The 130,759-nt window shown below is 40.6% G+C and overlaps 1 protein-coding gene across 2 annotated transcripts; it reads right to left on the bottom strand.

The window, feature by feature from the left end:
• Positions 1-13,788: 13,788 nt before the first annotated feature.
• Positions 13,789-76,870, bottom strand: LOC128623962 (nuclear factor of activated T-cells, cytoplasmic 1-like). Of its 2 annotated transcripts, none has more exons than XM_053651185.1 (10): positions 76,506-76,870; positions 70,880-71,864; positions 69,519-69,678; positions 59,308-59,510; positions 56,385-56,557; positions 54,487-54,627; positions 43,186-43,241; positions 41,069-41,201; positions 32,807-33,415; positions 13,789-16,834 (listed from the first exon to the last, which is right to left on the bottom strand). In XM_053651185.1, exons 1-10 carry the CDS (start codon positions 76,627-76,629, stop codon positions 16,779-16,781), a joined length of 2,640 nt encoding a protein of 879 aa, XP_053507160.1. In that variant the 5' UTR covers positions 76,630-76,870; the 3' UTR covers positions 13,789-16,778. The 2 variants fall into 2 exon arrangements, with proteins under 2 accessions (XP_053507160.1, XP_053507161.1); XM_053651186.1 differs by lacking the exon at positions 76,506-76,870 and adding an exon at positions 73,021-75,556.
• Positions 76,871-130,759: the final 53,889 nt, after the last annotated feature.

Genomic DNA, 130,759 nt, shown 5'->3' with positions numbered 1-130,759 from the left:
CTAATTAACACAAAACACAACAACAACAACAAAAAACTCATTTCTAAAAATGGATTTCTACAATTGTTAAACTGTATGAATCGTTAAAATGTGCACGCAGTAAGCATCCCTATATTATTATTGTTCCTGAACTTTATTAAGAAGATGAAGAATTACTTATTCATACTAATAATCACCTCTTCAAAACGCAGTAGGGTGATCTTATCTCTCATGCAGCCTCAAACACGACTGAATGTCAAACACATTCAAGTTTATTGCCACGTGAACAAGTACAGTGTACTACATGAAATGAAATCCTTACTTGTACAGTCTCAAGCACAAACATCACAAGAAAAGGACACAATTATCTACATGAGTGGCGATTGCAAAATATTAAGATAAAAAAAAAAAAAATTCATATATGCATTTACACTGAATGTCCACATGAGGGCGCCTCAGGCTTACAATATACTGTGGAAAGATTTAAATAAAAAGGATTTGACAAAAAAGTATATATTGCACAGAAAAATATATTTGTAGAGTACTATATTTCATATCCAGTTAATGCTAATACATAAAAAAATTGATATTATATATGACCAGTTTGATGTTCAGTGATGAAGTAGAAATGCTTTTGTTTGTGGTGAGTGAATGTGAGACTAACAGGAGGCACATTGAATTCAGTCAATGTTAATATGAATTAATAACATTCAATAAGTTAAGAAATCTTACTTTAATCTTCAGAATTTAGTTCGTGTTCATGTTCATTAGAGTAATGCGTTTTCTGTTTATGAGACCAGTTACCGTGAAACTACTTGTTGAAATGGAGAGAATAAATGTTTTATTTGCATTTCTTTTAGAATTGTGGAATTAATTTTTATTAATTTAAAAGAAGGCATAAAAGGCAGAACTATCGGTATCCGTATCGGCAGATATCACTGAATAATCGGTTATCGGTATCGGCTGAGAAATTTAGTATCAGTGCATCTCTAATAATAATAAATCATAGCTCAGATCAGATTTGGATATTACTTCATTTATTTAAATTGTTTATTTTTTCACTTTTTCTAGCTGTGGAAAGAACTTGAACACTCCACTCTGTGTGTGTGTGTGTGTGTGTGTGTGTGTGTGTGTGTGTGTGTGTGTGTGTGTGTGTGTACGTCTATGTGAGATCCGTTTGTTATAATATTTGGACATCTTGCCATAAACTTAACAAGTCAGATTTTGGCTCAGACGCGTCATTATATTCTGTAATTCAACAAATCTAACGCCTTCTCCAGTGATTATGACCCCGGGGTATTTCCTCCAGCTGATGGAGTCATGTCTGCTGCATCTATGTGCTGATTCCATCTGTCTGTCTGTCTCTCAGACTTTATCATAGTTACACACTGATTCACACAGTGATTACTACAAGCACAAACTCCATCTGCAAGTCTCATTGTAGAGAGAGAGAGTGAGGAGTGGAGAGAGAGAGGGGGAGAGAGAGGGGGGAGAGAGAAAAGAGAGAGAAAGAGAGAGAGAGAGAGAGGGGGAGAGAGAAAGAGCAAGAGCGAGGAGAGAGAGAAAGAGAGAGAGAGGAGAGAGAGAGGAGAGAGAGAAAAAGAGAGAGGAGAGAGAGAAAGAGAGAGAGAGAAAGAGAGAGAAGAGAAAGAGAGAGAGGAGAGAGAGAGGTGAGAGAGAAAGAGAGAGAGAGGAGAGAGAGAAAGAGAGAGGAGAGAGAAAGAGCAAGAGAGAGGGGGGAGAGAGAAAGAGAGAGAAAGAGAGAGAGAGGAGAGAGAGAAAAAGAGAGAGGAGAGAGAGAAAGAGAGAGAGAGGAGAGAGAGAAAGAGAGAGGAGAGAGGAGAGAGAGAGGAGAGAGAGGGGAGAGAGAGAAAGAGAGAGAGAGAGAGAAAGAGCAAGAGAGAGGAGAGACAGAAAGAGAGAGAGAGAGAGAGAGACTTTTAACGTTGACTGTTAACAATCCTTTATTTATCAAATGTCACACTATACACATTAAAGTCAAAGGTGACTCAATATATAAGAGAGAGAGAGAGAGAGAGAGAGAGGAGAGAGAGAGAGGAGAGAGAGAGAAAGAGAGAGAGAGAGAGAGAGAGAGAGAGAGAGAGAGGAGAGAGAAACAGCCAGAGAGAGGAGAGATAGAGAAAAAGAGAGAGGAGAGAGAGAAACAGAGAGGGGGAGAGAGAGAAAGAGCAAGAGGCAAGAGAGAGGAGAGAGAGAGAGAAAGAGAGAGAGAGAGAGAGAGAGGGGAGAGAGAAAGAGAGAAAGAGAGGGGGGAGAGAAAGAGCAAGAGAGAGGAGAGATAGAGAGAGAAAGGAGAGAGAGAAAGAGAGAGAGCGAAAAAGAGAGAGTGGGGAGAGAGAAAGAGAGGAGAGAGAGAAGAGAGAGAAAGAGAGAGAGAGAGAAAAAAAGAGAGAGGAGAGAGTGAGAGAAAGAGAGAGAGAGAGTATATACTCCTGAAGCCACCACATTATTCCCCAGAAGTGAGCCAGCCAGTAGGGAGTAATGAGTCATTTGGGAGTTCAACACCTCACTGTTACTATCCCCCATAGACTTGAAAAATTTTGTCACTGATTTGTTTAAAACACGTCTTTTTCTTCAAAGTATCAAATATATTTAGGTTTTCTCCAGAGAACACGATCCCATGGCTTAAAATAAAATTAGAAATAAAAACTAGATAAAGTTAGTATCATCGAGACAAACTTTGACGTTGGTTTGGCAAAGCCAGTCTGAACGTTTGAAACTATTTCATAAGCTTGAAGATAGTTGGAAGTTGAAAGACAGATAGACAGGGTGACAGATAGACAGACAGACAGACAGACAGACAGTTACTGGCAAAAAGATGGATGACAAATAGAGTGATACAAGTAGAAAATCTGATGGAGTGAGAGAGTTACACATGTATATAGATGGAGAGAGAGAGAGAGAGTTATTAGTAGAAAGACAGAAGGAGTGAGAAAGTGATATCGGTAGATTGATAGAAAGAGAGAGAGAGAGAGAGAGAGAGAGAGAGAGAGAGAGAGCGAGAGAGAGCTAGCAGTTGACTGATAGAAATATGGATGAGAGAGAGTGTTATTAGTAGAAAGACAGAATGACAGAGTGAAATAGGTAGATTGATAGAAAGAAAAATTGTGTGTGTGAGAGAGAGTGCTGATAGATAGATAGATAGATAGATAGATAGATGAAGTGAGAGTCTCTGTTACAGGTACATTGACAGAGTGGGAGGGAGAGAGTGAGTGTGTGTGTGTGAGAGAGAGAGAGAGAGAGAGCTAGCACACGTTTGACAGAAAGCTGGCTAGATAATATAGCTAGCTAGCTACCTACGCTAATAATTCTTTGAGTAACACAGATAACATGAGGGCATGTCCGTGACTTTCAGAACGATGAAATGATTCAAATAAACAGCGTAATATAACACAGCTAGCAAATGCTTGCACGGGAACCTGGCTAGATCATATAGCTAGCTTGCTAGCTTTGTCACTCGAAGAATTCTTAGCAAAAGGCACCATGCGCACATGTTGGTGACTTTCATAACTGACTAACGTAGGTAATATTCCCTCAGTAAACTCTAGACAGAAACATCAGTGACTCAGAACTTTTCAAAGTAATGAAAGAAAACGGCCAAGCGCTTTCGAAGCTAAATGGAATGTAGCTAAATTTTGAGCAGTAAAGTGGCTAAGTAGCTTCGCTCTATATGCTGCAAAATACGAGGCGCTTTTTTTTAAGGCGTTTTGTTTGTCTATTGTTAAACGTTTTTGACAGATGTGCCTTTTCTTTTTCTCAGTTTTTCTCTCATCTGCCTGCTCACTTATCTCTGTGTATGCTCCAATTCACTGATTGTGATCTCAATTACAAAAACATACATGAAAAGAAAAAAAAACCCTTCTCTGGAACATGTAGACCTGATTATTACACTCTGGACCTGGTGTTACACAACTCTCGGAGATCTGAGGTATCCGAGAGATCTGGAAATATCGTGACGATGTCCAAAATGATAATAAGAAGAAGATGAAGAAGAGTGCGAAACTTCAGAGGCGATTATTAGTCTTCCAGAAACGGGGCGCAAAACGCCTTTGTGATTCTTTTTTTAATGTTACGAGTCTTCTTATAGACTCTGACAGAACGAAACATGTGAAAGCAATAGCAGCGCTGTCATGCTGTATATCACGCTGTACAGTGTGATGTCATGTCTGTCTGCGACTTTGCACGACTCTTAAAGACAAAGCTATCCTGAACGACCTGCGTGCCAACATTTATCATCGAAATATCATCTAGTGTAACAGATTAACGTTATGAATCAGTTCTGAGGTGAAATTCTTTGGCGTCAACTTCTTCATGCTAATACATGCTAACACCATCAGCACTACGATGCTTGTCATCTTCTAGCTCGCTAACGGTACGTTCACGCATACAGGCTGCCTGCGAGTCCGAATTGTTTCGTGGACCCACACAGTTCGACGCCTGCACGTTCGCCGCAATGCCAAAGAGCACGCACGTGGCTTTTCCTTCATCTCTTAGGATGTGACGCATATATACACTGGTGAATGTTCTATACAAACGCTCTCCCTTCAGAATGTTTCATTTTAGCGACGAGAAATCTGGTTTATTGTGAATAGTGGAATGCTAGATCAATGTTACTATGGCAACCAGGAGTAGGAACGCGTTTTGGCGACTTCATGGTACTGCGACTGGTCCTGGTGACTCGCAATGATAACATCTCTGTACGTTTGAACGTAGCTTAACTAGCCAAGCAGCGTCTCTGTCGTAACCCGTAGCTTGTAGTGGCATTGCATTCTGGGACTTTGAGGCCGCATGGGATTTCTCATTAATATGACACGGATCATCGCTTGAAAATAAATGGTGAGTAAGAAAAGAAGCTCTTTTTGTGTGTGTGTTTTTAGGAGCTAGCATAAAAACCTGACCCTTATAAGACCAACTGTGCTAGCAATACCAATGTCTCCCTGTGACTAACTTCTCACAGGAATAATAATAATAATAATAATAATAATAAGGAGAAGAAGAAGAAAAACACCACTAACCGACAAATTAGCGCTCGAATCGCTAAACACATCACAAATATTACAGTATAAGCGTATTTAATGTGTTTGAGCGTGGACTTTTCCTTTAAGAGAAGAGTGAAAATGAGCTCATGGTTTGACTGCTTGACCCACGGGCCCTGCCACTCAGCCTAGCGGCTCAGGAGAGGCCCGACAGAATGCGCCGATCGATATCCGAGATGCCTAATGTTCCTCCTCCTTGTTTTTCAGACTGCAGCTTTTAAAGCCTGTAATGTGCGTCACCTGGGCATTCTTGAACATAACAGAGCCACGGACAAGAGTTCACTGGAGTGTGTTCGGGCTCTCGGAGAAGGAGAACAGGTACGCATTTCAGGATGCTTTTGCGGTTTGGCTCAGTCGGTGCTGCTGAGTAACTTCCTTTAACCCTTGTTTTTCTTTACTACTTAGTAAGGGATGCAACAATATGAATACTAAAGATACGAGATATGAGCTGAGAAACAACCTGCTCATATCTCGTATCTTGTGTGTGGATGATTTAAAAACAAAAACAAAACCATTCATGTACACATCACTAGCTGAGACCGATTAGCAACTTGAGCGATGTAGCTGAGGTTGAGGAACAGTCAGAGCCATGCTGAAAGGTTTAGGCCACCAATCTGAATACAGACATTTGGAGCATTTAAACAGATACATGACAGATACAACAATACTACTTAGCTACGGATATCTGACTGACACTCATTTGATTTTCCAGCAGTACAGTTCTAAAATTGGACGATTATAAGAATGTAATATTTAATAAGGATACATATGTACATTAATTCTCATCCCAACACACTGGATCCTGCTTTGGGGAAGAATTTGAGATATTGAGCTGATTTTCATGTTTCACAACAGTGGCACGTCTATTCAAATTAAAATAATAAAATGAGTCATATTTTTCCTTGCCATGTTTGCAGCCTGCTCAGAACTTTCCTGTACTGATTTTTATTTTTTTTTGCCAACACACACACACACACGGAATAAAAATCTGAGTTTCTGTTAACATAATAAGCGGCTGTTATGAATGTGCATCGTGCTGCATGAAAAACTGTAGGGATTTTCATGAAACAGAACGTCCGAGCTGCGGTCAGAGTAGGAAATTCCTCCGTGTTTACTGCACCGCAAGCTGCAGAGACGCTTCCTTGGAGGCCTGTCACAATTCAGGTGAAGCACGGTGTAGAGAGGAAGTTCCAAACATTGGGACTATTTGTAAGGAGTCCCAAAATGTTTAATATGATAGCAGAGAATATGAATAAGGGGGGGACGGGACACAGTAACGCTTTAACGTTAACGTTAACAAATCACGAACTTCAGTAAGTAATGTTAACAAGGTTACAAAGTAAGTTAACGTTTAGCAATTGACATACTGTATGTTTAAATGTTTATTCAGGCAATGACAAACCATGTGTCCATATAAATGAGCAAAAAAACAAAAAGTGTTATATCAAGTTCCTATTAAATGTTGATAACTTACTGAAGTCTGTTTAATTTAGTTAACGTTACGTATCCAAGGAATGAAACACTTGGAGGTGTGCCATTCTAGGAAAATTAACAAGGAGGGGTGGTGTGATGCGACCTCGGGGTACAAAGCGGGGGATACCCTGGACAGGGTGCCAACCCAATGCAGGACACAATCGCATACCAAGGACAATTTGGAAATGCCAATTAACCTCTACAATGCATGTCTTTGGGCTGGGGAGGAAACCAGGGTACCCGGAGGAAACCCCTGAAGCACGGGGAGAACGTTCACACACAAGGTGGATGCGGGATTCGAACCCACAACGCTTCAGGTAAACCCTTGAGGTTCCCCCATAGATTTGACAACTGATAATGTAGTATGAGTCGAGAGAGAACGTTCGTTCGACTCACCACTAATGTGCAAAACGAACGACCAATCACTGATCACGATTGTTCCCAATGACCATTGGCGGATCACAACTGTTTCCCAATGATCAATCACTGGTCACAACAACCAATCATTGAGCACCACTGTTCTTACTGATCACCACTGCTCCCAACAACTACTTTTCACTATTATTCCCAATAACAAATCACTGACCACTGTTGTTCCCAACAACCAATCACTGATCACCATTGTTTGTCCCACCCATTCTTTGTTCTTCATTTTAACCTCTCTTCCTATAAAGAGTTATAAAAGAGAGCTATTTAATCTGCTACTGTTTCCTTCATGTCTCGTTCCTGCTCGCTAACCGAAACACATTATAATAAATTCTTTTCTATTCTGTTCTAAACAATTCACTGAATATGCAAATTAGTCCATGGATCATCTTCCAGCAACTTTTTTTTTTTTTTTACATTTCTTAAGTTCGCTAATATTCTTATATCGATTGGAATTCCACAAGCACCACTTTCTGCTTCAATCGTGCTGAATGTGGATGAAAAAGTTGGACGGTTGTTCATACAAATTATGGAGTCAATCTCTGGTCAATCGCGGTCGAAAACAGTCAAATGAGAGCAGCGTCTTGAGGTGCCAGCGAGGTCTCTCGGTTTCTCTGGCTGTCCATTAGAGGAACTGTTGAGTGTATTTTGTCAGCGTGATTGACAGGGAGAAGAGAATAAAGGGTCATTACTCGAGCTCGGCCGCCTCCCTGCCCGGTAATCAATAAGCAGGCCTCATTAGAATGAATAGATGGACACTGGCTTCACTCCGGCTTCTCTCAGAGGAAATGAGGTAAGGAGTGAGGAGTGTGGACAGCTGAAAAGCTTCTCGAGTGGTCCAGCACTCATATCTAACGCTGAGCGGGCCCGCGGTACGTCTGCGCCTGATGGTGCGCGGTCAAACCATGGCTGCTCCATCGCTGCTTTTAAACCATTAAGAGAAAAGCTTGCTGTAATCAAATACTCAGGCTGGAAAACACACAAGCGCTTATCAATATTGCAGGTGAAAACACAACCGTCGTCTTTGCAGCTGGTGTTTTTTGAAAATAAGGTGAGAAAAAAGAAGCTTGTAAAGAAGAAATCACAATGCTATTATACGACTGTCACCTTCTGGCCAATCAGATTTGAGAATTCTAGTATAACTAGGAGTTTATGATAGCTAGCTAAACGTGATAGCTAGTAGAAGCAGATTAGCAAAAGGTAAATCACGCTAACCGAGCAATGCTGTATAACAGTAGGACCTTCCTTCATTGTTAGCCACTCTAGCATTGTTTTCTTACAGCATTTCGTCATACACACGAATCCTTTTAACATGTACCGACAGAGCTCAGACGGAACAGAACGCTAACAGATGGAAAAATCGTCGCGTTTCGGATATTTCCATGACGTCTGGACGACTTTTTGTTTTAAATTGTCTTTTAATGTGTCGTTTAAATGTGATTTGTGCGAGCGACTTTTTTTTTTTTTTCGGGATGTGAAAAGGCTTAAAAAAATGGTTAGCTATAGGCCAGTTAGCACATGTCTCAGATAGTCCTTACAGTTCAGACAGCAGAGCGAATGGGTTAAAGCTGCACGACGATGATTACGTCTAGACTGATGTTTAAAAACAAGCAAACAAACAAAAAAAGAGAACGCAGTACAAATGGAGTAAATGAATAGACCTAATTAACACAAGTAAACTCAGCCATGCTGGATAGACATACACATACGGTTCATAATTTCCCCTTGGGTCACCTTTCAGAAAAGCTCAGGTCATAAATTAAAGTGGAAAGCTAATTAAGAACGTTTAAACATGTGTAGTAAAGGCACATTTATAGTTTACCTGGGCGTCATCTAGCAGAAAAATGTCTTCATTAGGAATTTTTTTTTCCCCCTCTGTGAATTAGCACTACTGCCAGATCCAGATGTCAGAGTTTTCGTTTTGTCAAAATATCTGCCTCCATCTTTACTTTACTAAAAATCAGTCAAAACAGGTTGCTCTTAGTGCTCTGAAGACTGAACCATAACACATAGAGGACCAAGAGATGAAAAATACGAATTCATTAGAAAGCGCCGATTCATTTTTCTATCACAGCGGCTCTGTAAACACATCCAGCTGCAAGACAAATCACACGAATAAATGAACGCACTCATTCTAAAACATTACCGTTTCTTTAGTAACAACGTACACATGGACTCGTACGACGGGCATTCCACGTAATCTAAGGCTAATAATAAACTACAACTAAATGCTATTTGTTAATTAAGAAGCAAAAACTTATACTCGTCGATATATAGTTTTCTAGAAGGAAACATTCATGGAAGGAGTCTCCAGCGTCAGTGCTTTGTAACAGTCAGAGGTAAAGCTTTAACTTGAAGCTTTCCACTATGGGAAGGTCCTCAGGACAGAGAACCTTGCACTTTGTAGCTTCTCTGCAACATGAAAAGTTATTATAACAGGAACTAGCTTGTTTTGCTGATATTCCACAACATACAGTTCTTTAATAAAAAGACATTGTAATCGTTGGTAAATTGCTGCGGTTTAATAGGACGAAAAACACTCCAGGACATGGAGTTTTTTTTTTTTTTTTTTACAGTAACTCCCTTGTTGTTATTATCTACAGCGAAAGAGACACAACACATTAATTGTACGGCTGTTGATAATTTCGAAACCAGCGTCTTGTAGACAATCGCATATTTTGTATTTGAAAAAAATCATACCTAAAACTATTAAGCAAAAAAAAAAAAAAAGAAAACCTGCAAAAGTGATCAACAAACTGTCTAGTATAGGAGCAAAGCAAACTTGATAAATAATCAGGATCAAAACCAGAATATAACGTCAATCATGACTAGTAAGGGACGGTAACTTGCAGTGAACAGCGGTCTGAGGTGTGTTTATGAAGTGGTCAATCAATGATTTGAAACAGGTGTGTGTGATTAGAAGCCGAGGTTACAGGTCATATGACATATCAGGTGATATATTTTGTAGTGGAGGATTCTGGGATGTAGAGTTTGTGATTACAGAGCTGCCTCAGGACTTCAGACATTCAATTCATGTTAAAGGGGGAAAAAACTATATATATATATATATATATATATATATATATATATATATATATATATATAGCAAAAAAGATCATATCCCATTCAAATGATGGGCGTAAAAACGTTTCACATATGAAATTTACTGCAATTTAATTTAGCAATTAAATGCATAATACGTTTGCTCATTTTTGTGAAGGGTGCCAATAATTCTGGAGAGCACTGCATTTAATATTCAATCTTTACTTTTTTTTTTTTGTCTTCAGTTTGCTCCAGTTTGACCTCCCTACTGAGCTCCAAATTAAAACCGTATTTCAACCATAATTCTATACAAACTGGCCCAAAACTCACAAAAGCGATATGGTAGAAATATGGTTTCATTTTGGAATCACACCATGCAGCCCACATAGACCACATGCTATGCAGTATATCTCAGGACCTGCGGGGTTGGGGTTTCAAATCCCGCCTCCACCCTGTGTGCGCTGAGCTTGCATGTACTCCCCGTGCTTCGGGGGTTTCCTCCGGGTACTCCCGTTTCCTTCCCCAGTCCAAAGACATGCGTTGTAGGCTGATTGGAGTTTCCAAATTGTCCGTAGTTTGTGAATGCGTGTGTGATTGTGCCCTGTGATGAGTTGGAACCCCGTCCAGGGTGTCCCCCACCTTGTTGCCCGAGTCCCCTGGAATAGGCTCCAGGCTCCTCACAACCCTATTTAGGATACGTGGTATGGAAAATGGATGGATGGATGGATGGATGGATGGATAGATCTTCCATCTTCATCTTACGGGGAAATCATTCTGGCATTATAATGAAAAACCGCTGCTTAAAGGACGCCATTTTGACTAGCAGCAGTACTGTGTCCCTGCTCCGTAGTACATTCCGATATCACATCCAGTGAACTTTTTCTGATCTTTCTGGAATGTAATAAACCACAAATGAAATATTATTAGGTGGTTATTGTTGTTAAAGCTTAGATTTGAGCAAGACATCATTGAATTGAAAGACAGTTAACTGGCTTATTCAGTCACTTTAGACCCAAAACATGCCAAAGAGTTCCACAGGGTGTCTGCTCGAGACCAAATATGAACTTGAGTGATGTAGCTGAGGTTGAGGAACTGTTCGGTTGCAATCAAAATTATTCAACCCCCATTGCAAATCAGGTTTATTGTCAAAATTTACACACTTTCAGCTGTTTGCAAAGAATATTACTGAACCGGAGGCCATTGCTCATGACGAATGGACTAAGATTCCTCAGGAACGCTGCCAGAAGCTACGCATCTTGTTTTCAGCAGGACATAACAGCAAAAGGGTGCTAAAAAAAAAGTACTAAAGATGTTTGCCATGAAGGGGTTGAATAATTTTGAAAATGGAGAAATCATTATAAGTTGCGTTTTCAGTTGAATTTGGTGAAACCACTTGAAGCATTCATTGTGTTTCAATTTCAATTCGTTGTGTTCGTTGTATTTCAATTGTTTTTGTTTGATTTGTTCATTGTGAACAGCTTAGAAGTCTGTAAATTTTTGACAGAGAACCTTTAGAAGACTGATATACAGCACACAACTTTTAGAAAGTTGTCATTTTATCATCATAAACTGTTTTAAGCTTAAGTTTAGGTGTACAGTATGCCAACAATTGAAAGAGATCTATATTAAAAAGCTAAACTAAGCACCCGGAAAATGAAGCGTGATTCAATATTGGACTAGACGTTATTTTTGGAATGCAGCGGGCGTACAGGAGAGCACCGCCCAGGCCTGCCTTCCGTCACCATGACAACGGTTGTTTTAGTGAGTGGAAAAAGTCTGCAGGACAGACAGGTGGTACACAGGAGAGTCCCGTGGCACTGTGCCCATGGTTTTTCCCATGATCACCCCGTTCGCTCCCTGCTGGCATTTCAAATGCCCGCTGTCTCCATTTTAGCAACACACCTTTCAGTTTACGCACATGGAACACAAAGTACAACAGGATAAAGGAAGTGCTTGATCCAGCTTTATCCAGCCATTTCAAATTCAAGCTTGTTTATGTCGAAACACTCTCCCAGAAGTTGTCCGGCTCAGCTTTGTAATCAGTGGAACGTTTGAAACAAAGCCTTAGGCGAAGCTACATTAAAAAAAAAAAAAAAAAAAACCCAACAAAACAAAAAAGACAGACTTGCTATTCAATCATGGCCAATCCTCTAGAATGGAAACTATTGGTTTGCTTTTGGGACAGATCACTCCTACACTGCCGAGGTGATTTGGAGGGTTTCGAGATCTGGAGATCTGCAAGTGACTCACAGCTTGTCTTGAAGGCAAGTTGTGATTGATTGAAATCATAGCGAATAAAATTTACAGACACTTACAGACATTTACAGCCATTTACACACACTTATACGTATTATCGTATAATATTTGTATTATTACTTGTAGTTATTATTTGTATTATTAGCGATGTAACCGAATTTAAATATATTGATTGGAACGAACAGACAGTGCTCTGAACAGAATTAAATAAAGATATAGTAGGTGCACTAGTCTTCTTTTCTTTCTTTCTTTATGTATTTAATTTGGTTTATATGCGTCATGCATGTGTCGCAACAGAAAAGTTACATTGGTCGGAGGTTTTTACTTTCATGTGTGCGTGAGCAAGTGGTCAGATATAAAGCTGGTGGGACAAAGACTATGTTCATTAACATGCATTTACAGCATTCTTTCCAGCACGTGTCTTTAGACTGGGAGAGGAAACTGGAGTACCCGGCGGAAACCCTCGAAGCATGGGGGAGAACACGCAAACTCACTGTACACACAGGACGGAGGCGGGATTCGAACCCCTAACCCGGGAGGTGCGAGGCAACATGCATTTACAGCATTCCTTCAGCCTTAGTAACCGCCTGCTCAGGGTCACAGTAGTTTATATTAGAATACTAGCTTGTTTATATAAAATATCCCTGGCAGTTACAGTCAAAAATAATAACTATGCGAATGGGATTAGAAAAATAGTCCAATAAAAAACTGTTACAGATAATGACATTGCGTTCAGACGATCAAGTTGTCAATGACTACATTTATACGGACAACATTATTATTGACCTTATTCTGAATAAGACTCTGGTATAATATTGTAATTAAGGTGTTTACATGAGTCGCTTTTAGAATGTTCAGGTTTTACATGTTATAGAACGTAAATCGATTAACGGCGCATGTCATTACGTCCCCACGTCACGCCGTCCGACGTTCCCTCCAGAATTTCACGTATCAACATACAGTTGGTCTTCGGTATGGTACCGTATACAGTTTTGGGTGTTTTTATTTTTAACTTTATGAAAGCTTCGAGCACAGTTAATTATTTGTCGTGCTGCACGTGCTAATAGACGACTGCTTGAAGCCGTGGGCTGCGTCCCGAACCGCATACTTGCCTACTATATAGTAGCCGAGATACATGTATTTCTCCTACTATATAGCAGGTAAGTATGCGGTTTGGGACGCAGCCGTGCTCTCTTGTTTGCCGTCAAACGGTTGAGCGCTGCCGTGTGCGTACGTGTCCTGTCGCACAATGCGGTGAAAACTCCCACACGACGTTAACAGTGTGATTAAGGTGTGTACATGTCTGTAACGCACGTCGATAATGCGACTAAAACAGGAATACTCCACACGTCTTAATTCCATTTGTGTTTATTTCGAGTATGACTTTAGTCGGATTAAGGTCATCAATAATCGCTGTTTACATGCTAGTTTCTTAATCAGAGTATCGTCTTAATCGGGTTCATATCGGATTATTGCTGTCCGCGTAAACGTACTGTATGTTGAGATACAAAAAGCACTGAGCAACAGAATATCTTTTAAATTATATATTTTTTTATTCCTTTAATTAGCAGAAAGCATACTGTATACATAAAATACCCTTGAGATTTCTATAAATATTCCATATTAGAGAAGGTACAAGATTGAATCCAACGTGTGCCTAAATTGGGGGGTGGGGGTGGGGGTGGGGGGGGTGTAAAGAATACAATCAGCTCGTTTAACAGATTAGCAGAATAAGGCACACGATCATGCGTTCATATACAACAGGAAGAAAAGTATCCCAAAGTATCCGTATCACAATAATGAACGAAACATTGGAAATCGATATTAAGTGCATGCGTTAGAAAGACATCTTTCACTAGAAGAGAAGTGAGCCTTCCATGAGAGCGGACCTCTCGGTTTTGGTATAGGAGAAGTTTCTAGACAATCGTTCCCAGTTCCAGTCCTGGACACTGAACGCTCTGGACGTGTGTGAGGTTTATCACGTCTTATTGTTCCGTTGTTAAGCGGTGGGCTTGCCAGGACTGGGATCAGGATATCCGTCAATGAGGCAGGACGCTCGAATAAGGTCCACTCCTTCATCTTTAGGGACACACATCTGATTATAGAAAACATCGATTACGTAATAAATCCTTTGGTGTGGTATCATTTATTGCTGGTCTTTGTCATCAGGAAACCCAACCTTGACCTCTTAATGAATTAATTACACATATTGCTGTACGCTTATTAAAGGATAACAGGCTTTGCTATATTATTCTAGTTCTGTTTGTGTGATGGTGCTGGGGGGAAAAGTCCCATTAGAGAAATGATAGCTCAGAGCACAAATGGTTTAATTAAAACAAAATGAGTTCGTTTGCGAAGCGGAGCGAGATGCATTTGCAGGGACGGCGTCCTTGGAGTGGTCACGAACCCTGTCGCTGGAGATCTGTCCCAATGTGCAAGCCAAATCGAACATGCCTTGTCCAGCTAATCCACACTTTACTCAAGCAGCTAGTGGTGTGTCTAATACCGAGCGTTATTTCTAACATTAACGTGGCGCTTAGACACTCTATCAGCTAGCTAATAGAAATCTGAGTGATTAGCAATTCTCTAGATAAAGGTCATTAGCCACTAAGAAAACCTCCTGGATAAATTTTATACCTACATTTCATCCTTAAATTTGTAACTTGCACTATTGCACTATTTATGATTGTCCTATGATAGCAACCATATTTACACCTAATCAACTGTGTTGTGTTTATTTTTTTTGGGAACTACATGACAACCCTGATTTCTTCGACCAAACCTGTACACGAGGCAACCAGCAACCAGTATGACAACGCCATTCGTCCAACGTAAGGAATAAAACATGAGGTCGCATGTTCATTATTTTCCAATAACAATAGCGCGTTCCAAAGTGGTTTATTCCACTTACTCCACAGCAATTTAACAACTGCAATTGTTTGTTGTATATGTTATTTATTTATTTATTTTTAATCGCTTTACAGTTACGTTTAATGTTATGGAACATCCAGTTACTGTTATCGCTTGCATTTAGCAGCTATAAACAGTCCGTCCTTCACCAGGCTTTATTTGTCTTCCTGGTGATCTTAATAATAATTAAAAATAAAAAAATAATATAAAAAAAAAACCCTGCAAAAAAGCCCTCAATCCTGACAAAAAAACTTTTACAGCTTTACCTCTGACTGTTACGAATCACTCACACCAGAGACTCCTTCCTAAAATGCTAAATAATAACGTCCTCACAGGTAGAAACGTCACTATATCAACAACTACATACGTCTGTTTATGAAAATCTGTTTACGCGGAGCATCCACCGTACAAAATTTGTGTTGCCATAGAAACTAAACCCTATTAGAACGAGCGCGTTGATAAAATAAAATAAAATAAAAAAAAAACCTTGCAGGCGGAACCACTGTCCAAACTGTTTTGGTACAGAAAATGAATCCGCACCCTTTGACCAATCAGAATGCATTATTCAAGAGCGCTGTGGTATAAAATTGCAAAATCGGTTCTGTTAAAGATGAGAAAGAGATTTAACGTTTAACATGAACACACAGCTACTATGTTCTAATGTTTGCTAGTTTTAGATAAAAGCTATTTTAAAAACTGCCATTTTAGCCTAACTGGTTATGACTCCTAAAATTTGGGACAGAGCCATGATCTCCAGGAAATTGGTTAGTGACCACTTCTACAGGAATAAGTGCTATTCTTGTCTCTGAACTGGAATCCTGCGATTCTTGGTCGAAGCTTGTTAACCACTTTGATTCTCGCTATAGTCCTGGGGTATGAGGGCATCAAGGAGGTAGTCCAATTGGTGCTCTGATTTCACCAAGAGACCATGCACTACACAGGGAATGACAAAGGTTCATTAAGGCATATATACAGCACATTAAACATACACGTTTATACAAAGACAACTAGCAACATCTTTATATGTATATGGTGTATAAAAAAAAAAAAACATGGTCTAAACACAGGTCTACTTTATTCACACGTTTCCACACACATATCTACGTACACATTCCAGCCTTTCATATTTACTGTAAACAAATGAGCGACCAAAGTGTAAAGGTATAAAAAAAAAAAAAAAAGGAAGTGAAGTGAAGAAGATGAACGGAATTGCATCCCCGGTACTTGTACTTGCAGCAAGGCACTGCAGAATCTGTCCCATGTGATGAACCAGTCGGGACTAATCGCTATGAAACGCCATCCGGACAGCGTTGGTCCTGAACGCCAGCACGCTCACACATCAAGAAGGAGAAGAAGATGAAAGTCTTTGTGAGATCTTGGTCCACCGTATAGAGCAGTTCTAACGTTTTAAGGCAAGAGCAAGAACAAGAACTAGAACAACCAACAAATGAAACAGTCACTGCTTTTCATGGTGCTTTTTATACACCGTGGAATTTAAGGCCTTTCATGTGAAACATGACGTCACGTCGATTTCGGAGAAGTTCCTCTAAACACGAGGACTGATTGTCCAATTGCGGGTGGCTTCAGAGGGAAGACATCTTGGTCCCTTCTTTCGTCAGGCAAGTTCGTGGACATCTATGAGTGACCGTGAGCGGAAGTGCAGGATAGGTCGTTCCTGATAATCTCGTTGACTGTGGAGACAAAAAAAAAAAAAAAAAGAGAGATACATTTTTAGTTTAAATCGTAAAAAACAAGCAAAATGTCAAATTCAGGTATCACCTATGGCTTGGCTGTAACTATTCCAAATTTTGATCCCTTGCTATGGCACCTGTTCACGTTTCTGCTTTTTCAGCTCAATCCAAATGCAAATACAATGAAAAATATACAGGTATTTATTTCTTTTTGCTAGAGTGATTGGTTCCACGGTTTCTTCCTGGATGGCCCCGCCCTCATCAACTGAATGATTAGATACAGATGAAAATGATGTAAAAGTTGAAAATATATCAAGGGGTACTATATTATCATCCACATCCACAACTTTAGGAGGTAGGTCCAAGGGGAGTGATCATTGGCCAAGATGGCCGCCCTATAACGTTCAGCCACATGGTAACGTTTTGCTCATTTAAAGAGACTGCTGAAGTGGGATGTGGTTTGTGGCGGATATTTTGGGTAAGTTTAACGACAGAAAATGAAAGAAGCCAAACTCGGCTGATCGACTTGCACAATACAACTTACAGCAAGCTCAAACTGCATGAAAATATTATTACCGTCAAACGATGACAGGAAATATGCATCCTTCGATTCTCTTTCACAAGGTTTGAGTAAGCATTGGGCTGGGTTTCGCACCCGCACATTTCCCACACTCTCAGCCAGACCTCAGAGTGTCCTTATCTCTGTGTTCTTTGGCTGGACTTGAGGAAGTGACTACACAGAGAGGCTGGATGACCCCGAGTGACCCCTGCTGACCCCCGAAATCACAGCCACTTCTAAAGGCTGTTTAATGATGCACCAACACCAACAGTGGATGAAGCACAGGAAGACCTAACTGCGTTCCATGCTACAGAATCAGGGTGGATTATAACTCACGCCTTTATGATCACAGACCACCAGCATGCCTTATCAGCTCCTCCAGCAATGGTATACACACATACACACACACACACACACACATACACTAACGCCCAGAACTCGTTTTCCTACATGAGGGAGTCCCAGTGGAAAAGTGCAGGCTGAGCCAACACCACTGGCTGTTTGTGCCCGCCACAGCTCGCAGCAAAACAGGCATTAACATGCCGAAACCATGTTCTCCGTTGCACACACTGGCAAAAAAAGGTAGACCACAAACCCAGGGTCACAATTATGTGATCAAACTTTAATGTCTATACTTATAAAAAGCCTCAGGTAACAAAAACAGAGTGGAGGGAGGGTTAAAAGAAATCAGCATACTAAAAGTCAAACAAAGGGTTTTCTTGCAAAGGAAGAGTGCTCGCTTCCTTTTCATTCTTGTCAGTCGTGGTAACGGTCGGGCTTTCTCCGAAATTTTCACACCTACACAACAACCACAACATTGTGCTGTTTTGCTTTATCAACTAATACTTTCCATTTCCAAGCCATCAGCTTTTCCACTGCAACAAAAAAAAAAGCATGAGCTGGAAAAAAAAAAAGACTGATTTATGCCAGCAAATATGTCCAGAGGCATTTAATCACCCTTCTGACATTCAAAAAGCCACCGAAACAGGATGCTGTTAAACTGATAAACCTCAATGCTACATGTGTGGCTAATTATAGAATTCTATTAATATGACCTGCTAGACTGTTTATTAACACATTCAACAAGTATAGTACAAAAAAACCCCCATAAAGATCAGTGAATTGTTTGTGATGGTGAAAGAAGATGAAGTGGATGGATGTTGTGGATATGTCGAAGTGGATAGTCTCCTGGGTTTGAGCCCACCTGATGCAATACATTGTAACGTTGACAAGCATTTAAAAGGTAACCAGACGTTAGGCTTAAAACAAATACAAGGGGCTTGGATAGGTATTCACCCCACTTGAACTATTTCGGAGGGCTAATACCTGGAACTGAAATTGACGTCATTGGGATTATACGTCATGAATTTAAACAAATCCACACCCGTACTATTGAAGTGAGGGGGGTGGGGGACACACACGATGCTGCCACCACCATGCTTTGCAGTGGGGATAGTATTCTCAGGGTGACAAAACAGGGTTAGAAAGAAAGACCGTTCTATATTAAATGAATGAATAAAGTCGAATAGTGATATTAATCAGTACTATTAGCTGAAATTAGTGATTTGAACAGAACATGGATATCGAGTGTGAAAATAATCAAGTAGTACCGGAAAAATTTAGTTCAAAGATTAAAGTCTTGGCATTACAATATTGAGAACGTATTGTGATACAATATTATAAAAACCTTTGAGATTCGCTGTCACATCAACTCAATCCTGACCGCTAGCCATTGGGGCACTGGCTCAGGGGTCTATCCTTGGACCATTTATCTTTTTTATTTATTTTTTAATATCAAGCAGATCTACACATTATTCTATTTTCAAGCTGTTAGACTATAACCCAAAATCCACTCATACACCTACACCTACAAAAGCCAGCAAGCAAGCAAGCATGGCTGGATTTCTAAATGTGACAGAACACAGACGGTGCTTTATTAAAACATGCATCCTCCCTGCAGCGGCCCAGCCTGTAATATTGGCGCTGCCAACACACACACACACACACACACACACACACACACACACACACACACACACACACACGTGTGTATAGCGAGGACAGCCAAACCCTCCCTCCTGATTTTCCTTTTGGGTGTGGCCCTGTTTAAGGCATCTTTTAATCTCATTCCCCATGCAGGGATCAGTGACTGGCAACTGACGTTTGCTGGTCTATAAATACCCAACGCAGGAATTCCAGCTTTGTTCTCTTTCACCAAGCTGACAACTTTTATTGATATGACACTGCTTTCCTTTCAATACTGACGTGAAACCATTTCTCTCACTTTCCGTTATGGATTATTCATCACTTGGCTACGTGAGCTTTCATAAACGCAGTGGAAACAAATCGAAAACAGATATTACCACAAGCTGTTAGTTAGTGAATATCGATTGGTGTTCCAATCGTAATGTCGTTCCCTAGATTGGCAGCTACTCATTTTGGTCGAAATTAGATGGAAACACTGCATATATACTTGTCGTGTAGTTCCACCAAACGTGCCACTCTAGCGAATATTGATGAGTTACTTTATAACCAGGTATCGGTCTTATTTGTGTTTGTGGTTAGAGTTAATGAGAAAACTTATACAACTAGATGCTACCACATTAGCAAGACACTTTAATACATCGCAAACTAGACGTCATTTAGCAAACAGTGATTTAAAAAAAAAAAAAAAAAGGATCCAGTATCTCCAAATAAGCTGAGTAGCGACAAGGAGAGAGCGACACTAACCAATCACGCGTGTCTGTAGGCTCATGTATGCGTAAGAGGGCAGATAGTGCTCTACTCAGGGTGTGTTTTGTTGCCCTGTGAGGTAGCATGGGCAACAGTTTGAAAAGAGTGGCTGTCGAGGACGACGTACGGGTTAGCTTTTCAAGGATGTGACTTCCAAGGCAACTGAACTTCAGGACACATAGTCTGGTCTATGGAGCCAATTCACCACGTAATCAATGTTCTAGTCAAAAGAAAAAACATCCTCAGAAACAAAGAGTAGGAAACACTAGAGTAAATATAAGTGAGACTCCAAAAGAAGTGAGAGCAGAGAGCCTGTGGTTAGGTTCGAGATGGATGGCCATTACACCTGGACAATGCTTAGCATGAAACCAGATACTGTGATGATGAGGATGAGGGGAAGCTAATTCTGGACCTGATCTTGAATCAGTTCTGATGAGTTCAGCAGCTAAGATGCGACTCACCAAGTGCTGGTCAGAATTTTTAATGAATGAGGGATTTCACGGTCTACGACTAACTCTTTGTCAAGCTCTAACTCAGACGAATCTTTCGTAGAAATGTGCAGACAAAAACTGACGTGATGAGTGACAAGAACTACCACGCGTTCTCTCTACTGAATATATACTGAAATTCAATAACACGTTTCTGGTGTAAATGCAAGATCACAATATCCTGCTCTGAAATTGTATATGTTCAATAGGGCGGCTTTCACAGAAATGCTCTAACCTTGTTTAAACCGCCCGTGAAATTGATTTGGCAAAGGAAGCTTAACTCTGAATTTGATGCTGTAGGAGAAGGGCAATTGAATTTCCTGCTACATATTACTTATTGTTTCCCCACAATATCAAATCTGCTCTCGCTTTCAGCCGAAACGCTAATGGGCCATTCGCAGCCTCCCACACGCGGAGCCGCGCCAACCAGGGAGCTAGCATGCCGAGCTCCAGCCTTAACCCCAAAGAGAGAGACATTAAAGGGGTTAAGAAAGAGTAAAAACACACACATCATGAAAAATTCCACTGGATCAGTCATTAGTCTACTGCAATTATAAATAAAGAAATAAATAAAAAACGTATATGGACGGCATGCCCTGTCAAAGAAAAACTCGTCTGATTCAGAAAGCCTGCACTGGCCATGTGGAAGCATTCAGCTCAGAGGCTGACAGCAGGGGGACAGACAGAAGGAGGGAGAGTTTGTTTTAAAATGGCTTTGAATAAACTCTGCTGTGTTATTCACCAGCCCTTGGCAACAGCTGCCGAAACCCTTCAAATCCCCATCATGTTCCACCGTGAAAGAGAGAGAGAGAGAGCGGGAAGAGTTTCTCCAGTCTGCATGTGTGTACATTTGTGTGTACTTTTGGACAGCTGAGAGACCTTGAGCCAGGGGGGTGGCCACAAGGGTGACACAGGAAGGCAGCTCCAATCCTTGGAATAAGTCTTGCCACCCCAAGTCACACCGTTTAAGCTCTCCTTTACCCTTATGTACTCTTTAGGTTCTCCAAAACATCTGAGAAGAATACTTCTGTTTAAACCAATGCTTCTGAAATGGGGTCCGTGGATCCCCGGGTAGACTTTGGGATTCGAGTCTGGTCTTGTTTTCTGTTTTGATTTGGACTTGTCTTGGACATATTGACATTTGTACTTGGATTTGTCTCAGGCTTGGGCATTGGTCTTGCTAAATATTGCCTTGAGAGTTTATAGAACTAATGTTCACGTTGCTGGCTTTCATTTGGACTTGATCTTGATTTGGCCTCGACCCTCTTAAGACTCTGTCTTAACTAGAACTCGGCTCATCCTGGGCTTGGACTTGTCTTGGACTTGACAATGACAGTCTTGACTACAGCCCTACCCTCAGGTGTCTGTGAAGCATGTCCAGGTGGTCTGCAATTATGAAAGTTATATTTATTCACTTAACATATATCAACTTGAAAACTCAATGGCTCTAATAAATAGACAAACTATTACTGTACAAATGTACTTGAAATAAATCTGATCTGAGGGGGGGCCCATCAAATTAACATAGTTGTGCTACTCAATGAAACAATTTTACTCACGGAGTAACAATTAAACCCAAGGATAGCTGCAAAATCCATTTAAATAAATAACATTTCGCTTGTAATGGCATGTCCCTGGGCCTTTAATGTGCCCCCCCCTTTGTGATTCCATGCCCTTCACAGCTGTATACACACACTTAAGACACTCTCACAGATCTTTATCTGCTTCAGGTGCAGTAGATAAAGCCATGAGCTTTGGCACTCCACCTGTTTGATAGAGGCTGATGCTGAAGTGTGAGCTCTGAGGCTCCCTCGGGCATGATCAATTACAACTGTTGCCAGGGTGAGCGAAGAACCCCGGGGGATACACGAGTCTACTCGACCCAGACAAGAGAGAAAGAAAAACAAACCCCCGCACAACACATGCTGCCAATGCGACTCTCTGCCTACGCAGAACCAGAAAGGCATGGTCGCCAAAATTAGACGGTTAATCTAACGACAGTGGCTGTTTAGATTGGCTCCGTTTGAGACAGGCCCTTTTCCCTTTGATCCACCAATCCTCCGTTTGTCTCCCTGCAGCGCTCGTCTTCCTCCACCCAACCCCCCCCTGCCCGTCTCTTTGCTATCTTCCTCTTCTCCTGCAATCACTTCCTCTCTGTCTCGGGGGAAGCCAGGGTGTATGTGTCGGGCAGCGTCCCCTAGGGTTGTGTATGTGTGTGTGTGGAAGGGGTGTTTACATGGTTAGGCCTGCTCTCCTGTGCCCTAATCAGAGATGTGCAGAAATGATTTACTATCTGCTCCGCCGCGCACACGCTCATTTCACGAAGCCCCTTTTGCACAACAAGGATTCGACAAATGCAAAAAACCATGACTACCTTTCATTCCTAGCTGGCCTATTACATCATCACGGGGCACGGTGCGATACCGAAACGAAGCCATAACGCGAGCACAGATGTTTTAACCCCAATAAAAGTGTGCAACTTCCAAAGTACGCTTTTGAGAAATGTGTTAAGGATTAAAAATGTCTGTATTTCCACATGTGCAGGTTCATGACGAGAGCTCGCCAGCAATCTGATAAGCAGCGCTTGACAAATGCAACCTGGAGAGCCGAGCTGCGAGAAGAGGTTCGTCATCTCACATTCATATATAGTGGAAAAGCAGGAGCATATTGAAGCAATCACGCCTGCGTGATTTTAATGGGGTTTATAACATCAGGATTTGTACGTTGCCTCTTTAAATCACCTGTTGCCTGTCAGATTTCAAAACGCTTTCTCTTTTCTATATATATATATATACGCTGTCGTTGTGGCGTCCAAAAGGATTACATCAGCATGGGCTTTATTGGTCTCTGTCCTTCACTTGGAGACTGCTTGGAGGAACCTTTTAGACTGACCATTTCTTTCATTCCATCTCACTTTTATCACGTCTCAACAGGGAGAATCTGTGAGTTCCTCTCCTTAGCTGGCGTGGTGACCTTTCTCTCGGGTAATGGAGCTGAAAGCGAGATGTCAGTAGTGCTAACCCATAATTCTATTCAGTATTTAGCACTGGATGTCCCTTTGAGTATCTCCAGAACTTCATTTTCTTATTTTATAGCGATACAACTCGCAATATAAAACAACACGTATTGAACGAGACCCCAAAGCCATTCTGATGTTGAGTCCTTAGGTCATCTGTTTGTCATAAAAAAAAAAAGAAAAGAAATTTTGACATCCCTATTGACTTGAATATCTTGTAGAATCTGTCAAGTCAAGGTTTTTTTTTTTTTTTTTTTAAATGGTTGGCATAATTCAAATCCATCTGCTAGTGTTTCCCCATCCTTTTAATCCCATTACTCTTTTGCTGGCTTTTCCACTCCACTGTCCCATCCACCCCCTTTTAGGAATTCTTTAAATGCTTCTATGGCTCCTACATCTGGATGCTCTGAAATACCCATTAAGCAATATACAACGATCAGAATCCACTAGGGTCCACTGAGCATCTCCTCCAACTATTCCACACACACACACACCATGCGTGCTGAGATAAAACCCTAGCACAGGCATATTCAGAACTCATAAAGAAGACAACAGACGCGGTTTTATCACGTCCAAACGCATACAGCATGGATGCGGCGTGCGTAAATCACAGCCGTGCATTCAGCAAATACGACCTCATCGCCTGTGGGTTTTTATATACCGCTTCACGTTCCGAGCTCTCGTCGTCTGAGCGTCTTCGTAGAGGCAGGGAGTGTGATTCCAGTAAAAGTCCTGCAGGTTTAACATAAACACCAATGACAAGCCTTGACACTGACAATGTCCCCCACTGGCCCTATTTTCCTGAAACGACATGCTTAAACTCTTCCACAAGGAGGAAGATGGACAATTGGGAAAGACCACTGGAAACTGACTATCTGGGCCTGAGATGACGGATTTGTATTGGATCATGGATTTATGCTGTGAACTTATGATACTGACTTCATACCGTGTATATTCGCTTATTTATTTATTTATTTATTTATTTATTTATTTGCATAGCCTGCATTTGCATATTGGAAATTGATCAGCTATCCTAGTTTGAGGAATAAAACACTTAGGGGCATGCTGTTAGAGGAAGATAATCAATGACAGGGTGGTATAATGGATTATTGTTATTATTATTATTATTATTATTATTATTATTATTATAAGGTTTAGGATGACGTTAAATCAGGCATCTATCATGCATGTATACATTGAAATGAGACATTTCTGCCAATCACAAAGTCTAACGCCACTAAATTATAGTTACTATAGACACTATTGCAAAAAAAAAAAAAAAAAGACAACCATGAAAATTGCAAAGTTTAAATTCTTCCTCGTGTACTTGCCTCGCTCGTAAAGATCTAGTATAGTCACACAAGGAATAATCCAGCCTCTAAGTAATCCATATTCACTGAGTTATTAGTTACGTAAGTGGAAACGAGATGAAGTACAACATATGTGCGGCGGACACTTTTACGAGTCTACGGCCTGAATGGGATTTGAAACACGCCATGATTCATGAGGGAGCCAGAATACATTAAACGAGTGCTGTTAGAAGCCACCGAACTGAAGCGCACTAACTCCATCCACTACAAGAGTGAAAAGGAGTCCGTATGTATATATGTATGTATGTATGTATGTTACTTCCTTTCATTAAAGGAGTTTCTGCCTGGATAACTTTGATGGAGCACGCTGAGCTCATATATTTGTGCTTAAGGATCACAATTTTTGAAAAAAAAAAAAAAAAAAATGATGGGCGATTTTATGTGACGTGATGTGATTTGCACTCAGGAGCATTAGCTAACTAATTCATTTATTCTGAGCAACACGTAACGAACAGCAAGGCCAGTGTAAGAACGACGCCCTCTTATCTTCTACAGGTTCACGATATGCAAAGTTCACCTGCTATCGAAATTTGTCTCATCTGAATGAAATTGATATAAAAGCAGGTGGAAAGCCCACTTCTCTCATACGCAGTTTGAAGCCAGAGCTCAGATTCCCTCTTTTTCCTATCAGTCTGGCTGGCTTTTTGCATATACGTGTGATTAAATGTGTCTGCGTATCTACGTGTTGTCTAGATGGGCGTCTAGCGTGTACGCATCAGACTCTTCTTGCTCTATCTGCATCCCAAGATTACACTGCATGTCTGGCGAGCTTGTGGCCAAGTGCTCTAACTCTCTCATTCTGGCTGAGAGATGATGAGGGAAAGAAAGGCAATAAATTGAGCCGTGAAAATTCCTTCCGCTCTGTTTCGGGCCCCCACGTTTACAGATCTCGGTAGGGACGTACTGTGTGTGGTTCATTCTACTGAAATCAAGAAACAGCCAGCTTTGGGAGCTAGAGGGAAGAAAAGTCCTTTTCGTTTATAACGCTTTCTTTCTTTCTCCTAGTGAGTTTTGTGCAGAGAGAGAGAGAGAGAGGGTGAGAGAGTGAAGCGAGGGAGGAGGACGGAGGCAAGCCAAGATCAGCAAAGCACTCGGCTTCCCCCGGCCTTGCAGCCCGCAGGAGCTTCGCCTGTTGACAACCTTCACGACGGGATACTTTCTCGCGGTGATTATAAACAGGAAAAGCGATTAAATGGGCATTTTGAATGGGTTTAAATTGAAGTCTGAAGCAATATGGCTAGTACTAATGGCACGATTCCTCAATTCCAAATAACAAACAAAGCTTTAAAGTGTATGGTGCGCTGAAGAAACCAACAGGATGAATTTAGGCTGTGGATTCGAGCGTGACCCGACTTGAGCCAAGCTTTTTCCAAGCCGCAACTCTCAAATCCTCTCCCAGGAGCGTAGAAGTACCGACCCACAAACCTCCACCACAGAAACAGCACACATGCCGACTCCTGCTTCCTCCCTCTGAGACAGTAGCTAACAATCCCTCTTCTACTTAATAATGTGGACTGCATGGATTAAGCATTCATGCATTCGGTTCCTTCAAGCCCGCTATATTTTGACTGGAGAAGAAAAGAAACGACCCTTTCCTGCGCTAAAAAAAGAAAATCAGGTTTTAATCTTGAGGTTTCCTCATGAGACATGAAGAAAGCCAATTTGTTTAGACAGTGACGTCGTTACGCACCAGACGGATTCCATTGCCGTGACTCGAGCGCAGAGATAATGACGGAGTGGCTGAAACTGGACCGCTCTGAATGAGCCGAACGAGCTGCGCCACAGAAACGAGCCTCACGTGAGAAGACAAGGCTATGAAGTCAGACCGAACATTAGGACACTGTTAACATCATCATGAAGCACTTTAGTACTTTGATGACTTCAAAGAACCAGAATCCAAATACTGACAAAGACTTTCCCCATGTCATTACCGTACTCTTGGGTCCAAATCGCTGCATCCAATACAAAATGAAACCAGTCTACTACAATTTAGATACTGAGATCAGTCATTTCAGTAGCGTTTTCTACGAAGCCCATGTTCATAAAGCCTTAACACTGTGCGTAAAATTCTATTTAAATTGCTTGCAATAAGCAGACTTACTGTTACCAACCTGGAGTTGATTATTTTCCTATAACGGGACGTTTTTAAAGTGTTTTATACCTCTTATACCACAGCAGTTCAGATTGCTTTATTTATTCCAGAACAACTTTTATCCATTTATAGTTACAGTTGATGTTGTCTTATGATGTCACTTATGTTACATCACTTATGTTAAATAGTCGTTTGCTCACTGGCCTCCCTTTTGTTCTTTCTTCTGAGGTTAATAAAACAAACAAACAAACAAACAAACCGAAAAATGGTTTTGACTTAAGACTGTCCCGTAATGGAAAACCTAATGAGCGTCACAAAGTGCTGACACTGGAGACTCCTTCCATAAACGTTTCATAAATCAATCCATTTATTAGTCTTTGATTACGTGAAGCATCTGCTATACAAGTCTTTGTAAATGAACGATAGAAATGATAAAGTTTTAGAACTTTAGATTTTTTTTTTTTCGTAAATGCACATTTTTATTTTGATTTTATTTTTCAGACTGCAATAATGCATCTGTATGGGATTTTATAAATATTTTTTGTAATAAATCCAGGATGAAGTGCTTTTTTCAGTACAGTACATGGCATTATTTAATTCGTGAAATAGTGAAATAGAAGTAACGACCCAGACATTTGGAGTCCAGTGTATCTGCTTAATATATTAATATATCATAATTCAGGCAATAAATGAAGATCGACTGAACTACTGCGAAGTCTGGAAGCTCCTTTAGACAGCGTAACCTTCAATCATCTAATGAACAGTTGCAAGACATTGGCATCTGTTCTTCAGGATGACTATTTCCATATTTACCCAAGCTTCATACTATAAAAAGGCTGTGAAGGAGTGTATTTGTTTCATTTCCTGTCTCTGACATGGACGTTAGTAAAACAGAAATGAATCAGGTCATAAATTGTGGAGTGTTTGTCCGTAGCTGATAATAACGAAAGCAGACGTCCGAGGAAATTTATCTTAAAGCACTATTGCTTCGTATGTTTATTGGATTGGATTTATATTTCCAATGACGGAAATTACCACGACAAATCCCAAAATGTGCTGTACTTGACAGTCTGGTTGCCTTCCTGGCCATCTAACCGACCCCAAAAGCCCTCTGCGGCCACTGTTTGGGTCTTTGGTAATTGTTGGAAAAAATAACGTAGGTTCCCAATGGTTCGCTCATCTTCTAGATTCGTAATCCAAAAACATTGCAACTACAAAAAAAAAAACAAAAAAAAACAAAGCATGTCCTCTCTGGTAATGAATAATGAAGAAAACCATTACCCTCATGTTTTACCTATCGATAAAGGCTGAGCGCACTTCACCAGAAAGGTCCGATTTCTGTTCGATTAACTCCGCCCTCTTACACCAAGCCACAGAGGTCAAAGTTTGACCGCGGTAAAAGCTGAGATCCTAGCCTCAGGCCGTGTCTCAAGCTCCCTGTAGACGCTCTAGGCCCTGCTATTCCCAAAATGTTTGTGACCTCCACCCCTTTAATGTAAGACTCAACCCCATCCCAAAGTGCTATGCTACAATGTTAGCGACTCAGCGATTTCAGCACGGGCCGGACGCACTCTCAATCATCATTAGAGGTTCGAGTGGAGTCCTGCTGCCCTGAGCTTGCTGCCAACACGCGTCAAAGTTTCCATGAGGGAAGCCACAAAATCGGGGAGGGAAAGGAAGGGGGTGGTGGTGGTGGTGGTGGTGGGGGGTCACAGGGATCCTCTGTAATTTAAGACCCCGGCTCCATTAGGAGAGAGTACAAGAGGAGAAGATGAAGAGGGAGTCTACAGTGTACAACTTGGAGAGAGAGAGAGAGCGAGAGAGCGAGAGAAAGAGAGAGAGAGTTCAAGTATTGTCAAGTGTTCCAGACAAAGATATATGATGGTAATTGAGTACTAAAAAACCCAAGATATACACTTTGAGATTATGGCAACGTTCACATTAACAGGTTGAAGTGACTCAAATCGGATTGTTTTGACCCGAACCACTTTTGTATGCGTTCCTAGATCGGACCCATATCTGTGGCTTTTTCTCAGTGCACTTTACCTACTTCACCCATCACTGGCATCATCGTCATCCAGACAATGACATCCAGCTGAGGACAGCGACAGCACTGACAATACTGGACATGTAGCCAAATGAATCCATTGCTACTCCAGAGAAAACAGGATATGAATCACTTACAGATTCGAATGTGAACCATCAAGATAGACATACCAACAACAAAATAAATCAGAATTGTACAATGAAGATTACAGTATAAACGTAGCTGATGGGTAGCGGGTATTCAGGAGCACAGCTGGAGTGAATCTGTCGCACGGATTAGTCCCGCTCACATGACTGAAACCGAATCAGATCCTGATAACCCAAATGAGAGAAAACTTGCACATCCAAAATCATTAACCACCCACTTTGAAAGCTCGAAAATGGTCAAATTGCAGGTAGTGACTTAACTCATGCATGCGCACACACACACATATAAGGAGTATGATGTCAGTCCTCACACTCCATCTCACCCAGCCTTTTATTGCTTAATTAGTGAAGAAAAATGAGCCTGATGCAAATCTCACGCCCCTGTTTTATTATTATGGGTTTTTTTTTCAAATTCTCCCCCAAATGCCATGTGTTTTTTTTTGTTTTTTTTTTTCACTTCTTGTGCCATATACATTGTAAACCCACTGTGAATATGAAAGGGACTGACTAAAACTGTTATTGGATGCTGGCCAGTTTGGAGACCGCAGGCTGGATTACGCAAGCGCTAGACACAGCAAAAAAAAAAAAAAAAAAGGGAGACAGAGACACTGTGAGGAAGAAAGAAAAAAAAAAAAGAAGAAGTATGTTTTTGATTTCAAGTAGCAGTGAAAAATGTTCCCCGTGTCCTCAGAGTTTTGGCTTTAGACCTACCAGCCTTCAACACTCGAGTGGAGAAGAACTTGTTTATTTGGACCCTTTCAGCAAAGAAGCTACCGCGTTTTGGCCTAGGAACGTGCTGAACCCAGCAAGAGTTCAGCTAATGAAAAAGGAGAGCGGCGATGATAACGTGTACTTTCACTCCTGAACATCATGTCCTCTTGTATAGTCGATGCGCTGAGTGGTTTGCTATGCGTTACTCGTATCCAGCTGTTGAGAAGTAGACTAATTTCTTGAGGGCTCACTCGCCAGGAGGTCTAATGAGCCTGGTTTCAGAGCGTTGGTCTGAACCGCCACACCAGCGTTGTTTATTTCATTTCTCGGCTCGTTTGAAAGGGGAAGGAGAGCAAGCAGATTCCTTCAGAGGATGCAGTTACCACCACACACTTACCGGGACTCCAGCAGCTGACCACAGACGCTTATGCGAGCATTAGAGCGCACGAGATGGCGGCCCCGATCGAGCTTTTTCTTTCATTTTTTTTTTTTTTTTTAGAATTTTTTATTTTTTTTTTATGAGACAAGATCTGGAGGCCCCCTGGCCAATCGATATACATTCCTGCAGCTCACTTAATGCGAGTGTAATCACAGGCCGAATGCATTTGGAGGCACGAGAGCTAAAGTGACCGAAGATGAGGTACAGGTTGAAACGTAGAAAACAAGGTTAGGGTTTTTTTTTTTTTAAAAAGTGGAAATCCGGAATACTTTGAGTCGAGTTGCGGGGCAGCTACTAGGTAAAACGATCCAATAACGAGCTTTCATAGTGCATTGAACTGAGCTAACGTTTCAGCTCTATTCGCTTAATACCACCATAGTTCACAACACACAAATAAATATGTCCTTTGGCATTACGGACTTTATACGTGATGAAGTTCTACTCGATATCCGTGAGGTTATTCGGTTTCTTTTGTTTCCTGCCACATAAAAGATAACAGCACGGATCTAACTGACACCGACAGACGATGAACTCTAGCTGGGCGTGAATTGACACGACTTTCAAAATGTCACATCTGACAATGTTTGAAGTCATTAACAGGGTTGATGACAAATAGATGACCTCGGCTCCCTCTGTGTTGTTTATTTATGAGCTGAGGATGTGGAGATGACAGATTTAGTGAAGGCTACGTTCTAACTCAATTTCTGAACAGCCCCTAAATACCCCCCACCCACACAGGCAGACATACACACACACACACACAGACGCACACACACTAAGAGCACAACGGGCACCTCTAAACTTCCTTTCACTTCTTTCACTATTAGTAATAAAAGAATGTTGTTTACAACTAATGCTGGAACCATTTGAATAACCATACAAACTAATATTATGTCTATGGTACATCAATAAGGAATAAAAAGCTCGAAGGCTCTAACAAATTTTGTACACGTTATGTTCCTAAAATAAAGAGGTCACTGTTTCAGATTCTATACGCATAGCCTGAAGCAGAGATGCAAATAAACAACGCTGTCCTTATGTTCCCATTCTGGTTCAAATGAAATGGTCTGATATTTATTAAAACGCCAGTGACTGCAGGTGACCAGGGGCAGGGGGGAAGGGGGGGGGGGCAAAGATCCCAGGTAATTATGAGAGAAATAGCGGGAGATCTCAGGGCCAAACATCCAGTGGCCCCCTGAGTGTTGGTGGGCAAGGTGCCAGGGGGCACCCGAAGGCCCCCCAAGCTCCCTTGATGACGCCAACTCAGAGCTGGAGGGCTCCACAGGGAGGCTGAGAGAAAACAAGGGGCCACGAGTCCAATTCTGGAAAAAAAAAAGAGATGGCCTCAGGAAACCCCTACCCATTGTTTTGCTTCCTTCATTAGAGCTCGTGTCAACAGTCTGGGCTCGCGGCACGTGTGCCTCTGTTTTCACTCGGCCTCTCCCAGCCAGACCCCTGACCCTGGCGTGTTTGGACAGATTGTTTGAAATCCCGCTGTGCTAATTTACTGCTGTCGCGTTAACGGGTGTATTCTTAACTCCCCTATCTACGCACATACACGTGTCTATCCACCTGCACCTGGTGGGGCCCAAATAAACAATGTGTAACAGGTTTTAATATGACCCACTATGGGAATGGTTAAGATTATGGTAAACAACAAACTGGCACATGAACTGACAAGACAAATGAGCCAAAATAGGAGGCAAAGAACACTCTAAAGACTTCAGTACAATCAGAAATGGATTTGTCTAAGGTGGTTTTAAGTTATCGTAGCCTCAGACCACATCTCAAGTCCCCTATTGAAGCTCTAGACCCTGCTAATAAACTTGGGTATTCCAAAAATGTCACTGAATGTAGTAACTCTGTACGACTGTAGCTGTCTGGAACTGTAATCTTGAAGAATAATGCTTTACTGAACAGAACTGATGATTCTCCTCAAATTGGTGATTCAAGAAAGGTTCAGTCAACTTACTGCTCCTAGTAACTCATCGCCGTATAATGGCCGACCCACACTCAGACCCCAACTTCCTATCAAAGCTGTGAAGTAAAGATTTTCACTGTGTTATATGAGTGTACGTGACAACAAAGGCTTTCTTCTACCGCTAGGTAAACCCAAACAGGTTTACCACACCAACCCACCCTTTAGGATTTGCGTAGGTCTGCTCTAGGCTTAAACATTCTGTTCTGTTTACCATGTAGCAAGGGATGTCCCATTATGCAGGCCTTCACGTTTGGTTTAATAACAATTATAAACTTTTAGTATTGTTCCACTTTGAGCAAAAGTATAAGAACAGAAGGGTTGAGAGTGTGTAACATTTCAGCCAACTAGATGACAAGCTTGTGATAGAATGATTATGGTTTCGTAACCTACCATCATCCAGATACATTTGGTCGAGCTCCTGCGGTTCTTGTTTGATGGTAACAGGCAGAACAGGGGAGGCGTGATCGTCTGCTAACAGGGTGGGTGAGCTTCCTCCGGGCTGGGTGGAGCCAAAGGTGGCCAGATAAGGGCTTTCAGCTGCAGCCCCGGGCGTTGAGGGATGGGAGTTAGGAGAGGAGGAGGGACTACTGTTGGGGTAGAGGGGGTGGTATGAAGGGCTGCCAAGGTGTGGACTACCCTGAGGGTGATGCATGGCGAGGGAGGTGGGGTCAGGGGAGCTGGGCAGGGCCAGCCCATGGTGGGTGGGAGGGTCCTGCATGGATGCCATACCTCCAGGCATGGTGGAGTGTGTAGGGCTGTTGCTCAGGCACTTAGGAAAGGGTACAGGCGAAAGGTCATGGAGCTTAGGGCTAGAGCTGGGGGAAGAGCATAGCATGGGGGTGGGGCGAGACGCACAGGGGGCATAGCTGGCCACCATGCAGGGCTCAGGGTCATCCAAAGGCATCATGGTAGGCAGTCTCTGCTGGCCGAAGTAGGGATTTGCATGTATGGACATCCGGGACTCATAGTCATCAGCCGGCTCTGTCTTTATCATCGGAACTGCAAGAGAAAGGGGGTATGGGCAAAGTGAGCAAGACCGTGGACAAGTAAGTAAGTAACTAAAGGAAAAAACCATAGAAGTGAGTAAGTAGGAAAGATGGCGAGTGTGAAAAGGATACCCTATGAAACAAATCAACTGTTCAGAATGAAAGCTGGAGAACTCTTCTATTTTAACACAGGACACAAAACAGAAAAGAAGAAACAATGAGTCATCAGGGAGAGCTTCACAGCTGGCTCTAATATTAAAATTCTCTTTAGACTGGTCTCCAGCTCTAATGTGCTATTAGAAAGTGTATTGAAAGAAAGCAAGCTGCTGCAGGAGCTTTAGATCCCATGGGCTCCACATTGAATAACCAAATGTTGTCCTGAAGGACAAAAAAAAAGCGAAGGAAAATGATTTACTTTTGATTCGGTACTTAGAGCTGGTTGAGTGAGTCCACTCAGCATGTGGTTGCAGAGGCTTAGGAGAAAGAAAACTGAAGTCTACTGAACAGCCACCTCAATACAGATAACCCCTCATTTGTTTCCACAGTACACTGATTCACTTGAATACAGGCAATTATTTCGAATTATCTTGGTTTCAAGGCAGACATATTCCCCATTTCTATCTGCTCCGTAAACAAAAAATAAGACGAAAAATAATAGTTGAAATGACTGATGAAATGAAAAATGACATCGACAACCTTCTGCACCATAAAGCTCCAACCCAGTACCTCAGAATCGAATGATCTTTTTGTGCCACATTGGACCATTTAATGCTACTTATTGGGATTGTAAAGTTTTTTTTGTATGATATTGAACACCACGACTCGTGCAATACGGTATCAGATAATATCATAGATACATACATACTTGCGTAGTCGCGAATGTAGAAACAGAGAACCTACACGCACACTAATATCGACTTGGCCAGACACATCTCTAATGAACCCGAGCAAGTTTCCCGTCTGATTTCAGACTATCTTGTTCCTAGGTTGTTAGTTTTTTAACGAAATGGATCTTTCACACCAATGATCCCCAGCGCACCGTGAATTTACGTCATTGCTGTCTGCTCTAAGTGGCGTGGGAGTGCTGTGGGCGTCCCCGGGCACCCTGCCTGGTGCGAGTCAGCTGCTCCCATGATCTCCATCTGTCCCTAAGCACTTCCTCTGGAGACTACACCTACCAGCCCTGGCCTGGCTGTTGTTTGGTGCATCTGGAGTGAGGCTCTTTGCCTTAAGTCACCTTGGGATAAATATGTTCTATTTTATTTATTTATTTATGTATTTTTTATGAAGGACTGGTGGACTCAACAGCGTGCAATACACTGCAGACAAAATGCAATGGCCAAATGTCCATGGTGGCCCAAAAGAAACGAAAAATAGAGTATCAACTCAATGGGATTTTGGTAATTTTATTAAGAACGTCGGATGGACGGATGGATCGATGGTGGATTTTTGTCCTGCACGTGATAGAATGAAAATGGTACATCTGGGATGCAGTCTAATCGAAGCTGATCAATATCTAGTCTTGATACAACCTAGTCTAGGAATAAATGTATTTCAGATCGCATCTGGTCCAGGACCAGCCCTTAATCTCCATTATGGACGACTAGCCCCAGACATATTCTTTCACTGTTCTATCATTTTTTCTTGAGAAATCAGCCTCAGCCACAGCCTTACTAATTAAACCTGCACATGACCATCAATGAAGCAGAGGTAAAGATCTATTTTCCTCTCATTATGTTGTATTTCTTCTTCCAGCTAGCTAAGATTTGTTTGAGAATTTTTTTTTTATCCATAGTGTCAGTATCTGTCTCTCTCTTTCAGTGTTATCTCTTTTTTTTTATTATCTCCATCTCGCTTCTATTAAAGTCATCATGCCCGAAGTGGATGTTTACAAAGTGTGACTTTTCTCTTGAGTACCGTACAGAGGGACTCCCTTATAGAGTTACACCCAATGTCAGTAACACTGTTGGACAGGAATATTACAGCTTGTAATTCTTATCTTGGCTTGGCTTACTGGTTCTGTGCAATCGCAGTAATTCTTACACAAAAGACAAATGTGATCTTTGATCAGCGCTATATATATATATATAATCATTAGTCATTGGGAAATATAATGGACTGCCAAAATTGGAGTCCAACACCATATGTCTTATACCACAGTACTGCTGAATGTGCAAATCTGATTGGTCAGTAGAGTTTCTATAACAGCAGCTTGGAGAATAGTTCCAGTGCAAGGTTTATATCAACGCCCATGTTCAAATGTGTCATTGTTTCTGTAGTAACAACATACACAGTGACTGTATGCATGGCTAATCCACATTAAAAAAAAAAAAAGAAAAAGTGCAATTGTTGATATGGTGAATTAACATTTTTCGGAAGGAGTCTCCAGTGTCAATGCTTTGTAACACTTCAAGGTTTCTTTAAGTTTTCCGACAACTCTTCAGGACAGATTTTTTTGGTAATTTTTTTTTGGTGTTATTAACTTCAAAAGAGAGCAAAAGAGACGATGGTGAGATTTTTTTTTAGAGCTTTTTGGACTTGTTATTTCTTGGACATTCCACAATGTTCATTCATTCTTTAATTGTAATCGTTGGAAAAATTGCTTTAGTTTTATGTTCCAATAACAGCATGCCCCTAAGTGTTTTATTCCATACTTATAAAGACAATATACGGTTATGTCACAAACAAACTCGTAGAAAGCGAACTGGATACAATCATTCTTTACCGATGTGTAAAAATCCAAAAAGTTATTTACTGAAAGTTTCAAGTTTCAGATATATTTCAAGAAACAGTATATTCCTGGGTTATATGTGTTAGACGTGTACAAATTCCTATTGTGTTTAGATAAATAATATGAAATGAATAAACTGTACAAAATACTAGCTGATGTACCTATCATTATACAATGCATAACCAGAATACTTCTGCAGTCTCACAGTTTTGCAGTTTGAGACAGACGGAAAGGACGAAGGAGTCTCCGTGTGACACAGGTGACTCTTAATTACGTCACGAGGGCCTAGTCGTAATTACAAGCCCCCTGGCAGGAGCAATCTGGTGGCCAATATGGACCAGTTGGTTGTGTCTGTCACCGGCCCAAAACCGTGCCAACTCCTGCCCTGCCAGCGCTAGTTCCAGTTCCACACAATCACGACAAACAGCATGTTCCCTCAAACCTGGCAAACTATCAGTCCCTAAACTTGGACTGCCACTTTTCACGGCTCATACAGGACAGGATGTCTCGATTTCTGAAGATCGTCAAGGTGAAATCAAGGAGACGTGTCTAAAACTCATACTTTTCGTGCACGGCGTCTGTAGGAGAAACGTCTGTCCTGCTGTCCTTTGTGAATAGACAAAGTAGACACTGTATGTATGAGACGATCAGTTGGTCTTGGAAAATGGACAGTGTGTGTGTTGTGGGTGTTATGCCACACACAGAGAGTTGGTTTTATGGTGCTTAGTCATGTTTTGGTTGCTGGACAAAGCCACAACTGGCTGAAACATCTAAAGAGTTACACAACGAGGGGTCAACAAGCTTCCACTGACACGCCATGTGTTTCATTTTAACCCCCCCGTGTTCTGGTCACCGCTTATAGACGTCCCATTGAATTCAATTCATTTTATAGCTTAAAAAACCTTATTTTAAAATAGCTAATGTATCTTATCTTCTTATTAGTTAGTGTACTTAAAATATTCATGGATATATATATATATATATATATATATATATATATATATACAAACCCTTTTCTGTGTGTGTATATTTGCAAGTGAGAAGTAAACTTCCATTTATTATTTACTACTAAATTTTTTGATGTATAACTTGTTCAAAGATGTTCCCTTTCTATGTTAAATAAAATCCAGGCCATTTCAAGACAAAAAAAAAAACAAAAAAAACCTGCATAGGCTTTTATTTATTTATTTAGTTTAAATTTAGAGATTAAAAAAAAAAAAAAGATTATTCTCTTAAATCTCTAAAATTATTCAGAGAATTTTTATAGAGATTTTATAGATTATCTGTATATATATATATATATATATATATATATATATATATATATATATATATATATATATATTTAAATCATGAAGTGTGCTATGCAATAAGAGAACCTTAATGTCTGGAATCTTCAATTTTTCCTAATTTTCTTCCTCTCAAAATGACCATCTCTGTGAATTATATTCTGCTAATAAAAGTTATATTTTCAGCCTTTTTGACTCCTAAAAGTACTTTTTTCCCCCTTTTTTTAAAATGTAATTTCTTTTCTTTTTTTGTTTCACAAAATTGCTCCAATTACAGTCGCAACTTAAAAGTCATTTTGAAAGGAATAAAACAAAGGCAAAGACACACCACCCTTATAATAAACACCGCCCTTATAATAAACACAACTTGAGCTGAAGAGGCTGCCACTGTTCGGGTTATTAATAGAACTCGATATTGTGAAGGAATCTTTGTTGTGCTTGTAAAAATAAAGGGATTCCGAGAAGCGACAGCTAAAGTGGGCTTTCCTCTGTTCCAGCCCTTTCTGCCTCTGTTTTATGTGGTTAGTGAGAATGTCTCTTTTTTGGAAGAAGCTAACAAGACGCTGCGTCACGACTTTGCACACGAGAGAGTTGTTGGAAGTGCTATTGGAAAAGTGACGCTCACGTCGGGAGTGAGAAAAGGGAGCACACACACACACACACACACAGATACTGATTCAGCCAATTCAAACACACACACACACACACACACACACACACACACACACACATACATTCCTAATACTTCTTTCATGCACAAAAGTGAGAGTTTTACTGCGCGGGATTTATCTGGCCTATATTTCGTTTTTTATACCATTCTAGACATCTTGGAACATTTTGAAAATAAAATGTATGAAACCCATTTCAAAGAAACTGCCAGCCATTATACCACCTAATAAAAAACATATTTAACTGTAAATGAGGTGAGAAAATATAGTCCTACTTCTATATACAGCAACAAGCAAGAATAGAAGTAATTCATTACACATACACACAAGTGGATGGTAAACGTAGCAGGTAGCATTGAGATTTTTATTTATTTTTTTATTTTTTAAAAAATGGCTGAACGTGTTAATCCTGATAAATGGCACAAACTGTGAAAAGAAACACAGAGTGTGCTGTTCTGTCCTGCTCATAAATTCGCAAGGGGAAATCCCTTAGTAACTCAGGATTGTATCGCTAAGATACGATGCTAACGCTAACCCTCGTATTATGTAAGTTTGATCTGATTCATGAAGCTGAAAGGATTCTTGAGCTAAACTTTTATTAACTATTACAAAATAAAATAAAATCAAATAAAAATAGAACAGATTTCTGATTTTACCTACATTGAAATTTCACACACATAGCCTACGGTACACGCTCAAGAGCAAAAGCTTGCATTCCCTGATAATAAAATGACGTGTGTTCAGTTTTAAAGATATGAATAGGGAAGATATGAGACTGATATTAATATTATTTGGTCCAAAATCTTACTGTGGTCACTTTGCAGTATGGAACGGGTCATGATCGTGCTCCACATTCCCCTTGCAACACCTTGGAATTCATTTTTTTTGCAGATAAATTGTACAATCAATGTACGTTTTTTTTTTTTTTTTAAACATTCAAAAACCGAGGGTGGAGGGTGCAAACTTTTGCACTCAACCATGCGCTTGAGAAGATGCTTAGGCAGGAAATCCTGTTTGATAGCAGACACACAAAAAAGTCCCGTGAATATTGTATGAATTAGATAAATGTATTTTTACCCACTACCTCGAGCAGGATCTGCAGTATGACTGCTAGGCCGAAGTACTTCGACTGTGACTGTGTAACAGTGTCCCTCTTATGAAAAAGTGCCTTGTTTGTTTGGCCTTTTTTTCCCGTCCTGTCTCTATCCTTTGCTTGTGATTGGTTCGTTTTCCCTGAAGGTGTGCACCTGTTCCTTGTCTTCCCTTAATTAGTTTTGATGGATTGATATCCCTATCCATGCCTCGGGATAAAGAACTTCCCGAAGATGCACGAATGAAAAATATACATTCTGTATTTACCTTTCTTTGTCATGATGTCATATTGTTTGTTCTCGCTCTTAATTCTGAGCCTTGTTTTCTTTTTTTCTGTATTCGTTCCTATATGCTAGTGTTTCCTTGCCTTCCAGTTTTTAATCTTGCCTTGGCTTACAGTTATTAACAGATTGCCTGTTCTGTTTGATACCTTGTCTGCCTGTGATTTAACCTCTGGTTTGACGTTATGATTTTGTCCAGTAAAGCTCGTGCTAAGGTTACCGCAAGGTTGCCGTAATCAGACACGCTTGCGCGACTGATCCACACCGGAATAGTCCGATTAAAGGACTTCATTGCATATCCCACTTTGTAGGAAAGTTGGAGTCAAACCACAGACTCTCCTGACTTTCTGCTCAATGCTGAGTTACACACTGTATGTCTGTGGAAACTTAGTTATTAGTCATAGCATCCGATAAGACCGTGGTAAACGTTCTGCTCTTATATAGCACTTTTTATTTTTATTTTAAAAACCTTAGCGGTTCTAGAAAGCGCTTTACACTGGTTCTCATCCACATACACACTCACGCACCAACGGTAGCCGAGTCGCCATGCAAGGCGCTAGCTTGCCATCGGGAGTTCAGTGTCTCGCCCAAGGACACTTCGGTACGTGGAGTCACGTGGGCCGGGAATCAAAGCACCGACCCTACGATTAACCCGCTCTACCACTTGAACCACAGCTGCCCCATAGTAACTCAGGTAAAGCTGAGCTAGCAATCTTAATCATCAAATGCCCAGCTCCTACATCTGTGGATGTATTAAATAAATAAACAGTAACTGCAGTGTATTCGTACGTGCCAGTAAACACAATAAGACAACATGTATCTGAATGACATGAACATCTCTCTAGAGATAAAAATCGATCAAAATTGAGCTTGGGAGTAATAACAAGATACTGTCCTTGATCAGAATAGTGACATGGTCATGACTGAATATGTTAGCACATTGCCACGCATATTTGATTTGTGTTTACAGGACGTGTAGTACGTCAGATGAATGGAAAGTGATGGTTATTTTCAATACCTCCCACAGACCGCAGCCTGTTTGTGTCGTCCTTCCGCTTTTTAAAGAATGTGCAGCTAATTTTAGAGGCGGTTTTCACACTCGGTGGCTTTCGTGAGTGTGTGTGTGTGTTTGTGTTGTGCGATTTTTACATTTTTTTTATGCCAACACTATAGCGTGCGTGAGACGTTCTTTATGAGAAACATCAACAACCGCAATTGTGCTTGAAGTGGTAGCAGGAGCAATTCACACGAGCGCAGCAGGAAGTGATGACAACCTTTGTTGGCCTTCTCTCTCATTTTCACCGTCACACACACACACACACACACACACGGACGTGCTTACACAGAAGAAAAAAAAACCTCATTACTTTCTAGTGTTAACCCCGTATTCATGAAATTTGTACCGTTTGCACTGCGGACACTGAAAGTACTGTTAAAATGCATCAGATGATGCTTCCAGAACGTTCTGTCTCGATCCAAAGAACATCCTACAAATGAAAGCGAGTCTCAGAAGCTTGGTGTAGATCTCATTACTGAGATGATAAGCAAAGTAAAGATGAGGAATCAGAAAAGAGACGAGCTGTTGCGTGAGGTATATTTATTTACCGTTGCACGGCAGGTAGGTAAAGCGCTGATACTGGCTCCTCTTCCTCTTGCCGTTGCAGACGTAGAAGCTAACAGGCACGGCGCTGGATATCCTCTGATTGCGGTAAGGAGGGATCTCCACCACCAAAGAAGTCTGTTTATAAAAAAGAATGTACGGTGTTTTAACTACAAAAACGGACGGTGAAGAGTTGTAAGTGTTAAAAGCATTAAAAGTCTGAAACGATATTAATACGGGCAGCTTATAGGGATTTCCCCTGACTAATTTGTGAAGGGGAAGTTGGTTTTTGTTTGCTCGTGGTATCTGAATGCAGGTGAGAAATTATCTGTCCATAGAAATACTTTTTTTATTTTTTGTTAGTTTTTTTTTTCTTCTTCCCACTAGATACAATAAGTACCTTTTGCCACATGTGTGTATTTGTGTGTATTAGGGCTCATGTGTAGTCTCTCCATCATGGTGTGAGAGATTTCATCCCTCTGTGTATGTAGTGTTGGGACAGCGATGACGTCAGCAGCCATCTGTGTCGTGATGGACAGATGGACGAATGGAGTTGAGGAAACCCTCCGTGCTGATTCTGCACTCTTTTAAACAGCGAGGCTCATCTGCAGGTTGAGGCCATAACCATGGACTCTGGTATGTGTGTGTGTGTGTGTTTATGTGTGTCCTCTTGAGTGTCAGGGGAAACTAAATGAGATGGCCATGTTTCCGTAGTCTCTCAATAAACAAACATGATTATAATAGTCTTTAACTTTTTAACCCCTCTAACACACATACACACAAACCCACTGTCGTTTTCCACTGTGTGGGTCTGGTCCTATCACCGACTGGCCCTAAAGGCCAATTAGCATTAAGGCGAAGGGTCATGATTAGCTTAGCTGACGCAACGGATCGTAATGAGAAACGCAAAACCACGCAATAATGACAAAAGACGAAGCCAAAAGGTTTGGGTTTGTGTAGGCAGAAGTTCTAGGCTAAAAGAGCAAACAGCGATTGTTGCTTTGTAGGAAGTTGCAAAATGTGAGCAGTTTATTTATTTATTTATTTATTTATTTATTTAATTTTTGGTAAATAGTAATGATGGACTGGACTCGAGGTCACAAAAATGAAACCCAGGGATGGGCCATATTGTTTTGTCGGTTAGCAAAACCTCGGCAAAAATAAACACTACATAATTGTGGATCCTGATTATGATATTATATCTTTGGCCTGTTTTAATTCCAGACAAAACCAACCTTTTGGGACACGAATTAGCATAAAAGCAATAAAAAGCTAATTAGAGCATGTCGCTCTCTCTATTTTCTGAGTATAAATATATCCAAGACACGGAACTCTTTATCTTTATTTGTACGTTATTTCCTTCGCAAAAAAGAAAAAAAACAAACAAAACAAACATGTTTGAACGGTGCGTTTAGTGTGTAAGTACAGTATAAGCAACACCAAGTGTGTATTACGAACACGACAAAGTAAGTGGTGTGTTTAAAGAGTTGTAATAGAGAAATAAAGAAAAATAATGCCCATGTTAAATATTGCTATTTGGACTGTAGTAAATACGGGTGATGAAAAGAAATAATAACCGAGGTGTCTAAATCAGGCCTACTTTTTGTTTGTGCTACAGCAAATGAAGCTGATGACAATGTGTGTGTGTGTGTGTGTGTGTGTGTGTGTGTGTGTTTGGTGGGCTGTGTCGGGGGGTGGTGTTGTTTGGTGTTAGGATGTATGTAGTGGAAAAATGGGACACAATGAGCAGTAATTTGAGTCACTGAGGTGAGACCAGAGACTTGCAAAGGATGAAAAGATCACTTAGTATTGCGCAAGCTAATCAGCGGCCTCTTTTACGTCGAGTAATGAATGAGCAAAGGTTACATCAGAGAGCGAGAGCGCGTCTTATCCGGAAGCAGGGAGCGTGTGTACGCTAACTAAACCTTGCATCATCAAAATAACGCCTCTAAATGGAAAATAATGCCGTAAATACCAAAAGAGACGCTAATCTAAGTGGATATAAGGCGAGAGAACGACGCGTATTGCTGGATGTGATGTTTGAATGTGACGAAGACGTGATTATTAAGAAGTTAGCCCTTGGGGATCAGTGAAGTACATCTCCATCTAGCTATCTACTTACAGATTTGCGAGAATCCTTGTCCACGTTGGCTTCTGTCTCCCATACATGATGTCCATCTAAAAATACAAAAAAAAAAAAAAAAATGCACAAATATTTGTGTATGTGTGTGTGTATATATATAATTCAAAATGAAGTCATTTTATTGCCATTGGTTCAGGTCAAGGACCTGTCGAGAATTTCTTGAACTCCTTGAAGCTAGTCAGATGCTAAAGATGTACCTTCTAATTTTAGACATATATGACTAGATAGACGTGTAGTGATGTTAGTGAGTGTAGTGAGACGTGTAGTGAGAAAGTTAAGACATTTCTTTTGAAATACATGAAGTAAAAGGTAAAAAGTATTAGTCATGCAGCACAGAAAGATCAGACACATTGATAAGCATTCTTGGTGCAGTGACAGATTTATTCTTCTTCTTATCAGCTCTACATGTGTGCATTTATTAAGGATTATTATTATTATTTTTTTTAAGTTTATTTATACAAAAAAAAAATCATCTTGAAAAGATCAGACCTTTAGGTGCTAGGTTATTAGAAAAGAAGTTAAATATCGAGTTCGATTTCATAAAAAGTTCATTTGCTTTGATTCATCGCAAGCTTTTTTTTTTTTTTTTGCTTTTTTACTAAACAAGCTAGTATCTCGATTACTCTAGATCATAAAATCTAGATCATTAGGTGCAAAACCATCGCCAATTTCTTCCACACAAACAATGACATGCGCGGTTATTTAGACGAGAGGAAACGGAAGAAAAAGCTAAGAAAAGTGAGGTGAGTTTGCTATTATGAACAAATTCGACTCATCGTGCACTGTAAAACCGGATAAGTTCATTTAACTCAAAAATTTGAAGTTGATAAATCAATTTCTTTAAGCCAAATACACTTAAGTAGAGTTAATTGAGTTAAATTTTTTGCTATATTTAAGTGTATTTGGCTGAAATAGATGAAATTGATTTATCAACTTAAAAATTAATTAGTTTCCTCAAATTCTTTGAGTTAAATGAACTTATCCGGTTTTACAGTGTGTGTAAGGTTTTAATATTTAATATATGTAACATTTTACGCAAGAATATTTTAGCACATTTTCACCTAGGGTGATAATAACTCTGAGGATGACTGTCTAAATGACTTCAAGCATTCATATTCTCTTGAACGATGATTATGCATTAGTGTTAATAAATAAGCCGTAAAAAAAAAAAAAAAAAAAAAGATGAGACTTGCAAACGCATATTTCTATTTATTTGAGTAATTAATGGTATTAACCACACTGATTTTTTTTTTTTTGCTAAAGTAGATGTGGGTAGATGGTATGATCAGGATTATCCTCCACTATCGCAAACGTACATGTGGAATTTAGAGGATGTGGTTAAACTTTCATTATCAGTATACTGACTGAGTCTGAGTCAGACTAAAACTGGGCCAGGGTATGGTTTTCCACTGATCTGTTCTTCTCATCAAATTGTCTCAAGGGCAAATCTCAGGCAGGTTTTTGTCCTATCGAGTCCTAACGGAGTGTGTGTGTGTGTGGTGTGTGTGTGCGGGGTGGGTGGGGGCTGGAGAAAGATCTACAGCCCTGCATGTGCGAAAGTGATGCATATATGCGGAAAGACAGAGATATTAATCTATTAATGGAACACTTTTACCAAATACGGTTACGTAAACAAAGAATGAATGAAAGCGAATTCTAGCAGGGAGCGGGACGAACGATCCCAAGTGCGCAGTACTGTCAGGTCTCGCCAACTCTCCGTTCCTTAGTGTTGGATTTTTGGACACTTTGGAAGGGAAGTATTCCTTTAACAGCACTGCATCATGGGGGAATCTCACTCCTCTGTCTCCTCCAGTGAGGAAACCTTAGACATCCCCTTAAGTCCATTGCTGGTAAACATGTTTTTCAGGTGCTGCTCCCTCATCCCTCACTCCTCCCTTATCGCCTCTTTCCTTCATTCACAATCTCCTCCTTTCTCTCTCTCTCTCTCTATCTCAAGTCAACTCAATTGCATTTAAAGTAGTTCTACTGGAATATTAAGTTACAGTGTACAAAGCTTATGCATTTAGATCAGTCTGTATTATATATCAGTGCATTAATCGGTCAATAAAGATGATTCTTTTAATGAAAACAATATCAATAAAAGATCTTATGACTTGCTTCTGTGTCTATATGTATTTATCAGTCTGCAGTGGAGAGTTAATGTTACCGCCACTATTAGTACGCTAAATTATAATGCACTGTAATAAAGACTAAATACGGTTCATATACGCCGAGAGACTTTATCAACGGGTCGTATAGAAAAATCTTCTCAACGCGCATACCAACTTCAAGATGTAGCACGTTTGCGTAAATTGTCGAAGCTAAAGTAGCGGCGATGTTATAATTACCGTAACGCTACACTGTAATAAAGCCAGGGCTCCTTAATTAACAGTTAAACTACAGGCCAGACATCCATCATGTGAACGTTGTGTTTATGGACCATAAATCAGTTCCATTTGTTCCATGAGGTCTGGTTCATCTAGAAGAATAATATTAAAGATTAAAGAAAAGCTAAACCATATTAATCTGTTTGTAGAATATTTGCGCACATTAATGTGCAGGAACAGTATAATTGTTTGATTGATTGATTTATTGATTTATAGCTAATCCACTGTTATAATTTAAGAATGTCTTGAATGTCTTTGAAATGGATGGATAATATGGAAAAAATATATATATATATTGTAATACTTAAAGTAATAGTTGATTTTCATAATATTTGTGTGGCGGTCTTGGAAAACCCATCGCTGTCGAAGAATTCTGGCAAACAACAACAACAACAACAACAACAAAAAGAAATACATTAAATACATTGTCACTTTAAGAACTTTGAGAACTCATAAATATATTTCACCAAAACAACAAGCACCTCTTTTAATTTACTTTTTAATCTTGTTTCCAGCAACGATCGTGAGCTATTTTAACACACGTGGAGGTCAGTCGGCCTTAAAGGTGTGTAAAATCTTACTAACTAGGTGTGTGAATTTAGAACATTTAGGAAGATCCTAATAAGAAAGGATTCAAAAGGATTACAAATGCGATTTTTCTTCCACTTGTGGAAGAAACCAGATTCGATCTAAATTGGTTGAGATTAGGCATGAGCGATATGGACTTCGAAACTATATCGCGATATTTTCCGGTATTTATTGCGATACCGATATCATTGACGATATAAATATTGTCCCGTTCACAGTAGCTCCTCGTTTAGCTTGATCGTTATTATCACGGAAAGACTCATTCTTACTGTGGGGAGAATTTCTACCGCTATATCGCAAACGATAAGATATCGCTAGTCATCCCTCGTTGAGATGCAGATTTCAGTTCAGTAAACAGTGTCGTATTCAGAACGATATATAGTACTCGAAGTCAGATTTTTCGGACGTCTTCCCAGGCCGCCACACGTTTAGATTCGCTGAGGTTTTTGCTAACGAAACGCCCCAAATTGCAGAATCACATCTATTCACATTAATACACACCCATACCCCTGCTCATTCATGCACTTACCCAATCAGCCAATCACGTACTGTAGCAGGAGCATAATGCATAGAATGTATGCATGCATTTACAGGTCTTCAGTTAATGTTCACATCAAACATCAGAATAGGGGAAATGTGATCTCAGTAAGTTACACAAAATGGTGTGAAAAACAAAAACAAAACAAAAATGAGGTGAGATGAGAGAGGTTAGAGTAGAATGGCCAGAAGTGACAGGAAATAACCGCTCGTTACAACCGTGGTGGGCAGAAAAGCACGTGAATGTGTGTACAAATGTAATAAAGCACTATTTTTTTAAAATAAAGCAAAGCTTAACAAACAAGTTTGTCCCTTCGCTGTCATCCTGTGCGTCTATCTTTTTTTCCCCCTCACTTCCCCATCCTGTCTCTTGCCTTTCACCCTCCTAATATCTGTCTCCCATCAGCGGGTACCAAAATTAAACACAGCCGTTTGTACGAGGGCCCCCGTAGTCAGGAAAATTGCTCCACAGGATAAAACGACAAACTAAAAGACGAGAGGTCTTAATCGTCCTTTTCCTGCACTTTGTTTTTTTGGGTTTTTTTTTTTTTTGTGCATCAGATGAGCTGAGTGAGAGCCACATATGTGGCATACCTTTTCATGTCGGAGAGAGCTGTAGGACTGATAACCGCAAAACTTTCCGTGCACTCCCTGCAACATCTGTAAAAACGCTTCTGTTCCTGCCCACGCTGCTCTGACATCCCCAAGCCACACACCCACACACACACACACACACACACACACACCTCGATGCTCTTTCATCAGTCAGAGAGGATAGACAAATCACCATGATTATCAAAATCCTTCGCGAGATGCAACACACAGTCGTTTACAGAAGTACACACACACACATACACACACACACACACACACTACCCAGCAGTCATGGAAGATATAAAGAGCAGCTATAGTCATGTCCTTACATGATTCACAGCTACGTGTGAATTCGAAAGCACTGATGTTACATACACACCAATCACTCACTCACTCAATTACACACTCTTCGAAGACACAATATTGACACACTGTACCATAAAAATGCTAGCTAACATTTCCAACAATGCTACACCAGCGAATGTGAAGGAATTACAACGTTCTATACAGGTCCTTCCAAATCAGTTGTCTTGACAAAAACGAAAACGAGGTCTTATTGCAAATCAACAGCGTTTGGCACATTATTATAAAGCACTTAAAAATCCCCTCAGAAATCCTGTCAGGTTAGCTCATGCTAGCTAGCCAGCAAGTGTTAAGAGTGTTTAATTAGCTTACGTTGGTCCGCTATTCAGTGTTAATTCAAAGATGAATAATCTGCCACATTAGCTTATCTTATTCAGCTAACTGAATATTGTAAACATTCATAAATGATGGGATAAAGATTACTGTCGGTTTAGCTCATTTTAGCTAACTGACCAGTGTTAGCAGTGACTATTAGCATTAGACTTACAAGCTTACAAAGTCAAAATAGCATGGGCTAGTCTTCTAGCTAGTGTTAGCTGTGAATACGGACAACATTTATAATAACGTGTCAGAATTATTCTCTGAAATCCTGTCAGTCTAGCGCTAGCTCGTTTTAGCTAGCTGATACGGGTTAGCACTGAATATGTCATTTATTAATGAATAAATTACAACGTCAAATTAGCTTATGTTAGTCTGCTAGCTAGTGTTAGCTGGCTAATTACGCAGCAAACACCTTGTCTAAAATCCTGTCCTGTTCGATAATGTTAGATGATTGTTTGAGGTGTCACTGTAGCGGCGAATGAGTGTTTATGAATGCGTTAAAAAGCAAAGTTAGCTTATCGTCTAGCTAGTGTTAGCTGCGAATACTGTAGACATTTAGGACGATCTTCTCCGGGAATCCTGTCACGTTTCTTAGCTTCCGCTCAGCCAGAGAAGAGAAGAGAAGAGAAGCTAAGCGGCTCGCGGATATCAAAGCTCAGAACCAGCAGCAGTAGAATTAGAGATGTTGAGTTACAGGTGTGAAGAGCGTCCACACCATCCGTTTAGGAAACGGGAACAGGACGGATGGTTAAATTATACACACCGCGACGGGAGCGATTCAGCTCTGACTTTCCCTCTGCACTTCTGCCCTGTGATTGCTGCTGAGTGAAGTTATTCATTTTAGCAGAGTGTTAATCTAGAATCTTAAACTAGCCGCCTCGGGTTGAGTTCGGATGTGGCGGAGACAAGAAAAGAGACAATCTCGACGCTGAAGATCCCTACATCAAAGCTGGTAAATATGAGAACCTGTCCTGACAGGGAGACGATAAGAGAGAGTGTGTGTCTGTGAGAGAGTCTCTCTGTTTAATCAAGGTGTGTCTCTTCACGTCGGTATCCCGAGTCTTTCAGGGGAAAAAAAGAAACGTTTAAAGAGTGAAACAAAGAGTAAAGAAACAGGTGGAGAAAGAGAGAGATGGAAAATGGACAGCGAGTCAGAATGGAAGAGTGAGACTGAGGGAATGAAAGAGAGAGAGAGAGAGAGATAGAAAGGTAGACAGCGCAGCAGAAAGGAAAGGAGGGAGAACGAGATAAAGAGTAAAGGAGACAGAGAGGCCAAAGGAGAAAGAACAAAAACAAGGAGAAAGAGACAGATGGAGACATAGGCAAACAGAAAGAGAGCAAGAGAGAGAGCAAAAGAGACAGATTGATTGAGAGTGAGACAGACAGACAGACGGAGAAAGAAACCGGAGGATAAAGTGAGACAGACAGACGGAGCGAGAAAGAGAGACAGACAGATTGAAAGAGGGAGAAATGGACTGACAAAGGGAGAAAGAAATAGAGAGCGACAGAATGAGAGATAGACAGACTGACAGAGGGAGAGACAGACACAGGAGATAGACAGACGGTGAGAAGGTGAGAGGGACAGGCAGAAGGAGAGAGAGAGAAAGAAGAGAGAGATACAGACAGACAGACAGGGAGAGCGGGAGAGAGACAGACAGGAAGAAAGACAGGCAGGGGGGAGAGCTAGATAGACAGAGAGAGGGGAAGAGAGACAGGCAGAGGGAGAGAGAGACAGAAAGGAGAGAAAGAAACAGACAGCCAGAGGGAGAGACAGACAGGCAGTGGAAGAGACAGACAGACAGGCAGAGAGAGAGAGAGAGACAGACAGGCAGAGAGAGAGAGACTGACAGACAGAGGAAGACAGAGAGAGAGAGAGACAGAGAAAGAAATTCCAGTGGTGTGTGCAAGATCCAGGCACAGCTCCAATCGGACCAGATGTAAAACGCATCACGGCCACGAGGGAATTCCCTCCCCTCTGAGTCAGAGAGAGGCTTTCCCCAACACACACACACACACACACACACACACACACACTCTCTCCACGAGGTGTGCCAGGTATGCCTACAAGTAGCCCTGCCAAAACAGCACACACACTCTCACACACACACAATCACACACACACTCTCACACACAATCACACACACATAATCACACACACAATCTCTCACACACACTCTCACACACACACAATCACACACACAATCTCTCACACACACTCTCACACACAATCACACACACATAATCACACACACACTCTCACACACACAATCTCTCACACACAATCACACACACACAATCACACACACACTCTCACACAAAATCACACACACACAATCACACACATAACCACACACACAATCACACACAATTTCACACACACACACTCTCTCACACACAATCACATACACACTCTCACACACACACAATCACACACACGTAATCACACACACTCTCAAATAACAAAGTGCATTTCCATGCAAATTTCAGCCTCACCCTGGAAACATAAAGTTACAAGCACAGGAAAAAATCACACACTTTTGGTTCTGGTCAACAGAATTAAAGGTGAAGGACGTGTGAAGGACGTGTGAAGGAGCCCTTATCACGTGGCACAAATCTTACCTAAACATGACTGGCACACATCTATTCTGGGTCACACCAAATACTGAGTGTCATTACAACTGTGTGTGTGTGTGTGTGTGTGTGTGTGTGTGTGCGCGTGTGTATTCCTATTTGCCACTCTGAAGGGAATCCTTCACAGCTGAGACACTGAAAACACTTCCTGTTTAAGACACAAACACGCCTGCAGGCTATCCATGCCCACACACACACACACACACACACACACATGCACAAGTAAACAAGCAAACACCCATAAAAAGCAGGCTATATTTAGATTAGGTTCTACACACACCGCCTGCATCGCTCCTCCAGCAAGGACGACAGGGGACGAGCTCAGCGTTCAACTGAAAGGAATCATTTTTTATTATTAAGCCTGAAATATCTATCTAACCGAAAGACTGACTCACAATTTCTCAAAAGTTTTACAGAGCAGAATTTTTTATATATTTTTTTTTACATTGAGTAATAAATCAAATCTAATTAGCATCACAAGGACATACACCAGAAAAATAAAATAAAATAAAATCCAGATTCTACAAATATACAAACTGTCCACAATAGTACACGTGCCTTTTCCCGGCAAACCGGCCAATTCACAATGTTAGGATGATTGACAATTGCGTAGGTGTTTTGGCCCCGCCTCCTCTCGCTCAGCTCACGTTTATTATTTTCTTGTTCCGAATCGATTTTCCTGCTTTAAACATGCAGCGCCTTCGTTTTCTGTCCCGGTAAATGAACAATATTTGAAGGTTAGGGTTAACGTATGTTCGATTTACGTTAATTACGTTAGAGAAGGATATGGAACAGTATAATCGACGTTAGTTATCTCTATTTATTGCGAATGCATCGAAATATAGGTCAGCGAAACATTTTTGGTCCAGAATGATCAAGAAACTTTGCTGAAATATTCACGGCCTGCATTTGCATATTACAATCTGATTGGCTCTTGTGTTCCGTGATGCGATACCGCCCGTCTCGTGCATGCGTACTAATACTAACTCAAATCTTTAAGCACAAAAGCAGGACAGTGTATAAAGACTTTAATAAAGCAACTCCAAACTTGGTTACTTTTGTGTTGTGTCCAACGTGTGGAGGAGAGAACCTTGATTTAATTGGCCCGATGTGATGTGCAAGTGAAGAAGGCCATCTGTTGCTATTTAAAGGCTGGAAATTTGAAGGTGTTTATTGGCGTCCATTTCGGAACGCCGGCGCTGCTCCTCGGCTTTGATGGCTGTGGTTAGGAAGCGTGAGTTTTGATGGTATTAAAGGCATTCGCGTGAGTTTTCGTACTTGACAGTTCATTTGTGTTTGGGGTTTTTTTCATTAGTACAATAAACTTTAACGTGTCTTCTTCTTCTTCTTCTTCTGTTTTCTCATTCTCTCTGTGCTCTCTCTCTCTCTGTCTGTCTTTCGATCTCGTTCATAGGTTCCCAGAATCCATCGCTAAACGTCGAGAAGTTCTTCCATCAGACCCGCTAGTTTTAGAGACTGGGAGAGACAGCTCGACAGATAGACAGCCGTGTTGACCAGAGAGGATCGTCAGGAATTCTTCAAATCATGCAAAGAAAGAAGAGGAGGCTACGAAGAGAGAAAACAAACTGCCTGAGATGGCAATAACAGACCAGGAAAGTGCTGTGGGCTGCACAAAAACAGCACATGCCGCGTCAGTGTGTTAAACGGTCAGCCTAGGAAAAGAGAGAGAGAGAGAGAGAGAGAGAGAAGTGAAAGGAGGACAGAGGGAGGGCTTCCCTCTCTTGGGGATTCCCTCTCTTTCCACTCCAGTCAGGGCCGTATTTGCATGCACAGCCTGCTGCTGCATAAACTCACTCTGAGGCCGATGCCTGACGTGTCACGGCGTATGAAGTGCTTGTGTTTAACGGCCGCTCCAGGCCTGAGCACATGTGTGTGTGTGTGTGTGTGTTGTGCAATCCGAAGCCCATACCAGGCTGGGGAATTACTCTTTCCAGAAGTGAAACCCACAAACCTGATGGAGGTAGGCTTCTATCCAAATGTTTCAACGAATTTTTAAAGTAAGCTGGCAAAAGAACAACTAGAAATCGTTGAACGTCTTAACGCACTGCTGTGAAGTCATTTCTGAACGACCAAACACAAGCAGTCATGGACTACATCCTAAACCACATGCTACCTAACGTATTAACGCTATTGCTACCATTCAATTTAATCCCTTAAGAGTTCTTCAGTCGATCCTTTCGGAAGAGCGCGTAAATGTCCGGAGGATTTCACTTTTATACAAGGTTCCACATACAGGTAGAACCCCTTTAGAACCCCTTTATTATTCAATCCAATGCCAGAGGACCTCTGAAGAACCTCAGATTATGTACTTCCCAATCAGAGTCTATCGTGGTTCCTCGAGGTTTCTGATATATACAGTGCAAGGTGTGCTGTTGTATGTACCAGGTTTGGGCGCAGAATCATCTGAATCTCATATGTTCTCATATATAGCTCATAAATCTTCTGTTCATCCATACACCTTCATCCAAACCTTTTTTTTTTTTTCCCCCATTCAAGTTTTACTATACACACGTTCAAAATTAGCATTAAATTTAAAAAAAACAAAAAAAAAAAACAGATGGAAACACTACATGTTAAAAAATGTGCATTTTAGCTAAATCTCTGACAGTCAGTTTTCCCAAATGTCTCTGGATGTAGCTGTCCTAAACCAACGTTCTGGGACAGATTGGACCTACGGTAGGTATCCATCTTCTTTCAGGAAAGGATCATTGTTTCGAGATTTCCATCCATCTTAATTCATTAGCGTTTAATGTGACGGTTCAGCACAACTCCTCTCTTAGGGGCCGGCAGCAGGCCAAGCGAAGTAAAGAGTTTACCCCAAGACAGTGGAGACCCCGCCGAGAGAGGAACGGCAGACGCATTCATATTCTTTGGGAAAAGCCTGAGGCGAGCAATGCCAAGGAAAACAAGGTGAAACACCACACAATGGGTTTTTTTTTTTTTCCCCCTGCACTGACATTCCGGCAAGCTGAAGCGAGATTCTGAAACTCCGGCCAGCGGGAATTGCGCATTCTGAGCCTGGAAAAGCTATGTTTAATTGCTAATGCTGGGTTTCAACCTCCTCTACACTGACAGACCTTAAAAAATGCCCTGGATTAAACGAGCTGAGATTGATAAATTACCGAAACGATAGGTGTGTGATCAAGACAACTATCGAAAAAAATCAGGACTCCTACAGATTTACTTCAACGATCTGTATTCTCATCATCATCGTCGCATGTGTATACTCTATAGAAAGTGGCGGTTTAGGCCTCCAAACTCCAGGGTTTCCAAATGCAATCAAGGAAACGACTTGTAGCCCTCGAATATCAACATCTTGTTGCGCTTTTCCACCCAGACAGCATATGTTTGACAAATAAATTCCAGTAGACAGATGAGGTGACTGAAATAATAGAGAGATATATTATTTTTATGGAGACAGAAAGATGAAGGAAAATGGGGAAAGGGCTAGTGAGGGAGAATATGAGTCTGCAAGCAAGACTGAAAGAGACTGGAGAGGAGAATGAGAGAGAGAGCGAGAGAGAGAGAGAGAGAGCATGAGCGAGAAATTGCACATGCCCCGTTTGTGATTCATTCCTCAACTTGCGGCTGAACGTCAGAGAACAGGCAATGGAAACTTGTGCAAATGTAAATACATTTCGGTTTAAAAATATAGCGTCCTAATGCACACCACATGGGCCACCTGGCAGGCCGTGCACTATTTTGACGGAAGGACAGACAGAGGGAGCAGAAGGAGAGAGGGAATGGTAATAAAAAAATAAAAAAACGAGGGCAAGTCAGGAAGCAAATGGGAGGGAAATTAAAAAGAAGGATCGAGAGAAGACCAGCTTACGCTTACCTTGGGCCTTCTCCACAAACATGACTTTGGATTCGGGTAGGAAGTTATGTCCGCTTAGGAGCATCCTTTTCCCTCCTGACGCTGGGTAGCTGTCCAGGCTCTGCTTGTCCACCATAGGCAGCTCCTGTGCTGAGCGCTGGGCTGCAGGAGAACAGATACGAGTCACCAAGAAACATCAAGCCTCTCTAAACCAGATCTCCATCTGTACCTGTGTGTCCAACTTCTCTTCCAAGACCTCTATTTCAACATGTTCAATTGCTAATAAACTCGGTGTCCATTTGTTATACTATATGTCTTCCTCGATTATTAGAAATATATATAACGCTGATGGAAACAGACATCCAAAACCTCTCCCAGTGCTTGGGAATGTTCCAGAAGACAGGTGTAGGAGCTGGGAGTGTAATTACCAGATGGAGGAAATTTGTCAGTGACTGAAATCCCCCTTTTTTTTTTTCGTTTTGTTTCAGATTTACAGAAAATCAGAAACAGATTTTTGTTGTGTTCGTTGTAATGAATAATCCGGGCACACACTGTTTTTTTCTTCTGTGGATCATTATGGATAATTGCAAGCTATACAGCTGTATAGAAACGACTTCCATGATTGCATGGAAGTCGTTTCTATACAGCTGTATAGCTTGGAATGTAGCTCAAGTAGTATTTTTGAGCTAACTTGCAGTTTAGCTAACTACTTTTTTTTTTTACTTGCTCAACACTGATAACATATGTATGTGTTTATTTAAAAAAAAAAAAATCATCCATGTTCATCAGGCCAAGCAAATTCAATCTGGACGAAAGCAGTGTTAGCATTTTTCCACTGTTGGGAATAATTGGACCATTTCGAGCCATACGTAACTCAATGCTTGAGCTTGCTACGACTAGAAAGGATCCATCATGAACACATTTCTTGTATCAATATGTTTATAGTCACTATTTGCCCATTAAACAGCATGTTTTTGTTTCTTCATCCTCATCAACAAACTCATTTCAGTGATTACTTAAGCACCAGCTTGTTGTTAATTTTTTTGTATGCTAAAGCTTAAGGCCATTTTGCTCATACTGAGCATTTTCGCAACCAGAAACCTTAGCATCAAATTCAGTTTACTGGTTTGTTATTAGAATCTTGGCATATTAATCTTAGCCTTGTAAGAAATTTTAACAAGTGACAAAAGAGAGAAGAGTGTATCCCATCTGTTTGCCCTGAATGTAGAGGAAGCTTATTAGACTGGGGCAGATTTATGGGAATGGCAACGAGAAGTGATTAGCATCATGATTTTTAAACACGTAACAAGGCAACCTCTCTAAACTGGACAATTAAAAAAAAAAAAAAAGTTTCTCCAATCACGATGTGTTAGTACGTGAGCTTTGCATCTGGAGAATGACCTTTGACGGCCCAATGTAAATAGCTCAATACTGACCTAATAGCTGTTATAGTGTAAATCTTTTAATGGGTTAGATGGTGTTGTTGACTCATCATTCTGCTCATGTGAACGGTTGCACATGATTACCATAAAGATTTGCACTTCCCAAAAATAATTTCTCACCTGTATACTGTAGATTTGTACCTAAGAAAAATGCTGCTGTAATCATAAAGACTGTCCTGTCCACATGACGGAACTCATTACGCTCAAACTGAACAGCACATTTAGAACTGTAATGATTTATCATCCCACTTTTGAGTCTGGTTCTTCTCAAGATTTCTTCATGTCATGTGATCTCAGGGAGTGCCACCTCTGCTTTGCCCATTAGGGATCTAAATCTACGTTGATCAACGTTGTAATGATCTTGTCGTTGGGCTGGTTTCGGATGTGAGAGTATCTTCTTTAAAAAAGAATCCGAATCAGACACGAATCGATACCCGTGCTGTTTTCTGGTACGGTTATCTGTGTATTGGTACTTACAGCACTCTATGGGGTTGGACGCGGCTTGTAAAGACACGGTCCTGCCGTTGGGCTGGTTGATGTGGACGCGGAACACCATTCGGACGCGAGTGTTTTTGCGTCCGATGTCCGTCTCGCCCTTCCTCAGCTCGATGTCTGAGTTTCGGAGCTTCAGGATTCCAGCACAGTCGATTCTGGAGAGTGGAAGAAGTGTAGGAAATCATTAAGTGTTTCCTTCATAAAAGCCTTTACTCATGCAGAAAGAATAAAAATGAGGACCAATCGTTCGAACCACTGAACCTACAAATGTAAAAAAATGAGCACTGAAATTTTTATTGATCCCAAACTAAGTGGATTTTGTGTTTTATGGCTCATTTTGGACAAAAGTGATGGAACCAATGCATGTATTTGGCTTTGTCATGACTAGCAATGACATCAACGCTGACTTCGACAATGCTAGGCTTTGTAAGGGTGATGCATAACAGGTCAAAGTCTTCATCCCACTTGGTGCCCTCACACCCTGGAAGAGGGACTTCCCAATCCTAGCTTAATTGCCTCCCTAGTGTCCATGGAGTGGAGGATCTCTGGTGGCTATGTGCTTCCAGAGGCGAAGCACATTGGGCACCGAACACTTTCTCACAGCTGGCTGAGCATCTTAATCCAGCATGCCTCAACAGAACTTCTATTAGTACAAACTTTTACAGCTTCAATTTTGCTAACTAATGCCATATTAGGAAGCAGGAACTTTTTCAGTCTTTCATTTTATTCTCTTGCACGCCCACTTTCTCTCTCTCTCTCTCTCTGAGTATTTTTTTTTTCCTTAATGGTACGTTTGGGTGGAAAAAGGTCTCATGTTTCATGCTGGCATTTAAAAAAAAAACAACTAAATAAAACTAAAGCCGAACTGATAAAAAAATAAATAAAGCCGAGAATACATATGGGATATGGCTCAGGATTCCAATTATTTTATATATCTGAGTTTCAGGCAAAGTTTCTGGAACATGTTAAATGTCAAATTTTATACAAATCTATTTTCCCCCACTTCAGCCAGCTTCGATTTGAATACACAGAAAATACTACAATAAGCACATAAGTAGTAGTGTTTGATGTCATGCGCAGGGAAAACAAATTTTGAGTGAAATGTATTATGAGAGTTCTGCGACATGGGCAATTGAATCATAAATGGGTAGTGATCTTATATTTTCATTCGTCAATTGTGGTTCATTGCTATAATGGTCTATAAAGGGCAACAAGATGCAGAGACCATCAGTGTGGGCTGACAGACATTTCCCTGAAACCAGGGTTAAAAGTGCCTGGTGTCCTAACCACCGCTAGGTTCTTTCCGCTGTTAATACTTCTCTTAGCGATATAATTAAGAAATAAGGGAAATGATGGGAAATGAACGACCTTTGAGAGTGGACATGGACCAATTAGGGACACACGTTCCACCTTGCATGCTCGGTGGATGGATTGAGGCACCCTCGAACCTCCCACAGGATACAAACACAGCTTGTTTAAACATTTCTATTCCATAATCTTGAAGAAAAAAAGAAAAAAAAAAATCAATACTGGAGACTACAGGAGTCTCCCATCGCATTACTGAAATCCAGACTGAACGGGAGGGTGTACTGCTGCTCTGCTCTGTTTCCCTTACACCTACATGCCTTCATGAATTGAATCTGTATTGTGTTATGGCCCTTACGAACCTGACTTGGGTTACGTGGATCTCCTGAACCACTGAGACACAGAGAAACAGAGAGATAGAGAAACAGAACTGGATCTATGAGAAAAGCACCGGCTTGTGTCTTATCAACAGCCTGCTTATGAATGGAAAGACTACATCAGCCAGCCTCCACAAAACCTGGCCTTTAAAAGAAAAAGGTCCTCAGCCCACACTTTCCTGTCTGAGATTGGACCGGAGAAAACCCCCTCACTGCTCCGACATTTCATCAGGCGATTTAGCCAAGGCTTATCGGGTCATCAGGACTTGGAGGAACGTCTGCTATCTTCAATCAGTTCAGTTAACCATTCGATTTGTTCATGACACTTCCACATCGGATAATCCGTCTTTCTGAGCACCGGTAAAAATGAGAGTTTGGATTACTTCTTAAGGCTTTATCCAGCTTGTCCAGTTTTTTTTTTAACAAATGAAGCTGGTAATGGGTGGGGGTTTGTATTCTCTTAAAACCAATGTGTTTTTGCCAATAAACTTCGACAAGTGGTGTATTACCATAGACATAAACAACAAAAAGAGAGACATTTGAAGGTGAGGGAGGTTATGTCATGTCTGGGTTCTATGGCTTATTTCTTTTACTCCGAAACTGCTGGGACAAAAGCCAGTGAAGCTGTGGAGAAGGAAAGCCAAGCCAGAAGTGCTGCTGGCTGGACGGCATGCCGAGTAAAAGCCCCAGGGATATTTGAGCTCTGGGTGGTGGTGGTGGTGAGGAGGGGGAGGTTCGGGACAAAAAGCCTACCACTACTACAGCAAGAAGCAACAAATGTACTGAAGCAGGTCTAGGGGCCAGGCTTGGACTTGGACTTGGGCTTGACAGAGCACAGGGGTCTTAATGTATTGAGTATATTCTGGTGCAGGGTAGAGAAAAGGTTTCCTCAAGGAAACTTTCTTTCAGCTTTTTATAATGAGTTGTGCTACCTGGATCTCTCTCTCTCTCTCTAAAAGGGAAACTTTTTCTTATAGGGTTCTAGAGCTGAGGGTTCACCCAGAGGAACCGTTAAGAATGAGAGATGGAACCTACAGCAGATTCTCAGTTGAGTGTCCCGGAGACCTTGATCCACTTAGATGTAGTATATTATTTCAATATAAATTGACATCCATGAAAGGTGTCCTACACAAGTACATCTATATCTACAGAGCCGTCATCTGTATGAGGTACTAGAGCCAGAATTGACAGGTAGAGAATGCATACAAATGGGACAGACTCACATGGCTCTCATGTTGTTCTCAGGCAGCAGAGGGATCTCCAGCACCTTGGTATTGGATTGCATGGCCTCGTGGCTGGCAGTGGAGACAGTCTTGCCGGTGATGCGGTGAACCTGGTAGAAAGCGTGCGGTCGCAGAAGTCGGTCATCTGCCGTGCCAATGAAGAGCTGGAGTGTTAGTGGCTCGCTCTCCATGTAGCCGTAAAGCTGGCAAAACAACAAAGAGAACTAGGTGAGCTCTCCAAAAGCCTGCTACCTCTTAAAAAGCCCACTCTTAAAACCCCATCTCTTTTGTGCTTTAATTATTTCAGCACACTGTGGCTAAGGCTTCCTAATGATAGCTTTTAGCCTCAGAGAGGCACACTCATGCTAGCAGCAGTGTATTTGTTTCCCTGGCTGGGCTGGAGACGTGCCACATTACCCTCAGCCTAGTTCTGGTTACCCAATTAAGAGAGTTCCCCTTGGGGTTTTGGGGGGTTCTTAAAGACAGGTTTGATCTTTTTTTCTTTCTTGAGCTTATGCAGCAGGAACTCTTTCATAGCCTCTGTTCTATAGCACACAGGGTGGAGATTTGGTCCTGTCACACTGCTGTTTGTGAAAATTTCTCACTGACCATATAAAGGATACCCATGGAGAAGCAGGCCTTCAGCAGACACTGACTCAATGGAAAATGACCAACGTCTTTAAAGTGGTTAAAACATATTAATTCAACTTAATCCATCCATTAATTTCATGACGCCTAATATCGTTTGCAGCAATAAATGAAACAAACGATTTATTCTCATGCTACTAAAATGTTGTGATCAGAGGTAACCTCAGCTAACTATTTTTGGTTAACAGAAGATTTTTCTGAATGTTGTGGTTCTGGGAACTCTTTCTTCTTAGAACATTCAATCTGCAAAGTTTTCTGCTTGTTCAAAAAAAAAAAAAAAAAAAAAATCCCAATTTTTTATTCAACATTAACTGCCCTACAACACTGCTAGAACTGTTGTTAGCTTTAGGTGCATTAGCAAATTTCTTCCAGAATCTACTGATAATATTCTCCATTAGATCAAATCAATAGGATCTGTACAATTTATTTAAATGCCACATAGCAATATTTAGGACAAAAATGAGACAAAAACGCTTCCAAATGACACTTACTGGAATGAAACAAGCCTAAGAAGAAAAGGAACATCTATGCACTCTTCTCCCACATTGCCAGCCTGATTCAATTGAGCTAGATTTTGGTGATGGCAGCATTTCTGAGCATAACTTTGCTATTAACATGCTGCTAGCCTCCATAATGCTGTCCTGAGGGCTTTCTGACATGGAACACAATGCGTGTTGTGATTTTCATTATGGCTGGCAAAGCTTTGGTCTGGAGCCAGAGACGGTGCCACACTGAGATAAAAGCACCAAGAGAATCAGAACCCCTTACAGGTACAACTTCTTCTCGCTCTCTGGTTACCACTTAGCCCTTCTGCTCTTTAATAAAAATCACTTCAGTGCAGGCAGCGGTAACAAATGGTTGTTTGTTACCCCTTGTTAGCACAGAAAGTAGCAGCCAAGGTATGTCAGAGTGTTCGGATTGCTGTGGGATCTGTAAATCTAGACTTATTCTGAAATACAGGGTTGTGCCTATCCTTGGCCATTTGCTGAGGAACGTATGTAGAAGTGGATTAAGAACTGTATGCCGGATGAGCGGCTTTGGTGCAACCATAATGGTACAACAGAACGGACTTTGGTGTAACCAGATCTTTCAGTCTGCATGGCTGCAGTCTCTACACTGTGGGTGGGCAACTGGACTGCACCTTGAAAACAGTAAAAAAGAAAACACTAAGAGCAAAGAAAAACCCTCTGAGGGGCTAAGATTAACCTCCAGAACTCAATCCAATTGGAGTTTACTGGCCACATGTTCAATTGCCATGAAAGCAAATAAGAACGACCTGTCAAAATAAAGTCCATGTGGTAAATCCCAAACTGTGCAATTTCAGGTCTAGGCTTATGAAATTTCATTCAGTGACCGAGTCAAAATTGTAAGGATGTCAAGCTAAATAATAGGGCTATGCTTATTTAAGTGATTGACTCATCTAACGGAATCTAGACCACATGTAACCTATGACTTAATCTGATTAATGCTTATATAATGGCCCTTGTTTGGGGCAGGGGGTCAGGGAGGATTGGTGTATTTGCGAAATATTGACCAGCAGAGGAGTGAGAGTGAGGCATTTCTGGAAATGTGTGCAGACTACAAGCTAATTATTTGATAAAAACACCCCCTAAAAAAAAAAAAATGAAATGGACGTTCTTTTCCCCTCAACACTACCCTAATTGTGAATGACACTCTCATTATATGGCAGCAGGTAGCGTTTCCACCATAGCTCGGGTCAATCCTGAGCTTGGCTTACTGTCTGTGCAGATTTTCTCACATTCTCTCATATCCAGTCAGGGGTTCCACCAGGTTCTCTGGGTTCCTCCTACCTCCCACTTCAACAAAACATACTGGTAGGTGGATTTCCTACACTAAAGCCCCTAATTGATTGAACATGTGTGCTGTCCCATCCAGGGTGTATTCCTGCTTCACGTTGTGACCCTAGCTAGACCGGGATAAAAAGGTTACTGAAGATGAATGTATGAACCCTCATTATACTACATACCATTATATGACATTGTATGGCCGCGTCAACTTGCCATAATTAGTTTCCCCTGGTGACCCCCCCAACCCCACTGCCACCTTAAGAGCCATTCTATTTGACTTTTCGCTTTACCATCTGAAGGGATGTTCATCAAGTGACCCCTTGGAGGGTTGAAGGATCATGTCAGAAGCAGAACTTGCATTATCCACACTTTGAGTGGCTCAAAAGAAGTCATAGTGACTACACTTCATAAAATGACATGAGGCATTGAGCATATATATATATATATATATACATATATATATTTAAAAATTTTAATGGATTTCCAAGCACAATATATAATCCAAGACGAATAATGATACTCAAGATAAATGCTAATATAAAATCCATTATTTAAAAGAAGGTCTTTCTAACCGTCATACACTGAGCTGAATGGTTAAGAATGACACGTTTTTAAGCCAGCGATTGTTAGATAATGATCTATCCACACTCCTGGCTCTTTTTCTCCCTTCAGAGTCTCAACAGCTGTCCTGACCCTGAACGCTAGTCACATATGCTAGTCATCAGCAAGGCATGCTGGGGTCAGGGGCTTCTTGAAGTCCTTGCTTCTCTAGAGAGCACTTTATCTCCAAGGTGATCTCACCAGAGGCACTCGCTCTGCTTATTATATTTTACTCGCTGTGTCACCACAGCTAATTAGCTACAGGCCCGTGCGCTACCAAGCACTTCTCGACAAATGGGCGGAAAAGGGGAAAATATTGTTTTTTTGTGCACTTGATCAAGAAAATGGTTATTTAAGTACTGTTGAAAATCTGACGTTCTTGCTTCCACACCATGTATACTACGGTATTAGAATTCATCGTGGACTGCCATGGTTTTGTGTGCTCTTTCAACATCAGCTTTTAAGTGTCTGACGGAAATGATTTTTGAGCTCACAGGTCTAGCGGTTTAGGGCGACAACCATGGCTGGCTTCATTCAAAGCAAAAGTGACCTCATGCACAAAGGGAAGTGATGAATGAGGTCAGGTAACTCGGATTGACGCTGGTCTTCCTGAAAGTAACGTAACATGTTTTTGTCCCCCTTGGGCAAACTCCCTAGATTCGTTGACCATATGTGCTCTCCTGAACTCTCTCACTTTTTCTGTCTTTATCTGTACACAGTGAGACGCTGTCTAAAATAGACCATGAAATCCAAATGACTCTTTCAGAGCATTGCATTGAGGTCTGTTGGCTTGGCTTGATGGGTGCCTAAGACTTTATGTTCTTTTGATGGGCCAGTATATGTCAAAAAAATGTCTCACTTCAATTTTACTTTGAAGCTATCACTAGAACTATCGGTGACTCATCTGGACTCTGGGGTGCGTGTTAATTATTCGCACTGACCACAATGTTTGGCACACTTGTACATGTTTTTCCAATCTTCAACTGTCCAGATTCCTGTTCTTGGCTGAAAGGAGTGGAACCCAATGTGGTCGTCTGCTGTTGTAGCTCACCATGGTGGGTACAAGTGGTTATTTGAGTTACCTGGTCAATTCATTTCCACCCATAGAAATGCCACTCACTGGATGTTTTTTTATTTAAATTTTTTTTTTTTAAAGCCAGCAGCTGTCAGTATCGAACCAATATTTGCAGTTTAAAAATAAATAAATAAATAAATAAATCAGCTTTGTTGTTGCTAAAATCTTGTAATTTGTTATGGAGGAAGAAAATGGTTGCTTATTTCCTTAAGGGATTAGTCATAAGTCTTATTAAACCGGATCCCCCTCACCAACCTCCATGTTTCACATAAGGAATATAAAATCAAATCATGGATCGTAGTTCTTCTAACCGAGTTTTACTATTTTACATGAGAGAGTTCTGTAGGCCTGTGAGAAAGCCAAAATCTCTTGTATTCAAGGTCTGTTCGTACTTTACATTGATTTGCCAGTTTATTAGGTTTACTTATCTAATCAATTATAAACAGGCAACTCACTGTATATAGTTTTTTTTCCTCCATATCGCCTGAGTTGCCAGTTTATTAGGTACGCCTATCTGGCAACTCCGCATATAAATCAACAGAATTCCTTAATAAGGAAATGTGCTCTCATTACCCACAATTAATATGGCACATGACATGCTCTGCAGAAGCACTTCCTATATCAGTATGGCTCCTAGGTATTAGTGAAATGTCCTCCCTGGAAATGCATCAGTCCTGCAGGGTCACACAGCTCCAGGATTTGCAATTGGCGCATTTGTTTAAGGAAATGAGAGGCTGATGAGTGGTGACATCAGAGAGTTACATTAAGTGAGCAACATTTGGACTTTTTCTTTCTCTGTATTACTTAACATTATGTCACTCGTTCTAACTCATTCCTGCTCTTATTTCTGTCTCTTGTACTCTTTACGGTGGTAAGTAGGAATGTCATGACTGGTCTAGTCCACGTGGCGTAGAAAGGGGGAGAGGGAGAGAAACAGTAAGAGTGCAAGGTTGGAGAAAAGGAGGGAGGGGGACCTTGGTCCATTATCACATTCGCTCATAGGCGCTGACGGTAACCAAGCGAGGCCTCTCTGTACCAAATTAAATCCTCGCTCATCTAAGTCTTCTCTCTTCCACCCTAGAGTCCCTTTTATTAGCTCTCTGTTGATTCGCATAGTATTTGCTGTATGTGTGTGTGTGTGTGTGTGTGTGTGTGTGTGTGTGTGTGTGTGTGTGAGAAAGAGAGAGAGAGAGTTGTTTGTGAGAGAGTTGCTTTATTGTAATTGGCTGCCTCAGTAATCAGTGTCGCTGTAATGGTTTTCAGCAGAGTGACAATAGTCTGTGGTGGGTATTAAAACGCAAATGCGAAACGAATGTCACTGAGGGCCAACGTTTAGAGCTCCCCATGTCTAGACCAAAGATCATAGAGATCATAAGCACTGTATAAATCGATGGCTTAAAACGTCTTAGTACCAGAGTGTCTTGCCAAATGCTACACACTGACGTGTGCAGGATTCCAGTGCCCCGTGATCTAAGTGGCGGCCAACGATGCCTTACCTCATAAATCTGTGGTCAGCACCTCAGACCAATGAAAATGTTGCCGTCGCACAGCATTCTTCGAGTTACTCCATGGTTGCAATTAGTGGTTTCCCAATACCGAGGTCTTGAGTAAGGGGAGCCCCTCAAAGAAAAGGAAATCTGGGCATGGAGTGTTTAATGTATCTTTACATAATAAACATGAGACAGTAATTATTTGCAAGATGATACGTTCTTGATTTTTTTTAAAATAGAGCTGTCAACTGGGCTTCAATATGAAACAATGATGGGGATTCCAGGCTTGTTCAAAGGGTTGTAGTAGACTTTCTGGAGAAACATGTTTTCAGAGAGCAAATCTCTGATCTCCAACGCATTTCGTAGTATTCGTCCAAAACTCAGGCTTTGAAATCAGAGCACCCAAGCAGTACCCAACATGGGGAATCACTCCATGCAAAAGGGAATCAGATTACTCGGCATCCTGACTATCAGATATGGGTTTTTTTTTTTATTTTAACCAATGCCAGTTAAAGTTTTTATAACATAGAAATGAGTAATGTGAATACTTAGTGAGTCACAGCTTGGTCTTCACCCTCCTCAAAACATAATTCCATGTAATTCAGCACTGGCAAACATTCACGATATTCATTTCAAATTGATGGAAAACCCATCATTCTTGAGGTGCTCTTTCCCTCATAGGTAGACCTTGAGATTCCCCCCAGAATGCTTCTGAAAACCATCATGTAGATGTTGGCAATGGCTGTAGTGCAGCAATCTGCCTTTTCCACAGACGGACACCCCCCAGTAGTGTTGCGGTTGGCAGTAGCTAAAGAAGAGGAAAAGTGGCTGCCGGGGTCAGCTTCCTCCATAATAACCCATACGGGCAAATACAAGAGTTGAGGAGATCAGGAATAAGGGTACTGGCAAAGATGGAATGGTCAGTTCACAGATCCTTTTCTAAGTAGGGGAAGGAGATGTCGGTCAGTATGGGGCATCTCTCTCAAGCTTTGGTCTCCAGTCTGCCAGCGGTGTAGTGGAGAGGGAGAGTGATGTCACCTCTATGAAAGAACTTTCCTAAACAAAGGGAAGTCTGTGTGTTTGGCAGCAGCGGTAAAAGGGGTTAGAAAAACACCTCTGCTCATTATGGTGGAACCCTCGATGATAACTAATGAGTATACCAGGGGGCAGACAAACAGTCCAGCCTGGGAGAAGTGGGGGGGGGCACCATTTTTTGTTGGTGTTCCAGCTGTTTACATCACATGACAGAAAATTCAAAGTCAAACCCCATGTGTTCACTATACAAATGAAGTGTGATGTGGCTCTGTTTGACAAGGGATGGGCGCCACTGGTGGCTACCACTTTGTTTGTATTCTTGTTTTGTCAATGCTACTCTCCAGGAAAACTGTGTCACCACCACAATAGAAGCAGCATGTGTGTGTGTGTGTGTGTGTGTGTGTGTGTGTATTGATGCATGAAAGGAAACATTTTGGAGTGAGTGTCATCCCATGGATTGACTTGGGAGCACTTTTGAGAGATGAACGCCTCACCAGAAATGACACCTGCAGTGAGACAATGCCCCTGGAGTCCCAGAACGCTAGCATCAGCTGGGTTGTGGGACTCCTGTCCTTCTCTGCCCCCCCATACCATGCCCTACTCCTCTGTAGGGGCACCACTGGTGCCTAGGGTCCTTAATCAGCAGGAAGCAGGGGGTCCCAGAGGGAAAGGAGCTCTGCCGAGCCTCAGCTGCCTGCCTGTTGACTCCCTGTGCCCCACACCCTCTTCCCCCTTGCTGCCATTCTCCATGGCTGCCATCCATCCGCCCAAAGCCTGCTCTTCATTACTGCCTTACCCTGGGAGCCATCATGTGAATGATGCTTAAGCAAGGAGAGTAAGTAAAAAGGCAAGAGGGGTCAAAATTAAACCCACTCTACTCTCAGCTTTGGATCATCTATGGCAAATGCTGGCAAGAGTTGAAGCATGACTAAGCTGAAGCTCCTTTCTCGCAGCACCTCTCTCACTAGGCAGGATTGCCTAACCCACTCGAGAGAGCAGCGAGTAAGCTTCTGCTGTCTGCTCGAGAGGCTGCAGGCTGACGAAAGCCCTCGTATATTTCCCCTGAACTAGAGCAGTTAAGGCTTTAAATCACAGTGAAGAAAAGTAAAAGTCGAAGCATGCTAACAATGCGAGCATGGCAGATGAAGTGCGTCACTGAAGTGGTATTTTTCAACTTCAGAGAAAATCAAATCGCACTGTACAACTGAGACGCTCCAAAAGGGAAATTCTACTGTTTTGAAATATAAAAAAGCTGTAAAATAATCGGTGGCTGTTATACAAATATATGAATCCCAGTGGAGATTGGAATACACTTTATGGTCAAAAGTTTGTGGACACCTGAGCATAACATTCAGATGTGCTTGTTGAACATCCCACTAAAGAATGATTCCCCATTTTGCTGTTATAATAACCTCTACTCTTCTGGGAAGGCTTTCCACTAGATTCTGGAGCGTGACTTTTATTGTGCCACACATTCAGCCACAAGAGCATTAGTGAGGTCAGACGCTGATGTTGGGTGAGGAGGCCTGGGGCACAGTTGGCCTTCCAGTTCATCCCCAAGGAGTTCAGTGGGGTTGAGGTCAGGGCTCTGTGCAGGACACTCAAGTTCTTCTACACAAATCTTAGTGCTACAGCATCCAAAGATATTCTATAAAATGATGTTCTTCCAACTTTGTGCTTGGGGAACTACCACATATGGTTCCGAAGGTCAGGTTTCCACAAAGTTTTGGCCATATCGTGTCAATCTTAGAATAGACTTAGAATAAAGGTTACAGCTTCAGTCAAATCAGCTTAAAGGTCCCAGTGTTTATATTTTTGTTCCCATTATTTTCTCTTAACACTGGACCCATGAGAGATGGAGTGGTATAAGCTTAGTCAGGTCCAGCTCTCAATACCAAGCCTATGACAGGCTACATTGGTTAACGTCTACCTCCCTGCAGGCCTGTGTTAACAAATTCACCTTCAACATTGAGACATGACTTCTACTGGGGGAGGAAATGGATTATAAATAACACCTGAGAGTTGATGAATTGGGTTTGAAACTGGCTGGGCGGCAGCTGCTGTGCTGGGAAGTGAAAGTGCCCGTGTTCGACTGGGGAGAAAATAAGGGTTTGGAAAACAGCTGCAATGCCTCGACTACTGCCTTTACCAAGAGACGGCAGCACCGCGCCAGTGTGTCTGTGTCTGAATGTATTACATTATTGATTTCATGGCCACACGCACGTCACTCCCGACCACATACACACACACACACACACACATGTAGCATTGCACTTTCAAGTGCACTTTCCACCTTGGATAAACCAAGAAGGGAATTAAGGGGCAAGTTCAAGACAGAGAAAAATAGAGAACGCTTTTTTCTAACACGTGTTAGGTAATGCAGGTGAGAGTGACGTGGATCCTATAACGCCTGCCAAGCACAATAGTTAGACGCGGTGCTCCCGCTCCACAGTAATTGCGATAATATGCGCCACTGCAGTTCGCTCCTACAAACGGTGTAGACGATCGACTCCGGACTTCGTGGTCCATTAATAACACATACACACACCAGCATGTCACTCACAAAGCACATACACACTCTCTTTTTCTTTCTCTCTTTTTCTTTCTGTCACTCTCAAATGCACGCCTGCCCTTATTGAAAAGCTCTGATGGTCAGCCAGCAAAACTGGCCCTGTCAAGACGTTTTATACAGAAAAGAACAAGGAGAAAGTCATGTGCAATAAAACTGTGTTTCTTCATCGCAGAGTAAATGCAGTGCTCATTCCAGTTCCAGGATCCTTAATTACATGTTTAATTACATTTTTAAATCTCTCAAAAGATAAGTAATGTCTTTGTTATAAGTAAAAGATAAGTAACGCGTTTGTCATTGTTAATAGTTAAGGCACTTTTGCGTCGTTTTCCCAGTCATACTCTATAAATGAGGTGTATTTTCTTTTAAAGTTCTCGGCATGTGAATCTGGAACGATTGACAGTTGTGTAAGTGTTTTTAACTCTCCGATATGAACCCCTCAGACACCCTGGAAGCCCCGCCCTCTTCCCAGTTTCACATTCGTAATATCTCCTCTCGGTTTTCCTGCCTGGCCTCGTTAATTCATTAATGTGACTTAATGTGACATTCTATAAATGCCTATTTAACCTAACCACATAACTATATAGTTATCATCAGTTAGCTTAATAACACTTAATAACAAATCATTGTAACGGTAATAAATAATTAGAACTTGATTTGAGATGCTGTTTGCTCAACTGAAGCCTATAAACAGCGCAGTCAAGCCTGTCACAGTCATAACTGAAGTTTACGGATATATATATATATATATATATATATATATATATATATATATATATATATATATATATATATGTACATATATATATATGGGGTTATATGTAAATTTTTCGACTTTCAGAAAAGCTTTTTTCCATCAAGTGACTGGTGGTTACTACCCCCCCCCTCCCCCCAGGCTTGTGATTAGCTGAATGAGGTGGATTAGACAAATTTCAGTAAGGTTATATTGTAAGGTTTTCTAGATAGTGGAAGAAAGGTTAGCATACCTGCACCACAGGGTGCCCTCCTGACAGAGCCTTCACTGCCCCTCGGCTGCCCTCCGTCTCATAGTGGGCACGGTGGTGAGATTTGGGCTGCACCTCGATCTGCAGATTGTAAGGGCCTGAGCAGGACGGCAGCTGCCAATCAAGAGCCGGCAGAGACGGGCTGCCAAATTAGAGGACAGAACACTTCGTCAAGATTTATGGATTACACACACACTCACAGACCCCGTCTTGCAGGCATTAATCGGATGAGTGAAACCAGATTTTCGGCCTGCTCTGGCAAGCGTTTGGGATCCGGACCCCTCCGTTTCATCATTGTCTCTAATCTAATCTGTTGTCGTCACAGCCTGACATACTTAATTTCCAAAGTCTGGCAGCTAATTGTGGACGTTTTTTTTTTTTTTCTTCTTCTTCTTCTTTTAGAAGAATTAATGACAAAAGCATGTGTTCCATTTAAAGTCTTCCATGCATTCTATCACGGTCTGACAGCTCATCAGTCCGGGTCTCCACGAAAGCGCTTGTGCTTTTAAGTGGATGAAATTGGTTCCACCGAAATGATGGTATAATATCAGTTCAGAAAACGCCTTTCTTTTTTTTTTTAAAACTGTGTTTTGTTTTGCGCTTGTGAATGTTGATTCTCCGTTGTCCAGATAGGACACATTCCCACGTGAAAACACACGTCGACGGAACAACATTTCAGCACACCCGGATGCCTGGACGATGCAACCTAAAGCAACACAATCTCAGGCATCCTCTTGGAACTTTTGGTGTGTTTGCTGACCCAAAACGAACCGGCTTCCCTCTGTACTTTTATCTGTGTTTTTATCTGCCTTTTATCAGCCTAATGCGTCTGAGAGGGAAGGAGAATCTGCAGCCAGCGCCACCAGCACTGACACCATCACTTCCTGTTCCACACTATCACCCTCAAACACTTGATTTCCGGCAGGAAAGTGTGCCGGCGGAGGAAAGTGCGTACACGCATACACACTTGTGCACTATGACCACAGGCGGACCGAGAGGCCTGTTAAAAACAGTAAAAACAACAAAATAATAAAATCGTGTGTTAGCGAGTGTTTGTGTCGAGGTTGCTATGGGAACTAGTCCACAATCCATTGCGCCACCCTTCGAAAAGTGATTCATGAAATACGTATGAACTTTCTGCCTTCGGTCTCCTACTGCTATGACTACTCTTAGAATATATAAACTAGTTTTATATAAGATACCAAGGAGGAGACTTTGTAGTACGTTATAATCTACATGTAAACACAAATAAATCACTCAAGATCTATAGCCATGTGCTTGAAGCCTGTGTGTCAATAAACCTAACATCAAATATTTAAATAGATCAGGAATTTTTCTTGTACCTGAGGTAAGGTTTGGGCTTGGGCCACGAGTATGGGTGAGGAGGAACATCCAGGAATCCTGAGCAATAGCTCTCCTTCTTGAATGGCATACGGTTTGAGTTGGTATAGTCCTCCTGGCCGAGATCCGTGCCTGGATCGTCGTTTGCCGGCTCCACCTTCAGGCTCATGCTGGAATTGTGCTCTACGCTGGTCTTCCGGCTCTTGTTGGGAACACCATCCCCGAGATCGGGTAAGCCGTCTGTACTGAGGGCGTTGATGGCTGCCACGATGGCTGAATTGGTGTACTGGTTAGTGGTTCCCAGCCAGTTTTCTTCAAGCCTTGGTGAACCCTGAGGTGAAGCCCCGGGCGAGTGGTTGGGCGAGATGCCTGATGCGTGCCCATAAGGGGTGCCGTTGAAGCTATACTTCCGCTTGCCATGACTTCCGATGTCATCGTTGGGGGAGGTGGAAGGGGAGTGACGAGGGGATGGACCAGGGGCATGCCCATGAGGGGGGCAAGACAGCATAGAAATGGATGTGCCTTTGGGCGAGACACAGGGCGATTGCCAGGGTGAGTTCTGGGGTGAATTTTCATAGTTGTAGAAACCAGACTCATATGAAGCCTCAGAGTTGCAGCTACTTGCTGGACTCAGACTGCTTGGGTCACGGTACCCATCAGCACTGGGCAAGGTCAAGGTCACGATATTGACTCGCTTAGCCACAGGGCCCATGGTCCCACTCTCCTCCACCTCTTCCTCAGGCATCTGGCCATAAGTAGTGATCTCAATGCGTGGCCTTTCCAAAGGGGGTGCGCCATTGGGACGGAGCCCAGGGAAGTAGTAGTTCGGAGCCATGGCGCTCTCGTGGAGTCCGTAGCTCGCTTGGTGGCATGATGAGACTGAAATAACGGGGCTTGATTGAAGACTGTGGTACTGAGATGCCAAGCAGGGATTGGCCATGCCAAGTGGGAGAGACAGACTCACATTTGGCGTGTAGCTAAAAGCCTCTGCAAGGACAAAAGAAGAAGATGCTGATGAGTAAACTACAAAAGCTCAACATCTGGCACATCTATTACTGCAAGTGAAAGAAAGCAGCACCACGGAGGCTTACTTCAAAATCTACTCTGAGGCATGAAAAACTTTGCATGAGGTAACATATGGAAAGTAACAAATGTTTAAGGTTAGCTCAAGGGGATGAGTAAGGTTAGCTTATAGTCTTAAATCATAGAAATACAACAAATTACTCTCGCTTCTTTGAGTTCTTTTAATTAAAAAAACAAAAAAGGGGTTTGTGCAAAAAGTACCAAGGATAGAACCAGAAACTCCAACAACCGTCCAGTGATCATTGATCATTTGTACCAGTTATTTTAATGCCTTCGTTTACTTAATGTAACGATTTCACTGGTTTAAAGGACAACAAAATGCGCCAAAAAAATAAAAATGTCCTCATCGTGACCCTATCTTCATACCCATTCAGGTTTCTAAAGAAAACACTGCGTTCTGTTTGAGCAGCGATGCTTTTTTTTGTGGCCGTCCCCTTCACCTCAATCTATATTTGCTAACTGAAGCGGTATGCAACCAGGACACCACGTGAAATGATGAACCTGTCATGCACCACAGAATGCGTGGGCAGACTGACTAAATTTAGTGTGTGACAGACTATTTCCAGAAGCAGATGCACCGAAAAAAAATAGCTGTCACTCTTGAATAGACTTTGCGGTTTATAAAAAAAAAAAATAAATAAATAAAAAAAAAATCGAATTTTTTTTTTAAAGCAATCTGATTTATATAAGAATTTCTCTCTCTCTCTCTCTCTCTCTCTCTCTCTCTTTCTCTCTCTCTCTCTCACACACACACCAGCATAACTCAAAGAACACTTTTGTATCGAATTAATCTGAATGAAATGGTTACCAAATTTGTCATATTTGAATGAAACATACCAAATTGTTTAGCAAATTTGAATAAAACATGCAAATTTTTGTATTTATTTCCAGTGTAAACGCACTCAATATCACCTTTTACACAGATAAATAAACTAATGAGACACTATATATTTTTATGTCTATCAAACGAGAAAAAATATATTCACTCATAGACACTTTACACATACACATACATGTTCACACACACACACACACACACACTGCCACCTGCCCAACACACCTCTCTCCATTTCCATCTCTCTGCCTCGGCTGCCGTACTCAAACAGAAAGCTGAAATCGAATTCGGGCTCTTTATGGCCGGATCCCATCTTCGGTGTCTCCAGGAAGGAGTGTTTAAGCGCCGCTGTGTATCAGCAGCTCCTCTAGCAGAGCAGAGCAGTGGCTTTTGACATCCTGTTCAGTCACACCAGAGCTCTTATCTCTTCCTTACTCTCATAAAAAAAAAAAAAAAACACCTGCCGCCTCATTCTGAGGGTTCTCTCACAGACAGATCCGCCCCTTACTAGTTCCTTTTTCGACTACTTTGAGGCACTCTGTGATTCACACACACACACACACACACACACACACACACACGCTCTGCAGAAAAGAGTAGCAGGTACGTCTGCAGAAGTTGCGTACATGCACACGGGGGTTTTCTCTTCTCGTGGCATGGCTTGTTTGCATTTCAGGCTCAGCGGAGTCGCTTGACAGGAAAGTGAGCGACTGTAGATTGTGTTACCGTCCACCACGCGCATGAATGCATGGTCAGATAAAGCAGAAGTCGCCCCTATTGATGGAATTTTACCTTATGCAAAGTGTCCACATGTGCAACCTACAGGAGAGTCTGGAGTTGATGTTTTTTTTTTTTTAAACACTCACTCACTGGCCTGAGTTGGGGAGAGTCAGCCTCTTAATTGTGTGTCTGGTGGAATTATGGGTATAAGAGACAGAGGTTTGGGCAAAAACATGGGAAGAGGGGTGCAGAAAACTGCCGTCGTCAGCAGGCTGAAGAGCTGAGAGGACACACACACACACACACACACACACATGTGGGCTCAAGTGCTGAGGCGACACACATGCATACCCAAACCAAGCAGTCTGCTATCAATTATGAGGCTTAAAAGCAGAGGGCTGCAACGAATAATCATGCTCCCCTCACCACAGTAATGCAATCCCCCAAACCGCACAGACAGACAGAAGGAACCCCAAATCGACGCACAGCCCATGACATCAGTGCGCTTTAGTTACTGGAGTAAGCATACGAGATGGAGATCCATCATCCATCATGAACTCCCTGATACACATTCCCGTATCACCGACGGCGAGCTTTCGTCTCCTAACAAATGATGCACTCCTGATCCCGACTGAACTCACACACTTGAGTAAAACATTTTAAAAAAAAAAAAAAGAAACAGAAAGAAAACTGAGGCAGCAATCTTGCAACATATTGATGCAACTATCACAGGGACGGGCGATTCTATTCGTGGCCATAACAGCTGCGCTCTGGTGCAACGACAACAACAACAACAACAAAACTCTTAGGTGTTACAACGGACTGCTTGTGGTTTCAAGACTGACATGATGTGAGAAAGACGCAACGCATTAACAAGTACACAGCAAGGCTTGATCAAAAGCCACACCTTCTAGAATGCTAGAATACTATTCTATTCATTTCTATTCTGTTTCAAAGTAACTAGCTTGTCAAGGTCCTACCGATAAGGCATTATTTAACTCACTGGGTTTCAGATATCAGCCCAGAAATCAGTCAATAAACATATAAACGTTTAAAATTCTACTAAAGGCATGAACATGAAATTCATACAAATATTCTATTCTATTCTATTCTTCTTCAAAGTCAATATATTGGCACTGGGTGTATTAGGTTTCAGTAGTGATACTGCATTAATAAAGTAATTGACAGGAAATTAATACAGACTGCATCTCTATTCTATTCTATTCAATTCTATTCTGTTTTAGAGTAGACATACTGACCTACTCTTTTTAGGTTACAATGCCCATTAGGCATTTGACTTTTACTAAAGGCATCAACAGAAAATTAACACAAATTGCATTTCTATTCTATTCAATTCGATTCTGTTTTAGAGTAAATATATTGACCTACTCTTTTTAGGTTACAATGCCCATTAGGCATTTGACTATTACTAAAGGCATCAATAGAAAATTAACACAAATTGCATCTCTATTCTATTCTATAGTAAATATATTAACCTGCTCTTTTTAGGATACAATCTTGATCATGCATTTGACTTTTACTAAAAGCATCAACTGCAAATCAACACAAATTCTATTCTATTCTATTCTCTTTTAGAGTAAATATATTGACCTACTCTTTTTAGGTTACGATGTCCATTAGGCACTTGCCTTTTACTAAAGATGTCAATAGGAAATGAACACAAACCGCATCTCTATTCTATTCTATTCGATTCTATTCAGTTTTAAAGTAAGTATATTGACCTACTCTTTTTAGGTTACAATGCCCATTAGGCATTTGACTTTTACTAAAAGCATCAACAGAAAATTAACACAAATTGCATCTCTATTCTATAGTAAATATATTAACCTGCTCTTTTTAATTTACAATATTGATCATGCATTTGACTTTTATTAAAGGCATCAACAAATTCTATACTATTCTATTCTATTCTATTCTATCGTCCCATTACAGGACATGTCAATCGAGTTACTTCGAAAGGACAGATTACATTATTGATAACACATTTGACTAACTTGCATTTCAGATGTCTGTCCAATAATAATAATAATAATAATAATAATAATAATAATAATAAATCTCATTCAACTAAAGGCATCAACGTGAAATTCATACAAACTCACATCTCTATTCAATTCTATCCTTTTTCAGGCTGCTTTAATGGAATGACAATATTACCATATTTGCCAAAGCATTTCATTCCACAAGACATGAGAGAATCCTTCAGTCAATAACACCTCGTTTACAGTTCTACCGAAAACTTCAGTATAAAACTTCATGCAAACTTTATGCCTGTTTTAATTTCATCATCTCAAAACATCTTTATTAGTATTAGCAGTGTTGATGTACAGTGTTGCCAAGACACGAGTCGATTAATCAGTGAATAAGAAAGCATCTGCGATTCTCCTGAAGCAATGTTCAGGAATCTATGGCTTTAGATTTGACGTGGATTCTACTGTATTTATTTTTTTCCATTCAAATCGACTTTTTAGGAAAGGAGCGTATTGTGTTACTGGGTTAGGGTTAGGATTAGGGTTAGGGTTAGGGTTAGTGTGTTTAAATAACTCCACTTCAGATATGAGTCCATTCACCAGACAGTAAAATGCTACAGTAGATAGAGATGATTCTACTCTAAGCATCACTATGAGTGTGCATATAAAGGGTGGGTGTGTGCTATATAGTTTTATTCTGAATTTCTGTATTCTTCTGTAAAGCACTACCAAAGTGTGGAGTCTACTATAGAAAATTTATGTCTATTCCTTTCTCCTGTATTGTCCAATAGAATCCAAGTTGCATCATTAGACTATTGAAATGTGCAAATCACTATTAAGTCTGTTTATTGTAATTCTTATAATAATGATAATAATAATAATGATAATAATAATAATTCAAACACAGTGCATCAGGTTGAGCTAAAGCAGGTTATATACAACGAGCACAGCGCGCGCGCGCACACACACGCACACACACACACACACGCACACACACACCTTCTTCCGCAGACTTCATGCTGAACTGAGCGGAGCAGCAGAGCTCGGGTCCTCTCCGTTTGCCCAAAGCCGGCCGTGTGAAGTTGGCGCTCGAATCGGGACGCGTGCACGCAGGCGCGGGCATTCACCCTCTCGACACGGGAGCGCGCAAACTTTCCAACACAAATAATAATGATAATAATAATAAAAAAAGAATAAAAATCACACGGGCGCAACTGTGAACGCTGGGCGAGATCAGTGTAAACTGTGCATCCCGATCCGGTCCGCTGCGTGCGTGTTACGCGTTTCGTTAGGAGCGCAGCGCGTCAGGCATCAGTCACTCCGCACGCGCTCTGTCGCATCTCATAGTGAAGCCCTCCGTGGGTTTTTTTTTTTTTAATTATTATTATTATTATTATTATTACCGGCGTTGTGTGACGCGACTATTTACGGAGCTCCCGCACCGCGCTGTATTTAAACCTGGAAAATACCCTCCTACTCCACCTCCCCTACCCCGCCCGCCTCCCGAATCCCACGCGCCGCCCTCCGGTCGCGCCCCCCGGCAGCCTCTCAGCGGCGGGAATCTCTCCGAGAAGGGATTCCGCCTGCGCACATCATGATTTCTGGACGGATTGTTGCCACGTCCGTGACACGGCAAGCTATTAGTAATGATTTATTATAATATTTTAAATGTATATATATATATTACTCTTACCTTTATTTTGCACAAGCGTATTATCATTATGCACACTGATGCATGCTGAAATCATTCCCTATAGTTCCCTCAAGCCATGTCAAATAATCTTGCTTTTTTTTGTTTGTTTCTGAATATTGCCTTTTTTCCTTTTTTAAAAAAACTATTTTGCACACAGAGGCACTTGATTTAATCGAGGTATTCCTCTTATTTACTCATCTACTGTACAGTGTCTGCTTTACATGCTCAAGATCACAGTGGATCTGGGAATACTGGGTACAAGGCAGGTACACACCATATCAGGGTTTAGATCCAGAGCCTATACTGGGAATACTGGGCACGAGGCAGGTACACGCCGTGTCAGGGTTTAGATCCAGAGGCTATACTGGGAATACTGGGTACAAGGCAGGTACACACCATGTCAGGGTTTAGATCCAGAGCCTATACTGGGAATACTGGGCACGAGGCAGGTACACACCATGTCAGGGTTTAGATCCAGAGCCTATACTGGGAATACTGGGCATGAGGCAGATACACGCTGTGTCAGGGTTTAGATCTGGAGCCTATTACGGGAATACTGGGCATGAGGTAGGTACACACCCTGTCAGGGTTTAGATCCGGTGCCTATACTGGGAATACTGGTAGGCCAGTATTCGTCAGGCCACTCATATGCAAATGATATTACAATAGTCATGCTTTCAATTTGCATACAATTTTCATGCCACATTTACAAAACATGGGTTATGCCCTCAAAGTACACAAATACACCTTTATTTTTTCTGCACTACTGCACCGATGGCAGTACAGAGGTGCAGCAGGTAGTGTTGCTCTTTCAGGGTCCCCGGTTCAATCCGATCCTCAGGTTACAAACATGTCATGTTCTTCCCTTGTTCTTGTCCACACTTCAGGTATTGACGACCCTAAGTTGTTGCCAGGTGTGAACGTGTGTGTGCACGGAGCCCTGCGATTGACGAGTGTCCCGTTTGGCATGTACTCTCACCTTGAGCCCAGCGTTCCCAGGATCGGCTCCGGATCCACCCTGACCCTGACCAGGATAAAGCACTTGAAGATGAATGAAGGGTTCTGACTGAAATATCTCAATCGCAGAAACCTATTCGGGAACTGTCGATCTAGTCTTGGGTGGAATTCCAGGACGTGTTTTAGTTTCAGCTCTGGAATACGTTCTCTTCTGTGGACTAGAAAGCACTGGTGGTTAAGATTAAAATCACTTGAGACTTGGCAAAGATTTGCGAGGGTTACTGCGAGATTGTTCTGTTCTGTTCTAATCCTGCTCGGATTGCTTCGATGTCTGCGGTGACACTGACGACTCATCTAGAGCATGTTTCCCTTGTAGCAAGGGAAACTTTGGTTTCGTTAGACATTCCGAAAAGCACAGAGCTGTGAAGAGAGCAATTGATATTTTCCATTCTAATATCATGAAACGGTTTCCTTGTGTTTAGGGATGAGCTGAGCAACCACATTGCAAGAAATCTTCTAGTCACAACGTCTTCTAGTTCTGAATCAGTCTAAGATTGTAATCTGATCGCGGTCCTCCGTTTCTGATGCTCGTGCGATAAGAGCCCTCGGTGCAGAAGAGCGTCGAAGGGTGTTGTGCGTTCGGCGCCATGAGGGCGTAATTAGCGCTCGTCTGACTAATAGAGTAGTTCATTCAGAATTTGCATCAAAGGTCTGAAAAGAGCGCTGGCATGTAAGGCAGAGAGGGATCATCATCTTGTAACGATACATCCGCAGCCATTAGGAGCGAGAGTGCACTCTCAGAACATACACACCACCACTCTCGGAGCTCGTATTTGCTTTTTGGATGCAGCTGCATTCCACAAGCTCATTTGCTTACAGGGAATGAGGCTTTCAATGCAAAAAAAAAAATGTGTGTCAGATTTGCTGTAGTGTACAAGCGTCTAAGAAAAGGAGCTGAAGTTTATATAATGCTGATGAGTTTTTATTTATCACATATATACAGTGAAATTCTTTTCTTCGCATGTTAGGGTCAGAGTGCAGGGTCAGCCATGATACAGCGCCCCCTGGAGCAGAGGGAGTTAAGGGCCTTGCTCAAGGGCCCAACAGTGGCAGCTTCGCAGTGCTGGGGCTTGAACCCCTGACCTCCTGATCAGTAACTCAGAGCCTTAACCACAAAGCCACCGTTGCCCCTTTATATAAACCTTGATATCACTCCAGTGCCGTTATTCACATCAACGAGACTACAGTCTAGGTTCCATCTAGCATCTACTATAGAGCCATAAAGGGTCAACTCTTCCGTAAAATGGTTTCCAAGTGGAGCCCCTTTAGAAAACTCCAGAAACCATACAGAACCTTCATCCAGAAATTTCATCACGTCTAAATAAACAGTATTTAAACCACGCTGTTCAGTTCTGTATTCTGATTGGTCGGAAGGTGTTCTATAGAAGCAGCTCTCATGGTAATGCCACTGCAAATGACAGGTTGACGTTAAGGCACTCGTTCTAATACATTATTGTTTCTATAGTAACAGCCTATACACATGGACTTGTATCGCTGATGCTCCAAATAATCCATGACGGATAATACACTGCTTAAAGAAGTGTTGTAATTGATATTTATATTAATAAATGACAAATATATTTGATATTTGATATATAGAGCTGCTATAACACAAGTTATAACCATTACTATACCTTTCTTCCCCCAAACAAGCACAAACTATAATGTAACAATGTATAATAACATATAGTGTATATATTTAATTATGTAATAACATATAGTGTCAATTTGCTGTGGTATAAGAGGAATAACACACTTCAGAACATGCTTTTATTATAAAATAATCAACTTCAGTGACTCCGCTTCACATCGGGCCACGTCATAGCACTCAATCGGTGATTATTTTCCTATAACGACATGTCCCCAAGGGTTTTATTAATGAAATGTCTAAATGGATAGCTCACATACATAAATGTAGAGGTTTTTTTTGGTATCTCACAATACACAGCATGAGCACCCAAACCTTTCAAAGTTCTTTCTTCTTTCAGAGTTTAGCTCTTAATCTAACACACATGATCCAGCTAACCAAAGCCTTCAGTGGCATCTAAATATTAGAGCCAGGTGTACTAGAGCTAATTTCTGGCCACGTGGTAGATCTACAGGAATGGGGTTGGGTACTGCTTAGATGCTCACTGCTAAAAACAAAAAAACAAAAAAAACCCAAAACAATACATTTTCACTCACAGACAGTTTTGGTTGTTGTTGTAAAAATGCCTTTCTAGTCATGACAATAATTGTTTTTTTTTGTTGTTTTTTTTAAAAAATTGTATGTACTGGATTGTAAAGATTGCGAAGTAACACCTCAAATCAAACACTTTTACAAACCGACAAAAGTCTTTAATCCTGGATTACATCACAATACTCGGTCATGGCGTTCATTAAAACTTAATCCAGTGAGCGAAAAATGCTAGTTTCATTAGCCATGGTTCTAAAAATGCATATCGAAGTGCAAGGATGGAAGTAGGCAGTATTTCAGACCAGTGACAAATTTCCTCCTGAGGCCATAATTCATAGACGAGCCACATATGCCTTGGTGTGCTCACACACACACACACACACACACACACACCGTACTCTCATACACATGCACATATTTACAGTAACCGCAATTTGTCTGTGGAGGGCATGAATGACATGACTCATTCTTGCTGTGATTTGCAAGCAAGAAATGATCAGTCTTACTTTTGTGTTGTCTTAATGTCAGACCTTTTGGCAGTTCTAATGTGGTTTCTTAAACACACACACACACACACACACACACACACAGTTTGTGGATATATTGGTTTGTCTTCTGTCAAATATGTATACTCTTAGAAAAAGGCTTCTTTGTATAAAGGGTTATTAGGCTCCTCAATGACTTCTAGTTTGGAACCCTTTCTGATAGGGTTCTAAGGAACTAAGGGTTCCTTCAGAACCACAACTGAAGAACTCTTCCAGATTTGACCTTTATTTTTTTTTTATACGAGTATCATTCTTGAACTATTCTCACTACTTGAAGTGTCCAATATGAAAAATTAGCCTTCTGCCTGAAAGGTTCCTCAAGCATAGTTCCACAAAGCATGAAGAAATCAAATTCGATGTCACTGTCAGGGCTTGTAGTAATAGCAAAATAAAGTTATAGCAAAATAGTTTTTTTGGTAGCAGAAGGCTGATACAAGGAAGAAATTCTGTAACAGTGAGTCACGTCTCGATCAAAAATCCTTTCAGTCTTACTAATTAGATAAATAGCCCATAATAATACCGGGGTAATGTTAACATTATTTCCTACAAATATAACGCAAGGGATTTAACGTACCTAATTTATGACCGAGACTAAACGTTGATATTGAGCATGTGGTGTCGGCTGGCAATGGTCTGCACATGGAAGAAAACAAAATCTCACTCGTAATTTGTGTGTTTAATAAAATGACATGCTGGCTTGCTTTCAGCCCCAGCATGAAAAGAGTGGCCTCTGTATATTTAATTTCCAGAGAAATTTCCAGAAAAGAGTGTGGCTCCTCTGCATGTCAGTCCCAGTGGAGGAGGTGTGGTCTATGTACCTGTCAGTTCTAGTGAAGGAGCTGTGGTCCATATATCTGTCGGCCCTAGTGAAGGAGGTGTGGTCTATACATCTGTCAGTCCTAGTGAAAGAGGTGTGGCCTCTAGTAAAATGTGGTAAAGCGTGGTGTACCTGTCAGTCTCAGTGAAGGATGAAGTCGTGATCTCTTTGCCCATCATTCACAGTGGAAGAGGCGTGGCCTATTTATCTGTCAGTCCTAGTGATGGAGGTGTGGTCCATATACCTGTCAGTCCTAGTGAAGGAGGTGAGGTCTATACATCTGTCAGCCCTAGTGAAGGAGGTGCGCTCCATATACCTGTCAGTCCTAGTAAAGGAGGTGTGGTCCATGTACCTGTTAGTTTTAGTAAAGGAGGTGTGGTCCATGTACCTGTCAGTCCTAGTAAAGGAGGTGTGCTCCATATACCTGTCAGTCCTAGTAAAGGAGGTGTGGTCCATATACCTGTCAGTCCTAGTGAAGAAGGTGTGCTCCATATACCTGTCAGTCCTAGTAAAGGAGGTGTGCTCCATATACCTGTCAGTCCTAGTGAAGAAGGTGTGCTCCATATACCTGTCAGTCCTAGTGAAGAAGGTGTGCTCCATATACCTGTCAGTCCTAGTGAAGAAGGTGTGCTCCATATACCTGTCAGTCCTAGTGAAGAAGGTGTGCTCCATATACCTGTCAGTCCTAGTGAAGGAGGTGCGCTCCATATACCTGTCAGTCCTAGTAAAGGAGGTGTGGTCCATGTACCTGTTAGTTTTAGTAAAGGAGGTGTGCTCCATATACCTGTCAGTCCTAGTAAAGGAGGTGTGCTCCATATACCTGTCATTCCTAGTGAAGAAGGTGTGCTCCATATACCTGTCAGTCCTAGTAAAGGAGGTGTGCTCCATATACCTGTCAGTCCTAGTGAAGAAGGTGTGCTCCATATACCTGTCAGTCCTAGTAAAGGAGGTGTGCTCCATATACCTGTCAGTCCTAGTGAAGAAGGTGTGCTCCATATACCTGTCAGTCCTAGTGAAGGAGGTGTGCTCCATGTACCTGTCAGTCCCAGTGAAGGAGGTGTGCTCCATATACCGGTCAGTCCCAGTGAAGGAGGTGTGCTCCATATACCTGTCAGTCCTAGTGAAGGAGGTGTGGCCTGTAAACCAGTCACTCTCAGTGCAGGACACGTGGCCTTTGTGTTTCTGTTAATCCAGATAGGAGGCATGGCCTCTCTGCTTGTAAATCCCTTTGAAAGCGTGAGGTGTGGCCTCCCTCTTGTTGTCTGTTGTTATGATTAATAATGTATAATCATTATTGAAAGGAGTCTCCAGTGTCAGCATGTTGCAACACTCAGTATGTATTCTGGCACAGGAAAGTTTTCAGAAGAGAGGATGTAGGTTATGCTTTCTGGTTTCTCAGTAACATGACATGCTGCACCTGTGGGTTTTTTTTTGTCTCATTAACTTCAAGAAAAAAAAAAAGAAAAAAGAAGCTGGCAAAAGTAACAGGAACTAACTTGTTTTGCTGACACGTTTTTTTAATCGATTAAAATCCATCATTGGTAATTTGCTCCGGTATAAGCGATATAAAACAGACAACACGTTGGGATGCCCTTTTATGGGAAAATAATAAACTTTAACTACTATTTAAAATGAATAATAATAATTCAAGCAATCGGTGCGGTCCGCTGAAATATTCCACTCATTAGTTCAGTGGTTTGGTGCCAGTGACCCAAGACACTTGACCTTAGGAAAGGCTTTAAACCCTGAACTGCTCAGTTATAGGCTTTAATTAGATTCTTCATCTATATTTTCTAGGTCTAATACCTCAAAATCCCCCTCAGTATCACTTCTCAGTCCTACACGCAGCTGCACGATGCCCCTGCTCTGCTGCTTCACATGTCGCAACAACGAAGTCCACTGAAGTGACTGTGTCATCCACTCATTCTATAGGGCACTTCTCCTTTTCCTGCTTTGTCGCTCTCTTAGCCATCCTGATGGAGAACTGCCATGTCTGAACTATCTCCGGCATGTCTGGTTCTCGCAGTATGTTTAGAAACGTCATACACTTCCCTTTTGAATATTCCTCATCTGATGATTATGCTAGTGTATTATTTAAAGTCTGAGGATATTCAGTTAATATGAAAAAGGCCTCTATGTCCTCTAAACCATGCGCACACACACACACACACACACACACACACACACACACACAGGTATTTGGGATGTGACCGAATACGAATATATTACTCGGAATGAACAGATAATGTTTGCTAAACAGATACAAAGACAGAGCGCCATAAAGGGTGGTTGAAACTAGAGGTATGTATAAAAAGACTAAGCTCATTGCTAGCTCGTGGAACAAAGAAAAAGCGTGAACAATGTGCAAGTCATTCCACAATACATCCACGACAGCATTCATTCATTCATTCATCCTTAGTAACCGCCTGGTCAGGGTCTTTGCAACTTTGTTTATACTGTACTTTGGGGAACGGAACCAAATAAATTCGTTATACAGGTGCATCTGAAAAAATTTGAATGTCGTGGAAAAGTTCATTTTTTTTCTTATGGAAAGTGGAACTTTCATATATTCTAGATTCATTAAACATGAAGTGAAATATTTCAAGCTACAATTTATTATTATTTTTTTAAATCTCGATGATTACGGCTTACAGCTCACGGAGATCAAAAATCCAGTATCTCCTTTTTTTTTTTAGGCCACGTCCATACAGTAAAAAACTTCAGTGTTTATATACAATTAAAAAAAAAAAAAAAAAAAATCTTTTGGTTTAGGCCACACCCACGACCTACATCATGTTTAAATCCATATAGGAATATTTCAAGCACTTATCAGATACAGATACAGATAGCGTCACTGCATTACACCCCTAATAGGTGAATTTAAAGTGACCGCAATGACTGCTTGATTGATATGACACACGACAGGCCATTAATGACAAGCTGTAATTTTACATATTCCTCCACACACACACATACACACGCTGACTGGAGCAGGTGGATGTGGTGTATAATATAAATAACAGTGGACATATACATAATTTATGACAGTATGGCTTCCATATGAAACCTAGCCTAAAAGCTAAGCAACGTTTGATGTGATAAATTATTAATCTTACTTTTAAGAGCTACTCCTCATCGACCAATGACTACTAAAGGGTTCTAATCATATTCTCAAGTTAAAAAAAAAAAAAACCACACACACAGTTTAGGGTCAGTGCTACCAGTAACAGTGGCGTAAATGTCAAGAAATCACTAACACCTGTAAAAGCAGAATTATCCCAACATAAGGCCTAAATATTAGCTATAAGTAGTTGTGCGTCCACCGGCAGATCATTATTTTATGATATTTTCCATATTTTCCCCTATACCACAACGACCATATGCAGGCCAGATAACTATTACATATTGTTACGTAATGATATAATGATGATGTGCTGGATGGATATTAATGATGCTGGGAAAAGTTCAAAGTATTCTGTTTAATATTTTAAAAGTAAAATAGTTTTAAAAGTACAATACGATATTTCATGTTTCATCATTGTTCTTGGGCAATTTAGGAAGTAAAACTTTTCAACAGAAGTTAGGAAAAGAAGTAGAGCAATGACCAAGGCTAGGACTGAGAACCAAAATCTAACTATTGAGCATTTAAAAAAGAAAAAAAAAAAGAAAAATTCTCCCAGTTTTATAATTGAAGACTTTTTTTTTTTTTGGTGTATGTCACATTATAATAGAGCTCTTTCGAACTGTTGATTCTGAATGATCAGAAGTTGTTGATCAGATTTCTAGAACAAATTTACAGTTTCTCAGTAACATGAAAAGCTGCAATTTATTGGGCAATTTTTATCTCATTTATACATTCGAGCAGTTGAGGGTTAAGAGCCTTGCCCAATTGCCCAACAGCGGCAGCTTGATAGTGCAAGGGTTTGATCTCACGTCCTTTCGAGCACGTCTTAACCACTGAGCTACTACTACCCAAAGAGCTTCAGTGTTCGATGTTCAGTTACTCTGCTCTGACGGTAGAATAATCCTCAGAAGATCCTCAGGAGACTTTGGTCCTCATGGAGGTCGTTCCAGCTTCCCTATGAGACCCTCAGGATTCTACATAGCTTCAAAAACCCCTTAAGAACGACGTCGAGTCTTTTCCCCATCCAAATAAATCCAGTGGCTGTTACATTAATATAGTATTTAACCCCAGGAATCTTTATTTGTTCAGTATTGTAGTTCTGTTAACAATAAAAGATTTTGTGAGCAAATTGCCGGGATATGACTGTCAGACTGAAGTCTATAGCTATGATTTAAACCACGGCACATAAATGCCCGAGTCTGTTTTTATGGCTGAGCTCTGCAGGATGACCTGAAGTGCATTAAAGCTCCGTTAGCACAGTTCAGCACAGTTCAGCACAGTGAGGCAGCGGCAGACCTTATCACAGATACATTATACATGCGACATCCGACAGTTTCGCTCGGGATCTGGTTTAGAACAATAGCGATTAGTGAATAACTTTTAGCTTGGCTTTAAACTTCCGGCGTCGTCCAGCGGATCATGTTTTCCAAACACTTATTAAGCAGACAATATTTCTAGGATCCTATTGATAGAAATTCTCCACTGATTGTATTCCTCTATCATGTGATGTTTAATCCACAAACGCAAAAGCAGCCTTTAGTCATTTTTCCGATTTGGTTTGTTGACGTGGATGATTCAGAACGGTGCTACAGGCATCAAGTTTTGACAAGAACCGAGTCCTCTGTGTGGTCTAACATTTCATATAGAATGTCCCGTACGCTAAGAGCATTAGCATTTACATTCGCAGCATTTTCAGACACACTTATACAGAACAACTTACAAATATTATTTCACTTGTATGGTGGTTGAACGGAAAATGTGCTGTTATTAAATAAATATGTAACATATAATCATCGATATTACGAAGCGTTCCATAAGGAGATGTTTCTTTAACAGTTATGGAAGGAGTCTCCAGTGTCAGTCACGAAGAGGATGGGGGACTTTCCGCTTTCTTTTTGAGAACTCATGTAGGCTCCTTGAGAGCTCCTCAGTGGTTCTTCGGATGGTTCGGCGTTCTAGCTTTGTAAAGGGTTTCAACTCGGAATCTTTACATCGACTTGGAAAAAGGGAAACTTTACACTAGAGAGAGGGTAACAGCAAGCGTTTCCTGTTATTCATACATTCAGTCCTGGCTAATGAAACGCCAAACAGCATGGCAGTGCTCATATGGTGCACACCGTAACCTAAATGTGGAAAGAAAAACACTCAGTTTGGTGTTTTATTTACAAAGAGGTGTTAATAATATATTAATAATAACACATTGCGTTTGTATTGAGTTGTTTTCTTTTTTTTTTTTTTTTTTTAAACCCACAGCCTGCCAGGTGTAAGCGCTTCAGGCATGAATAAAATGATCATTGGTACAACACACAATGTGAATTATTCAAATGCTAACAAGATTCAGGACTCACTACAAAATACGTGCCAAGTGACTGCGTGCAGCTTCCTTCGTAGTTCTCTTGGTCTTTGTTTCTGATACAGAAAGCCACAATGTACCCAATTGAGCCCACACAATTCTAATGAACAATCATTAGGTCAAATGTGAGGACTCTTTCTCCCCCTTTTCCTGTCTTCTCTCAATGCTTTCCCTTTTTCCCCTCCATATCACTGGTGGAATCCCCGTTCTGTTTCCTGATGTTTGGGTCCAGTTGCTGGGTTACCGTGGCCCCTCGCCAGCTTTGGGTGTTTACTGAAATGGGAATAATGGATAAGGCTATTAACAGCTCTATTTACTATACCCTCATGTGTCATTTAAAAAAAAAAAATCTGCATTTCATCAGATCAGAAATGCCAATCAGTAAAACCCACAAATGTACCACTGTGCCAGGCATGGGTTGGTCATAAAGATTTCAGTTCTGGTTTGTTCCTTAAACACGCCAAAAAAAAAAAAAGGCACCGATGCCCAAGACCCCTATTAAAAACTGCAGAGCTGTGATTCACGCCACATTTATAGACAGCCAGAAGTTTGAGTCACACATATCCGTCCAGAGGAAGTGTCATATGAGGAAGACACAAAACGTCCACAATAATTTTCCTAGTTTGATACAAACACACATATTCCCACGCACATCCACAACAGTATCACATCTGTGAATATATACGCTACTTTATTCAGGTTTATACCGCAGTGCCGTTGAATTCTTGCATCTGATTGGTCAGAAGGTATCGATTCATTTTCGATAAAGAAACGGTAGTGTTTCTTTCAGAGCATCTCATTCACACGGGCTTGTATAGCAGATACAGATGAATAACAGACAGATTCAATAATGTGTTGTTTAATGAAAGAAATCCATAGTCACTGTAGGAGATGGTTATGTAGCGTTTATGAAAGGAGTCTCTAGTTTCAGTGCGTTGTAACAATTAGTAAGTGTTCCTGGAATGCAGTGGTAAGTATGCAAGAAAAGTGGTCCAAGGAAGGACACCCGGTGAACCCGTGACAGGGTCATGGACGGCCATGGCTCATTGATGTGTGTGTGTGTGTGTGTGGGGGGCGAAGGCTATGCCTTCTGGTCTGGTTCAACAGAAGAGCTACTGTAGTACAAATTGTTGAAAAAGTTAAAGCTGGCTATGATAGGAAGGTGTCAGAACACACAGTGCATCACAGCTTGCGCAGACCAGTCGGAGTGTCCATGCTGATCCCTGTCCACCTCTGAAAGTGCCTACAATGGACATGTGAGTGTCAGAACTAAACCATGAAGCTGAGGAAGAAGGTGGCCTGGTCGATGAATCGTGTTCTCTTTTACGTCTTGTGTATGCGTCGCTTGCCTGGGGAAGAGATGGCACCAGGATGCACTATGGGAAGCAGGTTAAGGTGTTGGACAACTGCTCAGAAGGTCGTGAGTTCAAACCTTAGCACCGCCAAACTGCCACTGTTGGGCCCTTGAGCAAGGCCCTTAACCCTCAACTGCTCAGATGTAAAAATGAAATAAATGTAAGTCGCTCTGTCAAAAAGGTGTTGATGTTACTTTAACACATACCACCTACCTAAACATCAGCAGTTCTAGGTGTTGACTTGGCCTCCAAATTCCCAAGATCTCAATCCAAGTCCACTCCACGTAGGCCCCACCTCACAACTTACAGCCCTTAAAGGATCTTCTGCTAACATCTTGGTGCCACGTACCACAGCGCACCTTCAGAAACCTAGTGGAGTCCATGCCTCGACACATCAGAGCTGTTTCGGTGGCACAAGTGCGACTTACACAATATTACGCAGGTGGTTTTAATGTTATGGCTCATCGGTGTAAACTGCAGTGGAATAAATGGTTACTAAAGCTAAATGACTGAATATTGTGGAATGTTTGATAATTATTTTTGGCCATTACTCAAGAACATTTGAGAAAGAAATCACATGTATACGGATTTCCAGTTCTGATTGTGAGCTGGCTATCATACTGAACATGACTGGAAGTATGAGTCGAAATCCCACAACTCTTTCCTCTGGATGATTTGGAAATTCTGTGCAGGCAGAGTCCACAGATTCGTGCATGCAGAAACACACACACACACACATACACACACACACGTGTACTGTATGACAGCATCTCTGCCATAGTTAGTGAACTAACTCACATGTCATTCCATTCTTTAACTGGACAAGCAACTTTTCACATACACATAGTCTTGCGTAAGAGCTTTTTTATTTATTTATTTATTTACTTTTAAATGGTCTTGTAAATCACAGAATCTCCACAAGTTGGCGCTCTTACTCATGTAGCTTTTGTGTATGTTTTTGTTGAACGGGGCAATTATACACTACATTTCCAATAACAATACCGACAAGCCTTCTTAAACTTCTTAGAGTAAAGTCTGTCCACCATTTTGGCATTGCTCCAACAAGCTAAAGCTCCTTTCTCCATGACTAGAAAGAGAGCATTGGGCCAGATCAACAAGATGAATTTTCAAACATTGATGATGTAAATAATTGGTCATCTTTGGCTCCGATAAATAAACCAAAGCCTTGTTGTATCACCATTGATGCTAATGGTGATCATAAAGATCAGAAATGATCAGAAGACCTCTATACGTACACTACTATACATAGGGGAAAACACATTGTCTTCTACACTCTATGTAGTGCACTATATGGCCAATAGGATGGTTTTTAGAAATCGTCCTATGGCGTGGCTCCATGGAGTTTTAGCTAATCTAGATTTTATCATATATTTCAATTACTATTCACAGATATTCTTTACTCTGCGATGGACTGGCACCCTGTCCAGGGTGTACCCCGCCTTGTGCCCTGAGATAGGCTCCAGGTTCCCCGTGACCCTGAAAAGGAGTAAGCGGTAGAAGATGGATGGATGGATATTCTTTACTTTCCGTGTTTAAGCCAAAGGGAGATATTATCCAGCATGACTATTCTGGTTTCTTGGGCCAACATATTTGTTCCTACTCACAGATCCTGAATCAGTCAGTGCTGTGATTCTACAGGCTTAAAGTGTCAATAATAATAATAATAATAATAATAATAATAATAAAAACAGTTCCATTCAGTCTCAGAAAGAAGGTACTAAACTGTGTCCTCAAATGAACAGCTTTTGTAAGTTTAGTATGTATTTAGTATATTTTTTTTACCTAGAAGTGCACATTTAATTCTTTACTTTAAAAAGTAATTAAAGGCGGTCCAATTATATTTAAAAACTATACACGTAAATCCTCAAAAGGACATAAGGTACATGTGGATACCACTTATTTTATAGTCTCCGTATTTAGCATGAAAAGGATCCAAAACGTTCAGACACATGACAGGAATCATTGACTCACTCGCTGAAAACGGTTGATAAACTATTGAAGGAATACGAGTGTTCCCCCTTAAAAAACCAAACATTTTAAAATCTCCTTATTCCCCAGCCAAAACCCACAGCAAGATGTTCTAGTAATCTGATCCTCTTCGTGATGTGTATTTTTTGCGTTAATTTCAGCAAGGCGCCCTGCAGCTCCTTCAGCCACCGTGAACACCACGACGCTGCGTTTTTATCCCGTTCTGGGAACACGAGTCCTTCTGGCTCGACTGCGAGCTTACACATCAGCACGAGCGGTGGAAGTCTCCGGTTACTGACAGCTAAGCAGAGACACACGGCAGTTAGCCAGCTGTCAGTCTTAATTAACCGGCTTGTATTCAGCGCCACATCGTTTAAAAACGTGAATGTCTGGGTTTGGGTGTAGGAGAGATCAACAGGAAGGTCTCAGAGGGCTCATGGGAAATCCTGAATGTGTGTTTAGGTGTGTGTGTGTGTCAGGAGTGGGTCAGAAATCACCTTGGAGTGCAGTGTCTGAACAGGATCTGTGGTAGCATGGGCTGGTAAATCCTTCTCTAAGCCACAAAGCTCCACTTTGATTGAACAGGGTGGAAATATTGACATGGCTTCGGTACACCAGAGCATGAGCCGTAAGCAAACAATGAATATTCAGCACTCAGTACTGTAACCTACAGAGAAAATGTCATGAGTGTATGCCTTTCAGGATGGGTTTTTGATGAGACGTTTCATTTCGATTTCATGACCAGGAATTGTTTATTTGATCAAATATGACTAAGACGTTGTAGTCAGGTGTGGCGTGTTGTTCAAGACTGAGACAGATCTGCTCTGAGCTCATGAGGAATTGATACACATTTGAACAAATGAAGGCAATGTGCTTAGATTTCATACAAAATGGAGTCATAAAAAAAAGGTGGAAATACCTGGTTCAGGTGAGTTGGGAAAAAATAATAAATTCCTGGCTTTGGTGTGTTGGGAAGATTACTGAAAACCTGGTTCAGGTGTGTTGGGAAAATACTGAATTCCTGGTTCAGGTGTGTTGGGGGAAAATACTGAATAAGCGGTTTAGGTGTGTTTGGAAGACTACTGAAAACCTGATTCAGGTGTGTTGGGAAAAATACTGAAAACCTGGTTCAGGCGTGTTGGGAAAAATACTGAATTCCTGGTTCAGGTGTTTTGGGAAAAATAATGAACACCTGGTTCAGGTGTGTTGGGAAAAATACTGAAAACCTGGTTCAGGTGTGTTGGGAAAATACTGAATTCCTGGTTCAGGTGTTTTGGGAAAAATAATGAACACCTGGTTCAGGTGTGTTGGGAAAAATACTGAAAACCTGGTTCAGGTGTGTTGGGAAAATACTGAATTCCTGGTTCAGGTGTTTTGGGAAAAATAATGAACACCTGGTTCAGGTGTGTTGGGAAAAATACTGAAAACCTGGTTCAGGTGTGTTGGGAAAATACTGAATTCCTGGTTCAGGTGTTTTGTGAGGCCTACTGAAAACCTGATCCAGGTGTGTTATGAAAATACTGAATTCCTGTTTCAGGTGTGTTGGGAAAAATAATGAACACCTGGTTCAGGTGTGTTGGGAAAAATACTGAAAACCTGGTTCAGGTGTTTTAGATAGTATACCGAATAACTGATTCTGGTATGTTGGAAAGACTACTGAATATCTAATTCAGGCATGTTGGGCAGTATAGTAAATACCTGATTCAGGTGTGTTGGGAAGAATTCCTGAATACCTTGTTCGGGTGTGTTGGGGTCAATACTGAATACCCGAGACAGGTGTGTTTGGTACAGTAGTAAATACCTCGTTCAGGTATGCTGGATAGAATACTGAATACCTTGTTCAGGTGTGTTTGGTTCAGTACTGAATACCTGTGTTAGGTGTGTTGGGCACAGTACTGAATTCCTGATTCCGGTGTGTTGGGAAGACCTGGTTCAGACATACCTGAAAGAATACTGAAAACCTGGAATCACTCACCTAACCATAATGAATCCTTTTGGTAATATTTTCTTTGGTGAGTTCCATAAGTCCACAATGTTAATGGAGCAAAATGTGGACTTTTTACTGCATTCCACAAGAATGTGTTAGATGTCTTACCAACTGACACTAAGGAGAGACATCGAGACCTGCAGTTTGCCCCACACATATGGGAACAACGTTCCCCTGGGGCTGTTAAAGTCCTAAAATAAGGTCTGACGCAGGAATATTCAGGAATGCTCGGTACACATGTCGGAGTGGTTGTGTAAATCTGCATAACTTCACGGATATGTTTTCCGAGCTGCACTGGCAGAAGGAGCCATGGTTACTCAGCATCTTCCCGTCGTAACTACCAAGATTTCTGGGAAATCCGACTGGTTAATCATCCTGGAAAAAGGGGGGTACCCTGTTAAAGGTACACATACACAAACTTTCTCTGTGTGAACATTCTTTTCAAAGTAAATAACCATCTTCTATGACACGAGGCTATCAGAAACAATTTGAGTGAACTGGTTCATTTGAGTGTTTGCCATTTATATCGCTCTCTGATCGACAGCACTAACATCTCTCCTACTTTTCCGAAATATTCATGCATTTTCACTGCATAATACTGGATGTCCTATTGAACCAGGTCATCTTTTTGGCAAAATTTACTTTCAAATACGCAATAGACATCAACGAAGGAGCTGCTAAATGAGTACCAGGTACCAAAGTATGTACATCAAGCCTTTAGATCCACCCTACCTCATCATCATTTCTAGAAGATAGAGAAGCCTGTCTTATCTGGTCAACTGTTCGGCCATAATGTTCAGTGCCGTGTGAGGAGGAAAAGAGGAAAGGCTTTTCATCTAAAGAACACCATCCATACTGTGAAGCATGGGGGTGGCAGAATCATGTTGTGAGGGGTGTTTTGCTGGAAAAGGGACAGGTGACAGGGACAGAATCTAGATGAAGATCATCTCGATATACACTACTGAAGCAACACCTCAAGACATCAGCCAGAAAGTTAATCGGGTGTTCCAGAAGAACGATGATCTTAAGCGTCCTTCCAAAGTCGTAACAGTGAGTAACAAAGTATTAACGTGGCCATCACAAAGGCCTGACTTGAATCCCACAGAAGATTTCTGGACTGAACTGAAACAGCTTGGCTGAGCAAAGAGGTCCACAAACCTGACTGAGTTGCACCAGTTCTGTCAGAAGAAGTCTTGGAGAAGATTGCGTAACGCTACCCAAGAGTTTGATTCAAGCCATCAGTTAAAAGGCAAATGCCACCAAGTACACTGTAAAACCGGATAAGTTCATTTAACTCAAAAAATCTGAGGAAACTTAATTACCTCAAAAATTTTATGTTGATAAATCAATTTCTTTAAGCCAAATACACTTAAATATAACAAAAAACTTAGCTCAAACTTTGTCATTTAAAATATTTTTTTGTTATATTTAAGTGTATTTGGCTTAAAGAAATTGATTTATCAACTTAAAATTTTTGTGGTAATTAGTTTCCTCAAATTTCCTCAAATGCTAGTTTCCTCAAATTTCCTCAAATTTCCTCAAATTTCCTCAAATGCTAGTTTCCTCAAATTTCCTCAAATTTCCTCAAATTTCCTCAAATGCTAGTTTCCTCAAATTTCCTCAAATTTCCTCAAATGCTAGTTTCCTCAAATTTCCTCAAATTTCCTCAAATTTCCTCAAGTGCTAGTTTCCTCAAATTTCCTCAAATTTCCTCAAATTTCCACAAATTTCCTCAAATGCTAGTTTCCTCAAATCTCCTCAAATTTCCTCAAATGCTAGTTTCCTCAAATTTCCTCAAATTTCCTCAAATGCTAGTTTCCTCAAATTTCCTCAAATTTCCTCAAATGCTAGTTTCCTCAAATTTCCTCAAATTTCCTCAAATGCTAGTTTCCTCAAATTTCCTCAAATTTCCTCAAATGCTAGTTTCCTCAAATTTCCTCAAATTTCCTCAAATTTCCTCAAATGCTAGTTTCCTCAAATTTCCTCAAATTTCCTCAAATGCTAGTTTCCTCAAATTTCCTCACATTTCCTCAAATTTCCTCAAATGCTAGTTTCCTCAAATTTCCTCAAATTTCCTCAAATGCTAGTTTCCTCAAATTTCCTCAAATTTCCTCAAATGCTAGTTTCCTCAAATTTCCTCAAATTTCCTCAAATGCTAGTTTCCTCAAATTTCCTCAAATTTCCTCAAATGCTAGTTTCCTCAAATTTCCTCAAATTTCCTCAAATTTCCTCAAATGCTAGTTTCCTCAAATTTCCTCAAATTTCCTCAAATGCTAGTTTCCTCAAATTTCCTCACATTTCCTCAAATTTCCTCAAATGCTAGTTTCCTCAAATTTCCTCAAATTTCCTCAAATGCTAGTTTCCTCAAATTTCCGGTTTTACAGTGTACCAGAAGTTGTGGAAACTTGAGTTTGAATGTCTATAGCTTAGGTGTATATAAACTGTTCTATGCCTCTACTGTAAATACTATTTGTGGAAATACACCCCTAAAATAGACCCCTTCTTTGTTCAGGGATCGTCCACATGGCAGGTGTGTTTGGCCAAATTCAAGCTGGGGGATGGAGAGAATGAAACACGGGCTAAAATCCCCTTTTTGTTCGACCAATTCCCAGAAAGCACCAGTGTTTTAGAGGCCTGTTAGGCATCAGCTCTATGCCGCTGACTTCAGAGGCTGCTGTCAGGCTAGATTAGTGCTCGTCCAGTGCCATGACACTTAAAGGAGACTGAGCGGTGGAAAACGGCTTCTGAAAGCAGTTACAGCTTATCATGGCCTCTGGCATGGTGTCAGGCATGTCTTGTATTTGGGGCACACTGGCATGACTGCTGTGGAAAACTGTCAAAATGCTTATGAAACAAGTTATTGGAGTATACGTCAGGTTCTGGCTTCTGATTTGGAATCAAGAAAAGGGAACTCCTCATGTTGAAAACGATCTCTAAGGGATATTCCTGCTTCATGGGCAGACTATTGAATGTATTATGTTGTTCTTTATGGGGCTAGTATTCTCAGTGGTCCTATCAAGTAAAAGACATGCTTGGAGATGTGCTGTTATAGGAAAATAATCAAGAAAGGCACGGTTCAACGCAGCCAGAACATGCTGAAATGTTTTTTTCTTCCTCGTATACAGCAACAAATTACTAACAACGTCAATTTTTGTTATTAATTCATGGACAACACGTCAGACTTTTTTTTTTTTTATCCATTTAGAGTTACTTGAAATCAAGTTCTTTCCTGTTATTACTTACAATACAGCAGCTCTAAACGGTAGTTCTGTCATCGACCTCCGTCTTTTCTTTCTTGAAGTTAACAAGATGAAACTTTCCCGTGGTGTAAAAATGTACTGACACTGGAGACTCCTTCCATACACGTTAAATAAAAGCCTCAACCGTATCTACGATTGCATGCGTATATAACTTTGTTGAATAACCATGCGCTTTCGATCGGTTTTCTGTCTTCTCTCAGAGTGATCTTGAGTCGTTCGTGACTCACATGAGGTAAAATCACCTGGCCAACTGCGCAAAACTCTTCACATACAGCCACTGATCTCTTTGACGTTCAACCCTAAAACAATGGGACCATGTTTAGAAAGGGGGGGTGGGGGGGGGAGCACAGATGAGCGCAGGGTGTTGCGATATAGTCTCAAGATGTGCTTTATGTGGAAGACACAAGCGTATCACGTTACCTCTGCCATAAAACCAAGAAGGCCTACAAATTCTTAATCGCAGGATCAAGGCGTCCTGGAAGCGTCTGCGGAGTGTGAAGACCGGAATGATTTGCAAGAGGATGGAAAACCTTATTGTGGCCTTTAAATGGGACTTATTCAGAATTCCAGCAGTCAGGTCTGATTGGGGTTACAGCCCGGTTAGGAACAAACGAGGAGGCTGAAATCCGCACCCGGTACGTCTGCCTTTCATCACAATAAGGGTACATCAGAACCAGGCAACTCATACTGACACATGGTTGTGCTAGCTTAGCGTTAAGTTGTTGGATCTGGCATGATTTATACATGTAAAATGAGCCAGCTTTATAAAATGCGCATGCAGACAAAAGAAACAGACCCTCAAAGGATACTATTTAATAATATAAATAGTAAAATAATCCAGGAATGCTTTTTTGTTGTTGTTGTTGTTGTTGTTGCAATAATGAATTTAGAATTGAGCAGTATTTAGCAGGGGGAGTAAAGAATGACTTTAAAAAAATTGCTTACTTTCTAAATTCTGCTATTCTAAATGGGAAATTTAAGAAAAGGCTCCTGAGTGAAGCTTCTCACGAAGCCGCTTGAGAAGATACCAAAGATGCTTTATCAGGATCGCTGTATATATTCATGTGTGTTATTGCTTTTCATTCTCTTACTGCCATCATTATTATTCATAAATAGGCTAGTAGAATATATATATATATATATATATATATATATATATATATATATATATATATATATATATATATATATATATGAACAGAACCTTTAACCGAGCAGGTGTGTATAAACGTGTAAACAACAACAACAACAACAACAGCTGCAGAGATCACAGTAATATGTAATAATGTATGATTCATCAGCAGTAGGACGGAAAGATTTGTTGTTTTTAAGTAATAGTTGTAAAAAAAATACAGTTCCGAGTAACATGTGCATGTACTGCCATCTAGTGGTCAAAACCACTCACTGTCTTCTGTAAAGGAGCTTATCAAAGGCAACTTGAAGTAGAATCCGATGTTATAATGACTAATAATGATTAATAATAATAATAATAATAATAATAAAATGAGAGAAAAATACAAATAATACAAAATATAAGAAACTGCAGGTGTTCAAATATTTTTTACGCGACTGTGTATGTTTAAAGAATTCTCAGCTTAAGTGCTTTAAAAAAATAGATATTTTTCATTTATTTTATTTTCTACTTTCTGTGATTAAAGCCGTACTTTAAGACAGATTTATAACGTATTATATATTCAGAATTGAATACATCTGAATTTTCCTGCTTTATTTTGAAATTATATATCAAGTTTTTTTTCGTTGTTGTTGTTTTGTTTTTTTTTAAATACAAAATTCAGTTTTTGGTGGCACCCTGCAATTCAAATTCAAGTGAATCAATTTCAGAATCAAATCTGAACACGTGAACACATCTGAACACACAAACAAGGGCAGATTTGATCGGTGTTCATTCTGTATTTATTTTCATTATTTCAAAACCCTAAATCAAATGCAAGAGTGAGTCTTAATAGCATGAGAATAATGACATTTAACTTTTAATTATTTGGCACGAACGTGTGTGTATGTGTGTGTGCGTGTGTGTGTGTGTGTGTGTGTGTGCGTGTGTGTGTGTGTGCGTGTTGAATAACCAAACTCACATGAATAACTTTGCTGTTATTATTTCTGATCCTTGGAGACATCTAGTGGACGCTTTCTACACTACACTAAGCCTCCTCTCTCTCTCTCTCTCTCTCTCACTCTCTCTCTCTCTCTCTCTCTAATTCCTTTCCTTTTAAAGATTTATGAGTGTGTGTTTATGGTTTTTATGATCTAATGTATGTGTTTGTGTGTGTGTATATGTGTGTGTGTGTGTGTGTGTGTGTGTGTGTGTGTGTGTGTGTGTGCGTGAGCTTCTTTTTGTATATCTATTGTGTATATGTGCAAAAATAGTTTTTATAAACAGTCTGGCGTACACAGGGCACATGAGGACACACAGATCCAGAAAGCAGAGACACACTCCTGCTTAAGAATATAAGCAGGTCGTTGAGGTCCTGGAGACTCGGAGCTCGGTGAAGCTGCGTAGCTTCAAGTGTGTGATTTAAACACACACAAACATTACAGCAGTAAAAAAAAACACTGTGATAAATGTGCTGTGACAATAAAAATGTGCTGCGTGGGTGGAGCTTAAGAAAGAATAATAATAATAATAATAATAATAATAATAATAATAATAATAATAATAAAAGGCTGTATGGCTCCAATAACTAGGAAAAGTAATATTTGAGTAGCTGTATTATATTATATTATAGACAATTGGGAGGGTCCCTGGAGAAAGTGTGTGTGTGTGTGTGTGTGTGTGTGTGTGTGTGTGTGCGTATTATAGTATATTAGATTAGATTAGAGGTACATATGACCTTTTTTTTTTTTTTTTTTTTTACATTTGAAAGGGTCCCTGGAGAAAGTGTGTGTGTGTGTGTGTGTGTGTGTGTGTGTGTGTGTGTGTGTGTGTGTGCATGTCTCACACAACCACTAAAGGAAACCTGACCACCTTTTTCTCTTTCTCATTCATAATCACGCGGCACAGAACTGCATTTTCATAAAGCGGGCTGAATTCCAGCGAGTCAGACACTGTGCAATAACAGAAACGTGATAGTGAGAGAAGTCTCCTCGGCCCCCCCCCCCCCCTCCTTTTCCCACTTTAATTAAAAGCAAAATCAGAGGAGACGCCACGCTTCGGCAGAGAGCCGTGAACAGCACAGTGTGGAGGATCTGCAGGAACTTCGGCTCTCCGAGAAGGTTCCAGAATGATGCCAGGAGGATCAAAACCAAAGGAGCAATCCAAAATATAACACCTTTCAGAAATGTAAAATCATTTTAAAATGAAAAATAAAACCCCACACAAAAGATAAGAAGTGTTTAAAATTATTATTATTATTATTATTATTATTATTATTATTATTATCATTATTATTATTTTTAATTGAAAGCTGAAAAATCGGATCTGCTTTGACCTTTCTGGGAAGGGGGGGGGGGGTCAAAACTTTATTACTGAATATGTTTCGAATCACAGAATGTTCAGAGTAAAACCTTATTTTATAGCCAGTTGTTGTGGGAGAGAATTCATAATAATAAGATCAAAACGATTAAATCAGATTGATTAAAGGACAATGAAATATTGTATAATTAATTGTTGTAAAATGATTCAATATGTACATTATACGATATACATTTCCAATGATAAATATAATCGCATCTGATAAAAAGGTTCAGAATCATCTTGTTTCTCATGAACCAGTTCATTTAATTGCTCAATTCTATTCTTTTTTTTTATTTTACATTTATATAGCCTAATAAAACGTTATTTCTTTATTATTGTTTATTCATTTGTTTGTTTATTATTTCTGACGACCCTATCATGGATTTGAGACCGCCGACAGTCTGTAAGCTCGCTCCGATGCCTCACTCGTTGACCATTCTGGACCGGGCGTTCACGTCACGCTCGTCGGATATGTTGTGAAGTTGTGCGACTGTACATCTGCGTATCTGTGAGGAGGACACTCTCGCTGACTGATGACTCCAGCGGTGCCTGGATTGGCTTCTTCTGAAGCAACACTAACTGGTAATGAGCGGACGCGTCCATCACGGCCTCGTCTGCTACATGACTAATAAACATGCAGCCTGCAGGGGGCTATTAATAGGGCAGAAATGAGGGCGTTCGGCCCGGGCTGTCTTCATCCTGCCCTCCCTCTAAGCCTGGCTGTCACTCTGGTGCAGCCTTGTGTCACGCAAACACACACACACACATATATACACGTGTACACGTACACACTAATAGGCATGCATGCGCACGTGTATGGCTGTGACAGATCTGGTCTCGTTATCGCACCCTAGTGGACACCGAAGCACACTGACACTACTGAGCGTGTACGAGTAAAAATCTCACATGGTGGACGTCCTTGTGAGCGCCGCATTACGTCTCGCTCTCGTTGGCGAACTGGGATGCAGCAATAGACTTAAGTTTCCTACTGTACATTACCCACAATGCCTTGCTGATAGTGGTGCAGTGGGATTTAACCCTCGCTTCATCTCTACCTACAGAGAAAGATGCAGCGGCGCTTTATTCTTTGAGTCTGTCCAGCTCTCTCTTCCAAAATCTTTTTTTTTCTTCACGATTTATGTATTTTCACTTTTGCTATTTTTCATATAAGTCGTTTGCTTTCATATGCGTTTATGTATATATATATTTTTCCAATATTGTGAATTTTACACTTGATTTATTTTTGCGTGACTTTTTATTTTTTAAATCGGATTTTATTTATCACAACCTTTATTTTCGCCTTTTTACTCGAATACACACGTGCAACTTCATAGCATAACGTTCAAAAGCACCGTCACGTGTGAAATATATATATATATATATATATATATATATATATATATATATATATATATATACACGTATGACTTCCCATCACAGAGTCTACATATTCATCCCCTGCTGTACAAGTAACAGCATACACGATGTCAGTTTCAATTACAAACGCACGCCCGTCATATGAAGGAACACACGCGATCGAGCTCGTTTGCCGTCTGAGTGACAGGGACGTTCCCGACGCCTCCCCGTCTCGAGGTCCGAAAGAAATCCGACATGAATATAATCAGGCGTATTAAAGTTCTAATTGTAAATTGTAGTCTCGAGGGTGCCATTTAACTTATTTATTTTCAGCACAAAAAAACGCATTTATATGTAAATTATATCTTAATAATTATGCCTGCAAATTAATTAGCTCGCTTTCGCTTAGCAATACTAGCTGGATTTAGGGCCTGTTCAAAAGAAAAAAAAATAAATAAATATACCACGCCGCACAACAGAAACACATTTTCACAACCGAGCGGAGACGAAATGTCAAGTTTGCCTAAATTTTTGATGGGATTGGGTTTGGGTTCATTAAGCTGAGGAGTGACAGGGCTAAGTTCATCTCATTTTCATACACACAAGAGCAGAGCCGGTGTGCAGCTCGGGTGATAGAAGTATAATTCTGCTGTAGGCCACACAAACACACCTACACACTTTATTTATTTATTTTTTTTATCAACATATAACCTTTCATTTCATTTCGCACGGTGTAGTTCAACCGGCTAATTACGCAAATGAAAGAATTGGCTGTTTGAGGCAGGAAACACATTTTGATTGGGCTGTGTTTGCAATTTATCCATGCTCAAAAACGTTGACTATAACACAAATCTGTCCCTGTAGCAATGAATGATGAATCGGTTACACCAGTATGAAATATGAATGTTAATCTGAATCAAATTATAAGACTCGGTATTATTTCATCCCTGTAAAAACATATTAGACCTTTGAATCTTTCGGCAGAAAGAAAGGTACATAAGGTACATATGAATACGAATGTTATATTTACATAAATCCATGATGTGTCGTTTGCGGATGAGTCGACTCTTTGATTCGGCTCGTTTAGACATTTGAATTTTGGAAGGGAAATGAAATAAACTAAATGTTATCTGTACATGAAGGTTGTATATGTAAATATATTATTTAAATATATGTTATATACATAGAATCCATGTGTCATGCCAATGAAGACACTAGTCATGAGTCGTTTGCAAACGACTCAACTCGATGAGTCGGCTTCTTTTAGACAACTGAATTCTCAGATTAGAATTTTGTTGGGTGAAACAAAATAAACTGAACGGTATCTGTATATGAAAGTTATACTATATGTATAAAATATATAAGTTATGTACGTATACTGTATAATTCGTCTATCAGGCCCAAAAAGACAGTAAGGATACACCATTCATGAATGACTCGATTCTTTGATTCGGCTCTTTTAGGTAGCCTATTTGAATTTTGGTGGGAAAACAAAATAAACTGAAAGGTATATGTACATAAAATAAGTTATATAAGTTATATATACATATGATCCATCTGTCAGGCCAATGAGAACACTAGCGATATGTCGTTCATGAATGAATTGACTCTTTGAGCCGATTCCTTTAGGTGAACATTAGCTTCCATCCAGGTATTTTTATGCAAAAAAAAAAGCTATGTTTCCTGGATGGAAACATAGCTATTGAGAACAGATTCATATATATATATATATATATATATATATATATATATATATATATAAATAAAAATATAACTACATAAGTGGGCACCATATACATCCTTGTGAAAGACATCCTTTTGCTTTCTGACCAATCGGATTGGAGAATTCACCATAACAGCACGTACTCTGTCACACGTCCATCCCGACAGAAGTTTTTGGAGAGTCGGAGATGAATGTCGCTACCTCGGTTAAATCCTTGTATGAGATGACGGGGGATGCAATTTTCGTCTGTAATACGCACCAGTCGATCGGCCTGGCTCCATCCCCCCAATCACACACTCCCACACCCAGACATTACAGTGGCCTGTGCATCATTAACACCATCTCCCTATGATTATGAGGCAAAGCCCCCTCCACATGGGAGCACGGCCTAATCAGGCGTCTAATGAAATAAAACTGCCCTCAGCTCATATCGACCTGCTAATATCACCAATACAATTATGAACATGGCGCTGCCAATCTTCTATCTGCGCCTAACGATCGTCTGGCTTTCGTTAGGCCTGGAGTAGTGGGACGGCTCTGAAGCTTTAGATCTAAAGGTCGTGACGTTCCTAATGTGTATGTAGGAGGATGGTGTATATACAGTATATCCTCCACCTCTGTTTCTCTTCACGTAAGTGTTGTGAGTGTCTCTCTTGTCTTCTGTTTGCATACAGTAATTACGGAGGTAGGCTGGAAAATGACTCGCTTTTCTTGAGAACTGAGGGCCTCATTAGTATGTACAATGCATCATTTCATCCAAGGAGCTCTCTCTGTACAATTATGCTGAAAGCTCTTAATCTCCTAAACTCTGCGATAGCGCCGGATACGTGTAATTATGTTATAAAACGAGCTCGTGCCGAGCGAGCCGGCTGTCACACGTCGCCGGGACCTTTAACCTGTCGCGACTTCGTACACGTGCACGTACGCGCACACAAAAGCGCATACGCAGACGAGCGTAAAGTGTATTTAATGCGTTCTCGACTGTTTCGTCGTGTTGGACGCTTTATAAAAAAGGATTTATAAGCGTATTAGGCCTAACAGTGACTAGTAATATGTAGAAAGCCGAGGCTAGATAGCAAGCCCTGATTTGTCATCCCTTTTTCTTCCATCTTTACACTACCATGTGCACTTTTTAGAAGGAAAAAAGAAACATCATAGCCTGTCCTTCTACCGAATGCATTTCTGTCCAATTCTGTAAATAGACCTGTTCAAATTCAGTCACATATACAGTATAGAAGATGAGATCATTCATATGGTTTACTTTTTTTTCTTTCTTTCTTTCTTTCTTTTTCTAATATCTTGCACCACAACCAATAAGAGCTCGTGGCCAAATAGAATAAATCCTAATATAGTGTTCAATATACAGGGTGTACCAAAAGCTATATATACTGTATATATATTAAGGAACTCTCTTCAATAATCTTTCATACTTAGTTTATATTCTATATAATTATATTAATTATATTATATTTATTTCCAGATAGCCTTTGAGAACACCTCTGACAAAAGACTTTCTCATGGCTGGCTCGGCACGCTGTCGCAAGGAGCAGGAAACGTGGCGAGCACATCACACACGACACTGTCGCCAAACTGTCGCAAAAAGACCGCGAACGGACGTCCGCGAACATCCACTGACGAAGACACAACCGGCGTGGTGCTGGGACACTCCGTCCTCTACGTATGGAGACTTTTGGGACACGTTGTATAGTCTGAATTTGTTTCCTAATGACTATACAGGATTTAGCATTTTTTAGAAGGAGTCTCCGGTGTTTTCCGTTTATACAGTAGCTTCTATAAACTAGTGATGCTGTGGGCGCTCCATAACGTTAAACACAACTATAAATGGATTTTAAAAAAAAAAGGATATAAAGTGTGTGTCATTCTTTAAATAAATAAAAATGATCGACGTTGGCGTGGTAAGAGTTTCTGCACTGGTTCTCGTCGTGTTATTCCTTATATCACTTCCACCACAGCACTGTTGAATTCTCAAATCTGGCGAACATGCGGTTATAGGGAACGAATCCATTTTGGGACGGATAAAAGTATCGAACTACAAAGTATAAATAGGGATAAAACTCCGATTTGCGTTAACCCACTCTGCTGTGGGTTATTTTTCCGATTACAGCACATCCTGAAGTGGTTTATTCCTTATCGAAGATGAGTTTATTTCCAGGAATGCACCTTCAAATAATTGAAATCATTAAAATGATGTTTCAATTTGAACGATGTATATTTTTTCAGCACGTATCCGGCGGCTTCTCTCCTCGACTTTAGTAGAGAGATTAAAGCGGGCACATACCCAGTCCTCAGTCATGTAACGTATTTAATACTAAGCATGTAATCTGATTACATATTGTACGATTTAGAAATGCTCTAATAGCATTAAGAAATCACAGCTGAGCCATAATAATAATAATAATAATAATAATAATAATAATAATAATAATAATAATGAGAAGTAAGAACTCTTACATGGCACTAATAGCATGCTTTCGAGTGTCCTCTCCTGAACTCTCTCTGACACGACATCGACGTCGAGTGCGTGACGGGGTCTGATGAAGGTCAGAGGTCAAATGTCAAAGTGCACTTTACGTCGCAGAGATATTTCCGAGACGAGTCGAATATGTACATTAAGATAATGTGTTCGTGTCCTAATCTATAGAGGAACGCCATGCTCTTCACCCCAGGGCTCCTAATGCACTCAAATGTATTTATGGACAATAATTAAAAGGGAAAAGCTTGCATTAAAACTGATCAGTACTTAGCAGATCTAAGCTAATGAGATTAGCGTAATGAATAGTCCACTCTACTGTGCCACAAAAACAGTACGGAATATTATTATTATTATTTGCTGAGTATGACAAGGTTTGGATTAAAATAAACGTGTTTATCCAGACTAGCGCAAAGCTGGAAGGTTTTGTTTGTTTGTTTGTTTGTTTGTGGGGGTTTTTTTTTGCACCAGGGATTTCAAGTCTGAGAAGGAGACTGTGTTTGCTGTTTGAGATCTCAGAAGGTTAAGAAGGTGCAGCCCTTTTTGAGAAGCCGGACAAAAGCTCAGCGAGCGGAGAACAGGGTTATTTTCAGCACATGAATGGCAGAAGGGCAAGTAGGAGAAGTGTGAAGTAGTGCACTCTCTCTCTCACTCTCTCTCTGTTTCTCCCTCGTGCTTTCATTCCCAGCCCTGTCTCTCGCTCTGTTCCACTCACCTCCACTCCATCTCTCGTTCCTTGAGTCTGTGACACTCTCCCACCTTCTCTCTCTCTCTCTCTCTCTCTCTCTCTCTCTCTCTCTCTCGGGTCGGGTTTCTCGTCAGACGTGCAGACAACTCCGACAGAAAACAAAGGCCTGCGGTAATAAATATGATTACGTTTCATCGCTCCCCTCACCCCATCCCAACCCTTTTCTTACTCTCTCTTCCCTTATGCCTTTTCCGCTTAGAAGAGCAAGTGTAAAAAAAAAAAAAAAAAAAAGTTTCTGTTTCCTTTTGTGAACAGCATCAGCTGCAAATGATTCAATACCCCAAAGGTTAATTTTCAATTTGCACAGTGAAAGGTTACCATTACGATTTGACCTGCAAATTGTATCTTTCCCGCTAATACCCTATCATTTGATTTTCGGGTCCCTTTGTAGTCTGGACCGGGGCTTTGCTATATCGGGTGACTACCATCTGTTTATTATTTAGGCCATGCTTGGATACACAGCCTGTCTGAATTACATGCTGGTAATCGCTGATCACACTAAATCCCCCCTCCCCCCCCACCCCCCCTTGCTCCAGCATTAGCCTGTACCTGTGTAGCTAATTTTTTGATCCACTAAAACTGTATTTGCTTTGAAAACACCACCGCAGAGATCCTTACACGCCGAGGTGTCAAAGCACGACTCGGAGGTTGGAGTGGTCGGAGTGTGTATGCTTGGATAAACCGTGCATATGTAAGTAAGGAATAAACCACTTTGGGGGGTGTGAAGTGGAGTTACGGTTCATTCGTCTTACACAGTACCACAGCGATTTGTCAATGAACACAACAAACGACAACACGTCATACTTTTTATCTCTTTATAGCTACGTTTAATATCGATATATTGAATATTCCTTCACCGGCCTCTTTTTTTTTTCCCCCATCTCATGACGTTAACAAGAGGAAAAAAATGCTGCTCGTCATGTTACCGAGAAACTCGTCTGTCCTGAAGTCTTTCCCACGATGGAAGAAAACGTGAACTTACCTCTTGGAGCTTTACCTCTGACTGTTACAAAGCTACGAAGCACTGGCACTGGAGACTCCTTCCGTAAAGGTTACGCAAACCAATTCTCTTTTTACGCCGTAAAAAACGCGAACGAGCCGTTACTATAGAAATGCTAACGCGTTAGAATTAGCACGAGGGCGTTGACATAATCCTGCGGTTTGTCGGAAATCCAAACTACAGCCAGAGCTGCTGTTATAGAAAATAAATCAACACCTTCCGACAATTCAGATTCGGGAATTCCTAACACGGATTTTGTTCCTGGGACGATTTAGGTAAATAGATCTTATAGAAAGTTTCTGAATTGAGTGATAAACATAACTCACTACCCCCGCCCCCCTCACCCCCCTCACCACCACCACCACCACCCCTCTCTAAACCCAAACGTAATAAAACTAAGCCCAGTCTAGCATAAATGGAAAAGTGTTATTTCTTTATCTGAGGTCACGTGCAATTTCATGGCGCTCGTATATTCATGTTAATGTGAAATGTATGCAATTAAAATAGTAGTAAATATCAATAGAATGAATATTATTATTCTGGAGCTTATTTTATTTAGGCGTCCACTCCTAAACTCCTAAACTCCTAAACTCCTAAACCAAACACTACTAAATGATTTATTAATGGGCTGCTAACGATCAAGAGCTGATATTGATGACATTAATACACTACAGTTATATTCTAGCGATTAAATCTGTCTTGTGAGATAAATGGATGTATAGTGTTTTTATTATTATTATTATTACTAATGAAATCAAAACAGAAATAAAGGGCAGCAAGGGCGCCTGTGGATTATCGAAGCGTTTTCCTTCCTTTGTTTTTTACTTTCAAAGGCGAGCCACACACTCACCAATGTGGTAATTTCAGCGTGTGTGTGTGTGTGTGTGTGTGTGTGTGTGTGTGTGTGTGTGAGGGTTAAAATGGCTCCCAGTGGAAAAAAAGCAGTGGTGGAAATGAGTGAAAAACCACCAGCATGTGGAGTGGCGTTCCGGCGCGCCTTCTGTGTGTGATTAGCTCCAGGAATTAATGGAGGACTCAGGAACGGCCCTTGTATGGTCTGCAGTGTGTGTGTGTGTGTGTGTGTGTATGTGTGTGTGTGTGTGTGTGTGAGGCTCGCTGTATCACTGGGAGCACTGATAAGAAGAGAAAGAGAGAGACAGTGCAAGAGTGACGGGAGAAAGGAAAAAAGGATCTGAAGAGACAGAAAGTGATGAAAGAGAGAGAGAAAAGAGGTGAGAAAAGAAGAAGAGAGTGAAGAGGAGGAGAGAGACCGTGTTTGGTAGCGAGACAGAGAGTCAGAGAGGGAAGAGAAAGCAAGAGAAAGAAATTGGGGGAAAAAATTGAAGAGAGGAAACAAGTGAACGGGTGCAAGACAAAAAGGAGAGAGAAAAGATAAAAGAAAGGAAAACTGGAAGAGAGGGAGAGAGAGAGAGATGAATGAGGACAAGAAATAAATAAGGTAGACAGATGGAAAGAAAAGAGGAGACAAAACCCGAGGGAAGGCATGCAAGAAAGAAAAGAATGGGTTTGGGAAAGAGAGATGAAAGAAAAGAAAGAATAGGAAAATACTGTATTAGAACAAAGGCTCTTCTTCTTCTTCAAATAAGGAAAAGTGAAGACAAGGAAAGAAGGAAAAGATTGTGAATGAAAGAAAAGGAAAAAGATGGATGCAGGTAAAGACTGGGAAAGATGAGGAAATATGGAAATGACTGAGAAGACTGTGAAATAAAGGAATGGGAAAAGATTGGGAAAGAAAGATTTGGAAAACATTGGAGAGAGGATGATATAGAAAATGATTGGGAAAGAAAGAAAGAAAGAATGAATGAATGAATGAATGAAACAGGAAAAGACTAGGAAAATATTAAAATGGGAAAATACCGGTAAAGAAAGTAATGGGGGAAAAATGGGAAACAAAAGAATGGGAAATGATCGGAAAAGAAAGAATTTGAAAATGATTGGGAAAGAAGAAATTGGGAAAAGATAGCAAAAGAAAGACACAGTAATAAATAATGAAAGAAAGCAATGGGAAAACATTCCTTTTACAATTCCTCTAGTTTTCATAACTTAAGGACAGCAGAGACACGCCTGAACAAAAAGGGAGATATTGATATGTGGCCGTATAGATGCTTGGGAACGGTGAATGGAATCTCGGGTTATTTATCCGGTGGAGGTCAGGACAGTAATGGCTTCTGTCACTGAGAACGATCTGCAGAACTCATGCATTGACAGACATGATTAGTTGGAAGTGAGGAAGCAGCTGCCGCTCCATCTATCGGCAGGTTGCGGTCTTTTCGCTTTCCTTTACTGATGCTGCCATTGCTCAAAGGGACTGCATCTGTCTGTCCGTCCGTCCGTCCGTCCGTCCGTCCGTTGTCCATCCATCCATCCATCCGTCCGTCCATCCGTGAGTCCGTCTGTCTGTTCATCTATACACAGGTGAACGGACATAACGCTCTTAGATTTCTTTGGATAGTTCTTTGGTTTGTAATATGTGTATGGTGTGTATGGAATTGCTTTTTTAATCCCATGATATTTTCTAATAAATTACTTGGTTCTAGTTCCCAGAATAGAACCCACTTACCGCACAGCTTCCTAATAAAGTGCTACTTGGAACCCTTGCAGACAGAGAAAAACTCGGTGTTAGGGTTCTACATAGAGACGGTTCTATCATTTAGTGTTCGCTCCAAGAATGAATGAATCCAGATTGAACTTTTTATTTTCTAGTGTACAAACGCTCTCAAGTGTCATTTGCCATCGGAAGTACGTATATTTACGTAATGGAGATATTTGAACTAAATCGTGCACTAAACAAGAGAAAAGAAACGAATAAATAGTTTTAATAGGAACAGGTTATGCCGATGCTGGTGGGCGTGGCCTGTTGTTACGTGTGGGTGTGGTCTGCCAGGACGTATACAGCTTAATGTATAATTTATGCATGACACTGTTCTGACACTTTTGTAGAAAAATATTTGACAATTTTAATAAAACCCAGAAATCATGAGGCAAGGATTATAAAATTATCATTTTGGTCCAGATTTTTACAACAAACACGGCAGGAAATTTAAGAAAAAAATATATATAAATATATGTATAAAAAACCTTCTCATAACTAATTTGTGTCAGTTTGAAACAATTTAAATGTCCTGGTTGCCATGTCACTTGCCAGAATTTCCCCATGTTGTGCATTTATATAGTATTATTAGTTTTTCGAGTGTACTATATACCGTCTCTAGTGTTTAAATAAAATATAAAACACAGTGTCATATAAAATCTGGAAAAATGGAACAATTGGTTTTATTCAATCAGACATTTAACAACAATTTCACTTCTGGCATTTGTAATGCCATCTGAAAATGGTCTTTACTTCCATAGAAAATGTAATGTGCACGCTATAAAGTTTTGTTTTTACCGTTTCATAAATAATAACTTAAAACAACAATGACTTTAGCAGTGGACTCCGCCTTTACACGCGCTGTGAGGATCGGGTGCAGCCGTGACCCCTGAGTTCTGATAATCCGTTACACAGCGTGTCGACAAACTCACTCTGATCACCCCGGGGTAAAGGTCATCAAAAGGTCACGTTCACAGCTCAGGCTGGAGTCAACCTGACCCTTTCTGTTTACTCTATCTCTCTTTCCCTCTCTTTTCTTTTCTGGGTTTCTTCCTTCATGAGTCTTCAGCACATTCGGGTTGCCAGGTCTGCACCACCCTTTTCTCCTTCTGACAACATGAATAATGGCCAAAACCTCCACACACACTCCTGGCACAGGAGAGCTTATGAAGATGGGAGAGAGAGATAGTGACTGGATGAGAGGTAGAGCACGAAAGAGAGGAAAAAAAAAAGAAGGCAGCTGAGTGTCACTGGAGCTTGATTCCTCTCTCCTAGAAAATTAAATATTGATCAATCTCAGAGGCCCACAAACAAAGAGTGAGAGATAAAGAGTAATATAGGAGATAAATAAATGAATAGATGGATAAATGCACATGAGTCCCACCTGCTCAGGACCGCGAGGAAGAGCAAGGACGATGCTCGTGTCCTATAAAAGTGTACACACACACACACACACACACACACACACACATAGACCAAAATCCCAGAGACTGAAAAGAAACAATGGAGTGTGTTTTCCCTCAAAAACAGTCCTTATTGATTAAACCTGTTGTCATCATTCTATTAAATAATAACCTGCCATTCAAGCTAAGTATCTCCTCATCAGTCTTCTGCTGTTAGCTACTTAGCAAAATGGTTCCATTGACTCGGGCCATCTCTTTACATTTCACAGCAATTTGTTTGAAGGGAATAATTTCTCAAAACAGTTTCATTTACCTCATTTTCCTCTCACCTCAAATGTAATCAGTTAGGCCAGACATCTCTTCTGTCCGCGGTTCGCTTCTTTAATTTCGCCCTGGAGCTACGAGCTAGTGAGTAATACACGTCTATTTGTTTGTTTGTTTGTTTGTTTGTTTGTTTGTGCTACTAAAAATGAGCATGAACGTATAACGGATGCCGTCATCTTGAACAGCGAAAGTCACTTTTTCTTTTATTTTTGTGTATGATTCTGCCCCTACATCCTGCCTCCCAAAGGTTAAAGGTGGAATTGTAGCTGAAAGGTGGAAATGATAATTAAACATGGACTGTCTCTGTTAGTTTACAAGTCCATTTATAAAATAGGCGTCCATTCCACTGCCACATAGCTCCGTTGCAAAAATAAAGAAGGAGCGGGCGTCGGAAATGAAACATGAGTATATATTTGGTATATAATTGATTTTTATAAAAACAAAAAAGCTATTGGAATTTTTATTTATTTATTTATTTATTTATTTTTTATAACATTACAGTGTTTACATTGTAAACCTAAATTTAGACTGGAACATATTTCCAAATTTTATATTCCAAAAAACAACAACAAGAAAATGTTAAAAATTAATTTTTAAATTACTTTTAGGTTAAAATGATATCAACATATCATGTTCTCCCCCCCCCCCCCCCCGGTACATTTCCCTGCTTTCTCTAATTTTATGTAATACTTAAGTTACTGTTACTTTAATATTATTGTATTTTTATAATTATTTATTCTTAGAATTTCTATGACATTTTTAAAAACTTTTTCATATTATTTTTCTTTGTAAAGCACTTTGAGGTACCATTCCATTGTATGAAAGGTGTTATAGAAATAATGCTTCTTCTTCTTCTTCTTCCTCTTCTTCTTCTTCTTATTATTATTAATTTCTTGTTGGAAATGTTCCTCGTTCAACAGAAATGTCATTTAAAATGGTTTATACTGACCACTAAACAGAAGGTGAGGCTTACCCAGCATGTGGAAATGCCTAGAAGCCAGCACTATCTCTCTCCATACAGCACTTACTCACGTGAGTAATGAACTGTTTGCATTATGGCTCCCCCCCCACCCCCCCCACCCAAGCGTGATAGGCATCGACGAGCTGCAAAACATTTATTGAATATGGCTTCTTAAACAAATTATGACAGGGACCTTCGTGGGCAATTGACCCCGGGCAACCCTCCATAGCCGGGATATTTATGGCGCCGATCCGATAGCGCTGTGCTTACATTATGCCAAAGGAGGGCCATATATCGCAGAGCCGAGGAGCATAAATGCCACGGACATAAAGAAAGTCCTGCGTCTCACATACATGAGCACGGCATAGCTCCATCCTTCGGTTTCCATCTTATCTGTTCACTTACGAGCGGGAGGAATGTGAGATTGTAGAGGAAGTTATATGTTATGTGCCGTTTGGACCACAAATCTAAAAAAAAATAAAATAAATCAACAACAACAACTAAGGATCAGGGAGTAACGTTGTCGCTAGAGGGTTGTTTCTGATGTGAGGATCTAAACATAGAACATGTGAGGCTCAAACTTAAAAACACACGAAAAGATCGATACGATTTGGCAACGAAACAACAAATCGGCAGGGTTTACGTACACAAACTAATCACGAACTAACACATAACAGGTGGACACATTCAGGTAACAAACCAATGACAGGACAGGGGCGGCGCAAGACCGGAACAGATCCAAAAACGTAAGCACATGGCACTTTGTCGTCATGGAAACCGTGATGCGAATGGGGTGTTTCTGGTATTTGAACTCACTTCCTTCTGGTCACTAGTAGAACAATCAGTGACTTCGCTAACAAGAACAACGCTAACAGGTTTAGCACTGCACATAACTGTTTGTTGAAGAGGGTGTCGGATTAATCTGGAACCCTTAAGGTGTTGAATTGTCATAGGGAACCTTTAAAGGTTCTATGTAGAACTCAACACTTTCTAATGGTGGTTTTTTTTATGTATGAAAATGTATTTCATCTAAGACAGTGGAAGGAAAACAGACATATGACATTAAGACGTGACACTCTTTATGTGTGTGTGTGTGTGTGTGTGTGTGTGTCAGCCACTACTCACATATCTGCCGGATAACCACCTGGCCTCCCCCTTGCTACTCTGACAGATGCTCTGTACTTGTCTTGTATTTACACAAGAACTCAGATGAAGTATAAAATGATGGCAGTGCATAACGCTGGGTCTTTGACACACACACACACACACACACACACACATAGTATAGTCACACAGCCTCTATCTTCAACTCACACTCCACTGCCCTGGAAACACACATACAGCCCCTTTTACATCTGTGCTGTCACGCGTCACACTGCGATTGCTCACACATACGTACCCACACACACACACACACACACACACACACACGCTCACAACAAACGACACTGGCGGGGTGAAAAAAGCGACACCTAGAAGTCTATTCATGTCATACGGCGTAGAGAAGGGGCTTTTTTGCCCGTCTTCCATCACACAACAACCATCAATTTAGCTCGGTGGTGGCCGGTTGCAGCTCCGCCGGCCCAGCTGTGTTTGACACAATTTATCTGCTCTAGTGAAGCACATCATTTTTGATTATTAACCTCGCGGCCCGGAAAAAAAGCCGAAGCCCCTCCAGAGGTTACGATGGGAAATGACAACCTCGGCCGCTGCTTTCCCGGGCACTTCATGTGCTTGGCTCTGACTGTGGACTCGTATTATTGGGGTCCTTCGCCTCTCCATAAATGTAGAAAGAGAATCAGAGAGAGAGAGGAGGGGGGTGGGGGGAGGGGGGGGAGAGAGGGCGGGGGAGAGAGAGAGAGAGAGAGAGAGAGAAAGATAGAGGGGGGAGGGTGCTATGGATGTCTGTCCCATTAAATTATAGTGTTTTCTAATAAAAGGTTGAAGTTTCTTCTGCCCAGTCATGTGCATGAAGAACGTGCCAGTCACCTGCTGGTCTGAACCCCTCATCACACACACGCTAACGCCTCCAAACACCGCAAACACCCCAGAATCCGTTTCTTGGAATCGTAAATATCAGTGACGCTTGCGCTCAGACGTGTTTAGGAAAATATCTCATTAACGGCTCAGTTCCGTAGCGCTCACGACTCGTGACCTAACGTTTCGGTAGCGTTCAATGAATCCGCGATTTGTGATCGTACGCCGCTACGTTTCGATGCCGAAGATGAGGCGTTTACTACGGTGGAAAGATAATACGGTAGAAAGTTAGCATTGATGCTAAGTGAAACCTTAGCCAGAGAGAATCCTTCCGTAGCAATTTATCAACACATCTAAACATCTAAAGTTTTGTCATCACTACACCTTTACCTTGTTTTGTATCAAAGTTGCTGATCGAACTGTTGTTTTTTAACGAAACAATGGTTTTCAATACGTTTAGCGTCGATGCGAAACCGCAGACGAACAGAGCCGCTTCTTAGCAATTTACCAACGCATCTGAGTGAAGTGTTGATGTTTCTGACAATTTCATTTTGCTCACACCTCGACAATGTTTGTATCGAGGATATACTAGTTGCTTTGATGCAATACTGACGTTTTCAATATATTGCGGAAAGGTCTGATTAGCATTGATGCTACGTTACAATTACGACGTCACTGTAGCCAAGCAATTTTTCAGCACATCTGACTGAAATGTTGATATTTCTGACAATTTCGTCACGTTTCAACAGTCGCTACACTTTCACATTATGACTTTGACGCAACCACGACATTTTCCACTACGGTCGAAAGATTCTGTTAGCATTCATGCTAAGTTAAATACAGTGTGAAAAGTGAGTTGATCAGTGTTATTCCCGTCACCTGTCGGTGGTTTTAATGCTATGGTTGATCGGTGTATCATGGGACTACTTTTTCAGAGGGAAGAATTCGTGCTTATGTGTGACTCAGATGGCGTATGGACACCACTAAACCTTTCCGGAAATCGTAAGCAGCCGGAACTTTTTTTTTTTTGCGCTGTATTGCTGTAGTTTTGGAAATTTGGATGAAATTCCAAAAGTTTTAGTAACGCTTTCTCTCAAGTTTGTTTCACTCTAACCCCTTTATCGATACAGGGTAAGATCTGAAAGTAATTCTAAGGCATTTTAAACAGCTTGTGGTCATTTTTCAGTGCAGGTAAGCATTAACTAAGGTAACTAAACGTACAATACAAGTGCGGTAGATATTCCTTTAACATCTATGTGCTATCCAGCTAAATTATTCGCCTCAGTCATTACCAGGCACTTGCTTGATGTCCATATCATTCATTCCACTCTCTCTCTCTCTCTCTCGCTCTGCTCACTCCTCCTCTCCAGTGTCTTCACTCCGCAGACACCGGTGCCATTACATCTGCCCGTCCAATAAATTAAGCCCACTTATCCTTCTGAATTATGTTATGTTTATTGATGCTCGTATAATTTGATTTTGTGCAAACTCCATTAAAGATTACGCCCCCCCCCTCCCCCCTCCTCCCCCGTCACAGCGCGCGGCTGCCAGCGGAGGGAAATATATAATCGGGTTATAATGGATCTGCGTAGTGCATTACAGTGGGGACCCCGAATGACTATTGTCATCTTAATAACACGCGGATCGATCCCCGCCTCGAGCCGCACGTCACGCCGCACTAAATGACACACAGCTTTCATAACCTACGATCCCACGCCTGGAGCGCGTCACACATATCAGCACAGTCTATATGAGATGGCAGGTTTATCCAATATATTAGAAAACCGGCCAAATGTTTGTACGTATCATCGATTTACACGATGTACTGTCAGTTCATATTTCGTTCTATTTCAGTTCTTTCAACTGAAACCAGCCTCGATCCTTCACGTGCATCGTGACCCGAAAAGTCTCACTATCCTTATAGGAGGACAACACTTTATACTCACGTTCCTAATATCACCCCTCCCCCCCCCCCCACCCCCCCAAACTGTTTGAAGAACATTGATTACTTTCCATTTATCAGGTCCTGCTAAACACAGATAGATTAGATTAGATTTGATTCGATGAGATTGGATCAGTGATACACAAACCTGAAGGCTTTGGGGAGCTGAGGGGAAATGAGCAGAATTGATTTTTACTTTGTTTATAATATATGTACTTTTGAGAACACACTTTTTCTTACTTACAGGTTCATATAAAAATATGTTGCATTGGTTTTACAGATAAAGACATGCTCTGTCTTCTCAAAATATTACAACTTTCTTCTCAAAATATTCTGACTTGCGTTTTCATGACAGCAGATATTATGACTTCTTTCTCAATATATTAGTAATGTCAGATATTAAGATGTTTTTACTTGAAATATCATGACTTTGTTGCAGAAAACTTATATTTTCACAAAAATAAATTTTTGCAAATTATATATATATATATATATATATATATATATATAATTTGCAAAACTTAATTTTTGTGAAAATATAAGTTTTCTGCAACAAAGTCATATTATATATAATAGTCATATTATATATAAAAAAATTATATATATATATATATATAATTTGCAAAAATGATTTTATATATATATATATATATATATATATATATATATATATATATATATATTCTACATCTCAGCAATATAAGAATAAAAAACCAGACTACTGATAAGGTTAAGGCAGAAATGTTTGTGTAATTAAAATTTCCACAGTATTTCTCATGAAATTTGTTCTTGCATTTGTTCTTGGCTAAATTGGTATAAATTTCTCATGAGATCTGGTTTTTAATTTTTAGGAATATCGTGCATGATCATTCGAGCTACGAGAGAATGTAGTGGACCTACTGGAGTACGTTGCTTTGTCGTTGATTTGCCTAATCCAGCTATATTCCTAAAATAACCACATCTCACCCATTATAGTACATGCATTTTGATTTCCTCTTGAAGTTTGACCGTTTATTGAGCTGTTCGTGGAATTCTGTCCAATCCCAAAGCCGAAATCAGTCTCTGTGTGAAAAGCATCTCCTGGAGCTTCTTCTGATCCGCAGTGTGTTAACTCTTTAACGTCAGCCATTTCTCTGAAATACGGTCTATAAAGCGAGTGTGATTCTATCACTCAAACTGCATGCGGTTTTGCTTAATAAGCAATCTGAATGCACTTTTAATTTCTACCCACGTCTGATAATTCGTCCACACGCAGATGAAATGTCAGAGCTATGATGCTAAAGCTAATGACGCGTGTGGGGAATCGCTGTTTTCCCGCGCCTTCCCATTAAAACCAATACCCACAAACATCTGGATCTGACTGAGGCACGCGCCATGTGGTGCTAACCCGGGTGCCAAAAAAAATTGAAATTAAGCTGTCGGGATGTCAAAAAAAAAAAAAGACCATGTTGTGGAAGATTATGGTCTGGGGCCGTGAGTCAGGCTTGGCTGACATTTCACAGTGGCGCGTCACAGGATCATCAGCGAGCGCCTAATTCCAGTTATTATTCTGCTTCAACTGTTGCATGACGGGAAACGGGACGGCCGCTGTCATGTGAGGATACAGAAACCGCACATTATGTCACGGCACAGCGCGAGCCGACTGTGAGCCAACGACTTCCAGCGTCAAAAACGTGACACGTCACATAGCTCACGGGCTTCCTTACACAATTTGTGTATATAGTTACACGTGTCATATCAGTTAGAATATTTGCCGGTCTTAGACTTTAGATAAACTTCAGAGGAACTCAAAACTGGATATTTTATTTACACCAGATTATTTTCTATCTTTAATCACCATCCTCTTCTTCTTTTCTTTTCTTTTCTTTTTTTTTTTTCATTTCAATTTGTTAACTTATATTCATTTGAGACCTGGACTGCGATAGTCTGTACCTCACTTTTTCAGATGCCTGTTAATTTTACATTTGCAGAAAAAAACATACAATCGTTATTCTTCTTCATTATTATTATTATTATTATTATTATTATTATTATTATTAGTAGTAGTAGTAGTAGTAGTAGTAGTAGTAGTATATATATTTTCCCCTTTTCTTTTCTATTCCCCCCAAAATTTTTGTGTTTTTTATTCTGTGGGGAAACAAACAAACAAAGAAACATACAAATAAATAAACAAGTAAGAAAACAAACAAACAAACAAACAAGCACATAGACTAATGAATAAATGAACAATAAATAAATACATAAGTAGTCAAACTAACTAATGAAATAACTAGCTAGTTAACTGAAGAAAATTATTTAAAGTGAGCAAATAAATAAATAAATAAATAAATAAACAAACAAACAAATAAACAAATAATGTCCAAAGGGAGTGAGAAAGTATGTCAACAAAGAGACAAAGAAATAAATGGAAAAAATAACCAAGTTACCAATAAGTTCATTAACAATAAACAAGTACATTTGTGAGGGAGTGAGTGAGTACAAAGAAAGAAAGAAAGAAAGAAAGAAAGATAAACAAACAAACAAACAAACAGACGTGTAAATGAATAAACAATCAAACAAATACATAGATATGTGCATACATAAATACAGGAAGAAGTCTTGTGGGGAAGAAAAAAAAGATTTGGATTTGGATCATTACATTAAAACGTCAGAAAGTACTAAATGCAGTGAAAATATAAGGACGTTCACTTCCTGTACATACGCGTCCCACTGATTTTGTTGTGTTGCAGATAAAAAAAAAAGAAAGTCAAATCTGTGGTAATGAACAAAAAAAACCCTTTAGCTTTACTCTGTCTATCTTATGTGATACTCATTAAACTACGCTTCCATTTCACAGTAACTGTTCTAGTAAAATTGTAAATAATAATAATAGCAATAATAGACTATTAAAGAAAGAAAATAATCCCTGCTCACTCACTTTTTTTTTGTAATGTGTAGGCTAGAGAATATTCCTGCTAACTCCTTACAGGATTACTGAACTCAAGCCCTCGATCATGTTCACTGTGATCTATACGTCCAGCTGAAGATGTATAGACCGTCTTCCTGTGGCACTTTTATTGAGAATAACCTTCCTCCTATTCCTCCAATAAACCATTTATATAACCTGAGCCGGTGTTTATCAAGCGGCTTTAATAAAAGCTACGCGTCGCACGTCTGCGGCCGCTTTATCTTTATTTACCTGCTGTACGTGCTTTTCTATCCGCCGCTCATTAGACGCTTTAATACTGTAAAAGGCCCGGGTTCGGCCCTGCCGTGTTTTTAAAGGAAGCTTTTTCTTCATTCCAGCACTTAGGTTTATTAGTGCACCTCGCTGAGTTAAGAGTGCGGCTCTCTCAAGGAAAAGGCTAATCGGGTTAGCGGGACACCTGCTCGCTGGCACCAGGGCCATTTTGGAGAAAGGATAGAACCCCCCCCCCCCCCCCACACACACACACACACAAGGTAGTGTTTCCCACAATGATGACTTGACTAGAACAAATGAGCAAAGAAATATCAGAGGGATAACTGTTGAAAACAGAGCTGACATGGCGCACTTCCTGAGTGGCGCTCTGGGTGGGTTTTTTTTTGCTTCATGAAGTGCTCGTATTACCCCCAGCTGGATTAGCTCAGCTCTCTTAAACCATGTGTGTGTATGTGTGTGTGTGTGTGTGTGTGTGGGTAGGAGAGAGAGAGAGACCGTCGCCTTCCAACCTGCGCCTCCTCTTCCCCTCGCCTCCTTCCGACTCCCCCTGTTGAGCCAGCGATGGAGTAATTCTGCTGATGATATTCATTATTATTGTTGGTCATTATGGCAATAATAACAGTCTGGAGAAGGCCTAAACAAGCAGCGGACAGTCGCCGCTTTTGTGTACATCTCTGACAAAAGTTTACAGGAGGCCAGAAAACAACAACAAAAAAAAAAGACAGGACAAAAGCCAGCCATAAACTAATGACCACGGCACGTCAAAGCCATGCCACAAATAATACCTTCCGCTCTGAGTCACTTCCTGTTACTCACATGGGTTATTTGTGGGCTTTTTGAGGTTTTTAGTCAGAAGCCTGAGATTTTCGCTCTTCAACTAACCCCTCAATACCCATCCGTCGAGGCAGACTAAACCCCCAAACTAACCCCCAATGCCCATCCGTCAAGGCAGGCTAAACCCCCAAACTAACCCCCCAATACCCATCGGTCGAGGCAGACTAAACCCCCAAACCAACCCTCAATACCCATCCGTCGAGGCAGACTAAACCCCCAAACCAACCCTCAATACCCATCCGTCGAGGCAGACTAAACCCCCAAACCAACCCTCAATACCCATCCGTCGAGGCAGACTAAACCCCCAAACTAACCCCCAATACCCATCCGTCGAGGCAGACAAAACCCCCAAACTAACTCCGAGGGTTCATTCAAATTCTTGCGTGACTAATTGCTGTCATTTCTATAATACAATACTGTGTTTGAATGTTGTTGTTTTTCTACATCTCAGTACTGTCCCATACTGAAAAGTCCCACGATACACACGTGAAATTTACACGTCGGGTGTTTAGATACGTGACACTTTTACATGTTCTGGACTCTTCACATGTAGTGCATTTGTTTTGTTCTGTTTTTTTTCTTCCATGTGTTTTTTGTTTGTTTGTTTGTTTGTTTTTTACACACGATTCATTTTTCACATACGAGTTTTCTTTTGATTCGTTTACTTCCACGTTATTTTTTTTCATGATTCAAATTTTTTGCCCATGTGATTTGTACACATGATTGTTGTATGTTCCAGTCATTTTTTTTTTTTACATTCATTTCACAGCTTTTTTTCTTTCTTTCCATGATTTATTTATTTCCACATGAGATTCGTACATGTGATTCTTTTTTTAATGGCGTGTCATTTTCCCACATGATTCATTTATTTTCACAGGATTTTGGACACGATTCATTTTTCACCCGAGTTGTTTTACGGTCATATCATTTCATCATATATTTACCCCCCCCCCCCCACACACACACACACACATTTTTCTGTAATTAATTCATTTATTTTCATGTCATTTTTTTCAACATGACTCTTTTATTTTCACGATGAAGTTATTGTCACGTCCCACCCCCCCCACCCCATGATTCATTTATTTCCACATGCGAGTTTTCACTTCATACATAAACTACTCACTGACTAAACTACTCATTTACTAAACTACTCACTGAAATGACTGATCTGAAACAGTAAAGGAGCCTCATCAGAGCGGGTATCATAGTATTCATAATATGTGAGGAAAAAAAAAAGGGATAATATATTTAGAAAAGATTTATAATTTGACAGTAAAAATGAGCACAAAGTCTTAATATTTCAAGAAAAATGATGAGGAAAAAGGGTCAGGATCATTTCAAGAATAAAGTCATGATTCTATGACAGAATGGTACAGTGTATAACAGAATAATGTTTTTGTATTAAAATGAAAAATGTTGACGTTGATGAAGTTACACATAAGAGTTGGTTTTACGAATTAAGAACTACTTAATCTCATCCAAATTTTACAACCTTATTCTTGAAAGATTGTGACTTTTTTAAATCATAATATCATATTTTACAACTGAATTCTCAAAATCTTAGTGTTTAATTTTTTTTTTTTGTAAACAGTGTAAACAGTGGTCCTAAGATGCTGTTGTAACTCAATTTATTTATTTATTTTTCTCTCTGCATGTTAGGATTTTCTTTCTAAAAAAAAAATAATGGCACCTCTACGGCACGCGAGAGAATCCGGGGTCTATGGCACAATCGTAACTTAGATCCCTTAGTAGTCAGAATACATGAATCCATACATTATAAATGTAATGCAATCTCATCCGGCTGTTTTGACTCCGAAGACGCTCCGGAGCAAATGGTCCGAGAAGTTTAAAGCTAAATCGGTAACGGATACACAGCATCCCTTGCATTTATGCACCGCTTCTTCCTTCATTTCCCCCAGCATGCCTGGTCCCTTGGGTCAGCGTGGCACCGAGCGCTGGCACACACTTGGTTAACAGATGTCTCTGGGCGTCGGACGTGTGCCCGCTGTACATTTCACGCATGGCCGGCCGCAGATGCGAGTCACTATGGAAACATCCCTGATCTCGGCACCGCACCGGAAACACGCTCCCCCCAATCGAACCTAATTGTACCATATTGCTTTTCTTGTCTGACAATAAAGGGGGTGGAGCAGGAGGCCCGTAACGTAATTACTGACTCCCTTGGCTTTACAGAGAGAGAGAGAGGGAGAGGGAGAGAGGGGGGGGGAGGGGGAGACGCACCGTGATGGACGTCGCTCATCAAAACGAGTGTGAATGAAGTGGACAAACTCAATTTGCAATCGTAAGTTGAGGAACTGACAAGGATGTGAGTGCTGGACGGATTTCCTTCAGCACGACTGCTGTGAGTTATGAGGTTTTATTGGCAGGAGTGCACGTTTGGGAAGGGAAAGAAAAGGATGAGAGGGGGAAAAAAGAATAAAAAAGAGAAAAAGACAGGATCGTGGATTACATTAAGATAAAGGTGTCCTTGAGATTTTAAGAGAATCGATCCAATTCTATTTCAGTCTGAAACTATAAGCTAAAGGGATGATTTGTTTCTTGGATGCTTTTTTTTTTTTTTTTTTTTTTTTGGACACAAATATAAGAAAGAAAGAAAGAAAGAAAGAAAGCAAGAAAGAAAAGCACCGTGAGAAAATGGTTGTGATGAGTTGAAAAAAAGAGGAGAGAGTTATCTGGTGCTCAGTTTGTGGATAAGCACGTCATTTTATTCAGTCATCCATCCATCCATCCATCCATCCATCCGTCCATTTATACACATTAAACAAACAGTGTTGTGCTTTGAAGCCAGCAAATGCCAACTGAAGCAAAGGAAGAAAGAAAGAAAGTGTACAATGACGAAAAATATTTGTGAACAGTTCAAATATGGCACCTCATAGTGTTCATTCATTCTTTTATTCCATCCATCCATCCATCCATCCATCCATCTGTGCACTCGTTTATTCACACGTTAAATAAAGATTTTAGTGTTTCAGAATACTCTAGTGAAGTGATTTATTCCATTATATTTTCATTTTAAGGCCATGGCTTTGAAGTTGAGTCCATAGAAAGCAGGAAGGAAGGAAGGATGGAAAGAAAGAAAGAAAGAAAAAAAGAAAGAAAGAAAGAAAGAAAGATGTACAATGAAAACATATTTGTGACAACAATTCAAATGTGGCACCTGACAGTGTTCATGCATTCTTGCATTCCATCCATCCATCCATCCATCCATCCATCTGTCATTTATTCACACGTTAAATAAAGATTTTAGTGTTTTAAAATACTCTAGTGAAGTGATTTATTCCATTATATTTTCATTTTAAGACCATGGCTTTAAAGGTGAGTCCACAGAAAGCAGGAAGGAAGGAAGGATGGAAAGAAAGAAAGAAAGAAAGAAAAGAAAGGAGCAAAAGAAAAGATATTGTGTTTTCAACTCATAGCTTATTGGTGGAAATTTCTTTCTGTGATGAGAAGTAAGAACAGCAGGGGGGAAAAAAGCGCACCTCATGTGCATCACCAGCTGAAGAAACGCAGGAGAATAAATAAATAAACAAAGAAAGGAATAAAGAAAGGAAGAAAGAAAGAGAGCAGGCTGGTGCATACTTTCATAGCTTGGCCCTAATCAATTTTTCCATGTCAAATTTGCGAGGGAAAGCATTTTGAGCGTGACATACGATCCGCTATTTCTGACATACAAATTGCAATTTTTTTTTAATCAGAACAAGAAAACTTTCCACATTCCTTCTCAGCAAAATCACATGGGTTCAAGTGAACATGCTGAAACACAGCAGCAGATGAGCAAAGAGCTCCAGTGCTGGAGGAGCTGTCTGAGACGCAATGAAGAGGATGAAGATAAAGAGTACGCGTGTACATAAATGATCTGATGTATATGACGGGTCATCGTTTGCCCTGTCCGTCTCACTGCGTTCACCTGTGCGGAAGTGAAAAAGTATGCGTTCCCCTCCGCAATCTCATTACAAGTGCAGCTCCGATTAAACCCGTACTTAAACGATTAGCATTTGCAGAACCTATGTGTGTGTGTGTGTGTGTGTGTGTGTGTGCGTGTTTGCAAAATTAAACAAAGACCATATTTCAAAAGCCCTCAGCCTATGCGGAGTGATGAAAGCGAAGCGGTGAGATCTCGGACAGAATGCACAACAGGGACGCGCATGCTTCTTTCCCAGACAATGTCAATAGCTCAAGGGGAAAATCGTTTGTCACGCCAACTGAAATTGGTCTAAATGTATACATTTATTATTGTCTGTCTTTAATTGATCGCAGAGACGCCCCGAGAAATACCAAGGGCCTGTTACAGGGGGCGAGCTCATTTACCACACCTTCTCAGGGAGGAATCAAGGGCATCCAGGGTCCTGCTGGAAAAAACAAAAAACGCCAAGAAAATATACAAATGAATGATAGATAGATAGATAGATAGATAAAGAGAGAGCGAGAGCGAGAGAGAGAGAGAGAGAGAGAGAGAGAGAGAGAGAGTTCTTCAATTGAAATGAAACATTACATACGATGAAGGGTAAATGTTTTAGTAAGGTTAGAAAAGAAAAGACGAATCAAAGAAGAAAGGTAGAAATAAAGTACATAAAAAGAAAGAAAGAAAGAAAAGGTAGTATCTTCGAATAGCATCCATAAAAGATTAAAAAGAAAGAAAAGATGGACGGATGGATGGAGGGATGGAAGAAAGCAGAAGATAGTAACAAAGGATGGAAGAAGCATGGAAAAGAGAAAGTAAAAAGAAAGAAATGAAGAAAGAAAGAATGGTAATATATTTGAGCAGTATCAATAAATGATTAAAAAGAAGGAAAAGATGGATGGATGGATGGATGGAAGAAAGCAGAAGATAGTAACAAAGGATGGAAGAAGCAAGAAAGCAAGCAAGCAAGAAAAAAAACAAAGAAAGAAATGAAGAAAGAAAGAAAGAAAGATAGAAAGAAAGAAAGGTAATATATTTGAGCAGTATCAGTAAATGATTACAAAGAAAGAAAAGATGGATGGATGGATGGATGGATGGATGGATGGAAGAAAGTAGAAGATAGTAACAAAGGATGGCAGAAGCATGGAAAAGAGAAAGAAAAAAAGAAGGAAATGAAGAAAGAAAGAAAGACAGAAAGGTAATATATTTGAGCAGTATCAATAAATGATTAAAAAGAAAGAAAAGATGGATGGATGGATGGATGGATGGATGGAAGAAAGCAGAAGATCGTAACAAAGGATGGAAGAAGCAAGAAAGCAAGCAAGCAAGAAAAAAAACACAAAGAAAGAAATGAAGAAAGAAAGAAAGAAGATAGAAAGAAAGAATGGTAATATATTTGAGCAGTATCAATAAATGATTACAAAGAAAGAAAAGATGGATGGATGGATGGAAGAAAGCAGAAGATAGTAACAAAGGATGGAAGAAGCATGGAAAAGAGAAAGAAAAAAAGAAGGAAATGAAGAAAGAAAGAACGACAGAATGGTAATATATTTGAGCAGTATCAATAAATGATTAAAAGGAAAGAAAAGATGGATGGATGGATGGATGGATGGATGGAAGAAAGCAGAAGATAGTAACAAAGGATGGAAGAAGCAAGAAAGCAAGCAAGCAAGAAAAAAACACAAAGAAAGAAAGACAGAAAGAAAGAAAGGTAATATATTTGAATAGTATCAATAAATGGTTAAAGAGAAAGACAAGACAGTCCTGTACCTGTGTGTCTGTGTGTGTGTGAGTGTGTGGGTATGTGTGTGTCTGTGTATATATGTGTGTGTGTGTGTGTGGGAAGCAGGCTTCATGCGAGTAGAGCGATGTGCAGATCCGCTGCGTGACTTCCACACTTCCTCTGGAAAAAAGCCACTGAGGTAAGGAGTGACTGTTGCACGCGCAGATAAAGACCAGATGCTCGTCTCAGCTGGCCGAGGGAGCGACGTGGTGATGTGCAAGCAAATATTTTGGCGATGTAACAATTATTCTAGCAGTTTGAAACTAATGGCACTGCCTGGAAGGACGGTGAGTTAGCGATTAGTGCGTCCGTACAGGTTCGAGGAGGTGATTGGAGCGTGAAGGTGTTAATTCAACACGGTTGGTCCTGAGTGGAGATTCTGCCGTGCAGCCTGTTTTTAAGAAACGTGCTCTGACGGCTATTAGAAGTTCTGTATCTCAGTGGTGCCGTAATTATTACCCCTCACCACAATCCTACCCCTCCCCACTTCACTACAATAAGCCCCGACACCCCCCTTCCGCACAGGCACCCGTTTCAGACCACCCAGGTTTAAAGTGACTGCTTCGCTAACCGTGAGCTGGTTCCTGAGGACCAACATTTATTACCAGACCTTGATTCAGGATCTCAGATTCCAGACCATTTTTAGTTTTTTTCTCTGGACTCTGCACAGTACGTGTCCATTAAGAGCTTTCTGCATGTTTGTTTGTTTGTTTTATTATTTAAATAATTATTTTTGGGGCACGTAGATGCCTTATAATATAAAAGATAAATATATAAAGAAGTAACTATAATGTAATACTGTAATATTTCTGGATGGATGGATGGATGGATGGATGGAAGATAGCAGACAGATAATAAGAACTGTTGGAAGAACAGTGAATAAAAAAGAGAAGACAAGAGGTGATTCAATGGATGGATGGATGGATGGGTGAATGGATGGATGAACGAAAAAAAGATAGAAAGTAGAAAGAAAGAAAAAAAGAAAGTAAAAAAAAATGTTGGAAGAAGAGTGTAAGAAAGAAGAGGATAGATGGATGGAGAAAAGACAGAAAGAAAGAAAGGAAAGGATGGATGGATGGATGGATGGATGGATGGATCAAAGAAAGAAAGAAAGAAAGAAAGAAAGAAATTTAAAGATGATGGATGGATGGATGGATGGAAGAAAGCAGAATGATAGCTAGAAAGAATGGAGTAAGGGTATAAATAAAACAAAAGAAAGAAAGGATGGATGGGTGGGTGAAAGAAGAAAGCAAGTATGGGAGAAAGAAAAGTGAAAAAAAGTTATACAAACCAAAAGAGGAGAAGACAAAGAAAAGACAGATGGATGGATGGATGAATGGAAGGATGGATCAAAGAAAGAAAGAAAGAAAGAAATTAAAAGATGATGGATGGATGGAAGAAAGCAGAAAGATAGATAGAAAGAATGGAATCAGGGTAAAAGAAACAAGTAAGAAAGAAAGGATGGATGGATGGATGGGAGAAAGAAAAATTAAAAAAGTGAGAGAAACAAAAAGAGAAGACAAAGAAAAGACAGATGAATGGAAGGATGGATCAAAGAAAGAAAGAAAGGAAGAAATTAAAAGATGATGGATGGATGGATGGATGGATGTAAGAAAGCAGAAAGATAGACTGAAAGAATGCTATAAGGGTAAAAAAAACAAAAGAAAGAAAGAAATGAAAAGATGGATGGATGGATGGATGAAAGCAGAAAGACAGAATAAGGGTAAAAAAAACAAAGGAAAGAAGGAAAGAAGTTAAAAAAAAAGGCACAAAAGATGGACGGAAAGAAGCGTAATGATCTCTAACATACTGTAACGTGAGCCTGAAGAGGAAATTCTCTCGTGTGTCCGAATTCTTACGGATTTAATGCTGGGAATTTTTCATTAACCTTTAATGATAATAAACAATAGGGAAGCTTCCGGAAATCCACTGAAGTTAAACAACAAGAAATATCTCCGAATAAAAAATAAATAAATCACATTGTTGGCCTTCTAATTAGAAAACGAAAGACTTCCGGCCAGCAAGTGACGAGACCCGCATCCAAGCCTTCTCAATTTCGAAAAGAAAAAGAGGCGAGAGCTACGGCGGAATAACAGGAGACAGTCTGCTCGCGTCTTGGGCCCGAGCGAGAGAACGAGGCGGCATCTTTTCGACGGCGATTATCCTCCAAAGTACTAATTACCAGCCATCAGAAAACTACAGCCAGTTGACACTCTACAATAAAGCCAATGATTTCCAGTCGAAAGGACAGAAAATGTTAATATGAGGGGTTGGGAGATAGGGGCGAGGCTCGCTGTAAAAGGAAGTGGCTAATAAGGTTTAATGATGCGTGACAGGAAGGCGCGCTATGCAGGGGAAACACAGCTGGCTTCATTTTGTAAACTATTTGATATACTCATCTATCCAGCGCACAATTATCAGCTGCTCCAGGGCCACTGGGGACAGTTTAGGACCTCCAATCAGGCCATTTTACCCAGCACCCCCAAATTACAAGGAAAATACGTTAATATAATACCTCCAGTCTCCTTTAATTCTGGGGCGACCTGAGCGTAAATATAGGGGTCAAGGTTCATGGAAGCATCATTATTCAATTCAATTCAGTATTATTTTCACAGCGCTTTTAACAATAGACATGGCCACAAATCAGCTTTACAGGAATTTGGATGTAGATGTAGATCCATCAAGGACAATTCAGAGCTGAAAGCGAGGAAAAACTCCCTGAGATGACATGAGGAACCAGACTCAAATTCAAAGGGTTAAAGTAAGCCAGAACGATCCAGAACGGTGTTCCGGCACCCTTAGAAACGTGGAGAAGGTAAAAATTCTGCTCGTAACTGCAATGTAGTGGACAGCAGGAACCAAACTTAATAATGAAGTGCCAATCATGTTCCATCTCCTTTAACAGACGTCATCCAGGTTATTGTCCATGGTGTGATCAGACGTGAGATCTGCGAATGCTGAGTGGTGGGAATGTAAAGAGTCAAACTGAGTTGAAAGCATTTGATTTGAACACTGCTGATGAGTTGACTGTTCATGTTCATCTAACTGGACTTCGAATGACATACGAGATAACTGTAATGACATATGAGATAACGGTAATCACATATGCAGTAACTATAATGACATGATATAAGCGATAACTGTAATGAGAGGCAATAACTGATGACATGAGATAACTGTAATGACATATGAGATAACTGTAATCATATATGTGATAACTGTAATGACATACGAGATAACTGTAATCATATATGAGATAACAATAATGACATGATATAAGCGATAACTGTAACGACATATGTGATAACTCTAATGACATACGAGATAACTGTAATCATATATGCAATAATTATAATGACATGATATAAGCGATAACTGTAATGACATATGTGATAACTGTAATCACATATGCAATAACTATAATGACATGATATAAGCGATAACTGTAATAAGATATGTGATAACTGTAATGACATACGAGATAACTGTAATCATATATGAGATAACTGTTATCACATATGCAATAACTATAATGACATGGTATAAGCGATAACTGTAATGACAGGCGATAAGTGATGACATATGCGATAACTGTAATGACATACGAGATAACTGTAATCATATATGAGATAACTGTTATCACATATGCAGTAACTATAATGACATGGTATAAGCGATAACTGTAATGACAGGCGATAAGTGATGACATATGCGATTACTGTAATGACATACGAGATAACTGTAATCATATATGAGAGAAGCGTAATGACATATGCAATAACTGTAGTGACATATGTGATAACTGTAATCACATACGAGATAAGTGTAATCATATATGAGACAACTGTAATGACATGTGATAATTATAATCATATATGAGATAACTAATGACGTGATAACTGTAATCATATATGAGATCACTGTAATGACATGTAATAAGTGTAATGACATATGCAATAACTGTAATCACATACCAGATAACTGTACTGACATACGAGATAACTGTAATCACATACGAGATAACTGTAATCACATATGTGATAACAGCAAAGACATATCCAATTAGGTAGGGTTCACATTTAGTTCAATATTTTTATTCCAGTTTAAGCCATACCTACTTCAGGTTTAATTCCAAACACTGTTACAGATATGGATGTTTGGAGCAATAAACTGATACAGGTAAAGATGTCATTGTGTTACACCCCTAGTGGAAAAAAATGTTCAGTATGAGCAGATTGTGAATAATGCTGTGGTCATAACTCACAATTTCTGACCTCCCTACTAGGAAAAACCAAAGAAATCCCCCCTCTCGGAATACCTTCTCAGGAACTCAGGATGATCTCCTCAACCTAGAGTTCAGCAAGTGATATCAGATCAAGATGGCCGCTCACAGCATCAACAGTGAAGAAAGTAGCATAGCATTTTCTAATCACTGCAGCGGTTCTTAGGTACAAATCTACAGAATCCAGGTGAACTTGTTCACTGAAACAAAGGTGAAACTTGTAAGCTATGATGAAAATTGCCCCAAAAGGAAACTAGACTGTGAGAATATCCAGTAAGATAATACCCAGCACATGAGTCATTTGTAAATTGACTCATAACTTAGTCATTAGGGGGAGTACTTATCTCCTGGGAATTACCTCTCTTCATTCTGAAGTCGAGACAAACCTCAACATTTTCTCACAGGAAGTCAGAGGATTGTTGGAAAGGAAAAAAACTCCGCTCCATTAAGAAATCGGAGGGTTTTATCGTTGCTAAGACGATTCCTCTGACTTTTGCAGTTTACAATTTCCATCGAATATCCCACCCCCTTGCGAGATGAAGAGCGATAAAACGAGCAAGAAAAATGACTGCCTTCAGAGCAGCGTCTCTAATTCGCTTCCGCGGTGCCGTTATAAATATTTGACGGGAAGTATTTATCATTGCAGATGCTGTGTATGAAGCCTGAAGGGCTTCCTGTGCACTCAAAGGTCATCGTGTAAACATACGACTGGAAGGAGGTCGTGTGGCGCAACGTTGCGCGTGACAGCGTCGCCGCTGAGCGGAAGAGTAAACACGATCGCTTCACATCATAACTGAGAAGAGGCAAATTTATGAAGATAAGACAGATTGTAGATCTTTATTTTCCCCTCTGGCGTCTTTCAAAGTGGAAAACTTTGGATAATTGGAGGGGGGAAAAAATAGAGGTCGAAAGTTTAGTCAGACC

Source organism: Ictalurus furcatus, chromosome 20 (genome assembly GCF_023375685.1).
Source record: "Ictalurus furcatus strain D&B chromosome 20, Billie_1.0, whole genome shotgun sequence".
Classification (NCBI taxonomy): Eukaryota; Metazoa; Chordata; class Actinopteri; order Siluriformes; family Ictaluridae; genus Ictalurus; species Ictalurus furcatus.
This window is presented reverse-complemented; position numbering and strand designations above follow the sequence as displayed.

What these genes read in the sequence shown, in the direction of transcription:
- LOC128623962 (XM_053651185.1), bottom strand. Translation starts at nt 76,629, where the DNA reads ATGCCCGCGCCTGCGTGCACGCGTCCCGATTCGAGCGCCAACTTCACA. An exon ending in CATGAAGTCTGCGGAAGAAG is followed by an intron (nt 71,865 to 76,505) that starts GTGTGTGTGTGC and finishes TTGTCCTTGCAG; the next exon opens with AGGCTTTTAGCTACACGCCA. An exon ending in GTCCAACCCCATAGAGTGCT is followed by an intron (nt 54,628 to 56,384) that starts GTAAGTACCAAT and finishes GTTCTCCTGCAG; the next exon opens with CCCAGCGCTCAGCACAGGAG.